This window comes from Hakea prostrata, chromosome 4 (genome assembly GCF_041222555.1).
Source record: "Hakea prostrata isolate BN-2017 chromosome 4, UWA_Hpros_2, whole genome shotgun sequence".
In the NCBI taxonomy this organism is placed as follows: Eukaryota; Viridiplantae; Streptophyta; class Magnoliopsida; order Proteales; family Proteaceae; genus Hakea; species Hakea prostrata.
The window spans coordinates 52,031,849-52,165,349 of record NC_142603.1 but is presented as its reverse complement, the minus strand read 5'-3'; the positions used below and the strand labels follow the sequence as shown (position 1 = coordinate 52,165,349).

At 37.5% G+C, this 133,501-nt stretch overlaps 5 protein-coding genes and 2 pseudogenes across 8 annotated transcripts; 6 read left to right on the top strand and 1 right to left on the bottom strand.

Annotated features, from left to right (window-relative positions):
* Positions 1-9,315: 9,315 nt before the first annotated feature.
* Positions 9,316-12,288, top strand: TBL6 (TRICHOME BIREFRINGENCE-LIKE 6). The gene is made up of 5 exons (XM_089153514.1): positions 9,316-10,047; positions 10,201-10,393; positions 10,487-10,677; positions 10,757-10,915; positions 10,998-12,288. The coding sequence occupies exons 1-5, from the start codon at positions 9,401-9,403 to the stop codon at positions 11,329-11,331; spliced, it is 1,524 nt and encodes a 507-aa protein (XP_089009640.1). The 5' UTR covers positions 9,316-9,400; the 3' UTR covers positions 11,332-12,288.
* Positions 12,289-22,233: 9,945 nt separating this feature from the next.
* On the bottom strand, positions 22,234-73,756 carry SWN (SET domain-containing protein). 4 transcript variants are annotated; one of them, XM_089153512.1, is made up of 18 exons: positions 73,650-73,756; positions 68,416-68,517; positions 67,657-67,934; positions 50,913-51,074; positions 48,027-48,111; positions 47,710-47,856; positions 47,540-47,587; positions 47,378-47,449; positions 38,723-38,912; positions 38,254-38,635; positions 27,179-27,332; positions 25,635-25,855; positions 24,835-24,966; positions 24,176-24,266; positions 24,038-24,085; positions 23,829-23,957; positions 22,893-22,970; positions 22,234-22,824 (listed from the first exon to the last, which is right to left on the bottom strand). In XM_089153512.1, exons 1-18 carry the CDS (start codon positions 73,686-73,688, stop codon positions 22,633-22,635), a joined length of 2,550 nt encoding a protein of 849 aa, XP_089009638.1. In that variant the 5' UTR covers positions 73,689-73,756; the 3' UTR covers positions 22,234-22,632. The 4 variants fall into 4 exon arrangements, 3 of the variants coding, with proteins under 3 accessions (XP_089009638.1, XP_089009637.1, XP_089009639.1); XR_016173085.1 differs by having other exon boundaries at positions 22,804-22,824; positions 23,825-23,957; XM_089153511.1 differs by having other exon boundaries at positions 38,254-38,912.
* A 17,866-nt stretch (positions 73,757-91,622) lies between these two features.
* Positions 91,623-93,246, top strand: LOC149019510 (toll/interleukin-1 receptor-like protein). Its single transcript, XM_089153510.1, has 2 exons — positions 91,623-92,263; positions 92,541-93,246. The coding sequence occupies exons 1-2, from the start codon at positions 91,743-91,745 to the stop codon at positions 92,623-92,625; spliced, it is 606 nt and encodes a 201-aa protein (XP_089009636.1). The 5' UTR covers positions 91,623-91,742; the 3' UTR covers positions 92,626-93,246.
* Positions 93,247-112,606: 19,360 nt separating this feature from the next.
* On the top strand, positions 112,607-113,119 carry LOC149019509 (disease resistance protein RPV1 pseudogene; annotated as a pseudogene).
* Positions 113,120-113,802: 683 nt separating this feature from the next.
* LOC149019508 (putative disease resistance protein At1g61300) lies at positions 113,803-118,002 on the top strand. The gene is made up of 4 exons (XM_089154100.1): positions 113,803-114,397; positions 114,664-117,219; positions 117,724-117,803; positions 117,935-118,002. The coding sequence occupies exons 1-4, from the start codon at positions 113,877-113,879 to the stop codon at positions 118,000-118,002; spliced, it is 3,225 nt and encodes a 1,074-aa protein (XP_089010226.1). The 5' UTR covers positions 113,803-113,876.
* A 2,321-nt stretch (positions 118,003-120,323) lies between these two features.
* LOC149019507 (disease resistance protein RPV1 pseudogene) lies at positions 120,324-120,836 on the top strand (annotated as a pseudogene).
* Positions 120,837-122,206: 1,370 nt separating this feature from the next.
* On the top strand, positions 122,207-127,204 carry LOC149019506 (putative disease resistance protein At4g27220). Its single transcript, XM_089151044.1, has 3 exons — positions 122,207-122,762; positions 123,032-123,212; positions 124,666-127,204. The coding sequence occupies exons 1-3, from the start codon at positions 122,239-122,241 to the stop codon at positions 127,066-127,068; spliced, it is 3,108 nt and encodes a 1,035-aa protein (XP_089007170.1). The 5' UTR covers positions 122,207-122,238; the 3' UTR covers positions 127,069-127,204.
* Positions 127,205-133,501: the final 6,297 nt, after the last annotated feature.

The window sequence follows — 133,501 nt, the reverse complement described above, 5'->3', positions numbered from 1 at the left end:
TTTTAAATATTAATTCACTTAGATTTGCGGAAATTACTATTCTCTCCTCCATGAAAGTCCGTCAATTAATTGATGGAAGCGGCATCAAAAATTTTCAAAAACCCAAAATTAATCTTAAACTTTTATTATTATTTAGAAGTAATTACCAATTCCCCTTGTACTCTTTATGAAATTATCATTGTCTCCCCCCTTCTAATTTTGCAATGTTTACGGTCCACTTAAATTACATTTATTTTGGAAATTTATATAGAATACCATTGAATTTCAATGAGTTAGATCCCAATGAGATAACGTAAAGAAAAGAGTAAATAAATAATACCAAACCTTAGGGTGATTTAATGGCCTTTGAAAAATACAAAAACTGTCTTGTTATCCGTTAACTAATGGGATTGGAGGCATAAGACTTTGAGATTTAGGTAGACTCAAAAATTGAGTTAGTAATTTTAAAAAAATATATAAAATATAATATGATTGTAATTAAGCAATAGTATAAGGGGACAAAAGTAATCATATTAAAAGACATAATTGACATTACACATCTGATATGGAGAAATTATGATCAAACCGGGTTCATACCTGGTTCGACCCTCGACCCCGGTCGAGACAGAGGGAACCGACTCGCTCCCAAGCGAACCGGATCCAGAAGATGGATTGCTAAGGAAGAAAACTTATTCAGCTACAAGCACGCCCTAATCTGACTTATGGATTAAGTTAATTACCCTAATGATGGCAAACTCGAATTGACGGCTGCGGATAATCATTATCGAAGGGATAATCATCACGTAACCTAAAGGTTATCTCAAGAGTCCTCTACTAGTCCAAACTAGTAGAAGTCTATTACTCAACGGATCTAACTGTTAAGATCCAGCGACTATCCAAATAAGGCTCAAGTGCATCCAACGAAGGAGATTCGAAGGTACACTTTATATAAACCTCACTACCATACGAGGTGATGTGGATCTGAAAAACACACAATCTGAGACCCAGACTCAGATTCAGATACATATTGATAGACGTAAAACTATCAGCGGCCTACTATCTAGATCACCTTTCCCAGTTCTTTCCTTAGCTATGTACTTCTAACAGAGCCATTTGTGATTAAGTTCATCAACTGACTTAGCCTTCGGAGGTGGACTCCCGACCCCGCGGTCAGGCCACATCTGACACTTTCGTTTTGCAAGTCATCACGAGGAGATCTAAGGGCTGAGCAAATTTTGGACGCATCAACATCTAACCTTAATAGTTTCTTTTCACTCTTAGAAGTGAGGAGATAATTGTAATTTTATAAAGAATAAGATTTAATTGATAATTAAGTTAGAGTACAAGAGGAAAAAAATAATTATCTCTTTTTTATATATATAAATACCTCTCCTGCTGTTCACACACACAAAATAAACCCCTACAATGCTCCTTAGTTTCTTCAATTTTTTCTTTCTTTTTTTTCTTTCATCTCAAATGTGAAATATTCAGTGTTAGACTCCCCTAAATATTGAAAATAGTCTTTAAATGTAAAATAACAGGTATACACACCCTTCTCAGTTAGAAAGTAACCACTCAATTCTTAAAATTCCCCCCCCCCCCCCCTCTCCTTTTTATGTGAAAAGTTGGAATTTTCTCCACAATTAGGTATTTTCTCTCTTTCTCAATTTATTTATTCTCTCACTCTCTTTCTCTCTCTCAAATTTTTTTATTATTCTTTTTATTTGATCTTATAATCTTACTTTCTTTATTTTTTATTTGATTTTATATTATAAATTAAATATCTATGATTTGTAGGTAATTAACTACCATTTATTTGAATCTCTTATCCTCTGAAAAACAAATTATGAGTTTGCCAAAATTTTATTGTTGAAATCATGTGCTATCTTCTTTTTCTTCTTTTTTTCATAATATTTATTTTGTAAGATATTTTTTATGAGAGAAAACATTAAAATAAAAAGATTTATTTTATTATATTCTTTTTTGTTAATGATTCGTATAATTTAATTTACCTACATTTTGTCTTAAAATTAAAAAATGTCATTATGAAAGTACTAAGGGGATAAAGTACAGGGAGCTCCATAGAGACCCACACAATATGTGTTTCGTAAAACAAACATGCGAGCTCCACCAACGGGGAGATGATTTGGACTCTCATTCTTCGGCCCCTCCAATGTTGAATCCTAGTTCCGCCCATAAACTAGGGTTTGACTTCAAATGGCCAATCATAGATTTAAGAAAATGAATAAAAATGAAAAAGACTTATCCAGGACATGATAGGGGTGTTGTGATCGTCCCATATACAAAGAACAAAATTGAAATTACACATTTTACCTTAATAATTTCTTTAACACTCTTAAAAGTGAAGACGCAATAGTAATTTCATAAAGTATAAGGTTTGATTAGCAATTAAGTTGTAGTAAAACGTACAAGAGGAAAATAATAATTATCTCTTTTTAAAAGTTGAGTTAGTAATTTTAAAAAGTACAAATGATAATAAGTGGTAATCAAGCAATAGTACAAGGGAGCATCGATATCCTATCAAACGACAAAATTGAAATTATACATCTAACATTAACAGTTTCTTAACATTCTTAGAAATGATAAAGCAATATTAATTTCATAAAGAATAAAGTCTAATTGGTAATTAACTTGTTGTACAAAAAGAAAATAGTAATTATCATTTTTTTGTGGATATGGTCCTCTATTTCTCTTCAAACAGAAAAAAAGACATTACATTACAACATTATTTATTGAAAGTCACTAAGGCAGAGACAAAAATACTTTGGGGCCAATGTATTAAATACTGCCGTCAATTTTTTTTTATTATTATTATTATTTTTTTTTGTTGCCAACCCTGGTTGCAAGGCTTTGCCCTGACTAATTCGGTGTTTGACCCGGGTCGCACACCTAGCTGTGGTGGGTGAGTCTCCCAGGAGGAATTTTTTGCATCCACAAGGTTTCGATATCGGAACCTTGCTTAAGCGGACCAAGTTGCTTACCACTTGGACCAACCCCTGTTGGTTATTTTTTTTAATCTCACTCTCACATGTGAAATATTAATATTTGGCTTCTCCCTAATAATGAGAATAGTTTTTAATTGTAAAATAACAAGTATAAATATCGTTCTCAATTAGAAACTAACCACTCAATTCTAAGGGCCTGTTTGGTTACATGAATCCAAAGATTTCACATATTTTGATTCATGAATACGAGATTTATACCCGTTTGGTAGTGAAAATTTATGGATTCATGAAATATAGAAATTCATCTTTTGACACTAAAAACGTGAATCCATAAATTTATGGGTATGTTCACCCTTACCATAAAAGCACTAAACATTTGTGCATTCACAAAAATCACGTTGACCAAATAGTGTTTCATAATGAAATTTCAACAAATTCAAGTTAACTAAACAGTTAATTTTATGAATTATAACTCCATTGATTTGAAATCTCTAGACTTATGTAACAAAACAGACCCTAAAATTCCCCTCTATTTGTTATCTTATCTTTTCTACATATTCTCCACAGTTAGGTATTTTTTCTTTTTCTCAATTTATTTGTTTTCTCTCAATATTTTTGGTTATTCTTTTGTTTGGTCCTATAGTTTTTTTTTTATTGATTTTTTTTGTTATTCTTTTTATTTAATTATATATAAAAATTTAATATCTATAATTTGTAAGGTAATTAGTTACTATTGGTTTGAATCTCGTTAAAAAAAAAAAAAAAAAAAAGAGTTTGCATCTAAAATTTTATGTTGAAATCATGTGCTAGCTTTTTTTTTTTTTCTTTTTCTTTTTTCCCTTTCCTTTTGTAATATTGATTTTGTAAGAGATCTTTCTTATGAGAGAAAACATTCATTAAAATTAAAAAGACTTATTCCGGTTAGAGTTTTTTTTGTTAGTGATTCTTATATTTTAATTTATCTATATTTTGTCCAAAAAAAATGTCATTATGAATAATTTACGTATACTATTAATATCTGTGGGCCCACATATGAATATGATAAAATAATTTAGAAGCGAGGGCCACATATGGACCCACACAATGCGTGCGGTGAAAAAATAACACTTCTCCACCAACAGGGAGATGATTCGGACTCTCATTATTTAGCCTTCCAATGTTGAATCCTAATTTCGCTCTTAAACTAGGGTTTGGCTTGAAATGGCTGATCACATATTTAAGAGAATGAATAGAAACGAAAAAGACTTATGCGAAATAGGATAGGTGTGTTATGATCATCTCATATACTATTATGGGTAGCTTTTGAATTAAAGTAACTAAATGCTACTTTAATGGTAACAATTAATGGATTGACTAACATAAGAATACAACTCCAAATTTGGTGTGCCCAAACATTTTTTGAAACATAAAGAGGTATGGTGTCACTTTTAATTGAAAAAATCAAAATTGTAAGTAGTTAGATGACGTGTATACATGTTGGAAAAGTAACATAAAAGCACACAAATAAGGCAAGAATTATGTTTTTCAACCAAATAGAGATGATGTTTTACTATGACGAAGAAGAACAACAACAAAGCACAACCTATTTTCTACACTCCACACCCCTTTTGAGAGACTACGAATATAAACGTAACAAATGATAATCATGTCTCTATATCTCAAAAATGTCCAAAATAATAAGATATGACATCCAAACAGTTTGAAGCTATAATTATTATTATTTCTTAATTATTTTAAAGAATACGAAATTCTGAACAAGATTTGTTGCTTACTTAGTGATGGCCAACTCGTCCTAATGTCGAAAGAGGCCATCTTGACATGTTTAAGTCCTTAAACAAACCCTAGAACATTTAACATTGTGATAATTGATCTTTACTAATCATATTAGTTGTTAAGGGGCAGACACCTACCCTGAAACCTGCTTCTCACCTTGAAAAAGATTAAAAAAAAAAAAAAAACCTGAGAAACCTAAATCCGTAGAGCATGATCTAAGGTTTAAGTTCTAACCATAATTCTTATCTACAACTCTGCATATCCCTTTTCATTTAATTCCGATATGGTGGTTTTGATCTTCTCTCATTATCAACTGTTTAATGGATGCAGTTGAAGCTATTGGTGTTGATCACTGAATATCTTATCGATTGGCACTCTTCAATCATCCACCAAGCCACGGACTAGAGGACAATCCACCACCATTCAATTCGTTTGCCATGTCCATGGACATTAATTTGCATAAAGAGAGACCAGTGTTTGTAATAATTATATGTCAAACTTCAAAGCTTAACTCAATGAACTATCCACCCATACTTAATATAATTTTTTTTTGATAGCTAAATAAATTACACTCTATTATATATATATCTGAATTTAATGTCGTTTCATCACTTTTATCTATTCTACTCATCATCAAACTAGTCATAAAGACTGAAAATCCATTGGTCCAAGAGAAGAAAAAAACTCAAGATCTATTTTTTCTTACTATCTTTATATTAGAAGCTGCGGCTATTATATCATAACTCATCCACTTATTACTTTTCTTGAAACCATTTAGTAAGGTAGAGAAATTTTTTTAGAGCGCCCCTTGAGTTGTCCCCTAATACTAATATCACCCTTTGAGTTATCTAATTTATCAATCAAATTCTCTGTTACAAACACTGTTAGTTTTTATTTATCTATTTTCTATGTTACTCACATGTTTAAAGGGAATAAGATAATACAGGAGAGGAAAACAAAAAATATTTTCATGCGAAGAATTGAAATCATGAAGACGCAAGAGTGGAATAAGAGGAATATATGGTTGCAGATGATAAAAGAAGATGAAGACGGCTTGAGTGTAGGATTTTCCATTCAAGGGTATTGTTGTATTTTTAAAAAGTTTAACTTGCTTACATCAATACTTGACTTTGATTTCCTAATAGCCAAGGGTGACACTTATTGGAACACGCCAGTCATATTCTTCCAAGAAGATTCTATGGGTGATTGTCAGTATAAAGTGTTTTTAGGGGATAAGTTAGAATTCATTTTCATATGACGCTCTTCCCTCTTTTCCAAAATGTGCAATAATGAGTGTTCTTCGGTGTTGGGTCTTTCTGGGTCCAGTTTCACGTGGCATTTGATCAATGTTGATTTTTGTTAGATTTGGTTCGTGTAGAAACAAGACTGTCTTAATCTATTTGTGTTGGTTCCTCTATAGAAGTCAAGTCTAAGAAATATTAACATAGATTTTCTGTTTCCCTTTTAATAGAGGAACAACTTGATATTGATATGGGTGAAACGATGTCGATACTTGAAGTCATGACTCATAAATGTATGATTAATAATTTTTTCATATAGCCGAAACTTTAGAAAGAAAATCATGGTGAACCATGCAATTAGTTCATGAATCTAATAAAGATGTTTACACATGGGTCTGTATATGTGGTAGATGGTCTGGAAAGGGACCTTCCAGGTTAGCCCTAGGAACCTTTTCCACAAGCCCCCAAATTAATCATAATGAAGGTTCATATGGGTACATAATCTTCTATCCTTGCGAGTAGATAATTCCAACGCCACGGAACGTGTAATGTATCGAACCCACATGTAAGAAAGCAACTCTTTCCTCTTTGTCATACAAGATTTTCATGTTTGAAAGCAATTGTAAAAAACAAAGAGACAAAAAGGCTTTTATGGTTGGTGGTGGTGGGTCTAGCCCAGTTTTGGTGAGTTCAAGTCATCTACCCTGATAGTAGAGTTATATGTTTTTTTCACACTTTTTCATTACATATTAAGACTTAGTGAAGGCTGCTTACTTCTGATTTTTTATCATAATTCAGAGGTGAATCCTCCTCCAAATTTATGAATAGGAAGTGTAAGAGGAGCACAAACCTTAATCTATTAGAATAGAGGTTTGGTTTAGTATTGGTCAGGCTAAATCGTTTCTATTTTTTGTTTTTTTTTTTGGTAAGGAAAAAGATCATTGAGAACAAGAATTCACACTAATAGTGACATTTGACTTACATAATTGCAAAAGCTAAGGATTAGACAAGGATCACTTAGTCAAGAGCTCAACCAGCAAAGCCAACTTAGACACGGAATCATTTCTATTTTAAATAATAGATTCTTATAACACATAATAAAGTAAACTCATATTTATGAATAGTTGTTTGAATTTTTTTGTTTTTGGGGTAAACAATAGTTTGAATTCGGCTCTTAAATAGTCATTAGGCCATTAATTTTTAGAGGGAAAAATATCAATAGTTGTGCACATCTCGCTGCTGTGCAGAGCAGTCCATTTTTATACCAGATGATTGGCTGAAATTAAAAGCTTAATTTTAAAATTTAAAAATCCTCAATAGTCTTGTATTTACTTTATTTTCTCAGCCAATTATTTGGTACAAAAATGCACTGTGCACAACAGAGAGATGTGCACAGCCGATGATGTTTTCCCTTTTTAGAGAGACCTTTAAAATGCTACCAATAAGATGTTTAAAATTTCATAGACTTGTAAAGAGCCAATTTAATGCTAAAGGCTTCTTTACAAGTGAAGACCAAAGTCTTATCAAAAAAATTAAAAAATAGAAGTTCGAAGGCGCGATTCTTTTATATACTATTTCAATTTCTTGACCTCAAGCTGCAACAATTTTCTTGGTCTAAACTTAATTGGGATGAATTGAAATACCCCAAAAACCAAAGCCCCTATTTTGTAGCATTTATGCAAGATCAATTGAGTGAAAATGGGGCTTACCTTATCAGTTTTTTTCGCATTTGCTAACCTAAGTCTTACTCAATCTAAATTTTGAGCCCTACTTCGGAGATCTTGGAGTCTGATTTCATTCATTTTTTCCCCTTTCTTTGTCTGAAATTTGCTCTTCATCAATTGCATTGATCAAGTCTCTCTATTATATCACCTTTGGAACAGAGAAATGGTAATCTAAACTCCTTTACCTCCTTCTTCCTTCTATCATTTTTCTCTTGATAGAATCTGCTAAACCCAATTCAACAATCTACTTAAAAGACACAGCAGGTGTTAACTGTTAAGTATTCATTTTAAACCACAATGACTCGTGGGCTGTGGGAATTTTTTTTTTCAAAGCCAACCCCAGCCCAGCCCAATCCAGCCCACCCAAACCAGAAGCCTCCATGTGAGCCCACCATTTCGGATATCTTTGAAGTTTGAATTATCAATTACAGAAATTTTCTTCTCCTTTTGGAATTGACGTTCATCCGAGCTAACTTATATGCACCTCAACAATAGAAACCCAAAAAAGGTTTGAACTCTTGGTGGCATACGATGAACACATTTATTTCCCATAAATTTCATGAAAAGAATCCACTGTCCTCCATTGATAACCACAAAAGAGCTTTACAATTTATTCTCCAACTATGAAAAATACAAGCTCTACGCTTCTACCTTTATCTTAACTTCTTTTAGAAGCAAAGTAAAAGAAGTATAGGTATCACACAAAAGTGAGAGGAGGTCTTTTTAAGGTCATAGTATTTATTGATACTGAAATCTAGAGTCAATGTTACCTTACTTTATTTTTTCAATTAAGAATCAACATTTTTATGAACAGAATTGGATCAGATGCCAACATTTGGCTACGAATTGACCATGTTTCTATATCCATCATATGATATTGAATCTGTACCTCATCCATTATTGTAAGTAACGCAAAGATTCCCCCCCCCTCTTTAGTAGGAAAATAACATAAAAATTACAAATTACAAAAAAAAAAAAAAATGAAATACAAATCATCCATGGAGATATGGGATCATGCCCTTGAGCTCTACTAGTATGATAGAGTAGCATGTTTAAATACTATAGTATAATTTTAAAGATAAAAATTTTTTGATAGAACCATTTAAAAATATTTACAACACATTTAGATTTTTTTTTTTGGGTTAAACACATTTAGATTTTATATAACAACTTTAAGATATAATTTTCTTTTTGTATTTTTTTTGGTCAAAAAAGCATATTTTTTTTACAGAGATATAAAAGTGATTCTAGAATTGTTTTTTGTCAGATGATTCTAATTTTTTCATTACCTTCACGATCATTAATTACTCTAACAAAAAAATCATTAATTTCTAAATTTCAATTTTCTTTCTTGGAGTATAAAATTTCAAATTCCAATTTAAACCCTATAATCCGGCTGTACAATGGTGCGAAAAACTCAAGGCGAAGAAATTGCAGTTAAGGATTTGCATAATTCGCGTGGGGCATTTGGTAATTAAAGCTCCTCCTTTCAGTACCACTAAGTCACTAACCCCTCACTCGAGCTCTGAACTGCTCTCTCTATCCACTCTTCACTAACTGCAGCTTTTTTCCTACCAAAAAAAAAAAAAAAAAAATAATAAAATAAAAACTGCAGCTTTTCAGTGTCTTTCCCAATCTAACAAAGATACCCATAGCCGTGAGCTCCTATACTTCAACTATCCTTGTTTTGATTGCTTTCTCATCGAAGATTGAAGAAATGCAAAGGCAGAGGAGTTTCTCCGTCAAGCCCTCAACACTTTTGATTCTCTCCTTTATCATTTCTTCTTCCTTTCTTCTTCTCGTCTTCTTCTCTATCTGGTTTCTCAGAAGCAACCCTTCAATCGCTCAAGAAACCCATATCCAGCTCAGTACGCCTTCCCTCATTCCGGTTCTCTCATCCGTCGATGTAAATGGGTCTATGGTGTTCACTGGAAACCTAACAGAGATTGAGGTGGAAAACCCATTTCTTTTGGATGACCATTTGGATGAATCAGATGATTCTTCTGGGAATGCTGTGGATTCAGTTGCTGAGGAGGTTGAGGATGAAGAGAATGAGTTTACAGTCACAAACGGGAAGAACTGTACTGAAGCTGAAAAGGGTTGCTTGCAAATAGAGCAAGAGAAATACAGTAAATCTGAGACCCCATCAAGGAGAGATGAAGTGTTGGTGGATCAGAGTATTGTGGCGAAGAAACTCAAGTGTGATTTTACAGTTGGGAAGTGGGTTTTTGATGAGAACTATCCGCTGTATACAAACAGTTCATGTCCCTTTATAGATGAAGGTTTTAATTGTCAGGCTAATGGAAGAAGGGATCTTGATTATATGAAGTGGAGATGGCAACCACATGACTGCGACATTCCAAGGTACCAACTCTGCATTCCCTTTTTGTATTTTAGTTCTAAAAATGTTGGCTTAACTGAAGCTTATCAGCTAATGGGTTCCAAGATGTCTACAATGTCTTATATTGTTTGTTTGATTTGAGAATGGATCTGGGGTATCTGTTGGTTTGTACTCAGGTTCGATGCGGTGAAAATGCTGGAACTAATAAAAGGGAAGAGACTGGTTTTCGTTGGTGATTCAATTAACAGGAACCAGTGGGAATCCATGCTATGCTTATTAAAAGTAGCCGTCACTGATCCAAAAAAGATTTATGAGACCCATGGACGACGAATCACAAAGGGAAAGGGATATTACAGCTTCAGATTTGTGGTAATCAATTCTGCAAGAAGTAATTTGTCTTTCTTTTACTGAGTTCTCTCTTTTTGGTTCTTTGAACTCAAGTAATCAGACTGGATTCTGTAGGAATATAGTTGTACAGTTGAATACTATGTTACCCACTTCTTGGTCCATGAAAGCAAAGCTAGAGTGGGGCGTAAGCGTGTTCAAACTCTCCGAATTGACACCATTGATAAAGGTTCTTCAAGATGGAGAGGAGCTGATATTCTTGTTTTTAACACTGCACATTGGTGGAACCATTACAAAACAAAAGCTGGGTAAGCATGATTCAGTTGTGATAAGCTTTCTTTATTGCAAGATAGACAGATTCATGTTCTGATTTGCACACTATGCTAGGGTGAATTACTATCAAGAAAGGGACCAAGTTCATCCCTATCTTGAGGCTTCGACAGCTTTCAGAAGAGCTCTGACGACATGGGCATCATGGGTTGACAGACATATCAATCCAAGGAAGACCCTAGTTTTCTTCCAAAGTTCAGTGCCTTCTCATTTCAGGTTAGCATATAAGAAGTGTTGAATAAAGAATCCAATCTCTCTTCTTTTCTCGTTGCTCAGTGATGTTTTGTTTATTTATTAGGGGTGGCATGTGGAACTCTGGGGGACATTGTGGAGAGGCCATTCGACCAATTAATGATACCTCACATGTAAAATACCCTCAAAGAAATGTAATTGTGGAGGAGGTCATACAGCAAATGAAGACTCCTGTAACTTTCTTGAATGTAACTGGTTTGTCAGAGTATAGGATTGATGGTCACCCATCTGTGTATGGAAGAAAACCAGTGAGTAGCAATCCTTCAAGAGTTCAAGATTGTAGTCATTGGTGCCTTCCTGGTGTTCCTGATATCTGGAATGAATTGTTGTATTTCAACTTGCAATCAAGACTGAAAGGTAGAGCTCCGTTGAGTAAATAAGGCATTTGATGATGATTTCAGTCCTTTTCTTGGGAGGTATCAGTTCTCTGGATAAATGCAACGCACAAGCACTGGTTTTGGCTTTTGATGATGATTTAAAACCTTTCCACCTCATGCCCACAGCTTGAATAGTTTTGGAGTTCAAGAACAAAATGTTTTCCCATTCTGGGAACAAATTGAAGGAAGGTAAGCATCTGGCTCCACTGTAAGCATAAATTTGTGGAAGTGCCGGTCCAGATTGGCAGGAGAATCCAATGAGATGGCTAGTCTGGGATGGTTCCAACAACTGTATGTTTCTGGTTAAGATAGCTTATTATCTATTTTAGACATACAATGTGTTGAGAACTTGAGATCATGAAACAGATTGCTCATATTTGAGCTACAGGCATGAATCTGAAGTTGGTCGACCATGTTCTTCGATTATCTCCATATGCTATTGCAGTATGGTTTAGTAATTCTTATCTCATTCCCCTCCAACTACTGGCAGCCTTAACTATTTGAAGTGTCTGGGAGTTGGGAATGAGAGAGGCAAGGAACAAGCTACAACTATAGTCTAGCTTCTCTATGTTCCTATGATGTCATTTATGCACATCAAGAAACCATATGTGCTTTGGAAGGAAAGGTTGGTACCCAATTGTTGTAGCTCAGCAGCTTATAAGGGCATTTCAAGATGCTTGTATGCAAATTCTTGTAAAGCCTTACCCCTGACCAAAGCTGCAAGGGTGGCTAACATTCATTGATTTTCCCCCACTAGGGGCTTCAAATCTAAACTTAAATTAGGAACTTCCCCTAGACAATCAGGCTGTTAGTATAGGATTTATTCAGCGGGACCAGTTTGGAGCTTAAGTTTCTGCTGTTTTGCAATGGCGAATGCCTTTTATAAGATTTGAACTTAATCAATCGAGGCGCTGGAGAATTTAGACCATATAAGGAGGCAGTCACTATTTTGGACCCCACTTAAGGGGACGCCATAATAAAAATTCTAAAATTTTTCATTTTTCTTTATCCAAATAAGATTTATATAAGCTTTCCATAACAATGCTTGAGGAGGCCAAATAAGAGTTTGTACAATGAAAGGAGGTAGAGGCAGCCTTTGGCTAAATAGTCCACCATGGTATTGTTTGACTAGGGTACATAATTAAAGTGAATAGAATCAAATTTTTTTTTTGGTCAGCAACTACCAATCTTATATTAACATTAAAACTATTAGAATCAAAACTATTAGCTAAGAGGACTACATCTATGGATAGGCTGCAAGAGGCCCAGTCCAAAGTGCTAGGCTTGTCATTTAAAGCAAGGATTGCAGGTTGACAATCTAAAACAATAAGCACCTTGTTCAACTGTAAACTAAGAGCTAACCGGGTTGCATCCCTTATAGCTTCGACCTCCATCATTGAAGCCAATAGACCCTCATTGGTAAATGCTTTAGCTGCCACGAAATTGCTCCCCCCGCCGCGATCTCGGACGATGCAGCTCAATCGTGATCCCAGGGAAGTGTTTTTCTCAGAAAGGTTCTCATTAGTTGAAAGAAGTCCATGAGCAGCTTTCCACAAGAAGTTCTTCATCATCAAGAGCTTATGAATCTTCCAAAGCTTGTTCCATTGAGTGACTTGAGAATTGAGATGTGGAAGCTTGATTGGAACCTTGTACAGAAGGCAACAATTGAAAGTAAGCTAATTTTAGGGTAAAAGAGCCATGTTTATTATGTTCCCAAATCCAACCATCCTGAGAATTAGGTGAGAGTAAAGGGAGGGAAGTTGTAGATTTCACCTCAAGAGAAGAGAATAAAGCATGAAGTAAAGACAACTTCCACCATCATACATTTCAATCAATGAGATCTTGAGCAGCATGTAGACTGAACTGAGTTTGTGGGGTAGATATAAAAGGAGATGGGGCATTTGCTAGCCAAGGATCATTACATATGAGTGTGTGAGCCCCATTTCCTATTTTGATCGATAATCCTAGTTTATGGACTTCCTAGCCAAAATGGATGCCCCATTGGTGTGGAGAGCCAAGAGGAAAGAAGAGTGAGCAAAATATTTTGCTTTCATAGTTTGGCCCATAATGAGGTGGGATGAGTTAAGAGTCTCTAGCCTTGTTTGGCTAAGAAAGCCCTATTAAAAAGGTGAACATCCCTAAACTCCAATCCAACATATATTGATATGAATGCCGTATTAAAAAGGTGAACATCCCTAAACTCCAATCCAACATACATTGATACATTGATCTCCTAACTCATCCAATGTATACAAGACTATTTATGTCCTTCCCACCAACAATTTTTAATGAGTTATGGGAGTTTATTGCAAATTTCTTTTTGTAGGAAGAAATGTGACATTGTGTATGAAGGAAGACTAATGGCCATTGCTTTAATGAGGATCTTCCTCCCAACTTGGGTCAACAATTTACCCATCCACCTAGCTAACATATGGGTCAATTTTTTTTTTTATCAAATGCACAAACATATCAGATTTTGACTTATGAAAAGAAGAAGGCAAACTGAAATATGTGCCATGTGATGTGACTTCATTTACTTCCAGGGGAGGAGAGAGGTGCCTTCTAGTGAGGTTAGGGGTTCCCCTACTGAAAAGGAGAAAAAGACTTAGCTTGATTAACATGTTGTCTGATACTAGAGAGCAGTCTTGGAGAAAGAACAGTAAAATTCGCATTAGAATGTGTTGTAGGCATGAATTTCATGCAATCATTAACAACAAATAAGTGATTTAACTTAGGGCCACCTTTAGAAACACGGATGCCTGGAAGCTTAGAAATCCCATTTGGGAAGTGAGTCTTTTGGACAGTTTATCGATGAGAAGTAGTATTCTCTGTTAGTTGTCCATTTACTTTGATCTAATATTCTATTAGAGTGATGCATTGCATTGGATTGACTTTTCATCAAAACTTAGAAACCTAAACAGTTTCCTCAATAAAGAATACTCCATTTTGTCATAAGCTTTACATAGGTCCAATTATAGAGTCACATATCCTATCCTGAATTTAGATATTTTTATAAAATACAGATATCCAAGTGCAAGATGCGCATTATCCAATATGACTCTACCGGGACAAAAGCACTTTGGGTGGGGCTGATAATATTATGGAAGAAAGTTTTCAGCCTATTTGCAAGACATTTTGCTATAAGCTTATTGAGTACTGTACACAGGCTAATAGGTCTCAAGTGAATAACCTATTGAGGGTATTTCCTCCTTAGGATCAAGGTTATTATGCTTCTATTAAGACTCTTAAGGAGATAGCCTTTTTCAAAAAAAATGTTGAGTTCCTAGAACTAGGTTATTTCCTAGAATGTCCCAATTTTTGTGGTAGATCCTAAGGGGTAGATCATCAATACTAGAAGCCTGTTCCCTTTCATCTAGAATAGGGCACGTTTGATTTCATCACTAGAAAAAGGTTTGCATAATTGATCATTTTCTGCTGATGAGGTATATAGACCAGAACTAGCCAAAAAAGTAGTAGGAGATACGGATTGGGAGCAAGTATATAAAATTAAGAAATAAGACTGAATTTCCTCCCTGTTCTCCAAGTCCTCCATAAGCCATTGTCCATTGCTGGCCTTGAGTTTGTGGATGGCATTGTTCTGTTTTCTTTGTGCTGAAGTGAGTGAAAGAAAGTTGTGTTTCTATCTCTGGCCTGCAACCATGTGAACCCTACACCTCTGGTGCTACTAGAGTTTTTCTCCAAGTCCTCCATAAGCCATTGTCCATTGCTGGCCTTGAGTTTGTGGATGGCATTGTTCTGTTTTCTTTGTGCTGAAGTGAGTGAAAGAAAGTTGTGTTTCTATCTCTGGCCTGCAACCATGTGAACCCTACACCTTTGGTGCTACTAGAGTTTTTCCTCTCTCATCAACCTTTGCAATTTGTCCAAAAGTGCTCTTTCTTGGGTTTCCACATCAGCTGAGGGGAGCTTCTTTTATTTCTCCTCCAAGGCATGTTGGGTGTCTGTAATCTGTCTAGCTGCAGAAGAAAAGGTCTCTTTACTCCATTTGTGTAAAATTTTTCATTTAAATGAATTATTACAACCACTATCATCTACATTGCATAACTCAAAAGCCAGGAATTGATAAACGGCCATACTGTAGAAAACTCAATCAACAACGCCAACCTGAACATAGAATCTACAACAACATTGCAGATACTGGAACATGAGAGAAAATACAAGAAGTAAAAAAGTGCTTCAAAATCTGAGATGTCCTACACAATGGACTGAATCTCAAAGTTGGTAACTTACTCCAAATTTAATTGGTTGACAACATCCAAGTAATTGTGTTCAACACTGAGATATTGTATATCTACTCTACAAGCTTGAAGAAGACCATACTAAATAGCATAAACTTTAACCACCAAAATTGAGTCATTGAAGATGCCGCTAGGAAATGCTCAAATCAAGAGGCTTTGATAATCCAAAATAACACCATCAGCATTCCTTTTTGAGAGTCAGCACACCAAGCACCATCACAAATAAGCATAAAAGAACCTAGGGTGCCATGCAATACCATTTGAAGATGTTGAGGCATCTGATTGGGCCAAAGGTATATGAGCATTTACTTGTAAGGAGAGAAACTGCAACAAATTCTTCAAAAACTTTTGTAGCTATGCAGATCATATCTTTAGGAGAACAACTTTTATTTTAAAAAACAAAGTCATCTCTAGCCCTCCAAATGTACCACATAAGACAGTTAATCAAAGATAATCTATTATGAATTAAGTTTTTATCCTCCTTAAAACTAGGATTCCAACTTTCAATTATATACTATAGATAATAGGAACTTAATTGAGGATGGTTGAAATAGAGGGGAGATCCAAACCATATGGCCTTCGAAAATGGACATTCAAAGAGGCAATGCTCCACATAGTCAAACAAGAAACCTCATCTTCTGCAAGCTTGGTTGATCACAATTTTCCTTCTAAACAACAATAGGGAAGCTTCCAAATAAAACGCTCAATTTTTGGCAAAGTTTCTTTCCAGATCCTCTTCCAATAACGGTCCTCCATCACATGCTTTGAATTATGGGGAGCTTGATAAGGGAAGATACCTCTCAGGAGAGCATATCATTGCCCATTATTTAAAACATGATACATCTATTTTACCCAAAAGATTCCAGATTTAGTCATATAGAGATAACTAGCTTTTCACGCATATTTTGAGGGGGGGGGGGGGGGGGGGGGGAGGGGATCCAGTTGTCCTATAAGTATCCTTCCCAAGTCTAACAATCCATAATAAACCAAGCAAAAATATCTCTCTCCTTTCGATTAAAGATTTTCAACCCTATAAGGGATTATGTCTAATTTTGAGCTGAAAAAAATCTGAACAAAGAAAATAGATGCTCTTCATAATATACGCCTAACGAGAGTCTAGATTACTCCATAACCTCCAAGCATTTTAAGCATTAAGTGCTCGATTTTGAAGCAAGGGATCTATAGTCCCCTATCATCTTTTCTATTTAGATCTATGTAATTTCCCTCTAGTTGATCAAATGCATTTTGTGGTTCACATATCCATTATTCTTGAAAAAAATTTAATGATTCATTCGAGATATATTTAGCAATTTTGAAGTGAGAAGCTGCAAAACTTATCATTGATAAGGTGGAAGCCTTAAGTAGAATTTCTTTTCTTGCTTGGGAAAGGGACATTTCTTGCCTTTCCTACCTTGTACCTTAATTGATGTCCAATCCTTTGAACATTTGAAAAAAAAATTCTTTGGAACTCCAAATTTGGCAAGGAGACAACGATACTTTGATGGACCATTTCCATCAGAGTTCTTAAAATATGGGAGAACCATTTTTTAAATTTTGTGTGCACATTGGGATTAATGTCATGCAAGAAATTTTTTTTGTTAAGTATATTTCTTGTTTTGAAGCCTTGCAATAAAGGTTAGGCATTTCTTCCAAGCAACATTATCATAAATATGAACTTTTCCAAGCAAAAGATATATATTTACAAAATACATATTAGAAATTTGTTCCCCACCATTTTGATATTGATTCCCTAAATCTCTCTACTTCCCATGGGATTAATGATAAAAGATAAAAATTGACCACATAAAATAAATAAAAAATGGAGATAAAAGATCTCTCAGCCTAATACCAATATACCATGACTGGGAGAGATAGATTAAGATTTTGATCCATTGATTAGTAGAAGATTGCGGTGATGCAATTCATTACCAAAGCAACCCATTAGAAGACAAACCCAATTAAATAAGTCCATCCATAATAGGCAAGTTGACTTTATTATGTGCTTTACACATTTGATTGCCAAAAGTTTGAAATGACCAATTCTTTTTTTAATATAATGAAAGACTTGATGGGTAAAGAATGTTGTTGGAAACATACTCGCCATAGGAATGATAAGAGTGAGGTTTTTTTTTCTTAGTAGGAATGTTCTTTTCCCACAATGTAACATGCTTAATAAGTACCCTTGGAATTAAAGAAATGAAAAACAATGTTGTGTATCTAGGAACAAATATCTTTCGTATGAAGGATCTCCAATCCCTACTAACTAAGCTAACTCATAGGATAAGGGATGTAAATCAAAATTTTTGACCTTTGCTAGAAGAAGTGTATTAATACAATCTATTTTAAATGCTTTAGCCATTTACCACATGTAGTATGTTCTCTTTTCTAAAGAAACTTGCAGAAAAATGGATTGTCTCTGCCAACGCTTCTAGTTTGAACACCTTAATACATGTAAAATTCTAACTCTTGTAGATTGGGATAGATGTTGTTTGTCTAAGGAATATGGAGGTCTAGGTTTCAAAAGAATGGAAGATGTCAATAAAGCCCTTCTCCTGAAACAAGGATGGAGGCTGCTACAGGAACCCAATTCCCTTTGGATACAATGTCTTAAAGCTAAACACTTCCCCCAATCCTTTGTCTTTGATCCAAAAGTTATTTGAAAGTTAGGTTTTGTAGTTTGGAACAATTTACGGGAAATCCTTTATACTCTTTTAGGTATGGTCTTCATGAAGGTGGGAGATGGTAACTGTACTTCTTTCTAGTTTGATCCTTAGGTCCCCTTAACACAAGATTTGGTGATTTAAATCCTCACTTTCAGCCAAGGAACACAATCCTTCATGATGTTGAATGAAGAGCTGATCGGAGAGAAGAATTTAACTTATCATTTCCATAGAGGATTTCTGATTCCCTTAACTCTATCCGGTTTTCTGAGACCCATGAGTCTTGGATTTCTTTTCTTTGCCCTAGGATTTCTTTTACCACTAATCTTGCTTATAGGGAGCTAATCAATAGGAAAGTTGCGCTATGGTCATACTCAAATGCTGCTTGGTGGAATTTTTTTTTTGGAAATTGAACATGCATCCTAAATTTAAATTGGTTTTTTGCCATGTGTTAAATACATGATTACCATGGCAACCCTTTCTCGATGGACATCAATTCATTATTGTTGTGTGTTTTGTGGAACTTGCAAGGAATTGACATGACATCTGTTTGTTGGTTGTCACTGAAATGAATGAATCAGGACATTAGGTTGGAAACCTCCACACTAATGACTTAGTGATTTTATGCCACATTTATTTTTTGACTTTGGTTTGTTACAATGGATTTTTTTTTCCTAATATGTTGATAACTCTCTATGCTATTTGATTACTATGAAATGAGGTTGTATTCTCCAAGAAAGAATTAGACCATTTTCTAATTGGTCAAGAGACATGCAACTTACTCCATTTGGAATAAGCTGCATGGTGGAAAATAATCCACCCCTCTTTGCTAATTTGGAATGTGTATGCAATACTCTACAATTTTTTTGGCAAAGTAATGAGGTAACACTAATGTGTGTAGAATTGGTTCAACCAAGGAAACAACCAAATGGATGGGCTTGGGGTAGCTTTCAAAGGACACTTTTTCAAATCATCACATATGGAAAATTTGATGGTTGTGATACAATTAAAGGGGTACTCCAAGGCATGATAGATGGCCTACAGAAGGCCAATGAGACCCACATTAATGTTACTCAGATTTGGTGCAATCAAGAGCAATTCCGTAACCTTGTCCCTGTATCAAAGCATTCTACATGGCCAATAGAATTAGTCCCTGCGCTTATCAATTTCTTTGGATGTATGAGGGATGTGAAACTAGAGCATGTTTAAGGCAAAATTATTAGTAAAATTGTTTGAAGATCTAGCATCATAGGCATGAGACCTGGAAGGAGGTGTCACTACACTATCTATGCACTTGCTTTTAATTGACATCTTTTTATCAACTTACCTGCCATGGATGAATGTTGATTTAGATTTATTAATGATTCTGTCAAGCACCCTCTACAACCTTTGGCCAATAATTTTTGTGACGATTTTGACCAGCCATACATAAACTGATTGGCCGATACTGAATCCACTTCCTTTATTTTAGGAATAATAAGCGTCTCGTTCCATTCACGCAACCACTTTGGTACTTTGCTGATAGTCAAAGTGGGGGGCTTGCGCTTGAATTGAAGTAGCGCCTTTTGAATATGAGTAGGGCTCCTAGGTGGCGTGTTCGTAGAGCCACCCGTCATGAATGAACCATCAACAGAGGATATGATCAGGATGATCTGGCGTGATATGGAAAGGGTAAAAGAGCGCCACCAGTCCAGATTACAGCGCATGGAAGCAGCAGTGGCGTCAAACTGACCCACTATGGAGACTGCAGGGGCCAGGTTACAGCCCAGGGACAAACTAAAGTCTTATTTTAGGAAGAAGATTACCGAAAACCAAAAGAGTTAGTCACCAAATCAAGGATATTTCCCCAACAAAATTCCAATATTTTTTGTAGAATTTAAGGGAGCAAAGGAGAATACAATCTTCTTGATCCCATCCAAATTTGGACTTATGCTCAAACCTTTGAATTCTAAAGAGAAAAAAGAAAAGGAAAAACGGGGGACTTGATAGAGAAAAAAGAAGTAAATGAGAGAATAGTTAAAGTCTGCGATAACCTGCTATTTACCCAACCAATAAGGGGTTGCATATTAATAATCCATTCGATTCTTAGGAAATATCTTCTATTGCCTTCGTTGATAATAGCTAAAAATGTCGTTCGTATTTTTTTATTTCGAATGCCCAAGTGGTACGAAGACTTAAAGCGTGGAATAGGGAAATTCATGTTAAATGCACTCATAATGGTGTGCAATTATCAGAAGAGAGAATTTTCGAAAAATTGGTTAACATAAGGTATTCAGGTAAAGATTATCTTTCCTTTCCATTTGAAACCTTGGCATAGATCTAAGTAACGATCATACCGTAGAGATCCAATGAAAAAGAAAGGAAAAAGGACTAATTTTAGTTTTTTTTTTACAGTCTGGGGACTGGAAATGGAATTTCCTTTTGGTTCCCCCCCAAAACAACCTCTTCCTGCTGGTCACTGCGACCCCCCTTTCTCCTCGGTCCACAGAGACAAAATGTAGGACTGATGCCAATAGTTCATCACAAAAGAAAGGACTCACCGAGCCGGGATCACTATCTAATACTAAAATAAAACTATATAGAAAAGAACTGTTTTTTCTGTATACTTTATACTTTCCCCGGTTCTGTTGCTACCACGGGCCTTACGCAATCGATCGCATCATATAGATATCCCTTCAACACAACATAGGTCATCGAAAGGATCTATACTCCTTTGCTCCCTTAAATTCCCAAAAATATTTAATCAAATCGATATCTATTAGAGCTTCATTGATAGCTGTGTGACCTTCCTTCAAAATCTTTTCAAAGTGATGCTGAAAAATGTCATGAATATCTCCCTCTACTAGAATCCTTTTGTGTTTTTGATTTTTTTGATTTTTTTGAGGGTGGAGGTATATTCTTTATTAGAATCTTTAATTCTAAGAATTTTATCGAATCACTCAACTTAACATAAATACATGGAAAAATCTAGTGTTAAGATCCTAACATATCGAGCTCAAGCAATTCGAGCAGGTTCAATACAAGCTTAGAACTGTGGTATCACCGTATCAGTCATCTTATTGTTGAATCAAATTAACAAAAAGATCATTACGTTTAAACCAGCCACATCAAATACACTATCTCTGTCAAAGACTCGAAATGTATTTTCTAGGAATGCCAATGCTGCAGTGCATGCCATTGCCTAGAGGCCTAAGATGGACATAAGATATACTAGAAGAACTATACTCTCTATAATGATATTTGTATAGATAACAAACATTGAATTTCTGAAGTCATCCCCAGCAAATTCCCCTTCCGCTCAAAAAAAAAAAAAAAAAAGAATCTTAGCTAACTTCAAATATTGCTACAATGACTTGGTTTCTTTAAGTTCATAATAGATTGATTTCATTGGCTAATTAGAGTTGCATAACTCTGACATCTACAGTTAGAAAGGGTTCGGGAAGTACTGTTGAACTTCCCCATAGTCAACCCAGTTCCTCACTCGGCAGTGTGCGCGGGTTTTTTTCCCCTATCTGTCTTTCTTTCTTTTTCATTCTTTTTTAACTGTAGCTTGTATATATAGGGAATGGAATAACTCATATATAGGAGAGAATTCCAATTCCAAGGAGATGTGAACTCTTGACCCCTTACTTATGAGGTGTTGGTGTTTGCCACTTAAACTTGTCATGTCTACAGGATTATACTATGCCTGGTAATTCTACGAAGTGGAAAGGTCAACCACAAAAGAAAGAGAGGGAAAGATAAAAACATAATTACAATGAATCTAGTAGTAAACAGGAGCAAGTGTCCCCAAGTAGCAGATGAATTTGAAAACCCAACCAGAATACAGACATTTCTTGCATGTCCACAGTCCCTCTCTTGGGGCTTGTAAGGGATGACACTGTCTTGTCAGGTTTAATTCATTGATTCAGTCACTTCCCTTGACCACATATCTTTTGTATATTTTCATTCCAAGCCCCCCCCCCCCCCCACCTTTTTCTTTTGGGACTAGGAACTGCATATCATTTAATTGCCTTGTAACTAACTGACACAGAGAGTTGGGACTTCTGTGTATCTGTGAAAACCCTGAACTTCTAAAGAAGTGTAGTATTGGGCACTATGAATTCCCTTTCGATAATGACAGAAAGAATCTAATTTTGATATATTTAACTACAAATCTCTTATTGGATCCTATACATGATACTAGATGAAATATAAACATGGAGAGATCTTTCTTTACCCTCCTTTTTTGATTGATAAATGAAAAGACAAGATTTTGTAAGGCTGACAAACTAAGTGAATTTGATTCAGATCGAATATGATAATGCTTACCATTAAGGATGTGATCATCACTGATCTGATGGAAGTATGATCAGAAAAATTTGACCCACTGACAATCCTAGCAGCCATCAATGAGATTGGTGTTTCTTTGCCCTTCCATGTGATACTAATGAATCCTCTCTTTTGGAACCCTCTGGCTTCCGTGCCCAAGCTGGGGCATGATCAGGTCCGTAACGGTAATCATAGAAGAGCTCCTCACTGGCTTCAATATGCTCCTTGGCAAAAATTCCTACTCGATGATCCCCAGCTACCAGCATTACCTGTACAAGCCAATAGTGACTCAAAGAAGATAACTAACTTTTGCACCACATCCATAGACCAGACATACCTTTGCATAACAGTTAGGGTTTGATGAGTGGTTTGCAAATTTCAGCTTGTCGCCCTTACGATAAGCATCAAGAACAGACTGCAAAGAACCACTCACAGATCTCATATACAGAACTCTTCTAGAAATTGAAACTCAGAGGAAAGTGGAGAAATGTATTATACTTCATTAAACTAACAGAACTGAAACTATGATGACTACCACTACAATAAGAAGAACGGAAACGAACACAATGAGAGAGCCTATTAAGAATGAAGAATGATATAGAAATCAAAAAAGAAAAAAGATTTAGAACCACTTGTTGACAGCTCAGTTCAATACTAAGAACATTTATAATTTAACTAAAAAAAATCTTCTGCAAGAGAACAGCCTTTAGCTAGTCGGCTGAAAAGTGGAAGCTAAACTTAAGTAACAACAATGAACCTGATCCTTGGGGTATCCAAAACAGGGCGATGGAGAAGCAACTGTAGTCTATATGATACTACAACGGAATGCATGTTCATTTGCTATCAAGCTTGTCTTATCAGGGATGAAAAGAGTTGATGGAAAGTTCTATGAAGGTGATGCAATTTATGCCCAGAGGCTTTGTAAATGATAACAGGAAAGGATTATATCCCCATTTATTTTAATTCTGAGCATTTTGTGTCTAAATATGTAAAGTAAATCCTCAAAACAAGGTGGCATGGGGCCTTTGGCAGGGGAGCTGTAAGTATGTGGATCTGACACATCAGCTTTCCATGAGGCAGAAAACAGGTCAGTACAGCCTTATTCCAGAGTTGCATTACAAACATGTGATAGAAAACCATTATCCCAAAATATAATATAAAATATAAGGCTAAAGAAATTGTAGTTTATCGAAAAAGGAGAGGTTCTTTTCTTTTCCTTTTTTTTTTTTTTGGGGGGGGGGGGGTTAGGGAGGTTTAACCCAATATCACCTGCCTGATCATTCAAGTCAAAAAGAAACGATGAATTTGCACGGTCATAAATCTTCCCACGCTTATCTGCCTCACGGTGGGAGATCAGCTCCCCAGTATATTCTCCGAGATAATCATTTTTGTTAACAGGGTTCTGGAATCATAGAAAATATTATTCTGAGAATAATTAACAAGAAAACATGGAGAAAAAGAAGAAGAATCTTGTCTTCACACCTTTATGAATGCTCCCCATCCAGCAACATCAGACCTCCCCAAAAGGATCTGAAATTTTGAGATGGTAGTTGAAAATTCCATTATTGCAATCAAATAGGTTTCTATAGCTTAAACAGTAATAAGGGAAAAACTACTCACTCTTTGCTGTTGCTTTAGAAGGAGCCTCATGTTTCCACATTGATATCCATCTCCTCGTCCGGCTGGCTCACCTAAGGAGCCATCCCCACAGCTGCAAAAGGTGTTGAAAACTGTAAATGAAACTCACATGGAAGAGCTCCCTTAGATTCAAATCATGCTATTTCATTTGGACATTTATACAAAAGTTGTAACTGCAAATTCCTTGCCTGTTTAAATGTGGTAAGGTAATCAAAATCTTAGGGTGAGAAATTTTACTAGAGAAAATTAAGCCAAAAGGGTTTCAAATGGACCAAGTATTTGTGGGTTCAGTCTAAAAACAGGCACTTCACACAAGCAGGCTTAAACCTTGGGAAATTTACCCTCCCTTGACCCCTCAGTGGTGGAAGCGTTGTATACCAGGCAAGCGTTATTTCCTATGGTTTCACAGGAAAACTGAACTATACAGCAAATTGTCAGAGTGATAATTCAAATGATTATCTATATATCTATAAGAAAACTGACCAACGTGTATAAATCATTTGATTGTTAATCTTTGAGAAAGGCAGAATCAAACAATCAAGTTTTCTTTATGGTGGGGGCGGGGGGTGTTGGGGCATGGGGGACACCAGATCCATAGAATGACATAAATATAAAATATAATTGAAATACAAAGTCATTACCTAACCCAGCAATTCCTACATACATCAGGGTCACATTCCCGGCCAGCTGCAAAGCATGGGCACTGACGACTTCGGCACTGACTTTTGGCACAGTGGCATCCCCGGAACCGATTTTTGCAGCTCTTTGAACACCTGAAAATTCAGAACATGGTGACCTGACTAGATACACGTTATAGGTCACTCTTCAGGGCTTATAACTTTCATTGTTTATAGATTACTAGACTAGGCATATGTAAGATGGGGCCAAAGGAGTTCTTTATTTTTATTATTATTATTATATTTTTTTTGGGGGGAAGGGGGGGGGGGGGGGGGGGAGGGATGATGTAGTCTTCATATGATGTACAGATAGAAGCTTTAGAAACAAAGGTTTTAAAATCCGGACCAGGACAACGCATGTGGAGACCTCTTGTAAATGTATGAGTAGAAAAAAGGAAATTAAGTTCATAGGGCAGATTTCAAACTAGAAAAGATATTCCCGTGGTCTGAAGCTGCTTAATGTAGATTTAGAAAAGGATAGATGAAGTGAGATTGGATATTGTTAGACTCGTTACTGCATTACCAATAAACATAAAAGACAATAAATTGTGAATATGTAACTTCTCACCCACATCAACTTCGACCAATATTAACATGAAAATATCACAACCTCTCTGAGTTTAGTTCTCTTGATACTACTTCTCTAAGGACAACATTGCATAAAAACCATTTACGCTATGTCAAAATGAAAAATCCTGTTATAGAAATATATACCTTCTCAAGCTACCATTTCATGGTGAGATGTAAAGAAAAGCTTAACATACCCACAGTACTTCTCACAGCAAGTTCCATTTTGCAGACATGAGCACTGCTTTCCACACAAAAGCTGGCAGGCACATGGTGTATACTGCTTACAGGACTGATGTTTCCCATCTGCAATTCTTTTGCGACTTGATGGATGACCTACAGATTTCCAAGTATATTTTAGCTTCCTTGCCCTTCCCCTTCGACGGAATATTCTCGATCTTGTTGGCAACTCTTGATCCTAATAAAAATGTGATTTAGAAAAGCACCCAAACAAAGCAGCCCTATGTTGGTTGCTGGGATAAAAGTCTCAATAAATATCATGGAGAAAGACAAATATTACAAACTGCCCACATATCCCACACATAGTGATTGCTTAGCAACACCCTTAATTATTGGAAAAATGTGGCAGTAACATATCAACAGTCCTACTTTTTTTTTATTATCTGTCAGTAACATATCAACAGTCTTCTTTTTTTTTTCTTTCTGGTTTTTGGTTTTTTGGGAGAATGCAATTTATGTTGATTTATTAAAAGGAAGCAATTGGAGGGGGCAAGGAACCTAGATAACAGATAGTGTCAAGCAACCAAGAAAAGGACTACCATAAATAGTAGGAAGCAGCACTTGAAGACCTGAGGCTGGAGAATTACTACTTACACTGGCAAATGGTTGGCAAATTACTGTTCAAGCCTTATCTTGTAAGCTTTATGAAACCTTTCACCTTTTCTAGGCCCTATTTCAACAAGGCTTGCTTCTCTTATCAGGAAATACAGAAAAAGAGAAGGGGCAGGGGTGTGGGGGAGGAACATTATTAATAATATGCGCCAAATCTGTGGGCTGTATTTCAGTGTCAGATTGATATTTGAGATTCCACATCCTGTGTTGACAAATGCACACCGACCTAATGTCAAATCAGGCTTCACATCAGTGAGCCTCACAAATTAAGCTCTATCCATTAGGGAAGATTGGGTAGAAAAAATATCTATTCTATAAAATTTTAACATAGACGGAATAATCTCCCTAGTCGATGTACAAATGCCAAATGACATCGATGAATATTAGGACAAGTTTAATTTTTCCCTTGCACAGAGAAAGACATGGTCAAGTAAGGTAACTTAGCTTACTAGTTACTACATAAAACATTAAAGAGAGGGGGTGAGGGATCATGATCCTTGGTAAGTGGGCATGCATTTTGCCAATAGGTAGTATTGTTTTCCTATTAAATGGTTATGCCACGCATATATGCATCCACACAATTTCCATTTTTCGCTTCATATTGACTTTAGCTTCTTAAGAACTCTTGTTTCAGGAGCTGTTATACTAATGCAGATAAAGTTTATCGAAAGAAACAAGGATGTACACCACAGGTGCATAAATAGCTCACGCGCTATATGATAAAGTGCATAGTTAGAGAGTTATTAACTGAGTTGCATAACTCCGCCAAGTATTTGTTTGGACATCAATTATTGGCTTGTGATTCCAAGTCCCTAGCATTAGATAATAGGCAAACTCTTTTTTCCACGTAGTGGAACAAGCAAAAAGACAGAAAAGATTTGATGCAAACCGTATATTCTGTATCAGCTTTCCCATTGTCTTCTAGGCATGCATTTGGCTGATCATTAGATCCATGTGCTATTGCAGCGCCATCATGGGACATGTACATGTATACCTCCATACAGGTCTTTAAGCCAGGTAGTAGGTTTCTAGCTATAAGGCAACTGCAAGGGAAAAAAAACATACCGTGAGCATATAAACATGTACCAGATATTTAGAAGATATGTTTAGAAAAGCAACCCAGTTTAATTATACTCCATGAAGCAAACACATTTAATCAACAGAAATGTATCTATGCTTCCCAGTTGAACTACTAATCACAAATGAATTACATTCGAGAATTAAAAGATATGGCTTGAATATGAAACTACAGAACTAATCTAGACTTATATTTACACACATTCAGCAAAATTTAGTTGCGGATTGAACAATTTACAGCTTAAACTTGTAACCTTTTTTTATGGCCTTATGAGTTCTGCAAACATTCATCTTTTAGAACCCTTTATGCTGTTAATATATAAAATGCTGCAAAATATTGTGAAAAATGTAGCTTTGCTACATCAGGTTATATGCTTAGACAAAAAAGTATTGGAAGACAAAAACGGAAGCTGGATTATAGGAAGGTAATCCTCCTATTTTTTTTGTATGAGATTGTAGTTGTCAATGAGGTGGAGGGTTGCATAAGTGCTAAGTCGATCAAAGCGCCCATTGTTATTTTATTAGGGTAATTGTTAGATCTACTAGATAAGAAGCAAATTACTAGAAAAGTAGCTTTTGAATTTGTTTTACATCCACTATTTCCATCTTGAAAGATTTACTTCATTCCCCAGACACGGTCATTACTCATGACAACTAAGAATAAAGTTAAAAGCAAACTTCCAAAACTCGCCCCAATAATCTGTTTTTGTGTGCAGCTTTCTCATCATGTTCTTCTAATCATCTCTCACTCTCGATTTGAATTTCATGATTTTTGTTTAAAAAAAAAATCATATTAACACACAAATAATCAATGTATATTCATCAGAGTAATAAGAGATAATGACCACTAACCACTGCAGGCCCTTGGATTTTGATGCTCAAGGTTCCTAATCCTGGATTGGAATAGTCTAATTTTTTCTGGATCTGATTGGTATCAACCAAGACCGATACACGCATACAAACAATTGTAAAGAGTAAAAGAAGACTCCTTTTCTTTTTCTAAAAAGAACAAGGAAAATTTGCCATATTTGGTCTGTTCTGGTCAATACTTACCCCAATATACCAATCTGAGACACGATACAAGACTAAAAATAAATGGGAGATATTCTGGACCATGAAGAAACAGGGGTTTGTGAACCCTAAAATGGCACCTTTGGTGGTGTTGGGAAAATTGGCCTGCTTTCTTTTTGGTATGCTCTCTAAATCCGTTCTTTTGCTTTACATTTCAAATCGAGTTAGTTTTTCTGATAGCCATTTCAACAGCTTTTACTCATGGGATGATGGCCCATTTCTGAACAAATAAGAAAGGTTTCTACCACTGACCTCGGCCTGGTCCCAGCAGAGCACCCAGAGCCAGTCCACCTTTCACAGTTTCACGTACAAACATGCAGTAAGTCCCAAAAATGTTCCTAAACCAGTAAAACGGAAGAAAATTTTGATATAGGTAGGAAGGGTAGGGAGCAATCAAACTTATGGTAGGACACAAAAAACCCTGAAAAAGAAGATCAACCCAGTGACTGAAGAATAGATGGATGAATTGACCTGATTCCAGTGGCTGATTAGCTGCTACCGGCTAATGACCAACCCTCCTGCTCCTCCGTCTCCCCCTCATCCAACTCTGGCCAGTAACACCCCCCGAGCCCCACCTCCTCTCCTAAACCCATTCCTTGGTCTGCCCTCTTCACCACATCTGACCCCACCAAAACCTCAAAGTTTCAGTCATTCCTACATTCCCCACACCCCTGCTTGCTCCTCCCTGCTCACCCACAGCCCAGCCTTAGCTGTTCAACCAGGCATCCTTCTCTGGCAACACGCTGTAGCTGGACAACTCCTAGCACCCTAGCCTCCTACAACGTGGTCAGAGCACCCTCTCTAAGCAATTGCTAGTCGTTGGCAACAAAAGGCTTCATGAAGGAGAATGAGATTTTCATTTTCAAATTCTCCTCCATCTCCAATAACAAAAGGTCCTTCAACGCTCCCTTAGCTTGTAGGAACCACTCCCATCTTTCCTCCAACAATGGGAAAAAGTTACGTCCTCCACAAGGTTAACCTCAGCAGCCTTCTGTTGTGGATCAACCTCCCTGGTTATCCATTAGAACTTTAGAACTCCAAATGCCTGAGCAGGATTGGCCCAGTTCTTGGCAACCCTTCGCTCAGGCACAAGAACCACAGAGATGGATCATCAGTCCTTTGCCTGTATTTGCATTGAAAATTCTGAAACAAAGCCCTTGCCAACTCTTGTTTCAATTGTTGATGACAATGGAGTCATCCTCAAGTAGCTGATCACCGACGACTGGAACCCCCTTATTACAACAGATGCCCGGTCTTCGGCCACTGTTCTTGCTACTGCATATTTTTCCTAACCATCCAGCCTCTGCCTGATGCCTACACCACCTCCAATGAAGGCCCTACGGATGCCGCCGTCAACCTCTGGGTTAACTCGATACCTTACCCCCATGCCTCAACTATTCACTTGAATGATAGCCGTGACCCAAGTAGTGGCTGGAAAAGAACTACAAGACGTCACCACCACTGGCAAGGTCAACCACCATTGGGATCCCCTCCTTCCAGAGGTGCCCCATGGTTAATCGAGAAAACGACGATTGCCACCTCCTCTGCTGTTGTTAGACTTTCTTGTCATTTGGCGATGGAAGCTCCTATGGAATCCACTACTATGGGATTTCCTTGGGCAAAGCTCTTTCCCTCTGTCTCTAGGTTGAGCATTGACATTGAAGTTGCTTGCTCCTTGCAGAGCCAGGAAAGTAGCGATGCAGCTTCCCAGATCCCAACACCTCTACCTTTCTCTATGAAGCCTCTTTCCTAGTTCATGCTTCTTCTATCCCTAAACCCTTCCCTAGCTCCTGCCCATTGTTTCTCTTTTCATCTAACCTTGCAACACCACCTATAAAACCTCCTTCCCCTTTTCATCTAAACACTAAGACAACCCTTGCCATCCCTTTTACCCCTCTCATCATCGATTACGACTATCCTTTGCTCCACATCTCTAGGGTCCACCAATAACCACCCGTCAACCCTTTCAACCTAAGCTCCTTTACCTCAGCCTGCACCCTCATACCTTGGGCATCACCCACTACTAACACCCTTTAACTATAGTAACCCATTGAACCGAAGTGGCTTGACCTATGGACAAAGTTAACCCTCCCCTCCTAGTCTTTTATCCAATCCTCTCCATGAACTAAGCCAACCCACCACCTCATCCCTAAACCAAATCAACCCAACTATGTAATCTTCCCACCCCTTTCACCAACTCGCCTGCCTCATGCTGCCCCCTTCCCGTCCCTTGATCATCCCTTCCCCCTCCCCCACTTGCTCCCCCCTGTTCAGGTTCCGCCGTAGATGCTAGTATGCTTGAAACCACATCCCCCTTAGTCATGAATTGTGGTTGGCTCATGTCCTTGGAAGTCAACCCTGTTGACCCCCACTCACATCCCCTTACATGGCTATACCTATGCTTGTTAGAAGCATGACTCTTGATTTTGATATTGAACACCCCACCCACCTCCAGTCATGTTTGAAGCCTTAATATGAAATGTTAAGGGTTTGAACCCCCTAAACAAACAAGCAGATGTAGATCCATCATTAGATTTATCAAGGTTTCCTTATCTGCCCTCCTTGAGACCATGTCTCTATGAGACAATGCCAATTGGATCGTAGCTTGGTCTTTTCCTCCCAACTACGAGTCTACGACTACTCTACCAATGGCTGCATTTGGATCTCCAAAACCGCTCCAAAATCCAAATCTCCTCTTCATACAAAATTTTGCATCTTCGTTTATCCCTCCCTTCTTCTTCCACTTCTTCATTTCAATTATATATGGCCTCAACCGCACCATTGATTGGCTTTCTTTATGGGTGGACTTAATCTCCATAAAACTTAGGTTGATGGCCATGCTTGGGGTCCGGGGGGTGACCTCAATGCCGTCTGCTTCAGCCATGAGAAAATTGGAGGCTGCTTGCTTGATCCCATTGCTACAATGCCTTTAATTCTTGCATTAAGGATATAGGCACAATCAACCTGCAGTGGTTAGACTACTTCCTTATCTAGAAGCATAGGATCAATAATGATCTTCTTAGCTACCCAGCTTGACCAATTTCTCCTAACTAACTCTTGGTTCTCTCTATCACTCATCCCATGCCTCTTTCCTTCTAGCCTTTTTGATCACTCCCCTTGCCACCTTCACATTCAAGCCACTCTTATTTTGGCTAAAAAACATTTAAATACTTGAACAGGTGGTTCTCCACTCCTTCCTCACCATATTCCAAGATGCGTGGGATAAATCAGTCCGTTGTCCAACCCTTCCCCCGGTCGCTTTTGCCAAGAAGTTTCACAACACCAAGTTAGCCCTCAAGTTTGGAATTCGTACATGTTGTACCTTTGGCAACATCTACTCTCAAGTTTCCTCGTCGATAAATCTCACCATAGTTCAATCTCTTCTCCAAACCAACCCCCTCAACCATTACTTGGCCTTGGAATGAAATTCCATTGTACTAACTTCTACTCTCTCTCCTCCTAGGAGAAGATTTCTTTCACAAAAAAATCTTACGTCCAAACCAACCTTTCAACACTTCCATTGCTCCCTCAAAGCTTGCCATAAGTCGAACCACTTTTGTTACCCCTTCGCAATAATGTTCTTGGATCACTGATGCCCTTAGCATCAAATGAGAAGTGGTCTCTTCTCCTCTCTCCTTGCTGCTGCTTCCTCCCTTACAAAACCCCACTCCCCCCAACCTATTAAAAAATTTATCCACCCATTCCTCCTAGACTCTCTCAAAGCCAACCCTTCCCCCCTCTAAGATTCTTGAAGCCATCAATTCCTACAAACCGAATAGTGCTCACGGTTTTGATGGTTTAAGCATTGGCTTCATCAAGGCCATCTAGGACCTCATCTAAGAGAACCTTCTTTGGGTTAACCACAACTTCTTCAACCCTTTTCAACTCTCCTCAATCAGACAAATCTTTCTCTACCTCATCCCCAAAGCCTAGGGCCTCCTCCCTCTTTGACTTTAGGCCCATCTCCCTCCAAAACTTCCTCTACAATTTCATTGTGAAAATCCTCGCCAACTGCCTCAAGTGGGTCATCCCTCACCTAGTTATCTAGAATCAATTGGCATTCTTCTTGGGTGGGAGCATCTCTAACAACATTCTCCGATGTGCAGGGATTGTTCAATGCCTTGTTCATTCTTGCGCCTATTTTGCTCTTCTGAAGGTGGGCATCCACAAAGCTTTCAATTCCCTTCGATGGGATTAGCGATGTGCTTCCCCAAATGGGTTTCCCTTCCACTTTCGTTCACTGGATTTGTATTTCTTCCCCATATTTCTTGATAATTACTAATGGTTCCCTTATTGGCTTATTTTCCTCCCATGTTGACATCTGCCAAGGTTGTCACCTCTTCTTACCTCTTCTCCCTCTCTTTGGAAGTCCTCTTCACGATCATCCAATCCATTAACCAATTCTTCATGTCTCCTATCCCAAAATGTAGATCCCTCAACCTAACCCACCTTACTTTTGCTGATGATCTCATGATCATCTCTAAAGCTTCTAATTCTTCCATATCCTCCATTCTCTCCTCCCTCTCCTTCAAATCTCTTTCTGGTTTGCGTATTAACTTAGAGAATTCCAACATCTTCACGGCTGGTGTCTTGGACTTTGTTAAAGCCTCCCTCTAGCTCAGGGGCTTCTCACTTGGCTCCCTTCTTGTTGTCAACCTGAGGCCTCCTCCTCATCCCTGGGAGGCTAACCACCATTATATCCTTATTCCCTATACTAATCAACATTCGCAAGAAGCTCCAACTTTGGAAGGGCAAGTTTCTATCTCCCATTGGTAGGGTTGTCTTAATCAAATCGGTCCTCTATTCCTCCTCCCATTACTAGTATGGCATCTTCCCTATTCCAAAGGCCATCATCAGAGCCATGGAGGACCTTTTCTATGCCATCATTTGGAAAGGCTAGGAATCTTACCATTTCCTCTACCAGCTGGTCAATGATCTACCAACCTAAAACTGAAGTGGGCATTAGTATTCATTGCATTCATGATCGCAATACCACTACCCAGTGAAACTTATCTAGGAAATTTCTACCAAACAAGATTCCACACAGGTAAACTTGGTCTACTACCACCTCCTAAAATCTAACTTCATTTAGACCATTCTCTACCCATCCAATCCTTCCTGGGTCTAGAGGAATTGACGACAGCTTAGGCTCCTTGTCCTTTTAGCAATGTCCATCATTGTCTCGAATGGCTGCTCTAACTCCTTTTGGTTCAATCCTTCGCATCCACTAGGAATACTTTACAATGACTTTGGCCCTTGCATTGTTTGAATCCCACATCCCCAACTCGGCCACCCTCTCCACCTTCATTGCCAATGGCTTTTGATCCCCTCCCCCTTAACTCTCAGATAGATGTGCACCTCCTTTTGTGCCCCCCACTCCCACCCCCATAATAGAACCATTTGGCCCTCCCCCTCTAGCATCTTCTCTTCACTTGTATCCTAGGCTACATTGTTCCTTGGACCCCTTAGTTTGGTTGAAAGGTCACAGCCCCACCACTCTTTCACCCTCTAGAGATCCCTCAACCTTTACCTTCCCACTTGGGCATTCCTCATCCACCGTCACATCCATGTTAGCCCAAATGCACCCTCTATTGGAATGATACGGTAGATGTAATCACCTCTTTCTGTCCAGTCCCTTCCCCAGCTCCCTCAAGAGAAAAATCCTTGTTGTCTATTAATCCTCCCTCTTGGAGATCTTATGGGTTTTGCTCAAGTCTGGGTCTAGATCTTAAGATCTTTCACCATATCTCCTTTTTGAGATACAGTTGGTAAGATGGCTTTTGGTGCTGCCATTCATCACCCAAAAAATAGGAATAGATTTCCAACTCTTGATCCTTGGACTCAATTTGAAAAGTCATCTATTATGAAGTCTCTTCTAAGTTCCAGTTGCTCCCCTATCCCCTTGTCTTGGCACACCAAAGAACAAACTTCTTGTTGTTACCTAGGGTCATGCTTCTCCTTTTCAACCTTCTAGTTAGGCTGTTTTTCCCTCCCCCTTTGTACATTCTTTCTTTTTTGTTAGAAAACCAAGCTTTAATGAACCAAATCAAATCTGAAACGAAGGAGAAGAACAAAGAAAAAGAAGAGGAAGAAGACGAGAGAAGAACCACACAAAGACCTGTGGTTTTAGCAAAGCAAAACTAGAATCGCAGGCTTTCTTTATTTACAGAATTCAAGTGCTAAGCATACAACTTGAGAGACAAGAAACTTGTCCTCTAAAAAGGAAATAAAGAGTACAACTCATGGATAGAGTTTTCTAGTATTCTAACTCCTAAAATCTGTGCAAAATACAAAGTATAGAAAAAGGAAAGTTCTGAGATGATTAACTAGGAGAAAATAGAAACTATGCTTTCTAAAAACTCCCAAAACTTGTGTAGCAAGATTTCTACACTAGAGATAGAAAGTAGAGTAGCATATCTAAAAAGGAAGCAAGCACCAAGGCAGCAGCAGCCTTGGTGCTCGTGCGTGCACTTCAACATTTGTCTTTAAGAGGTTTTGGTAATGATAGTTTATTCATCCGAAAAAAATTAAGGTATACTTCTCGTTGGACTTTGACTATATAGCCTTCCATTCATCTTTTGGAAGGGGATAATAGGAGCTCTGATTTCTAGTTTCTACTCCAACAATGTGAAAACTTCTAATCAGATTTCACATTTTGTAAAATAATCAATGAAATTGGGACAATTTTGGAAGTTTACTTACTTTATTCTTGTATGGCCTAAGAATCAACCAACTTCAGAAACTAAGTAAATCTTTCCAAGATGGAAAGCAGTGAATGTAAAACAAGTTCAAAACACACTTATCTTGTAACTTCAGTTCTTATTTAGTGGCTCTAAGAAATTAACCATTTTTTTTATTTACTCTTCTCTCTAACATTATATTGTCTAACATCAATATTAAGCCACATCAAACCATCAACAATTAAGCCAGATTAACCAAGTCAACAAAAATAAATATTAAGTCACATAAAATCATCAGAAATCAATATTAAGCCACATCAAGTCATCAAGAAAATCAACATAGGACTAGAAGACAGCAGAAATAAAAATGATGTACCAGGCCCCTGGCCAAAACTGTAGGTGGGGCCCCTTAGATGGCTCCAAGAAGCCCCCATGAGCTAGCCGAACCCACTAGCAGAGGTACTTAGGAAATTTTTAGTCCTCTTTTATTTCTGGAATTATTTCCAGATTTATTCCTAGAGTTTAATTTAGGTTTTACTTTTTAATTTGAGTTGGTTAAGTTGTGGATAAGATAAGACTCTTATACAAGAACAGTTCTTATCTTTTAGGAGTTTTATTTTGATTACAGTTTGTTTTGAGTTAGTTATTGAGTCCTTGGTTATTTTAAACACTACCACATGTGCCATTAGAGTTTTAATTAAAATAGGATTCAGGCATGTGCTTATTAGAGTTTGAGATAACCTGAAGTTTTATTTTCAGCATTGGTCTTTTTTAGATTCCAAATCAATAGTCCACGACTCCACATTATGTGGTGGGGATCCCAGTCTTTTAAGGAATCCCACTTAGTGTAGTCTTTTAGAAGACTATAAATAACCTATTGTTTCTTTGCATTGCTTCAAGTCTGATTATTGTATAAAATTGTTTGAATTAAGGATCATGGTTCCCTAATTGAGGGGTCCATGGTTGAGACTTGAGAATTGAAAGTGTTCAAAGATCAGCATCTCCAGCATTATTTCCAGCAGTTTCAAGGCATTCAAAGTCATCATCTTCAAGTACAGCAAGTACAGCAGCCCTCCACCCCCATCCCCTGCCTCCTCTCTCTCCCACAGCCCTCCACCCTTCCTCTTCCTTACGTGACCCTAGGAACCCCTGCCCCCCAAATTGCATTCTCCCTCTCTCCCCCTTCAATTCCAACAAGCCCCAGCCCTTCCCTCACCCTCCCCTACCCCCGCAAGATACTCCCTACCCTTTGCCCTGCTGTTTCAGACCCTAGCCACCCTTCCCACCACCCCCCGAGATTCTCTTAGGCCTTTCCCCCAACAATCCCATGCAAGGCCCCCGAATTCCCCCCTCTCAGTCCTCTGTTTCTGGCGGGGGGAAATAAAAGGGAAGAGAAGAAAGAAAGAATAAAAGAAGCAGAAAATTTATTATCAAACAAATTTATTATCCTAACTTTGCATGCCAGTATGTGCAGCAAATTCAAGTATCACAGAACATGACACAGGATCTTTAATTTCTATCTACAGATTAACAGCATTAAAACAAGTCCAGTCACTTTGAATTAAGAGAATGAAACTTTATGCAAGGTGGCACAATCCATAAAAACTGTACAACTTATTGTCCAGTACATTTGAGAAAGCTGCTTTCACTGCATGTGAATATTTTACGCTTACTATAGAGGTAAACCCAATATGCACACACATCGGCAAAACATGCAATGATAAACAAAATCCTCTTCGGATTCTCAATTAAAGCACCAAGGGTTCTACAAGTTGACTGTGCTACAACCAATTTCAGACAAAATGCAGCACAACAACAACTCACCCATATTCCATGTTCCCACCTAAATGGAGAGCCAACAAGCAGCACACTGTGCAACTGAATTTAATGAGGAAGTTTAAATACTGATGTCTGAAATTACTACCGAAAATGCAGACAGATGTCGCACCATTCAGTTAAGGTCAACCATAAGATTTGACAATGTGTAAATAATGTAGCCCTAGAGTGAAGGGGATCAACTAGGGGCCAATTAAACAAGATCTTATATGAACCAGCCTTTTAAGTAGGGTAAAAGTGGGTGCCAGGAAAAGTATATAAGCTGAAAGTAACAACTATTTCAGGTAGTTAAATCTGGAGATATGGAGAATTTGTAATACAAATAGAATTGAAAATTAACAAGGGTAATTTCAGGAAATCGACTGGTCAGATTAACTAGATTCAAATGGTTTTGTTAGGAGGCTTTGGGGATGATGTACAAAGGAGCTGCAGGTCTGATGCTGAATCCTACTGGCAGAATGTTCTCAGAAAACACCTTGCTTGTGTTCTTCTACAAGAAAGAAAGTGCAAAAATCAAATGTATCTTACTGTAGTTGTGCGGTTGTGCCTTTAAAGCAGCAGCTTCAAATGGGCAATAACGTCAAACACAGGCTGATACCACAGCCACGACAGGAGCTTGGACTTGATATACCAAACAGCAACAGGTCTCATGGACTTAGCACCAAGAAACAACAGCAACTCGGACTTGAATACCGTGAAGCTAATCAGTCTAGAGTCTCTAGACTTTAAACAACAGAAAAAGGTCTCTCACACAAAAGGCAGCAGCCAAGCTTCCAATCAACAATTTCAAAAATCAAATTCGTTTTTAATGATAGGTCCTCTTAGAAGCTTATAGAAAAAGCTCAATAATAGGCTCCTACCATAGAAAGTAAACTCCTCATTGCGTCCTACTTATTGTCATGTGCTAGTCACATGCTAAGTTAGATTAAACAGTTGGATCAACAGGTTCAATCTTAAAACATAAATCTTAAACAATTGATAAAGTTAAATCCTTGCTCAACCTATACCCCATATTCTAGCACCATAAAAGAGACCATTGACCCATGGAACGAAAGGCCCGTTGCCAATATAATCCAACCCTAGGCTATTCCCTAAGAAAAGAAGTCCAATTGGGTTATGAATTTGCATCAGCACAATTTAGAAAGTTCCCTATTCAGTGGATGGTTGGAATAAGCTGCATCCTTTTGTGGCTCAAAAGGCTAGTAGTAAGGATACCCAATTGAAAACAAATAGAAAGCTTTCCCTTTGCATGCGTCTATGTGAAGAAAGCAATAAAATTATTGTGATAAGAATCGTGTACCTGTTTTTCCCAAATATTTCAACTCCTTTTAGGTACAGTTCTTTCTCAATAAGTTTCCACTCGCATCCACTTGGAACTCCTTCACTTTGCCCTTTTCTGGAATTCAATGACAGCTTAATAGGCCCTGTGGTAGTATTTTCTTGATGTTCTATGCCCTTATCATTCTCATCACATGTAACAATACATGGATAAGTACGCTGAAGGGATTCATTCAAAATACCTTCATTGGTCTGCTGGTGTTCATTGTTGAGGGATACTCCAGAATCTGGACGCATAATGTTGGCACTGGATGCAAGATCATCTGGCGGCCCTGCAGAAACTTCATCGAAATCTAATACTTTCTTCTGTTTTTTGGTAGCAGAACCCTGACATTCATCATAACCTGGGACAGCAGAACCCTCAAAATTGTTGGAACCTGGTCTCAAGTTTTCGAGTGTCATAATTCCATGCTTTAAGAGTCTGTACTTACACATATTTTCATGGGAGGGTATATCTATAACAGATGTATTGATGTTCAATGCTTCAATAGAAAATTCCGGACTATCAACAGCCCTTTTCCTATAATTGTATTTTCCATCAGCTGCGAAGCCTCTGCTGTCAATACAAGGAGTTACATTACCATCAGACCCTTGTACTACATCTGTGCCACCGTTCATCACCTGCAAGACAAGTTGAGATGTTGGAAGAATTGTTAGTTTTCTTGAACCTCCCAACCCCCAAAAAAAAGGACTTGCAAAAGTTCAAAATAAAGGTAGGAAGACAAAAAGATAGGTTTTTTTTTTCCTTTTTCCTTTTTTTTTTTGGGGGGGGGGGGGGGAGAGAATTATCTTCTCAGTTTAAGGGGAAAAAAATACGGGAAGAAAATGCTGAGTAGAAGAAGTGCAACATAATCCACACATTCTATTAAATATTGCATTCTAGTAATAAATATGTATGCACAACTATAGAGCTACAAGTCAATGTCTAGAAGTTGAAGAATTATATCAATAGCTGCATACAGAAAGAAATGAGAGGATAATGTAAGCCTGGTCTGAATTTGGGTTTAACAATGAAATAGGTTTCTCCTGTCCTTTACATTGTGGGTTTATTGCATCATAAACCAAATTTCACGAAACCAACCAAATGTTTTAGTTTCATAATAATCTGTTTGGTTATGTGATTCCACAGATTTCCTCTTTAGGGTGAACAGAAGCTTTTTTTGGGTGAATTGATTCAACATATTTCAAATTTGTTGAATCATGAATCCTATTTTTAATAACCACTTGGTTATTTTTGTTAAACTATTCACATCAGTACCAAGAACCACATGTAGTGAGGAGTTATACCTAAAATTTGGAATTATCTGGATTTCATGGTTAAGTTAAATCCATGGATTCTTCCAAACTGACCCTTGGTATCAGCATGGAACAAAATGCCAAAATTTTTCCGAATTTCAGAGATTCATACACTACCGAGACGAAAGTCATGAAACGAGGGTATTTGACTGAATCTCAACAAAATCTTTGCTGGAATCTCACCCAAATTTCAGTATCTTGCCGAAAATTTGGAAGCCTTGGTGAAATTTCACTGAAATCTCCAAGTTTTGGTGCAATTTTGAAAATTTCAAGGGGCTGCATAAAATAATTGTAAGTTTTAATTTTTATATTAATTGAGATTTGACTACTACTCAGTATTTGTTCTTGCATTTCAATGTTTTTTTTGTCTATCCATGTTTAGATTTGTGAAATACATGATCCAATTTCGTCAGCATAAAGTCAGGCATGCACGAATCAAGAAGACCAGTTTGTGTTGCGTTGTAGTAGAAAATAACATCGCTGTTGTATTTATTAGCTTCAAATTTGGCTGTACACTGATAATCAAAAACAAAAAGCACTTAAAACCCACTGAAACAGGCTCTAGAATTATGGTACAAAGCTACACCATGTTTTGCTGAGATCTCAGCATCTTAAGCTGTCCCAATCTTGATGAGACGATATTTAATACTATTACTCAAACTACAAGAAAAAGGAAACAAACAAAAATCAACAGAATAGAAAGCACACGTAAAAGACAAGTAGGTCAAACTGTCAAAGACAATTGTTGGTCACAACATACGTGCACACCCACGGTTATGTCTTAAGCTTGTTAACAGTCCTCCTCAAGCTAAAGCGTATAAATCTCCCATTTCCAGCATGCAACCACTTTGGAGGCAAGGCCAAAGAAAGGCTCGGTGATGAGATCACCAAGCTGCTCTCCTGGTGGAACATAAGGAGTTACAATCCCATTTTTTAGGACAACATCTTTGAGAAAAGTGACAATCACCTCATGAAACACGGGGTTGCTGGCAATGTAGATAGCAGCTTGGTTGTAACAAAACATCTTCATTGATTGAGTTATTGGAAAACTCACCTCAAGAAGAAAAGACTATACCCACATTAACTCAGTAGTGGTGTGAGCCATAGCTCTGTGTTCAGCTTCAGCACTTGGCTAGGCAACAGTAATATGTTTCTTACTTTGCCAAGTAACAAGATTTCTTCCAACAAATGTACAATATCCTATAGTAGATCCATGTCACCATCCACTCTTGCCTAGTCAGCATTGAAATACCCTACTACATCAACATGTTTATAAGGACGATAGACCTGTCCCTTTCTATACATCAACACGTTTATAAGGACGTAGACCTGTCCCTTGCTAGAGGCCTAGAAACTCCTTTGAAATACCAAGGAGCAACAAACTGTTTCCCAATGTACTTTCTCAGGGGAGTGTGTTAACTAACTTATTCGTCCAACCGCAAATCAGATGTCAGGTTGTGCAATAGTAAAATAAATAAGTTTGCAACTAAACTCCTGTATTGGTGAGCATCATTAAAGTTTTTACTCTCAAATGCATTGAACTTTTGGTGAGAATCCATTAGAGTGTCAATATGCTTAGCAACAAGAAGACCTGTTCTAGTTAAGAGAACAAGCGCATACTTCCTCTGAGACAAGTTAATTCCTTTTCTTCTGCGAAGCACTCATTGCCAAAGATATACATATACCTAAGAGGACCCAAGTCCTTCATCAGGAAGTGTTCATAAAGGATCTTTTACTGAAACAATCCCACTAGAATCATTACCAAAAATAATGATATCATTAATAAACACAAGTATGAGCATATTGGAACCTTGACAATAGACAAACACAGAGTAGCCAGATTAACCCTAAGAAAACCCAAATCGAATGACAACTGAGCTCAACTTATCAAGCGACACACTTGGTGATCGTTTTATCCCATAAATGGCTTTATGAAATTTCAACACCTTGCTAGATGCTTCCCCCTGAACAACAAACCCCAAAGGTTACTCCATATATATTGCTCTTGAAGATCAACAAATTTAGATTCAATTGAAAGAGTGGCCAATCTAGGTTAACAGCCAAAGACATAAGAACTCTATCAAAACTCAACTGAGCAATATGGAGGTCTCAATGTAGTCCATACTAAACGTCTGAGTAATAACCCTTAGCAACCAATCGTGACTTAAGGTTCAACAGACCCATGCGGAAGATATTTAATTAAAGGTGTTTTATTATTTTTTGTCCTTTTCACACCAACAAAATGAAATGTGACATAACTGAGATTAATGAATCACAAGATATTTCTATATTATATCCTTCAGATCATTGAATATCTCAGACTTGGAGATGTTCTAAACTATCTAATAGCTAACAACTAGAGATCCAGGTTGATGTTGGAATGCTTCCTAACAAACCAAAAGGGCCAAGGCTAGATCATCAATATGTTGGACAAGTATTGGGTTCAGAATGGTTGATTCTTAGAAACATTTAGATGGAAAGCATAGCACAGAGTGAACTAAATGCAGGCAAGTATGTATGGCTCCCCCACCCCCCAAAAAAAAAGGGTACCACTAGTCAAAATAATCATATAAAAATGTGTCCTAAATGTGATAACAAGGACATAAACCAAATGGTTATGTAACAATATGATAGGAATGTGGGGTTGAGAAACTTGAAAATTGACCCCAATGTGGTGCTTGACATTAATTTAACATTGGTTGTTAGAAATGAAATCCCTCTTTAGATTTGTAGAGTATGACAACTTTAGGAGATTGACGTTGTACATCTATCCTAATTATTCTCCTATTGGTAGAAGTACTCTTTTAAGTGAAAATTCAAAAGGTCTTTAAGAGGTAGAAAATTTTTAATAGAGAGGCAATAAGGAACTCTTCCGGAAGAGTGTCAATCATGGTAGAAGATCTCGCTCTCGAGAGAGATCTCGCCACCTTGAAAAAGAGAGATCTCGACCATCTCGGTGAGATCTCGGTCGAGATATACAATTTTTTGGCGTCAACTCGGTGGCCCATCTCGGTGGGTTTTAGGGTCCCAATTGGGTTGAAACTTGGTATTTAGCTTATTTAAGGCCTTTTGAACACGTTGGTGGCCTTGGATTTGTCAGAAACAACCCTATGTATGATTTCTAAGTCTACCCATAGTGTGAAACCGAAATGTAGTAGGATTAGGGAATGCAATGTTATACAACATGTAATATAGAACCTTTAAAGCATATAAATGAAAAGCAAGTATATCAAATGCATCAACTAACTTTAATGTTATCAAAATTCAATCCATATGAGTATCACAATCTCAATTTTCAAGAATAAAATAATTATACAACCATTAGAAGTTCTATGTAAGTCATTAAATCATAAATTCATAAGACAAGTAGAGAATGATTGATCTTCCTTGTTGTAGATGTGCTAAGAGTAGTTGCAAGTGAAAATTCAGCCAAAATCCACAAAAAAAAGGCAAAAATTGAGAGTTCCAGCGAGATCCAGGGCGAGAAATGGCGAGATATGGCGGATCTCGAGCGAGATATCCCAACTCGCAGATCTCGACCTCCATCTCGTCTCGCCAAGGTGGAAAAATGAGATATCTCGCCAGATCTCGCCGAGATCTCGCGAGATCTCCCACCATGGTGTCAATCATGACTAATTTATGGACTTCAATAGCAAATGATGGGTATATGAAACTCAGTGCTCAACCTGATACATAAATCGCTTAATAAAAGAATAGAAAAAGCTTTTATTGTATTGCTTAAGTCATTTAGGAATTCCTAAAGCCAAGAATTAAGAATGACAAGTTTTTCATTACCCAGAATAGAAAAACCGCTTAGAATAGCAAAAGAGATTATATTTGTCGAGAAGTGCAAAACAGTATGGATATGGCCTTTCAATTATGAAATGCTCAAGTAGTAATGGTTGAATCAATTGAGTATTCAATTTTTTTACAGTCTCATCTACAGAACTAAGTTTTAAATGTATACATAGAGAAAGCCGTGTGCAATGAAAAAAGCAAGCACAGGTTTGGGGAGGGATTTTTTTATTATTTCAACAAGGAAATTTTCTACTCCATTCGAATAGTTCCGGGTTCGAATCCCAAGCAACCCATTATTATTTGGAAATTTTTATTAAAAAACAAATCCAATTCTTATTCTATTTTTTTCTATTTTCAACTCAACTTTATTTATTTACACCAGAGTTCATTCTATTCTGATCAATACAGCTATAGAGCTAATCGCTCTATATACAATGATGTTGGTTGACACGGGCATATAAGTCATGTTATTTTGCATAAGAAGTTGATAGAAATTCTACATTGGCACCTCCACATTCAAGTGTAAAGATTTATGAGGCTGTTCTTAAATTTTAATTGAGTGGGGCATTGAAGAGAGATTATTTTCAATAACAGTAGTTAATGTGAGTTCTAATGAACTAAGAATCAGCTATTTGAGGTCCACTTTGAATGCAAAGAACACATTTCTTTGTAAGGGGATAATTTTTTTTCATGTGTGATGTTGAGCTCATATCTTGAACCTTATAGTTCGAGATGGCATCAAATAAATAGATGCATCTGTTCAGAAGTTTGAGATAGCATTAATATGTTAAAAGCTCACAAGCAAGGAAGACAAAATTTTAAGAATGTTGTAAGCACTTCTTACAAAAAGGGGTTTGCATGAAGATGTAACTACATGATGGAATTCGACATTCCAAATTTTTGGTGATGCTTTATTTTATTAGGCAACATTGATACTTTGGAATATTCAAATCAAGGCTATAGCTTAGATGAATAGGAAAGGATTGAAAAATTTTTACATTGTTGAAGCCCCTTAATGAGGTCAAAAAGATTTTATTAGGTTCAAAATATCCTACTTAAACTCTATATTTGCATAATGTGGTGCTTGCTCATTTGGCTCTTAAATGACAGATCATATGATAGATCAATGTCAGATGAGTTTATAATAAATAAGATACATGTCATGAGACAAAAGTTCAACAAATATTTGGAAAAATGCTCATTGATTAAATCGATTCTCATTGAATTGGAACCACGTTACAAATACTTTACTATTTTAAGTGGGCATTTAATAAGTTACATCGTGGAAAGTCTTCCTAAATAGACGATGAAATTGAGGGTGTGAAAGGAGCTTTGGGAAAGACTCTATGGAGATTATGCGAGTATGACAAAAGATCAACAGTCTTCCTCTACTTGTATAGCTAATGATTCATCTCTTTTTGCATAGGTATGTTTTACATGTCTTTAATTTTTTTTTATTTGTTTGACTGATAATTTATTAATTTTTGTGTTATGTAATGAGTTCTATCTCTATTTTATAATATTATCTTCATTTTAGTGTCATGGAAAGAGTAAAGCAAATGGGAAGTCCGATGTCAAGCAATACCTTAAAGAGCCACATAACCCTTGGGCTATGAATTATCATTTTCTTGTATAATGGAAGTCAACAAAGCCAATCCTTTGATTCGAGTCAGATGGCCCATGATGTATTGGCAATTTCTTTGTCAACCACTGCACTTGAGTCAACATTTCGTGCCCGGGGTAGGGTACTTGATAGATATCATACTAAATTGCTCCCTAGCAATGTTGAGGCTTTAGTATGCCTCTGAGATTTGATGCACAATATGAATTTTGGAGGTAATATCTTTTTCCCCTTATAATCACTATGTGTATTTCATATATATATATAAAATATAATTGTTTGAAATTAAGGTAAGGAATGGCAAATATGAAAATAAGGGCTTTTGTTCATAAAATTTGTGAAAAATGTTGATTGATTCGGAGGCAGGGATGAATTATAGTAATTTGTTCCAAACCAAGACATAAAAAAAGAAAAGGATAATTTCTTGGATTCTCAAAAATTCTGTCGCTCCATCCCCGCAGGGGCAGAGAACCTGTCGTCGTCTCGATTGTGCTACCGGAGGCTCTAGGGAAGTCGGAATAGGAGAGCACTCATCTATCTTGGGGTGGACTTACTACTTAGATGCTTTCAGCAATTATCCGCTCCGCACTTGGCTACCCAGTGTTTACAGTGGGCACGATAACCGGTACACCAGAGGTGCATCCTTCCTGATCTTCTCGTATTAGGGAAAGGTCCTCTCAATGCTCTAACGCCCACACCGGATATGGACCAAACTGTCTCACGACGTTCTGAACCTAGCTAATTAATTATTCTAATTTGCTTGTGTGTAGCTGAACAGCATTCAAATCAAGATACTAAAGAATTATCTAAATCATAGAGCATTAGGAAATGTGTTTATAATGTTTAAGTTCCTAATGAAGTGTTCGCAACTACTAACACCACTGTTATCAACTAAATATGCAATATAATACAACTTTTAGCCTTGGAACTTCCTTCATTTGATCATCCCTTTCTTTGTTTCTTAATCTTTTGATGCATAACATAATATTATCACATCTTGAGAGATTCAAAGTTCCAATATTATTTATGTTGGTATTCTTCACCACATATTTGATTTGGGGTTACACCACATGTTAATACTTTTTTTATTGTAATGTTGCGATTATGTGTTAACTTGATTAGATGTCAAGATTTTGAAGCAACTGGTGGAAGGCTCGATCTTAGTGATGTTAGAGTACCATTGAGAATTGCACTCTTGAGAAGGAATATTGTAAACTAAACCTAAATATATTGTCAATTCTGGTATGAGAGAAATACACAGCACAACAACCCTTGTCCCAACTAACTGCTATCGGCTACATGGATTCTTGCCTTCCAATCAGCTCTATTTGGGCTGTACTAAACAATCTTAGCCCATCCATTCAAATTTTGGCTTTAAAGTTAAATGGGATGCATAGGATCGGAATATTCTACTCCATGTGACAACACATCATTTCCTCTTTACATCACAGCCACACATAAAAGATCAACCCCATGACATAATCCAATTTATCCTTTTATCATCACTTTGATGCTTTTGGCTAACCATAGAATCTAGTTTATAACTCTTCGTTGTAGCTCCGATTTGAGAATTGTTTGCAGCCATGTATCCATGTCAAACAAGCACTGCCAATGTAATTCAACCACGTCATCAAATCCAGCATGCCACATTACTGTAATGACAAAAAAAACCCTGTAGGCTAATCACCAATGTGTTAGACAGAAATCCCCTGGATTACTTCTACTCACTTTAGGAGCTATATGAACATTTTCTTCAATACTGAAAGGCGGCCAACTCGCCCAACTCATCCAGAACTTGACTACCATTTTAACCTCTCTAGCTGCGTTTGGATGCCACCATACACCACCTCATTATCTTGTGCTCAACCAAAATGCGTTGTGTTAATGTTAAAAACATGCATGAACTATGTTGACAACAATGACATCCAATACACAGGCACTACAATCTGCACAGTGTGAGCAACAAACTATGGAGTATCCTAATTCTAACTCAAACACTGACTTAATTATAAAATAACTACTAATCCCATGTATCAGTGTTACCCCCACTTTATGGGCTTATACAACAATAAAAACCCAAAACAAAGAGCCTTAATCTCTATAGAATGCACTCATGGGCCAAAATTAAGTATTTCAAAGTTCAATTGACCTTTTTGGACATTCTTAACTGCATCAAGACATGAGCATCAATGAAGCATGGTGGGAAGCGTAAACTAGAACCTACTTGGTTACGAAACTGTTTGAGACATGGGCATAATGTAGCATAGTGAAAAAAATAAACTTCAAAACAACATGGTATGAGATTATATACGACAGACCACAATACTGAAAACACCATTCAGTGGCTTAAGTTCTAAAACCAGAGCTGTACCTTGAGAAAGCACTGATCGCTGCAGGGTCTGCCATTTTCTTCAATTTCAAACCAACTTGGCTGCTTTTCACCCTGTAAAGCATACACTTACATCAGAACAGCAAAGAAAAGATAGCTTCAGATTCCAAGTAAAATAATAAGAAAATTAAAGCAAACGCTTACAGGGATGACTAGACTTTGAGAACATCCATGCAAGCGGCAATCATATACCTGGAGTTCCATATAAGAAGACATTAACCAATATTAGCATAATTAATTCTCCGGGTAAGAATTTGCATGGTAAATAATTTTTTTTAACAAAAATACAAGAATATAAGTCTTGGATGACGTACCAAGCAACGCCGACAGAAGAGATTGTCGAAAGAATCTAAAGCTGCAGTAAGACTTTTCCCCAGAAATATGCTCCTATCAGATACTCTTTCTGCTAAAGCTTCCATGTTTCTGGGTGCATGTAGGTCAATTAGTGCATTGTATCTCTCCTGCAGATGTTCAGGAAAAGAACAAACACTGGAACTAGTAAATATAACAACAAAACTAAAATAAATAAGAAATGGCAGTATTTCTAATGGTTCATTGAATGAAATAACTATCTAGATTTGTAAGCTCCAGACGACGAAGCATGTTGCTTGTTTAGATTTGAAAAGGATACCTGGATTTCTGATTCAGGGGCTCCTATAAACTTGCTCACAATATTAAGCACTTCCTGATTTAGTCCATACTCCTGGACGACATTCCTGCAGAAGCAAAAAAAAAAAAAAAAATGATACATAGCATCATTAGATTACCTGCAAAGCCACAAAGTTCTAATAAAATCCCAGCAATCCATGCATAGTTACACTAATCAATTTATGAGCTGCCAAAGACCGGACAGTTGTTTCATCTTTCTTAAAAAAGAACCACGACCAAATATCATAACTGCTTTGTCAAATCACTTAAGTGAATTTAAGGGAGTTCAGCTGACTTGAATTAGATTCTTCTGCAGGTTCTTTCAGTCAGGACTCAGGACTCGGAAGAGCACTTCACTTCAAGCAAAACTTATTTTCCTTCCAGACACAATGTGATGCCTCACATTTCATGGCTTATTCTAATATTATTTATTTGATTGAGTGACAGAATTCCAGAGTGATCTTGGACCCTAGTGATTGGACAAGATGAAACAATTCAATTGGTGGTTTTAAGTAATTTAGTCAAGGTTTTAAACCTATTTGTAGATTTTGGTTGGCCATATCCTTAATTGGCACAAGTTTTAAATTAATAGCACACTTGGTGACAGAATGGATATTTACAAATAAAAATGATTATTTTATTCTTTTGAGGTTATAATGTGGGACTCAATTTTTTCTACCATTTCTCCCTCTTTAATTGCAATCCTTTGTTTATTTAACTTTCAAGTCAAAACACTTCCTGGTCCATATATTAGAAAGACAGCTTTGATGCCTTCCCCGATTCTGCACCTTCAATAATGGAGGAATAGAGGATGGAAACATACTATTTTCCAGTAATTTTTTTTCTTTTTCTTTCTTTTCTCTTTTCAGGCAGGTGGGTTGAGAAAAGTAGCAGAAACTGCAAGATCATGGATCTCCAGGGTAAAACATTGTAAATATCTTCAGCATTGTTCCCAGTGAAGGACGTATTCTCTCTCTCCAACAAAATGCAACAACTATAAACACTATATCTTTTGAGCTTCTTTCAAATAAAGCTACAAACCAACTGACCTGGCATATATCAGGGTTTGAGAGCATACAAATATTCAAAAACCTAATAATGTAAGCAAAGTGCACGGATCTAATATAGAAGAAACAATAGAAAACTATGAACTGTGAAATTGTTTTCCCCACCCATATGTGACGCGGATCCATCACCTAAGCGTGCTTCTTTTCCTTGGTATAAGCCTAGGGTTGGATCACAAAGGTTGGGCCTTTTTCCAATTGAGTTCTCTATGTAATAGGCCTCCTTTATAGATCTAAAAATAATGATAGTTAGGCAAAGTACGAATTTAGCTTAATTGCTTAGTTAATATTTATGTTTTAAGAATGAACAAGTTGAACCAATGGTTCAATTTAAGTTAGCATGTAACTAGCAACTGCCTAATTACTAGAATGCAATTACTGACTTTATTTTGAGTTTACTTGTCTTTCCTAGTTAGTTTAAGTTACTAATAAGTTATGGATTGGGTTAAGCCTTTTCTTTTAGGCTAGGAGCCTATCATACATGAGGAGTTCTTTGAAGAAAAAATTCTGCCCATCCAAATCTAAGCATTAAAACCTGCTTAACTTTTGACCAAATCTTCTCCCAATCCTAAAAGAGACTCAATCCAAGATTCATACCCACCCACACAACTAAATGTGTAGAATCACCTTATTAACCTTCAGTCCTATTTCTAGAAATCCTCCATAAACTCCAGATTTAACAACCCAGACTAGTAGCAAGTAGCAACTCCCAACATGTATCATGTCCTACAACCATGGAAAAACATATCGGCGACATTCGCCAAGTTCGCCAGTGGGCGAAATAAAAAGGTAATCAAAACCGAGATTTCAAAACTTCGCCGGAAAATCGACGTGAAACTACGATTTTCTGGCTAAACTTCAAAACCCCTTTTATCTTCTTATGCTTTATTGCTCTGTGCTCTGAGGTGGGTAGGAGAAAGGATTAGAAGATGCTGGGAATTGCAATAAGTTCGAATTACTAGGGTTAGGGGAAGAAGGGTTTGTCGAGGGTTTGAAGAACTGTTGCATGTCGAAATTTGCAGGTTGTTGATTTGGATTCCCGGTGGAAGCCATAGGAAAGGGAAATTAGAATCAAACTTGATTGACTGAAACAGAGATCTCTATGAAATCCAATTCTTGAATGAAAGAGGAAAGGAAGAGCTACGCAAAAGAAGAAGAGAAGAAGGAGGCTTACGGCTACCAAGAGATCCATGAATCCGGCGAAATGTCGCCGGATCATTGAAGGAGAAGAAGAAGAAAGAAAGAAAGAAAGAGAGAAAGAGAAAGAAACAGAACCAAAGGCTGCTTTCAGTTGGTTTTGAACGGCAATAAGATAAGTCGACGTTCAATCTCTAAGACGGGCTTCTGCTGAGAACGGAATAGTGTTTGTGTCCAAAGTTGAACAAAGCCCTAGCTTCCAGAGTTCGTTACTTTTCCCAGGCTGGAGAAGGGCTTATACTGCTCACAAGGAAGTAGTAGCAGCGGCGGTGCTAACTGCAGTTGGAAGAGATAATGAGGTGAAAGCCACGTAAATCTCGGCGAGATTTCGCCGGTTCGCCTGGTTCGCCAGGTGGGGAACCAGTGAATCCCAGCGAGATTTCGTTCCTTGCCTACAACAACTTGACAAATCCCCCACCATAAACCCTAACCCTAACACTCAAGCAGGCCCCACACTCAGTTTTGACCTACTTGAATGGGCTGATCCATACAGGATCCTGGTTAACTGTCCCCTAGTTGATCCTTACAATTGTAGTATTTTGTAGTTTAGGTAAAGAAGCAGTGTAAAAAAAATTTGGAAATGAAGTTATGTAACCAATTTTACTCACCACAATATCTGATCTTCACCCTCACAAAATTCATGTTTCTCTTCCTCCGGTTCGGCAATCTCTTCCTCACTATCACTACAGATTAGTGCTTCACTGCCATATTGATCATAGTAAATCTGTCTCCTCCCAACAACTGACTGATCTTCAGCCATTCTCTGATTCCTGTGCTGCATGAAGCAAAATTGAGAAAACAAGAAGGAAAAAAAAAGATCTTGAAATTAAAAAATAAAGACAAAACAACCTAATAGTATATCCTCTGCTTAAAGTGAGCAAAGATTAATGTGTCCACATAAACAAATTGAAAACTAAAAAAGGTAAACTGCATCCATTCCCATATATCAGTGAAGGAACCTTGTTGACCAAAAAAGTAAAAAAGTGAAGGAACTTAGATGAATGACTTATATACCTAAGGTTATGAACTCTATTTTTTGCATCTCAAATTCCCACAACCCTGGCAGTCCCTGTGAATTAATAAAGGTTATTAACCTTCACTCATATAAGTTCCCTCATAGTTTTAAAAAGACACTATGCTCTTTTTCTTATATATACACCCAAAGGTGTTCAATTGTGTCAGTACGTTAAAAATTTGTTGAAAAACATTGACATGTACATATCATCGAACAGTTTTTATCATAAAATTTCAAAAATATTTAAATGCCTCATTATGTACATGCTGCAAAGTTTCCATTTATGTCAATTCCCTTTATAACTCTTAGAAAGATCCATATACGATGTAACTAGTAATCACTCTGATGCACAGCACAACTTCTCTGACTACTTTCAGTAATAGAATGTAAATAAATAAAAGGAAAATAGAAAACCTTTCAGTCAGAAGTTGAAAATATATGATGCAATCAGTGGGCCCTTCTAAGTCCCTGGTGCTGGTATTATCACTAAGCTTTTAGTATCAGTGTTGTATATCATATCAAAAGGGTGATTTTAAGAGGCTATATATCATATTGGAGAGACACAAGAAATCAAAAAGATATGTATCGAAATAGTAAAGAAACATATGCTAATGCTTGGCACTTAGCCAGGATGGTAGGGGACTCAATGAGCAGAAACCAGTTTGCAACTATAGAAGGCAGATTGATTGTGGACAACATCCTTGTTTGCCACGACAATATGATGTAACCAGGGAGGACCTGCTCTTTTTTCCTGTGGCCCTCCAGGATGGCCAAATCTAACTAGGGTCCAATTGGTCATGTTGCCCTCTCTTTTGGGGTACTAATGGGTCTTATTGAATGCAGAGTACCGTTAGGTGCCCATTTCTGCTTTTACTTTTGAATTTGAGTTAGTCTTTGATTAGTTATGGAAGAGTCTTGGTCAGCTTAGGAGTCCCAGGTAGAGATGGATCTCCTTAGTTGCACTCCACTTTCTACAAGGAGTCTAGATGTACTTCTTGTTTTGAGTTTGAGTCCTTGGTTAGCAAGTAACGACAGAGTCCTTGTCCAGTTAGGAGTGCTGGTTGGAATCCTACTTTCAGGTTGGAATCCTTCTTAAGTCTTAACATAGTAAGTTTTTGCAAGTCCTTATTTGTTTGAGAGTTTTTAACTAAAATTCCTCTCCTAGTTGTTTGAGTCAAGTCTTAGTGTGAGAAGGAATTCAAGTCCAAATAGAATTCCTTGTTCAGTCCTAGTCCAAGAAGTCTTCTTTTATTGAGTACTAGTATGATTTCCTTCAATTGTAAGGCTATAAATAGAGCCACCCCCCGTGTAAACAAATCAGATTTGAATAATTGAAGAATTGAATTGAAGGAAGACTTGAGTGGAATTGTGGGTTCCCAAGAAGGGAGGCCCACGGCTGTTATTGTTTTGAAGTTTCTGCAATTCCAGCCTTCACGCTTCCTCTACAAGCTTGTGGCAGCCATTGAAGACCTATTTTTGTGAATGACCACAACAGCCTGTCCTTCAGTAAGTTTGTTCATCCCCAACCTCCACCCAACGTTCTCCCCTCCCCTAACCTTAGTCTTCCGCTAAACCCTGATCCCCGCATCTCTTTTATTTTTCTAGGAATCTTCGGACTTCTCTAAAGACATAAAATTCAAAGTCACATCTACAGCAATCTAAACATCCCTTATCTGCCAAACACTAGCGACCTTCCCTCCTAATTTCAGTCCAATCCACCCACCCACACCCTAATCTAAACCCTAGTTTCTTCGCAGCCCTATTTTCCACATTCAAAACCTAACGCAAAACCTTCAGACATCCACATCTCTTCAACCCTTCACCTGAATCCAATTCCTTTTTGGATTCCACACTCCTAACCCTGACCCTACACTCAACCCTAACTCTATCCCCAAACCCTAGAAATTACAAAACCCTAATTTTAGGAACCCTAACATTGGGAATAATTCTGTAAAATCAGAATTATTCCTTGCAAACCCTGACCTTTTTCCAGCCTGGCCAAACCTTAATTTCATATCCCTTAACCCTAGAAGACCCTCCACTCATCTTCAACAATAAGCCCTATCCCTAGGACTGAAACTGATGAAGACATCAGTGAGCAGTTTCAAGTTTACCGGCGACGCCGACGTAGAGATCATCCCACGACAGCATCTATGTGGATGGATGATGAGTTCGGAGGTTATTAGATTGCTAGGATCCTATGGTTCGATGAGAAACACTGCTCATAGGCAGTTTGTCATGTTATTTTTCTTAGTCTTAGTGGGTTGGGTAGTAGTTTACTATTTAAATATTTTGATTTCATGTTTGAGTATTTATGGGTTGGGCCTAGAAAAAGCTTATGATAGAGTCCCTAGAGCGTTAATTTGGCAAGTACTAGAGAAAAGAAATGTTGCAAGTAAATATATAGATATAGTTAAGGACTAGTATGATGGTTCGGTGACTAGTGTTAGAACAGTGGGGGGACAAAGTAATGAATTCCCGATAATTGTTGGGCTACATCAAGGGTCAACTTTAAGCCCATATCTATTTGCACTGGTAATGGATGAATTAACCAAAGACTTCAAGATGAGGTCCCCTGGTGTATGCTTTTTGTGGATGATATTGTGTTGATTGATGAGACCCAAGTGAAGATTAATACCAAATTAGAATCATGGAGATTAGCTTTGGAATCAAAAGGCTTTAAACTTAGTAGATCGAAGACAGAATATTTAGTTTGTAACTTTAGTCATGATCTGGCAGATGATGAGGTGGTGATACTTGACAATAAAGAAATTCCTCAGAGTGATTGTTTTAGGTACCTAGGTTCAATCATAAGTAAAAGAGGTGATTTAGAAGATGAGGTTTCCCAAAGAATTAAAATAGGGTGGATGAAGTGGAGAGGTGCGTCCGGGGTCTTATGTGATCGGCGTATTCCATTAAAGCTTAAAGGAAAATTTTATAGGACCGTTGTTCGACCAGCTATGATGTACGGTGCAGAGTGTTGGGCTGTTAAAAAGAATCATATAGATAAACTTAGTGTAGCAGAAATGAGGATGCTAAGATGGATGAGTGGCAAAACTAGGATGGATAAGATAAGAAACGATCATATTAGAGTTGGTCTGGGAGTTGCTCCCATAAGTGATAAGCTTAGAGAAAGTCGTTTGAGGTGGCATGGCCACGTTCAACGGAGACCTATAAATGCTCCTGTACGGAGAAGTGATATAGTCCATATTGAAAGAACTAGAAGAGCTAGGGGTAGACCTAAGATAACCTTAGGAGAAGTGGTGAGAAAGGATATGTATAGCTTAGGCCTTGTATCTAGCATGGCCTCGAACAGAACTGATTGGAGGGCAAGAATCCATGTAGCCGACCCCATTTAGTTGGGACAAGGCTTATTGTTGTTGTTGTTATTGTTTGAGTTTGAGTTTGGGTTATATATACAACTTAAGTTGGGGTTATTTTGGGAATTAAACATTCAGGGTTGTGAGGAATCAATTTTTTTATTTAAACCTTGTATCAAATTCGTTTTTGGGAATTGATGAATGAAAGAAAAGAATTAGAAAAAGCTCACGCTGCTCTCTCTCTCTCTCTCTCTCTGGCGGTGCTGGTTTTCTCTCCTCTCTCCAGGTAAGTTTTCTCTCCTCCTTTCACCCTTGGTTCTCACTGGAAAACTTCTCCTTGCTCTCCTCTACAAAGATCTACTCTCTTTTTTCTCAAAAAAGACCTAGTTTCTTTCCTGGAAATCTTCTTCTTCTTCCCCAAACCCACGGTTCTGTTTTTCTGGCAGAATAAAAAAGAACCTTCTTTTTTTTTCTTCCTTCTTTGTTAGTCTAGTTGTCTTTTGTTAGTCTCCTTTCCCTTCTCTTTGTTTCTTTTCTTTCTCTCCCTCTCTCTTATCATCTACTCTCTTTCCTAGGATAAGCCATTACTTCAAAATATTATTTTCTCCTTCCTAGGATTCCCACTACTTCAAAATATTTTTTCTTTCTATTATTTATGTTCCTAGATGCTTTCTAACCCCTGTTTTGCAACCAGGATCAGCAGGTAACATTATCTCTCCTAAAATATTTCTCATTTCTTTGTTTAAAACAAAAACTTCCTAAGACTACCTTTACATTGTTAATTGTTGAATTCCTTGTTAGAAATCTGATATTGATTAGGATAGCTCTATTTTTCTTTAAGTTTCTTAATAGTCTTGCATTCAATTTAGTGTTCTGGTGCCAAGATCCCCATCCCCTTGTTTCCCTATTGATTCTTGTTTAGTTGTGCTTACCAGTAAGACTTATCGTGTTTATTTCTCTACTTTAGCTGTCTTACATGCATGATAAATCAGATTGTAAGTGCTGCAAAATTCATTTCTTTACTATCTGTCAAGAATAGGTGTTTAATTCTAAGAGTCTAGTAGCCCACTTTGTAGGTCCCCTAGTTTCTAGGGTTTCTCCTACATCAATTCTGGTATCGGAGGCTCAGAGCCTAGTTTAGAGTGTCAGTACTGCTGGACTTTTAGGTTTTGAGTTGTTAGAATTGCTGGTTTTAGTTTAGGTGTCTTTAGGTCAAACTGTGTATGGTAGTAACCCGAAGTGGAAAAGAATATTCCAATATGACTGGTTCATCAAGTGCCCAATTGACCCTTGACCAATTGACTCAGCTGCTCCAACAAAATGGAGAGATCTTAAAGGCCATTCAAACAACTCAAGAAGAGTTAAATAACCAAAGGGTAGCACAGGCAGCCCAAGCCACCACCATTCAGGCCATAGAATGTAATGTTCGGACCCTTGCAACACGACTTACAGCCATAGAAGGACAGCAAGAGCAGCATGGACATAATACTCAAGCCAATGGACCTAGGAATGAAAACTACCAAGTGAACCTCCAAAACTTTGACCACCGCCTCAAGGATCTTGATAGAACTGGGGATAATTTCCAAGGTAATGGAAGACATAGAGGTAGAGGTCGTGGAGCACGTGGATATCTTGGTCCTATGCATCATGCAACCTATGAGCATGAAAATGCTCTTGACACCCATGATAGAGGGTTCGATATTAGGAGGATAGTCAAGGTAGAGGCCCCATCTTATGATGGCCAAATAGATGCGAAAGTCTTACTAGATTGGATTAGACAAATGGACAGGTACTTCGATTTTTATAATATGTCGGAAGAGGTTCGCTTTAGGTTTGCTAAGATTAAGCTTACCGGGGCTGCCTAAGATTTTTGGACAGAATTAGAGTACCAAGAGAACAATCTAGGACTTGAGCCAGTGACCACTTGGGTTGAGATGCAAGAAAGGCTTAAAAGGGAGTTCTTACCTATCAACTATAGGCTGAATTTGTTGAATGAAATGAACACCCTAAAGCAAGGGAATTAACTATGACTGAGTATATGGCCAAATTCAATGATCTTAAGATTAGAAGCCGTACTCGTGAGGATGTTGAGCAAACACTTTCTAGGTTTATTACTAGACTTAACTCAGATATCTGGTCACGACTTGCACCCCACTTAGTGCGAGATGTCCCTCAAGCCTTTAGGATTGCTCTAGAACTTGAGACGTCCATGAAAATTTTTCCTCAAAAGAAGAGCTTTCAGCCCGGAGAATCTAATTTCCGAAGGTCTACCCCTAACACTACCAATTTCCAAAGACCCCCTGTTAATCCACAGCACCCAATTGATAACAAGGGTAAAGGCATTTTGGGAATTCCCCCCATGAAAGCTGGCCAGCTCTAGTGTTTCAAATGCCAAGGATTTGGACATGTTGCTAGGGAATGCCCCAATAGAAACCTTTATGTTAGAGGGCAAGACCATGTGGATTTAGATCAGGATGATGATCAGAAGCCTGAGTATGAAGACCATAGACCAGATGAGGACATATCTGATGAGGATCTCGATATGGTATATGGGTCTAAGCTTGGAGTTGTGCGTTGTATGGTATCACAACCCAAAGATACTGATGATTGGCGACGGACTAATATTTTTATTACCTACACTTGCCATTAAAGAATTGCCGAGTCGCCACAGATAGTGGTAGCTGCATGAATTTAGTTGTTCAAAGTGTTGTTTCCAGAATGGGGCTCAAACTAGAGGCTCACCCCAAACCGTACAAGGTTGCTTGGGTTGATCAGTCTACTATCCCTGTAACCCTTAGGTGTTTAGTTCCCTTACATTTTGCTGGTTATGAGGATAGAGTATAGTGTGATGTCCTAGAGATGGATGTTGCTCACATCATTCTAAGGAGACCATGGTTATATGATAGGGATGTCACTACCTACGGGAAATCTAACATCCGTATCTTTGAATATAAAGGGAAAAAGATTCGATTGACCCCTAGTGCCCCAAAAGAGTTTAAGGTTGTGGAGCATAAAGGCAGTACTATTCAAACAAACTTGCTCTAAAACACTTGGCATACTAAATCAGCAAGAATTTGAAGTTGAGTGTAAAGAATCAGGAGTTGTTTATGCTCTAGTTGCCTCGTAAAGTAATCCAGATACACATCACACATCAGACAAATTTGTTAATGTTCCAAGAAAAGTGCAACCCTTATTAGAGGAGTTTCGGCAGTTGTTTCCCGAGGACCTACCAGATGAATTACCACCTATGCGTGATGTCTAGCATGTAATTGATTTAGTCCCGGGGTCCTCATTGCCAAACTTGCCCCATTATCGTATGAATCCCAAAGAACACGCTGAGTTGAAGCGGCACGTAGATGAATTGCTTCAAAAGGGATTCATTAGAGAGAGTCTTAGCCCTTGTGCAGTACCTGCCCTACTCACCCCAAAGAAGGATGGTACTTGGCGTATGTGCGTAGATAGCCGAGCCATTAATAAAATCACCATTAAGTATAGGTTTCCCATACCTAAGCTTGATGACATGCTAGATATGATGGTTGGTTCATTAATCTTTTCCAAGATTGATCTTAAGAGCTGGTACCACCAGATTAGGGTTAGACCTGGGAATGAATGGAAGACGGCCTTTAAAACAAAGGATGGCCTCTTTGAATGGTTAGTTATGCCCTTTGGCTTAACTAACGCACCTAGCACGTTAATGAGAATAATGAATCAAGTGCTATAACCATTCAATGGCAAATTTTTAGTGGTTTACTTTGATGACATCCTCATCTATAGTAAAACCCCGTCTTCCCACTTAGATCACTTGCATCAAGTTTTCCAAGTGCTTCAACGAGAAAAGTTGTATGCCAATCTCAAGAAGTGCACATTCATGAGTGATCAAGTCATTTTCTTAGGATTTATTGTGTCAGCCCAGGGAGTATCTGCTGATCCTGAGAAAGTGAGAGCCATTGTTGAGTGGCCAGAACCGACCAACATCCATGAGGTGCGAAGCTTCCATGGCTTAGCCACCTTTTATAGGAGGTTTATCTACCGGTTTAGTACCATTATGTCTCCTATCACGGATTGCATGAAAAAGGAGTTTCAATGGACTAAAAGTGCTGAGAAGGCTTTTAAAGAGATTAAGAAGTTGATGACTAAGGCTCCAGTCCTGCGCCTTCCAGACTTCTCTAAAGTCTTTGAGGTTAATTGTGATGCATCTGGCATTGGGATAGGTGGTGTCCTTAGTCAAGAAGGACATCCTGTTGCATACTTTAGTGAGAAGCTTAACGAAGCCAAGCAACGCTATTCCACTTGTGACAAAGAGTTCTATACAGTTGTCCAAGCCTTGTGCTATTGGCCCCATTATCTTTTACCGCAAGAATTTGTGTTATATTCTGATCATTAGGCCTTAAAATACTTGAGTGCCCAAAAGAAGCTAAATCAGAGGCATGCCAAGTGGGTTGAATTTCTACAAGAGTACACCTTTGTACTCAAACATCGACCTGGTGTTGAAAATACTGGTGCTGATGCATTAAGCCGAGTTAATATATACCTCCGCCACACAAATGCTACAAGTCGGGCCAATGTGTTACTTCAAACAATGAGTGTTAAGGTTATAGGATTTGAGCGAATTAAGGGTCAATACCCCACTTGCCCTGATTTTAGTGAGGTATTCACTTCCCTCAGTGGAGATCCTCCTATTAGCCGCTTAGATTACCTTCTGAGAGATGGTTTCCTTTTTAAAGGAACCAAACTATGCATTCCCAGGATCTCACTTCGAGATTTCCTGATCTGGGAATTGCATGCTAGGGGAGTTGCTGGTCACTTTGGTCGAGATAAGACGATTAGCCTAGTAGAGGACCGATTTTACTGGCCAGGCCTCAAAAGAGATGTTGCTAGGGTAGTGAGTCAATATAAGACATGTCAGACTGCTAAACAACAAAAACAGAACACAGGGTTGTATACTCCCTTGCCTGTACCACATGCTCCGTGGCAAGACCTTAGTATGGATTTTGTGCTTGGCCTTCCTAGGACTTTGAGAGGTCATGATTCCGTATTTGTAGTAGTAGACTGTTTCTCAAAGATGGCTCATTTCATTCCCTGTTCTAAGACAAGCGATGCATCAATTGTGGCTAAACTCTTCTTCCATGAGGTTGTCAAGTACCATGGGTTACCTAATACCATAATATCCGATAGAGATGTTAAGTTCACTAGTCACTTTTGGCTAGGCCTGTAAACGGACCGGATTCGGCTCGGATACACCAGTATCCGAATCCGAATCCGATTAGCAAATCCGCTATCCGAATCCGAATCCGGCAAAAAGTTAGAGAAGGCATCCGAATCCAAATCCAAAACTTTATCGGATATCCGATAATAATCCGATCCGATAAAATATCCGATTATTGATTGATAATTGTCACTTTTTTACATTTTTTATTATAAATTTCTAATTTCCGATTACCAAATACTGCTATCCGAATCCGATTACCGGTATCCAAATCCGATTATCATCTATTTTTAAAGAAAAAATGTTAAATACTTTACTCTATCCGGATAAAAATTTATCCGGATATTATCCGATCCGATAAGCAATTATCCGAATCCGAATCCGAATCCGGTTGCTTAGCGGACGGATATGGATATTTTCCGGTAAGAAAATTTTCGAATACGGATACCTTTAAATGAATACGAATGCGAATGCGGAGGCGGATTTCGGTTATCCATTTACAGGTCTACTTTTGGCGGACTCTATGGAGGATGATGGGAACCAAACTCCGTTTCTCTTCTGCATTTCACCCCCAAACCGATGGTCAGACCGAGGTTGTTAATAGAAGTCTAGGGAACTAGTTGCATTGCCTAATAGGAGAGTACCTTACCAGTTGGGATCGGGTCCTTACCCAAGCCGAGTTTGCCTATAATAGGTCTAAGAACCGAACCACTGGTCTATCACCTTTTGAGGTTTGTCTAGGATACCAGCCCAAGGCTCCTATAGACCTTATTCCAGTTGTGTCTAGCTCTAGGACTTCCCCATCAGCTGAGTCTTTTGTGCAGCACATATCTGATTTACATGCAAGTATAAGACAACGAATGGCACTCAGTAATGATCAATATAAGTCCAAAGCTGATGTGCATCGACGACTGCCAGAGTTTCAAGAAGGAGATATGGTGATGGTTAGGATCAGACCGCAGCGTTTCACTAAAGGTAAAGCGAGCAAGCTACATGCTCGTAGTCATTTGAGATTCTGAAGAAAATAGGAGCTAATGCCTATGTTCTTAATCTACCAACTAACATGGGAATCAACAATATTTTCAATGTGGAGGACCTTGTCCCCTTCCATGGAATTCCTACTATTGCATCTTTCTATCCAGATGACCTTGACACCCTTCCTTTTGTTTTTGATGACCCTGCTGGTATGACCCCTTCACTCCCTACTACTTCAATACCACCTATGCCTAAATTTCACAACTGAGTTGAGACAGTTGAAGAGATTCTTGATGAGAGAGTTACAATTACAAAAGAGGGAGGTTACAGAGAATTCCTAGTTAAATGGCGGGGGCATCCTGAGATCGACAGCATTTGGATCACGATGGCAGAGCTACAACGACTTGACCTAGACATGCTAGAGTACTACCAGAGCCTTTATTCACCAAAGGTGAATTCTTCAAAGTCGAGGAGAGTTGATGAAGACATCAGTGAGCAGTTTCGAGTTTACCGGCGACGCCGACGTAGAGATCATCCCGCGACAACATCTATGTGGATGTATGATGAGTTCGGAGGTTATTAGATTGCTAGGATCCTATGGTTCGATGAGAAACACTGCTCATAGGCAGTTTGTCATGTTATTTTTCTTAGTCTTAGTGGGTTGGGTAGTAGTTTACTATTTAAATATTTTGATTTCATGTTTGAGTCTTTATTTGGGCCAATTTTAAATTATTTTGAGTTTGAGTTATATATACAACTTAAGTTGGGGTTATTTTGGGAATTAAACATGTAGGGTTGTGAGGAATCAATTTTTTTATTTAAACCTTGTATCAAATTCGTTTTTGGGAATTGATGAATGAAAGAAAAGAATTAGAAAAAGCTCACGCTGCTCTCTCTCTCTCTCCTGGCGGTGCTGGTTTTCTCTCCTCTCTCCAGGTAAGTTTTCTCTCCTCCTTTTACCCTTGTTTCCCACAAGAAAACTTCTCCTTGCTCTCCTCTACAAAGATCTACTCTATTTTTTCTCAAAAAAGACCTAGTTGCTTTCCTGGAAATCTTCTTCTTCTTCCCCAAACCCACGGTTCTGTTTTTCTGGCAGAATAAAAAAAAAACCTTCTTTTTTTTTTCTTCCTTCTTTGTTAGTCTAGTTGTCTTTTGTTAGTCTCATTTCCCTTCTTTTTGTTTCTTTTCTTTCTCTCCCTCTCTCTTATCACCTACTCTCTTTCCTAGGATAAGCCATTACTTCAAAATATTATTTTCTCCTTTCCTAGGATTCCCACTACTTCAAAATATTTTTTCTTTCTATTATTTATGTTCCTAGATGCTTTCTAACCCCTATTTTGCAGCCTGGATCAGCATGTAACATTATCTCTCCTAAAATATTTCTCATTTCTTTGTTTAAAACAAAAACTTCCTAAGACTACCTTTACATTGTTAATTGTTGAATTCCTTGTTAAAAATCTGATATTGATTAGGATAGCTCTATTTTTCTTTAAGTTTCTTAATAGTCTTGCATTCAATTTAGTGTTCTGGTGCCAAGATCCCCATCCCCTTGGTTCCCTATTGATTCTTGTTTAGTTGTGCTTACCAATAAGACTTATCATGTTTATTTCTCTACTTTAGCTGTCTTACATGCATGATAAATCAGATTGCAAGTGCTGCAAAATTCATTTCTTTACTATCTGTCAAGAATAGGCGTTTAATTCTAAGAGGCTAGTAGCCCACTTTGTAGGTCCCCTAGTTTCTAGGGTTTCTCCTACATCAGAAACTCAATTTAAAAATACTCAAAACAGATTTTGTCTTTAGTCTAGAACCATTACCAGCCCTTTGGCAAAGTTAATTTCCTATGTTCTCAAACCTAAATACAGCCCCAGAACCCCCCCCCCTTAAACCCTAGCTCCAAGGTTTGGAAGTCAAATACCTTAACCACAGATCATAGTTGGTCCTACAGCCGCTGTCCATTAAGAATTGATTGAGATTTGACATAGAACAGCAAGGTTATCGTAATTTACTGCTGCCTCTCTAAAAGAGGGATCCTGAAGACTGGCTCCTGACCTGGGGTTATATCACACTGTGAGGGGGTTTGGACAAAAGGCAGCATCCCTATTGTTGGTGCTGTAGATAGATCTGCATAAAACCTCTGACTCTTTGAGCAGGAAGTTTTAGTTGGAAGTCATAGGGAGAATGGGGTTCCCAATCACTCCTATGTTCTCCATTCTTGTTAATGTTAGTCCAGCAGGCTATCTTCTTTAGAGGATGGGGTATAAGACAAGGGAATCCCCTATCACCCTACTTGTTCACTTTGGCTATGGAGGCTTTTCCTGGCATTATGACGAAGTTGGAGACTGATGGTCAAATCAAATTACTTCCTAGATGCAAGGCAGTGCAGTTATCTCACTCGATGTTTGCTGATTATTTGTTGGTCTTTGTGAGGGCAAATTCGTGGCTAGTATGGCCGTATGGGGGCTCTAACTGAGTTTTCTGTCCTCTCAATTCTGGACCTCTATAGGGCCAAGTCTTCTATTATATTGGATGGGCCTTACCCAAAATAGCATACAGCAACTTTTGGAATTAACAGGTTTTCCTAAAACCAAGCTACCTATTAGGTATCTTGGTGAACCTCTATTTTCAAATAAACTTTCCAATGGAGACTGCACAGCTATCATTGACACAGTGTAGAGGAGATTAGACAGATGGAAAGCAACCCTGCTCTCTTATATAGAAGGATGCAATTGCTATCATCAGTCTTGCAGGGATGATACATCCATTGGTCTGGAATTTTTGGCCTGCCAAGGAATGTGGTTACAAAGCTGGAGTCCATATTTTCGAACTTCCTGTAGACTGGCCCATCACTAGAAACGAAGGTGCCTTTTTTGGATTTGATGCAATATGCAAACCAAAGCAGGAGGGAGGACTAGGGATTCGCCATATCAACGAAATAAATATGGCATGGATTCTTAGGCTTATTTATAGACTACTAAAAGACTCTTAACACTACGTGGGATCCCTTAACAAACCAGGATCCCACCAAATCTGGACTCTTGAATTGGAGTCTAAAAAAGACACATGCTCAAAAAATAAAACTGTATCTCAAACTCTAGTAAGCACATGTCTGAATTCTATTTTAATAAAAACTCTGATGGCACATGTGCTAAAGTTTAAGATAACCAAGGACTCAATAACTAACTCAAAACAAACTCTAATCAAAAGAAAAGAGCCTTTGTCGTACTAGAGTCTTATCTTATCCACAACTTATCCAACTCAAATTAAGAAGTAAAACCTAAATAGAACTCTAGGATGCTAGAATTAATTTCAATAATAGAAGAGGGCTGAAAATGTCATAAATACCCCTACTAGGGGGTTTGGCCAGCTCATGGGGGCTTCTAGGAGCCATCTTGGGGGGCTCACCTAGGGTTTTGGAAAGGGCTCAAACTCATGGTCACATCAGAGGATGGTCTAGGCATCTATAGAATTTGAGACTTTGATATAGCTTGACTACCTAAGCTCATCTGAAAAATCTCCACCAAAGAGAACTCCATTAGGTCATTCTGGTCCACCCTCACCTCCTTAAAAATGACTCTTCCTAGACCACCACCCGCACCCCCACCCCCACCACACCCAAAAAGAAAAGTCTTCTTGAACTTGGCAAAAACTCGTCTCTCTTAACCCTCTGCCCTCCCACCATGTCCTACAAAATCATAGATGGATCCAGTCATCCAACTGATGTAACCAGAATCAGCGCCGCAATAAGGCCAAAATAATGCCTAGGGTGATAGCCCAACACCCTACAGCCCTCTAGTAAACTAGAGTATTTTGGTAATTTTACATTGTTCTAGTTGAGTCAAATTACGGTTTGTAGGAACCAATATGTTAGGAGGATACCAGATCTACTTTTGTTTAGGACAAGTTGAAGAGTCCCAATTAAGTTAGGAATCCCAATTAGAAAGGGATTCTCTTAGTTACAATCCAATTCTTACAAGAAGTCCATAACTACTCTTATTTGCAACTTGGATCATCCTACGATGAGTTATGACGGAATCCCTGTTTGAATGTGAGTCTCAAGTCTAGTTAGAGTCCAAGTTTGAGTCACCTTCAATGTTGAGTCCTAATGAGATTACACACATATAAGGCTATAAATAAAGCCTATCTAGCTTGTAAAAGATAGATTTGATGAAGAATACAATTTGAGATTGAAGGTGCAAGGAGTGAAGTCATGGGTTTTTCCTAGGAGGGAAGACTTGCGGCTGTTTGCGCTTACAAATTCTGCATATCTGTATGTTCTTGAAACCCCCATCTTCTTCAACAAGTACAAGAAGCCCCACCCCAGCCCTACCCTCTCCCCATTTCTACTCTTACTCATAGCACTCTTCCCTTCCCCTTTTCCTGCAGCAGCACCCTCCCTCATCCCCCAAACCCAAGATCATCTATAACCCAGCCCAACAATCGAGACCACCTTCCCCTTCCGCTTCCCCTTCCCCCAATCCAGCGACAGCCTATCCTCACCTTCCCACCCCTATTCCTTTAGTCCCCTTCCATTATCACTCCTAACCCTTTCATTCCAGCCCCTCATTTAACTTTCTTCTTGCAGCAGCTAGGTATTTTCAGACTTCTAAAAACCAGAATTTCACAAGCCCTACTTTCATTCTTAATTCTCACACCCTACATCCAAACCCTGATCCAATTTAGGAGCATCTTCCCCTTCCCCTATTCTACCTTCAATCTCAACCCTAACCCTAGCCACACTTTAGAAACCCTAAATTTGAGAAAACCCTAACTTATCAAACCCTAGAATCCTGAAATTGAATCTGAATTTTAGGAACAGCAGGATTCAGATTTGTATTCCTAAAATCCTAACCCTATCCTTGTTGCCCGAACCCTGCCCTCATTCCCTCAACCCTAAATCACCTCTAGACCCTAGAAACCCGGAAAAAAAACATAAACCCTAGCTTATCCCCTAGCCCTAGACTGAAAGATCAGTTCAGAAATCTAAACTACAGCACGGTTCAGACTTGAATTCCATTAAACCCGACCCTCTAAGCCATACCCATATCTTACTAGCCCTATTCCCAAGCCCTAGCAACCCTCAATCAGCCTCTACACCATATTCGCAGGGTATTACAAACCTAAATTTATTGCTGGTTCACTTGGATTGATCCTAAAGACAGGCCTTTGATTCAGAGGTTACATCTCCAACATCTGGTTTGGCTTGACCCTTGGCACCCTCTCGGCATCCTTTATCATGTGATATACACCTCAGGTATTCCTAAGCCCTGCCACCTCTCTTGCTTCATCAATTCCATATCCTAGTGCCTTCCCCCTTGCAACATGGGCTAGACCCTATCTGGCCTCTCCTTCCCCCAACAAAAAATAAAAACACACCACAAAAAAGACCATCTTCTCTTGCTCCCTTTCAAGAATTCATCTTTCTCCACCTACACTGCTCGGAACCTAATTCACACCCACTCCCTCTAGGCCAAGCTTGCTTGGTCCAAAGCCCACATCTCATGCCAAGCCTTCACTGTTTAGAGAACCTTCTACACTGCCTTTCCACCCGATCCTGCTCCTCCACAACAATATTCAGACCAACCCATCCTGCATTTTCTGCACCAAAGTTAAAACTATCTTCCACCTCCTCTTTCCTTGGCCTTTCTTTAGACCCATCTGGCTTCTCACTCTGACCACCATTTGGTTTAGATATAAAACATCCTCAGACCTTTGCTACTGAGAGCTTTTGGTTTGCCTCCACTCTCGGGGGATCTACAATCGCTAACACTACAGGGAAACTTCTGCTTAGTGCTTGTCTCTCCCACATCTAGATGGAGCATAACCTTCGCAGATGGACTCCCAAATCCACTAGGATCAGATTTGGACAGCCATCTGCAAGGATGTAACCTCAAAACACTCTCTCTCTCTTATCTCTCAAGCTTCTAGTAGATACCCCAAGGAAGAGGCACGTTGTTGTTACCTAGGGCCTAGATACTTCTCTTTTGTATTCTCATAGGCTTACTTAGCTTGGGTTGCCCCTCCCCCCCCCCCCCGGGTTTCTTTCCCTTCAGGGTGTTCACATCATTATTTATTTGGATTTATGGATAATTAGGTTGTTTTAGTTGCTTTTATGGATGGTAGAAGAAAAAAAGGACTTCTTCACTAAGTTTGGTTGTGCCAAGAAATTCAAGAGAAAAACCCATGCTGATGTTTGGTTCTCAACCACTAGGTGTAACGTGTAAGTTATTCCTTGATTTGTGAGAGGGAAAAGAGAAGCCAGATGTAAAGGTATAACCAGCTTTCTCTCAATTTTCTTATCATTGGGTTTTCCCACATAACAGGATGACATAAAACACGTATAACTTTTCCTAAAACTAATCATTGTTTCCCAGGTTTTCTTCCACTTTGCAACTGAACTATTGTATCTTTCATTTTTCTCTTGATTCTCTTCTCTTATACTGCGAGGTAAAGCAATCCAAACTAGGTTGGGTTTGATTTTGCCACTCCCCCATCCACCAAGTCTCATAAATATTTCTTGCAGCAATAAAAGTTAAAAATTGTGTAAGGAAGTGAGTATGAATTCAATGAAAGACCACCATAAAAAAAATTGGATCAAATCTTATTTTTCACTGATATTGCAATATTTGATGTTATTGACACTAACTGAGATATCAAGCTGTCATAGTCTCATAGATACATTTTCAAAGCAACAAGACTGATAAAAAAGGCTCATCAACATCCTATAAACAAAAGCATGCTATATACAAGAAAAGCAATATGGGAAACTATTCATGAGTTTGTGTGTAGAAGTTTGAATGAAAAGAGGTAAATATAAAAGCCAGTATATCTCATACTTGTCCAAAAATATCCAAGTTGTATACGGTGGAATCTTCTCGACATAGGGAACTTTGACAACCATCGAGAATGAAACTTCATGGCTGTTCACATAATCTTTTTCTCCAGATACATGAACAGACCCAAACTTACAGGGAGGGCTGACACTTCTAAATAAAAGCATGTTTTTTGACCTATTTTTTTCTTCTTTTGACATCATTGACTGCTGCAGCTGAAGCTGAAGCTGAAGATGACGAGTATGATGGTGTAAAGGCTTTACATTCCTTTCAAACTTTTCCTACAAAGAAATTAAATAATAGAAGTAAGCTAGAAATCAAATAATAGAAGTAAACTTTTCCTTTCAAACTTTTCCTACTGCAACAGCATAAGCATAAAAAATAAGGAAATTTTCCTTTAAAACATTCTTTGAATCAAAGCATAAACAAAGTACTTCTAGTTATGATCCCCCAAAAAAAAATTTAAAATGTTGATGCCAATGAACAAAATGGTGCTTAATTTTTGAAGGTTTTGGCTAACCTTCTTCCATTAATTATCATGGGGCAATTAGTACTTCATTGATGGGATGGACAGCCAAAAGAAATAGCCTTCAGGTACATTGATATTCAGCTTTGTTAAATATATTTGACATTGCTGATGGGTTCTAATTTGACTAAAATATCCAATACAACGAAAATCACAAAAACCATCAAAGTCATGAGTGTAAGATACATTATTGGTGCAGAAAGCTAAAGACTTACTGGATTAATTAAAAAACTTACTTTTATTGAGGCCACTCTGGCAGCCTGGATCTGCATTTTCAGTTGAGATATTCGAGCCGAAATGTTCCCAGAAACCTCATCATCTTGTTCTCCTTCAGGTTTCTGGAAAAAGGAAATACATAAGAAATACAGACTAACATATCAATATCTGCTCCAGCCTCAATCAAGTGTTTCAAAAGTCAAAGTAACTAAGTTGATGAACTAAATTTGCAATTGAAAAAGAGAAAAAAAAGCTGATAGGTGAGAACCAACCCAAAAACCCCACCCCAAGGCAAAAAAAAAAAAAATGGTCCAATGACTTGGTGATTACTTGGGGAGCGATCAAATGCACTTCTATAATCACCCAATTTTTACTCTAGAACTGTTATCCGTTCCTACAAACATTTTGTGTCAGTTTCAAAATTAACTATCAATTATATTGAGGTGCGAAGAAGCTGAGGTTTTCTGTTTCTGTCTTGTCAAAATGTCCTCTCCAATTAATAGCCCGTTTGAGACAAAAAACCACTATTAGGGAGAACCAATTAAGTTTTGTGCCAGGAAGATCTACAATGGGAGCTACTTACCTTATTAGGAGACTTATGAAAAGGTATAGAGAAAATAAGAAAGATCTTCATATGGTTTTTATTGATCTAGAAAAAGTTTATGATAGAGTCCCTAGAGCACCAAATTGACAAGAGCTAGAGAAAAAAATGTTGCACATAAATATGTGAAAATAGTTAAAGATGCGTATGATGGTTCAGTGACAAGGTAAAAATGGAGGGGTTACAAGGTGGTGAATCATGAATCAAATAATGAGATCTGGGTGGAGCTTCTTGTTGAGAGATATGCTCCTTCCTCTTAGGTGGATTTCTTTGAACAAGCTGATTTGGGGTAGAGCTTCTTTTGGATGGAGCTTCTTGTTGAGAAATATGCTCCTCCCTCTAAAGTGGAATCATCTGCTTGATTAGCGTATGCAAGAGAGTTGGTAGCTGCATAGCGGCAACCAGAGCATCAGGATCAAGCGACAGGTCCAAGAAACCTCTCAAACCTGTTGGTCCAGAGATTTGCCGCAGATTGTGTAAGATTTCCTATGGCTCTTCTCACACTGACTGATCCTTCCACTCTTAATCTTGCTCCTAGGCCACTTGCAATAGTAGTTGCTCCGCAAGCTCTATTGCTTTCAATCTTATGAAAGGACAAGCTAAAACTTGAATGTTATTCACTAGGGGTGGGGGCCCTAGTTCCATTTCTTTATCAAACAAGAACTAAGTTCCACAGACGACACAAAATGAAGAAGCTAAGATTTCTTCTTCTGTTTTTCCAGAATGTCCTCTGCACTTCCCTCTTGTTGCTTACATAGTTTTCTGTTTTATCCAGAAGTTTCTTGGCTTTTTAATGATTGTTTCATCTTGATGGTACACATGTTTTTTTTATAGTCAAGGCTTCTCTGTTGACTAGTATACCACGTATCTCATAAATTATGATATTTCTAAGGGCGTATAACCCTATTTATGTTACTGTAATAAAGGTATGGTACCAAAGTAAGCTTCTGATATCTTAGCATAAAGTTTAAAATAAAAAATGACATACTACTGTCTCAAGTTGTCTCATAGTCAACAGCAAATCTATCTGTCATGTTGTGACCCGAATTCTTGCGCACAACTTCGAAGATGTCCCTGCACCGACATATTTTGGTAGGCGACCCAAATAACCTGTTTTGGAGATTGTAATGGAAGCAGCGCTTGAGCTGAATCAACCCATTTACCTGATTAGAGTGTATATATATACGTACCTTATGTTCACCTACAAGGTCATTAAGAGATTTATGATTTTTTATTTAAGGTTTTGGGCGAGAATTCTTGTAACGTCGTTTTGGCAATTCGTTGTGAGATCTCCATTCTATTCTTCTTCTATATAGTGGAAAGTTCTTCTTCTTCGTCTATGGACATAGCACACCATGTATGAACCACGTTAAATCTCTGTGTGTTTTCACATTTGCTTCTGCTTCAATTAGAGGTTTCTTGGTGTTCGTTTTAACAAACTAGTATCAGAGCTCTTGTTGTTTCCAATCTATACATCCATGGCTTCTACATCAACAACATACTATATTGAAAAAGTTGAGGAACATCAGCTTCACTTTATGGCAAGTTTGGATGTTGGTGGTTCTTACTCAACAAGGACTTAAGAAGGCCATATTTGGGAAGACAAAAACACCTACAACTATGTCTGAAGACGATTGGAATGAAATGGATGATTAACTCCCATCGTGATTCACTTATGCCTATTAAACAAAGTTCTACAAGAAGTTCACTTAGAGAAGATAGCAACAGAACTGTGGTACGCCTTGGAAAGTTTGTACCTCATAAAATCCCTCACTAACAAGTTGAGGTTAAAGCAACAATTATATACTTTGCATATGAGTGAAGGTACTTCTCTCAAATCTTATATTGCTAATTTTAACTTTATCTTTACTGATTTGCAAAAGATAGATGTTAAAATTGAGGATGAAGATTTAAACCTATTACTGTTATGTTGACACCTCCGTCATATGTTGAACCTTAGAAAAGATAATCCATATTCACAGTGACGAAAGTCAGAAAAATTCTAGGGATTAGGTGGAGTTTGAAGTGGACAATCCATCTTCAAAGAAAACATAATCAACTTCAGTTCAACTATCCACTCTTACTGAAGAAGGTGCTCCAGGGAATCAAGAATAAGAGGAGTATAACATTGCCAAATATAGCCAAGGAGGAACATTAGGCCACCACAAAAATATAGGCATGCAGAAATTGTTGCTTATGCATTGTATATTGCAAACACAATTGCAAACCGTGAGCCTGCAATATATTCAGAAGCTACTTCTTTAGTTGATTCTTCGAAGTGGTCGTTGGCTATGAATGAGGAGATTGAGTCTCTTCAAAAAAATTAGATATAAGAGATTGTCAAGCCACCTAGAGGGAAGAAAATTTTTGGTTGCAAACGGGTCTACAAGAAGAAAGAATCCACCACAAATGCTGGAGATGCTAGATATGGCATGTTTGGTTGCAAAAGGCTCCAGTCAAGTACAAGGTGTTGATTTTAATGATGTATTTTCACATGTTAAGCATAATTCCGTTTGTGTTTTGCTTGCTTTAGTTGCTTTGCATAATTTGAAGTTTGAACAACTTGATGTGAAAACTGCATTACTGCATGGTGAACTAGAAAACAGATTTATATGCATTAACCTGAGGGTTTTGTTGTAGAGGGTAATGAAGACCATGTTTGCTTGTTGAAAAAGTCCTAATATGGTTTAAAGCAATATCCTAGACATTCGTATAAGAAGTTTGATTGTGTTATGGCTACTTTGGGTTACAATAGGTGCAACTGTGCAAATATGACTATTGTTTATACTTTAAAAGATTTTTCGATAGTTCATTCATATATTTGCTATTATATGTTAATGATATGTTGAATGCTACCAGAGATATAAATGAAATCACCAAGTTGAAGCAACAATTAAGAACTGAATTTAAGATGAAAGACTTGGGGGCAATAAGGAAGATTCTTAGTATGGAAACCAAAAAGGATAGAAAGGGGCAGGGAAGCTAGGGCTATCTCAACAAAAATACATAGAGAAGGTATTGGAATGTTTTAATAAGAAAGATACAAATTCTGTTAGCACTCCAATTGCGTCTCGCTTTAGACTTTGAGCTGCTTTATCACCTCAGATAGATGAAAAGGTAAATTCTATATCACGTGTTCCATATTCTAGTGTAGTTGGTTCCATCATGTATGTTATGGTGTGTACTCGACTTAATATTCCACAGGTAGTTAGTGTGGTGAGTAGATGTTTATCATATCATGTCAAACTCATTGGGAAGCATTCAAATGGATATTTAGGTATCTAAAGGGGACCTCTGGTGTGTGTTTGGAGTTTGGGAGGAATGGTGACAGATTAACAGGTTATGTTGATTTAGATTATGCATGTGATGTTGACGAAAGAAGGTCACTCACATGATATATGTTTACCATGGGAGGTTGTGTGATTAGTTGGAAGGATACTTTACAGGCTAGAGTTGCAATATCTACTACAAAAGTAGAGTATGGCAGCGATTGAAGCAATCAAAGAAACTATTTGGCTTAGACACTTGATTGGAGAACTCATTATGGTTCAGTAGGTGATTGTTGTCCATTGTGCTAGCCAAAGTGGTATTCCCTTAATTAGAGATCAAATGTACCATGAGAGGACAAAACACATTGATGTTCGGTATCACTATGTCAGAGAGATAGTTGTTGAAGGCAATATCTAGTTGATATGTTAACAAAGTCTTTATGTATTGCCAAATTCAAGCATTGCTTGGACTTGAGTGGTGTCAGTTGCCTTAGAGCTTAGCCTATGAAGACGTTATTGGAGATGAAAATTATTTAGCTTTGTAGGAGAATTCAAGTCATGGTGGAGACTTGTTATGTTGTGACCCGAATTCTTGTACCAGATTTCAAAGATAGACCAACACTAACATATTTTGGAAATCTGTGATGGAAGCAGAGGGCTTAGACCAAATTGTGGTGCATGCCGGGGTGCAGGACATAGCCCTTGCAGCACGGTATAACCCAACCGGATGGATTGACCCATTTACCTTATTGGAGTCTATATATGTACCTTACATTCGCGTATGAAGTTATTCAGAAATTTGGGATTTCAGCTTCAGTGTTTTGGGTGAGAGTTTTTGTAACGTCATCCTAACGTGAGATCATCATTCTATTCTTTTCCTACACAATGGAAAATTCTTTTTCTTCACCCGTGGCTGTAGCGCACCACGTTAAATCTTTGTGTGTTTTAATTTATGTCTCTGTTTCAATTCATGATTTCTTAGTGATCATTTTAACACCATCGTCTGCTAGTTCTACAGAATTACATCCAAAACATAATTCCACAAAAAAGAATTTTACAATCTTCAAATCAAAATGCCTGGTATCCCGAATCGCCAACGATACATGAGGTTACAAATTAATAATAATAAAAATAACAAAAATATCTGCGGCTCCTGAATTTCAGTCTTCTAGATTAAAAGCTTATCCTACAAGCTTCTGATTAGTAAATTAAGAAATCAGAAAACCAATCAGTTGTAAGTAATCAAACATCAGCTTAATCAGAGATGTTTCCGTGACAAGTTCCGTGAATTTTAGTTTCAATTGTTAGAAATTGAAGTAATACACACAAATCGAATATAAGGAATAGAAGGGACTGGAATTCTAAGAAGTTAAGAGAAACTAACTTCGATAGCCGATGAACATTCCGTTTCCTTGAACACCATGACTGCTCTGCTTCCGAGCTCGAACTTTACGTTACGCTTGAGAAACGAGAAAAGAGAACGAGAGGGTTTTAAATAGCCAATAAACCAAGCGTATAAGATCCGCCTAGGCGTGTGTGAACTCTGAGTGAAATTTCTTAATTGATACACGTGGCATCGGTATATGCATGTTTTGGCGCCCACAGTGGACAATGGCTAAATTTTACGCATTGAGAGGGTGGGTGACTCCTAACGAGTCCGGATCAGCTACTCGTCGGGAGAGCACGGACCAACGCTTTAACACCATAAATACAGGGGACCAAGGGTTGGATGATGGGTTCTTTTTTTATTTTTTACCTGTGGATCCCACAGGATTTGTGGTGGTAAAGTCGTCGGGGAGCACTCTATGCTGTGCTCCCTTGACGGGGTGATGATCTGCATTCACTCCTAAGGGTCTACCCTAAAAAAAAATAAAAAATAAAGAGCATATTGTAGTACTCAAAATTGAGACTTTAAAGTAATGACACCTCACTTTATATTTGAAAAATACAGAGATCTTAAAATTAGATTTTCCTTAGATATATTAGTCTAATTTGTCACTGAAAATCGTTAAGTCATTATTTATTATAAGAATATTTTTTGAATTGAGAGAAAATAAACAGTGATTTTAACGATTTTCAGTGACAAATTAGATTAATGTGTCCAATGAAAATCTAATTTTAGGGTCTCTAGTTTTTTTTAAGGTGCAATTTATTAAAAAAAAAAGTTTGGTGAAAAGCCCTGGACTCTTATACGAAAAATATGGATAATTACTATTGCTACCTGCAGCATAACTTAATTACTAAAAATACTCTATTTTTTATTATATTACTATTGTCCTGGGTTTCTAAGCATGTTAAAAAATTGTCATGGTTGAATTACAGAGGATGTGAATCCTCCTCCTTTGTGTCTAATTTTGAGAGTGAGTTTCATTTTTGAGAATAATAAAACAAGTTAAAGTTATTTAGCAAAAAACCTAGACACCAAAATTAGACAAGTTTTTTTCTTAAAAAATAAAAAAAAAAAACCCATTTTACAAAACAATTTTTGGTTTTTGTGTGTTCTGAGAATGATACAACAGGTAGTTCCGTGGCCCGTTATCAAATGGGATTCACTTGACCCATCGTTCATTCACAACATGTAACTCCTTCCAGCCTTCATTCAAAATAAAACGAAATAAAGAAAATGTCTTCCCATGAGAAAGCCTACTAAAGGGATCTAAAACCTCTATCATCGTCTCCACCTTCCCTCGTGTCTCTTTCTCTCTCTCATATCTGCAACACTGCAATCTCCTTCTCACGACCAACACAACTCAAGTTTGCCTCTTGGGTAGTGCTTCCTTACATTTAGATGGCTCAACGAATTTAGGAATTTCACTCCCATTTGCTGTTGAGTAGCCGCAGCAAAGTTTTGATTGAGGTATGAGATCCTAAGCTGAGATGGCACAGACATGCTAGACCCTGAGTTTTGGAGGGAGATGTTGAGATATGTGAAGTTGGCTAGATTAGTATCTGTTCTGATGGCAACGATCATGGCTGGTTTTGCTTGTTGGAGGATCCATTCAATTGTCTCACCATCTTACTTGCGGCCAACCTCTCGAGTGAATTGAAAGACATAGGCCGCCCTCATTCACATTCGATGTCCGCAGCCATCGACTTTGGTGTGTTAATCTTTTGTTGAGGTTCTCTTAGGGCACATTTGGCAATGCACCAAAGAATAGTTTTTGGCATTCTTTAGCCCTCAAAATGCTAAAAAACCCAAAAAGCATTTGGTAAAATGTGTCGTTTTTTCATTTTCATTAACGAATCGGTCCAACTCTCATGTCTAAGAAGGCTTTTTGCCAAGTAACTTTGACTTGTTTTTTGTTCTAAAAACCAAAAGCATGTCAAAATTGTGTCACAGAGGGACATTCAACCTAAACTTCATTCATATGCATAGGGGTGTCAAGGGTGTGGTTTGGAGCGGTTTTGAGCCGGGCCTTAATGGTTTCGGGCTAAAAACCCCCCAGCCCAAACCAACCCATTTAAAAGATAACGGTGCGGTTTCGGTTTGGTGCGGTTTGGGTTCGGGTTAACTAACGGTTTGGCCTAATGGTTTGGATTCGGCTTGGCTAACGGTTGGACTAAATTAAAAATCAATATTGAAATTTATTTTTATTTTTTCCTCAACTCCAAATCCTAATTTCTCACACACAAAACTACAAAAGATAGAGAATGAAGACTCTAAGTAGATCCAACGATAAGTGATAGCATTAGCATGAAACGATGAAAATGAAATTTGAAACCCGGATGCTTGATTTCACAAAAGTGAAAATGTGAAAGACTGAAAGTCTGAAACTGAAACAACGTTAACGATTAAGATTAAGACTTAAGGGTTAAGAGTTATATATTAAGACTTTTAAATTTTAAAATAATTAAACTAAATGAAATTTGAAAATTAAAAAGTTAATGATTAAGATTAAGACTTAAGAGTTAAGAGTTATCAATTAAGACTTTTAAATTTTAAAATAATAAAACAAAATGAAATTTGAAAATTAAAAAGTTAAAACTTAAAACTTAAACCGTTAAACGTGTTAACACTCAACTCTCAACTACTCAAACTCATGTCTCAACGTCTCAAACATTGAAATTCATGGATTATTAATTACATTTAAACAATACCAAAAAAAATTACTTACATTTAATATGTTAATTTTATTTATGTAAAAGACTAACGGGCTGACGAGCCGCACACACGGGTGGGGCCGAGCCAGCCCGAAACCGTTCGGGCTGAGGACCCTCAGCCCAATTACGGCCCATTAATGATCGGTTCAGGCTGGTTCGGGCTATAATAGGTCGGTTTGGTCCGGTTTTAACGGTTCGGGTTGAAAATTGACACCCCTACATATGCAACTTCTAATTCCTTATTGCCTTCATAAGATTTTTTTTTTCCATCGTCTCAAGTCTTCTTAACACAGATTTTACCAAACGGTCAAAATTGTGCTCAGACCGCCGTCCTTTGATAAAACACTAGAAAACAACTCTCGCGAAAAACATCATGTTCAAAAGAGACCGTTACAAGACACGCAATTAGGTGGAGGCTTTGTGATAGGTTGCTTAATTGCATTAATATTATACCAAATCCTTTATATTTTAATGAGACTATTTAGTTGTTTATTTAGATTTTTATTATATCGACAGATTAGAGAGTTTGGATATCAAGTAAAAAAAATGATTTAAAATTGCAGCACCACATTTTTTAATTCAAATGAAGACTAAACCAAATCAAAGAACCATGCCTAAATTAAGATGGAGGATTTCATTTTGTCCAAATCTAGAGGATTTTCATAAAATGTCTCAATTCAACAAACAAGGATTGTTCCCTCTTGCGATCGGACATCTAAAAAAAAGCTGAATTGGAAAGTTACTAAATTAGAAATCAATGCATTGACAAAAAAGATAATGGAAACAATCAAATAGGCAAGGATGAAGAATGGAAACCATTAAATAGACAATGAGGAAAAAAATGAATAACTGAATTGGGAAGAATTACATTGCTAAAGAGACTAATGGAAATGACAAAATTTGAAAAGATGTAAAATTAGCTAGGAAACCTCTATAAAAAATGAAGATATTTTGGAGATTAGACATTACACACCACAACAAGAATAAGCCACATTTATGAGGAAAAAAGAAAATGATGTTTTATTTTTTTCCCATGTCTAGTTATTCTATCTTTCGATCAAAATTAATAGAAGTTTGATTTTCAACAATTGTGAGACTCAAGGTAATTAATTTCCTTTAAAGTATCGGTATAGAGTATTGTATCAATCATGTTATTTTAATAGACGTATTGTCCTGTATTGAGTATTGTATCGCTCTAGCTAATGTATTTTAGTGTAATTCAATGGAAAGACGTATCGAGATGGTATCGTATGGTATCATGGGATACTTTAAACCTTGGCTAGAGCAATACAATACTCGATACAAGACAATACGTCTTTTAAAATAACCTAACCGATACAATACTCGATACCGATACTTTAAACCTTACTTGATATGGTATTTTTCTAAATGATGATAGTATTGTGTTTTAACTTCTTAATTTTAGAAGGACAAAATAGACATTAAACATTCAACTATAACAAGTAACAACCTCTTAATATTGTTAAAACTGAAGGAAAAATAGTAATTTCATAAAAAGCAGGGTCATTTTAATAATTAAACTATAGTATAGGAGGCAACGGTAATTATCTATTTTATTTTTTATTTTTTTCTTTTCCTTTTTTATTTTAATAAAAGAAGAAGACTATTTAGCACTTTAGATTTGAGGTTATTTTCCCCCTAATTACTATGGCAATAATATAATTTAATATAAAGTATAAATAAACAATTAGAGTATTTTTAGGATTTTTGAATAAATCAAAGTTGCTTTGTCATTGCTTAACTAACGCAGATTAATGGCAGGAGCATCAGTAATAACAAGCAGAGCCTAAGGTTGGATTAATAATTTCAAAAAAGAAATAAATTAATAATTAAGCTATAATATGGGGGGCAATAGTAATTGTCCCAAAAAAAAAAATCGACTCTCCTAGGTAATGTATGCCAATCTTTCATTTTAATTACCCCTAGTCCCTAAGGTTGCTGCACAAAATTCTTTTGCTGAGTACTATAGGTAATTTGCACTATCTTATTAATTTTTTTTTTTTTTTTTTTTTGTAGAAAAACATCTTCATTCAACAGCCGGCAAAACTGAGGCTGCAGGGATCAAATCTACAAGCCAAGGAATGGAAGAGCAAATTGCACTATCCACAAGCCAATTACACTGCCAATTGCACTATCTCCTCTTCTTTATAAATTTATTAAAAAAAACATTGCAAACCGACTGAAGAAGGTTATTGACAAGCTTGTGGGGGCCAATCAGTCTGTGTTTATTGCAAGATGCTAAATATTTGATAACATTTTATCATGTCAACAGCTTCTCCATGGTTGTCAGGATGAAATGCAACCCCTGAGATTTGCCACCAAGCTGGATATTATAAAGGCATACGATTCAGTTTAATGGGATTTCCTATTCAAATTACTAAGCAAGCTTGATTTTCCCTCCCTTGTTCATTTACTGGATCTATCAATGCACCGTAAATCCAGGTTCTGTGGCTTTCATTAATGGTGTGTACCCCAAAATTTTCTGCCAATAGAGGCTGGATCAAGGCTGCCCAAAGTCCCGTCTTCTATGCGGTATCGTTCTCTAGGTATTTACTAACAACATTACCCACTGGGCTGTGATGGGAAATTCTGAATATCATCCATACTGCAAAAGGCCACAAATTACAGCAGCTGTGTTTGCTAATGATCTTGTTGTGTTGGTCTAACCAATAGGAAGAATGCAGAATTTCTAGATACTAATCTGGAAAGAGTTGCTAACCAATCTAGATTATAGATCAACCGTGCGAAGTCTATCATCCTATACAGTAATTGCAATGCTGACACCATAGCTATCTTTGACTCTATTATGCATATACCTATTGGTGCATTTCACTTCAAATATTTTGGGGTTCCAATCACTGTGAAATCCTCTACAAGGGCTACCTTCAATCACCTCATCCAAAAGATAAATGATAACATCAATTCTTGGAGAAATCGGGTTCTCTCCTATAGAGGCAGACTAGTCCTTATTCTCTCAGTGATTATGGGATTTTTCTCTTGTTGGGTCACTGTATTCTATATCCCAATTAATTTTATTCAAAACTTCAAAAGTATCATGGATCGGTTCTTATGGAAGGGCTCTTTCGATTCAAGAAGCCAGATGATCACTTGGGAGTATGTCTGTAATCCAATTTTTTAAGGCAAACTTGACCTCAAAAGATTATGAGGTTGGATTTTGGCCTATTTCATGAAATACGCCTGGACGCTATCTACTATTTGTACTTGCTGTTGTCCCCTATTTATCTATACAATATTACAACTGGCTTGTACATGTTCCATAGAAGAATCACTTTGCATCAACACAAAGCACCCTTTTCCTTTGATCAGCTGGTGATTGCTAGTTTTATGAACATCTAGTTAAATTGATCCTGGTAGTTTTTACTACTGTGAATTTTCAGTTAACATTTTCTGTCTTCTAGTTCTTGTTCATTGTTGATTTTAATGGATAAAAACAATCTATGCCAATTCCAGGAACAAAATCAAGAGAGAACTGGATCTGTTCCTTCAAAGATGGCTTTGATGTTATCAGAAACAGCAGGCTAGGTATGCATAGTGGGCTTCACAAAGGAGGTTGTTTCCATACTATTTGCTTCGCTCTAGTAAAATGTTGGTTTGTGAAGCAGTGGATTTTTCCACTTCTGCTATGGACTTCTTCAAGATATAGTGTACAATCTTGTCTTCTTCTAATATCTACAACAAGAATAATAATATTGAATATCATTAAGTAACAAGAATTGCCTCTAAGCAAAAATTGTTGAGGTAAGGCTGCGTTGGATAATTGCTCCATCCCCTAGACTCTGCTTGTGTGGAGGCCTCTGGCACCAGGTTTGCCCTTTATTAATTAACAAGAATCATGTCATGATATCAAATATACATTGTTGTTCATTATTTATGGAACTTATAGAATGACTGTCATTGTTGTCTGATATCCTACCAGATTATGATATGGTTGTTCGGGATAGACGACACCGTTAGCTTGCTTCTACAGTTCTACTGCTTTAAGATGGATGCTTGGATGTGATTATTTTATTTGAATTGTAGGAAAGCAAGCCAGCATGCCTTCCTGATTTCTATTCTCTTTTGTTGACTTTGATAAGCAGTTGCAGCTAGAAGTCATTTCCCTTTGTTTTGCATGCAGTTTGCCTTTTGGATACTTTAAACTTAGTTTTGTCTTGGAAAAATTCCTCTAGGATTGGCTCCCCCCCCCCCCCCCCCCCCTCTTTCTTTTTCTCTTCAGTTTACAATATCGTATTGAGGCCATGTAAGCACTAGGTGTGTTCTTCTGATGATTGATGTGGTTCTAGATTTGGGCTTCTTTAGCCTTGGGTACTTCTGTCTGCCCTTTCTTCTATAGTCTTATCTTACAAATTTTTATTTTTCTATTGAATTTTCCTCTGCTATTGTGGGTTGAACATTATTATTGAATCTATTCTTGATAATGACTGTTATCAACTGCAGTTCTAAGACAGAAATATACAGAGAAGAGGAGAGCAGATGGAGCAGAAGCTGAGGGGGAGAGCTGAGATTGATAGTGGATCTCCCCTCACACATAGCGTATGTTAAATTGATTCCTCTTCAGTTATGGAAGATCCCAAAACTGATTACATAGAAAATTAGAAACATATCTGAACTGCAACAGTTAGCTTGACACTCAAGTTACAGAGTTTAAAAACGTAAGCCACACTTTCAACTAATCAGAAACATATCTGAACTGCTAAATCCCTTTTACTGCTCTTTTTAGTTGTTCCCCCCCCTGCTAATAGCCTTCAATTTTTGAAACTCAATTTAGGTGTAGCCGTCTGTTTGTGTGGGACTTCTTTACCACACACAAGATGTTATGTAGGTGATGGATTGGTTCAGCTTACAAGTAGATGCGGTTGCTGGTATGGAACAACTTCGTATTCCAGATAAGACTTGCTTTTGTCTTTTGTTCCTCTTTGTGGATAAAAACGTTGTGACTGTATTTTCATATGCTTCTATCATGTTTCTCTCATCAGCCTTTTAAGTCCATGTTTGCGTTCAGCAGAGCATTTCTGGCATGAACTGATTCACCTCTCTCCAATGAGATGGCAACTAAGAGTGCACACGTCTTGCTGTCGCATTTGCTTGAGAGTTTTTCTTGCTATTTCTGCATATTCTGAACCTCCAAAACCCAGATGGACCTCTTCCTTGATCCTTAATATATGATCACCGATTGCAAGTTCTTTGCTGGTTCCAAATCTATTGGTACAAAGGGGCGTGATGGGCCATAGTTTTTAAACCAAAACCCCTAGCATTAATAAAGACAACCTGATATATCATCATCATTAGCTCTAATTGGAATCTAATGGGGAGTCACCCCTATGCCAAGAAAGGCAAACACCAAATCCAATTGAGCAATCCAAAGATGAATTAGATTCAGCAGTGCCATGGGCTGAGGTCTAGCATTAATAAAGACAACCTGATATCTCATCATCCAAACTCCAAAGAAAGTAACAAGTCACAATCAAGTTAGTAAAAAAAGAACCCAAAGGTGAATTCTGCCATCAGAGCACTTTTGCTATCTGGATACAGAATTGCAATGGGGAAGGCACATGGAACAGCTTCATTCGAAGTCCCAAAGGACCGTCCTGTCACACATGCGGGTCTGCCGACATTCAAAAAACATATGAGCAATAGACTCCTTAGATTGCATACAAAAACAGCACCTTGAATCAATGTTGAGACCATCTCTTCAAAATGGCTCTAACATATAGCCCATTATGTAGCAATTTCCCCCAAAAAACAAAAAGATCTTAAACCGAGGCAAACAATTAAACTTCCAAAACCAACTCCAACATCTTGTGGCCTGTGGCGTAGCAGGAGAGTTAGGTGACAAAAACTTGACCACATGTTTGGTTGAGAAATTACCATCCCTAGATAACTTGAACTGCCATTCATCAGGTGCACTAGTACCAGGGAACTGCAGAAATGGCACAAGCCAAATGGACTGGCACCACATAAGTCAGCTTATCAATACACCAAGTATTGTGTTCAATGAAAGATGAGACCGTAGGGTCATTACCCAACTGAGGGTAAAGGAAAGGACATAAGCTATGCAGAGGGACTCCAACCAGGGGACCAAAACGAGGAAGAGCTCCCATTGCCCACTTTCCTAATCATTTGTTCCTTGATGTCTGGGGCAACTGAAATTAAACTATTCCAAACTCTTGACCCACGTTTCTTTTGAACATGGGGATGAAAGAAAGAGGAGGAACGGAGCCCACAGGGAGTCAGGTTCATTCAAGAACCTCCATACTTGGTGTATTGATGAGGGCCTTATTCAGAACAGCAGCCTTTCGGAAACCCAGCTTCCCCCCCCAGAGAACACAAAAGGGGAATTGTTGTAAACTGAGAGAATATTGCACTCCAAAATATAATTTCATTCATTCACCCTAATAGGGCATTTATAGATTTACAATCCATAGTTTAGGACTGACTTAGAGAGGAAATAGGAGTACAAAGCAGTTCAGGAAACAAACAAACAGAGAACACAAAAGTCCCAAAAGGATGGTGAGAAAGGAGTCTTAATTTGATCAGGACCCCCCCCCCCCCCCCTAGTTACCAAGTCCGATTCCTTCAACTGGAATTTATATCCACTTTCAGTTTATGTACCTGCTTGTACACTTATACCTGCTGAAGATTATCGCAGGATAATTTGTAGGTTCCATTCATGCCGTTACTGCAATATCAACCATATCCTTGGCCATCATCAATTTTTGTTAGTTATGTCCTCTTCTTTTTATCTTTGAGTTTTGTGAGTACAAATGAGATTCCTAATAATTTGTTATGCAAAATCTCAGTCTTTTTTTATTTTTTATTTTTTATGGTTTAGTTTATATTTTATTTATCTAAGTTACTGTCCAGTCTATGCTGATGTGCTTGCTTTTATGTTTCAGTAACTTCCTCTAAAGGCTGTTGGTTCTGCCCATTTTGTAGATATGCGTTCTGTTTGCAGGCTGATCCAGGACAAGATAAACCTGATTGCAATTTTAGCAAGTTAAGCTGTAACCAATGTGGATGTAAATTAATCAAATTCATGTATATTTTGGATGCTCTCTTTACCTTGGTTCTACTTCTACCCTTGGTTTGATTTCTGCTGCAGATCATAGAGATTGTGTTTTGGAGAAAGATATGGACGAATTTTATCTTTCTGTGGAGTAAAGTGCATGAAGGTATGTGTTTATTTCTTACAATTCTTTCATTCTCTAGGTTGTTAGTGACTGTTTTTCATAGAGTAATGACCTGCAAAATAGGGTTCATGAGGCAACCACAAGTAGTTAGCATAGCTCTTTAGTGGATCCAAGAACAGGTCTAGATATGATTGTGCAAGGAGTTTATAATTGTGGGTATGCCTCATCCTTGAATATCAGGATCAATTTTTACTCTTCATGGTTCATTCTTACTTATTTTAATGGAATTACTTTCTACTTCATAATCAATTACGAATTCTGTAGTTAGTAGTTACAGTTTTAATAATTATGTGTCCTTAATTCTTTGATTTCTATTGCTGTTCTCTCTTGGATTGTAAGTCTTATCTCTTTTCACTGTAGTTGGTAGTTACAGTTTCCCCCATTTTAAGTGAGTCAAATGTAAAAAGACTCTATTTTTAAATAACTAAGAGTGTTCTTCATCTTCTTCTGCTTTGCCTGGTCTAATTAATTTCCAAATGTTTCTTATTTGACCTTTCTATATCTTCCTGTTGTTGGTCGGTTGGAAACTGGGAATATCAACTGCAAGGTAGGTCTCAACAATTAACCTATCACATTTGTTGGAACGAGCACCAAATAAAATACAAACAGAAAACAGATCAAGATGATGTACAGATCCTAACATACTTCATATATGAATACGATATTTTACTTCTAGTAGAGCTGAAGATGTAAGTAACAGTGGAGATTCCCCAAGAAAACTCAAAATAGTATTACAAACTCACACCCAACAACGAATAGTAAAAATTTTAAAAAGGAAATCTCAGTAGTGCTTCACAAGGATATAGTTAGGTTTATAAATACTTGATCAATCAATTGTACAAGTCCCAACTACCGTCACACACCATAGAGAAACTCGATTCTCCTTGCCACTTAAATGGTCACTTTAATTACTTTTCCACCAAAAGCAATTATTGATTCTCATTTTTTTTTTTTTGGTAATTAATTCTCATTTGATTTTACTCTTTTTGAAATTCCCATAAATCCCACTTATGGTCGAACCAGCCCTTCTTCTGCAACTCTGTTTGCTGTCGATGGCAGCCCCACCCACTTCAGTTCCATCTTCATCATTCACATTGGACCCCTTCCAATGGAATGCATTCTTGAGTTTCAGAGGAGAAGCCACTCAGGACAACTTCACACCTAACCTTATAAAAATAGGATTAGGATTTCAGAAGGTCAGACTCAACCCAATATTATATGTATGATTGTCCAGGGATCATCAAGGAAATTTCTTATTGGATGTCTCCAAGAGTCCCATCATAGAAATGTCTTATTTACTTACTTATGAAAAAAATTTTAAGGACATTTTAAAATATATAAAAAAATTTACAGATATTTTAAAAGTATTTTAATATTGGTTTTTTTTTTAATACTAAAAATAAAATATTGTCTGCAAAGATAGAACTCACAATAGAAAAAAATTCGAGGAAAACTTAAGTTTTGACTAGGTGAAAATGACAAATCTAGGTAGGAAACTGAAAATTTTCAAGGAAATTTATGACTTTTTTGTGCAAGTTTAGCAAGTTTTAGGAAGTATTTCAGGTGGGACTCTGTATTTAAGCTGATTAGAGTATAAAGAACACATTGATTGTATTTTACTAAAAAAATTAATGTAGATATGTCATTTAACGTACATAACATCAATGTAGAGTTGTTCGAGAAGTATAATATAAACTTATCTATTTCAATACATAACATTCAATATATAATTTCTAACTTCAAAACATTAAAACAAAGTAATTAACAATAAAAAGAAAGTACAACCCAATGCCAAGAGGAGTGTCTTGGTGGATCCATCTTATGAGGCGAGTAGTACTATGCATGTAACATCATCTCTTCCAACCAATGAATATAGACATCCCATGACATTTTATGTTTATGATTGTCAAGATAATCAACAACTGTAACTTTATAAATCTGATCATCAACATGCCTAAGATAACCAATATGAGGGAATATGCAATTTGTATAGGAAAGTCCTGATGGAAGGGGTATTTAAAAAAACAGTGAAAAAAAAAAAAATTGAAAATATGGGAAACTCAAGAAACTTGCAGGAAAAAATCTTAGGTTTCCACGAAAATTTTCATGTTTTTCACGAAATTTAGAATTTGTTTTTCTCATGAATCAGCTAGTCTAATTAGGTTGAACCATGTTTCGACAAGTCTCCAAGTTTCGATTGAAATTTGAGATATTTTTTTCAATCCCCTAACAATATTTAAAAAAAAAATTAAGTTGGTTACGAAACCAAATATCTCTGACACAATGGCAAATTTTTTTAATTAATTTCTTATTGTGCGTGGCTGAGTTTTCTCCTCCTCCAACAGTTGATTTCTTCGTCCTTATCTATAATTGATTTCTTCATCCTTATCTTTAAAGAATCTTTGATGACTTAAGTAGTGACGAACGGATCATTATTGAGATTTCTTCTTTCAGTCTTTCAACAGGCGGCAAAGACACTGTGCATCTGGTCACTTATTATTGGAGTCTCAATTCCGTCTCTTCCATTCTGTTGAAAGAACACGGAAAAACCGCCGGCCCACCGAGGGAGCGCACACGGGAAGCCGGGCCCGGAAGGCCAAGAACACGGGAAGCGACACCCGCGAGCGGGAGACCCGCCCGAGGGAGCACGGGGAGAGGACGGCCCCAACGGCGGCAAAGAGGGGGCAACTCGGCGAGCGGAAGCCCGGCCAGGCAAGGGGCGGCATCCGTTCGGCGAAGCGAACAGGATATCTTAGATTTTTCTTGCCCTTTTGCTAATTAAAAGTATGTTTACCAAAAAAAAAAGAAGAACACGGAATAATTATTTTATCACATACACGCTAAGCACGCTTAGACATTTAAAAGGAGAAGAAAAAAAAAAAAAATCTGAGAAACAGCTTTTCCATGTACCGATCTACATTGTGGCATTTAGGAACGCATTTAAATGGAAAATAGAAAACCCAAATCACATCCATTTTGGAAGTATTTGTGATTAGTCAAACTACCGTATTTGGATGACTTCAAAACATAATCTATTCTATTTTGTGAATATACCATGAAATTAATAATAAAAATTTTAGTAGGTAAAAATCTTGAGAATTCTTGAAAATTAATCTGGTAATTAATAATAAAAAATCGATGACAATTTAATTACTTGGATTAACAATAGGAGTGAACAGGATCAGGTTTAGGGGGACTAGGGGTGCAAGTTTGGCCCTGGCGGCCTGACCTGCCCTAAATCCAAATAGGGATTGGGTTAAAAATTTAAGGCAAGTTAGGGCTAAAATATTCTGGCTCTTAACTAGGACCAATGGTGGGTTTGGGATTACTCTCTGGCCCGCCCAGCCCATCCCTGATCCCCCCTGAACCCGAATAGGGCTTGGGTTAAAATTTTTTGCCCTAAAGGCAGGTTAGGGCCAAAATATTCTGGTCTTTAATTAGGACTAAGGGCGGGGTTGGGATTACTCTCTAGCCCGCCCAGTCCATCCCGGCCCCGTCCCTGATTTTGGTCATGATCTTGGCTCATATTTTGACCTTGATCTTGATTCTGATTTTAGCTCTGATTTTAGCTCTGATTTTGATCCTGATTCTGGTTTAGTTCAGCGGGAAATTACAGTAGGGCCGGGGGCATGACCACCACCACCTCCATTTTAAAAATTTTTTTTTTATATTAATTCTCTTAATTTTTTAAGTTTTTATATTAATACTCTTAATTTTTTCAGTTTTTTCTTTTTAATTTTTTTTTCCTAAGCGAAACGATTGGGTTGAAATGGTCAAAATGTTCTTTTATTTTTTTTTCTCTAAAAAAAAAAAAGTGTTTTCATAAATCCTTGCTTAAGAAAGGAGCAGTAAGCGATCAACAATCAAGATGGAGTCAATTGATAGCAACCCAATTGAGGTTTATTTCCAAAACCCATTTCGATTTGGTGAGGAGAAGATCTGCTATTGAGTTTCTGTTTAGGAAGGTGGGTGGGGCCTTATGTTCGTGCTTTGTGGCTCTCTGTGAGTGGCTTCATGAGAGAAGGGAAGGAATACTTGAAAGGATGAAAATGGGTTGGACATGAAGTTTGAGTGAGGAGGGTGAAGAGATAGGGGACTCAAGACATTTTACATAACAAGGGTAAAATGGTCATTTCAGGGTAAGACTATTAAAGATATTTTACGTATGAAGAAGTGCAAAATAGTCATTTCTGATTTAAAAGTTAACAAAAATTTGATTTAGGACTAACAAAGGGTAACTAATAATTTTTTATTATTATTTTTTTAATTTTTTCTTTTATTGAACTTCTCAGATCCTTCTTTCGTAATTGTCTAAGCGTGCCTAGCATATATATATGACAAATCATTATTCTCTCTTCTTTCTACATAATGGAAGAGACAAAATTGGAGAGAATCTGTAATTGTCTAAGCGTGCCTAGCATATATATGACAAATCATTATTCTCTCTTCTTTCTACATAATGGAAGAGACAAAATTGGAGAGAATCTAATTAATTCCAAGAAGTACCTAGATGCATTGTCTTTGCAACGGAAACATCAGGAGGGATGCATATGGTCAAGGAAGAAATCTCAATAATTCATCCGTTGTTAGTATTTACGTTAGCAAAGATTCTTTAGAGATAAGGATGAAATAAGGATGAAGAAGACTTTTGAGGACTACCAACGACGATACATCAGCCACACATTTAGTCACCTGTGAAGAAATTAATTATTCAAGAAGGAGAAGACCTTTAAGGACTACCAACAATGACACATCAGCTACGCGCATTCAGTTTCTTACCCGTGAAGAAATCAATTATTGGAGAAGAACAGACCAAAATTCAATTTTTACTATACGAGGCTACCATTGTGTCATTTTAAGAGATATTTGGGTTTCTCTGCTAATTTAAAATGCTTTTGAAATATCTGTGATTTTTTTTTTTATACATTTTAGAGTGTCTTTAAAAATTTTCCATAAATAAGTAAATAAGACATTTCCATGATGAGTCTTTTGGGAGACATCCGATAAGAAATTTCCATGATGAGCCCTGTACAATCATACATATAGTATTGGGTTGAGTCTGGCCTTCTGAAACCCTAATCCTAATTTTATATATTTAGGCTTTTTTATATATATATATTTTTATATTTTTATATTTTTATATTTTTATAATTTTTTTCTGAATGACTATTAATCTCCTATGATTTTACAATGTCCCTTTGTAAAACAAAGTTCTAAATTTTATTTATTCTTCTTTATCTATTCGTCATTTTGTATTATAAGACAAAATAATACAAGAAAGGATATTCTCTTCATTTTCTCTAATCAACTAAGTGTTCTAACAGGAGAGGGGGCTAGTTTGACCAGTTGTGGTGGGTGTCTATAGTTTTTGTTAATTTTCTTCCCATATCTCTAAAATTTTCCCAAAATAATTGACATAATTAGCTTGTAAGCAGGGTACTACATATCGTCGAATTTTGGTGATATTGGAAGGGGGCGGGACGAAACCCATCCTGAAACGAGACATGCGAGATTTCAACGATATCTTGCCATTTCTAGCTATATATCGAAAATATCGATATTTTATTTATTTATTTTTTGCAATTTTTATGTTATTTCTTGCAATTTTTAGGCAATTTCTCTTGCGATTCTATAGCAAAATCTTTAGAATCAATAGACAATCTTACCAATTCTATCCCAATGATTCAAGATTCAAAAGGTAATGTGCTAAATGTAATTAGGAGGAGAATTTACATAAAATAATTTCTGGAAATAATTCAAATTAAGAAGACATTTTACATAAAATCTTCAAGATTAATGAGCAATCTTACCAATTATATTATAGTGATTTAGTCCTCAAAAGTCAACATGCCAAATGTGGTTAGGAAAGAGTATATACATCATACATGAAATAATTTATGGAAACTATTTAAATTATGAATAAATTTTGTAATAGAATCTTCAGAGTGAATAGATAATCATTCCAATTATGTCCAAATGATTTAGGCATCACAATGTAACATGTTAAATGTGGCTAGGTAGGAGAATTTGAATGAAAAAATTTATAAAGAAATAATTCAAATTGACCACATATTTGTATCAAATTAGGATATGCATACAATTTGGGCTCAACGTAACCAAAATTTACATTGAATGAAGCAATCATGTTTTTAATAAAATAAATAAAAAGAAAAGAGAAAAGAGAAAAGCAATCAATTCATGCATTGAAAGGGGGGAGGGGGGGGGAAAGCAAAAGGGGGGGGGGGGGGAAAAAAGAAAAAAAAAAAAAAAAAAAAAAAAAAAAAAAAAAAAGAGTAAAATTAGATGTGGGGGAAGAAACGGGGGCCCCCAAAAAAATTGGGGGGGGGTTGCCAAGTAGTCAAATGTAAGTTTTTAGAGATCTCTTTCCACAAGTCCGCCGGGCAGGGAACCAGTCATGAGTCAACTTCCACCAATAATTCCAAGTAGGTGAAAACTGTATAGTATTGAGTGTAATGTGTCGTTCAATTGATGATAAAGACTTAGAGGTCATTTTATGGTCCATTAATTCCTTTTTCACGAAAAACAATTATTGACTCTCATTTTATTTTATTGCCTTTGATGCGCCCCTTCACAGGAGACCTGCTCCAAGAAAAAGAAAAAAAGAGTATACAAATCAAATTACATATATACCCTCCGTTTTTACGTGCTATTGCGTTTGCACCCTTGAAGTTGAAATCCCATCATTGATGACTCGATGTGTATGCCCCCTTGGCACAGTACTAGGCTTTCTCTCATCTGTTTGAAATCAAGTTCAAGTTCAAGTTCAAGTTCAAGTTCAATCTGCAGACCGAGTTGTTTCTGCAACTCAGTTGTTTGCTATCGATGGCCGCCCCACCCACTGCAGTTCCATCTTCATCATTCCCATTGAATCCTTTCCGATGGAGTGTATTCTTGAGTTTCCGAGGAGAAGACACTCGGAACAGCTTTACACCTAAGCTCTTTGCAGCCCTGGAGAGGAAAGCGATCACAACATTCATGGATGTTGAGAAACTCAATAGGGAGAGCGGATCTCTGAAGCCTTGGAAAAAGCAATTAAAGAATCAAGGTTCGCCATCATCATATTCTCGAGGAACTACGCGAATTCGAGATGGTGCCTAGAAGAGCTCAGCTTGATTATGGAATGCCGGAAAAACATCAAATTCAACAAGTTTTTCCAGTTTTCCTCGATGGGGTGGATCCGGTGGACGTTCAGCAGCAGAGGGGAAGCTTTGGGGAGCCTTTTGGAGGCCACAAAGAGCGCTTCGGCGGAGAAATTGTGGAGCGGTGGAGGTCAGCCCTGACAGCGACTGCTCAATTCTCCGGATCCGGATGGAGATTAGTAGATTTTGGGTAATAATTACTTCCCCTTGCTGAGCTTGCTTGTTTATGAGTTTTTCCTCTCCCCCTTTCTCTCTTTTAAAATGAAAATCAATTCAAGTAAATTTAGCTAAGTTTAAAGTATCGGTATTGAGTATCGTATCGGTCAGATAATTTTAAGAGACGTATCGTCCTGTATCGAATATTGTATCGCTCTAACTAATGTATTTTAGCATAATTCAATAGAGATACATCGTATAATTTGAGTCAAATCTTAAGATACTTTAAACCTTGAATTTAAACCTCACAAGTGACTGGAAGCCTGATAGGACATTTACTTAATCATGATTATTAGTGAGTGGGTTTAGTGAGCTTCTCGATAAGGTCGAACATGGTATGGACCCGAGACAAAATGTAGTGGGGGGGGGGGTTGTGCTTGTCCGAAAGGGAAAATGGACCACGCGGTGATCCAAAAGGTAAGAGGCCCGCGTGGATCGAGTGGAGAAAATTTAGATGCTCGTTGGGGATGGTGAGATTAATTGGAAGACACGAGAAACGTGGTCAAGAATAATAATAATAAATAATAAATAACTAAATATATCTTGAATTTTGTGACAAAGTAGGCATGCGGCTTTGATTGCTTTGATCCAAGACAAAGGGTAGGGGTACGTTGGATGGTGTGGGATTGTGTGCCTTTACTTGTCTTGGACTCTCGACCGTAACTGTGACTTCACTTGAATTAGGGATCTGGGTTTTAATTTTGTGACCCTTCCATCTTATCTCCATCCAAACCACCAAAGTTCAGTAACTTCACTAGCTTTAGATTCATGGACACAAACACCATTGCTCCAACTTCTTCGGTCATCCTTGGATGGGATTACGATGTAACTCTAAGCTACGCAGAAGAAGAGGAAGAAGCAACTGACATGAACAATTTCATAGGTAAACTCTATGCTTCCCTAGAGGAGGCGAATTTCAAAACATTCAAGGGTGATCCTAAGAACCCAAAAAGAGGAGAGCAGATTATGATCTCCGACGCGCTCAAGAAAGGAATCGAAGTATCAAGATGTGCAGTTATCATATTCTCTAGTAACTTTGCTTCTTCAATACGATGCCTTGAAGAGGTTTCCTTGATGATGGAATGTCGGAACAAGTTTGGCCAAACGGTATTTCCTGTATTCCTCATGGGTGTCGAAGGATCGGATGTAAGGCGTCAAAAGGGCAGCTTTGAGGAGCCATTTTGCAAGCACAAACAATGCTTCGACCAAAAGGCGGTGGAAAGGTGGAGTTCAGCTCTGAAAATAGCTGGTGAACTCAGTGGATTAAACTTAAAAGATATTCCTGATAGGTGATTCTTTTTCCTTTCTTTTATTAACAAGACGATATTCTCCTTTCCTTCTTCTTCTTCTTCTTTCTTTTCCCCTCTTCTAATAGATATGAAGACTTGAAATTCAAATTGATATTTAGATCATCATGCATACTCTAATTTTGGATCTAGGTTAATTCTCATGACTATTTTGAACGTACATAAACCTAGGTCTGATGCTTTTAGCTTTGATTTATTCTTTCTATTTTTGTTTCTTTCCATTCCATTCCATTTATGTACTTTGTGTTTCCTATTACAGGGATGAGGATAAGTTGATTGCTAAGATAGTGAAAGATGTCTCTCTGTGTGTTGTGTGGGATTCCTCCTCCAAATGCCATGAATGAGAACCAGACATCAACTCAACAAAATCTGCAAAATTTGCTTTGTATAATAGGTGATCCACAGATTGACATTATTGGATTATATGGTATGGGTGGAGTCGGCAAGACTACCCTCGCCAAAGAAGTAAACAATCACTCCCAGAAAATTTTGGTTAGAGGAATAGCTTTTCACATTGTGATAATGATGACAATGTCTACCACTTTGGACTTCCAAAGTATCCGACCCATGTCGCTAAGCGTCTTAAATTACCAGGGACTACTCAAGCCCTAAGCAAGAAAAGATTTCAACAGATTTTGAATGACATGCGGTGCAAATTAAATCTTCAGAATATTGGAATCCCTTGCCCAACTCGGAAAAACAAAGGGAGCAAGATTGCTGTGATCAGTCGAAGTCAAGACACTTGCACAGATATGGATGCAAGAAAAACAATTAAAGCACAAACATTATCCCTAGTTGAATCATTGGATCGCCTTGTTGATAAAGCTGGCGAACATGTTACTGCTGATAACATAAAGCACTTGGCTGAAAAAATTGTTGGAAAGTGCAAGGGTCTTCCTCTCGCAATTGTCCCTGTCGCACGTGCAATAGCAAATCGTCATACAGTCGGGTAATGGGAAAATGTTGTAAATATGTTTAAAACTTATTTTATAAAAATATCTGTTTTAATTGTGTCTTTTATCCATGGTTTTATAAAGGTAAACAAGACCATATATAACAAACAAAGACAAGCACACCGCAGAGAACAAAGGCAAACGAACCAAGGAGCGGCAAACCAAACCGCGACAGCAATAGACAGGGGCAGCAGGGAAGGGGGGCAAGCCCAAAGTGGACACAGCCACAAAGCCCAGAACAAGAATACCAAAACAACACAACACCCCAAAGGGGGACAACACACGCCCAAGGGCGGACAAACACCCACAAGGGGGACAAGCACACGCCCAAGGCGGATTCAAAACCCACAAACGCGACGAGCAGCGAAAGTGTGGAGAAGGTCAAACCCCCACCAGCGAGCCGAAGGCACGGGCAAGCCGACGCGAAGAACTTGGACCCAGGACGGAGTGCGCGGGGCACCGAGGAAACGCCGAACCAAAGGAGCTGTAGAAAAAAAAAAAAAAAAACAAAAAAAAAAACGCAACCACGGACTAAGGGGAAACCCAGACGGATTAATGGAGAAAGCGCAACGGAGGCGGGAAAGAGGGAGGCGGAGGCGGGAAAGAGGGAGGCAGAGACGGGAAAGAGAACGGAAAAGAGCAGATGAAAACAGAGAAACGGGAGAGAGAAACAGAGAGGGCGGGAGAGTGAACAGAGACACTGGGAGAGAGAAAACGGGAGAGAGAAACAGAGAGGGCGGAGGAGGGAGAAAACGGGAGAGAGAACGAAGGGAAAGAGAGAAACAAAAGGGAAAGAGAGAGAACGGGAGGAGGTAAACAAAACCGAAGAACGAGACGGGAGAGAGCGGGAGGAGAGGAAGAAAACGGGGGAGGAGACGGGAGGAGCCGGAGACGGGAAGAAGAACGGGGAGGCGGGAGACCCGGGCAGCCCCCGCCCAGCGGTCGACCTGGAGGAGTTGCAGAGCTAAGGGGTTGCTTCACCTTGCAGCGATGCAGTGGAACATCCATGGTTTTATTTAGTCCCACATCGGGTTGAGAGGATCTGATTATATGGTTTATATATAGTAAGGGCCCATGTATTGTTAATTTGTGCGACATGAACCGAGCCTGAATCCTGTTGTGACCCTGCCATGATTATATATATATATATATATAGTATTAATATATCTATATGACTTGGGACTTGGGTTGTGCGTAGGGGTGTCAACGGTTCGGGTTGGGCAGGTTTCGAGGCCGGGCCTAACGATTTCGGGCTGAAAAACACTCAACCCAAACACGGCCCATTAAGAAAATAACGATTTCGGGCCGGTTTCAAGCCAGTGCGGTTTGGGTTCGGGCTGACTAACGGTTTAGAATTGGGTTCACTAACGGTTTGGGTTTGGTTTTATTAGCGGTATGTTTTGAGTACCTTATTGATATGTGAAATTTATCAAGAGTATGTGAACACATATAAGCATTAAGTTATCTCCAAGTCTTTTGTGTTGGGTGTTTAAAATAAAAAACTGTTTTTTCTACAAAGAAATAAAACTTAAAGAACTAATACACAAAAGAAAGCTGGCATCTTGATGAATTTTAGTGGGTTGTCTTTGCTTATTTTCCTCCCTCTTCTTGACACTTGTAAAAATAAATCAAAAGAAAGCATTAAAAGATTTTCAAATGATAATACACTTGCTAAATATTTACTAAGCCCATCTTCCAAATGGTGAAAGCTTTGACAAGCTTGATGTTTGTATATTCAAAAGCAAAATAATTAAGGAAAACAATGGATACTTGGGGGTTTTCTTGTCTTTTACATATAAATTTAATTTATTTTATTTCTTTATAACGGATTTAAGGGGTTGGTTTGGATTCGGGCCAAACGGTTCGGGCTAATGGGCCACACACGGGCTAGCCCGGCCCACCCTGAACCATTGCGGGCTGAGGTTGTTCAGCCCAAACACAGCCCATTAAGTTTCGGTTCGGGCCGGTTTGGGCTATAGTGGGCCGGTTCGGATTAGGTTTTGACACCCTTAGCTGTGGGTCGTGGGCTTTGATCCGGAAGGCCCATTTTGTCATGGGCCCCATTCTAGAAAGCCCGTGGGTCGTGGGCTTTGATCCAGAAGGCCCATTTTGTCATGGGCCTTATTCTGGAAAGCCCGCTATTGGGTGATTATGTGGAGATGCCATTAGAAAGGCACTCTCCTGTAGGGAGGTTAGCTGGATATGTACCTTCTTGAAGGGAGTTGAGCTGAAAAGTACCCTCACAAAGAGAGGTGACCTTACCCTTTCACCCACAGACTTTGGAGCTTTATATAAACCCATTTTCAAGTTCATTCTAAGTACATAATTTCCTCTTCCTCTTTCTTTCTCTCTCTCCATGTTGTTGTTCTGTTAAGCAGTGAACATAACCTAATACACCTTAAGTAACCTTTTTAGGGTGCAACTTTAAAGGTTAGGCTGACTGATCTTGGGGTGAAGACACTGTAGAACCTGTATTGCACAAATCGGGGTGTCTAAATGTCACACCCCACCCACCGGTCTCGGTTATCCCGCCCGACAACCCGTGGGAGTGATCCTTCACAGGATCCACGGTTTTAGTCTATCAACAATATTAAATACAAATAAAGATAATCAAGAGCAATAAATGTTCAATAAATGAATTAAAGAATTACAGGAGTCCAAATACTCCAATAACAATAATAATGAAAGAATAATGAATAAAACGAATACAAGTTCAACGGAAGCAATCAAAAGAATTATAACAATTTCTTTCCAGTTTCCTTTTCTAAGGCTAAATAATGTTTTTCATAAATTTCAAGATAGGGTGTCCTCCAATTTTTCTCCATTCGTTGAGCGAACTTTCTAACCACTTTTCGTCTCTGACCATCAATAGGTGCAATAAGCGCACTCCATGCACCCGCAGGAGCTCCCGCACAGGCTATCTCCATTTCCCACTGACGGTGCCACATCCTCTTCATACGGGATGGTTCCTTCATAGGAAACCAGTCCATCTTCTTGTACAGTTCCTTCTTCTGTGCAGGATAATAAACATATACAAAATAAAGGAGTGAGTTCTAAAGAACTCAGGAAGAAACAATCACAAATCCCATCAATTATCCAACAAAGCATATATGCATAAATGATATGAATGAGTGCAAGGTATGAATGATACTATGATTTCTAACTATGCAAGTCTCTATCAGCTGACATGCTTTAAGATATACACCAGCTCTCCTCTGGGGAAGTCTAGTCACACTGATCCGACAAGGACTGGTTACCTCTGTAGGGATCCTGGGCAAAAAGGGAAAGTCCACACCTGGCTCTCAAACCATGGCTGGGGTTAAGTCAACACTCTCTCACCACGACCATTGATAATGAGTACTGGCGCATGTCGGGGTTTCTAATCCAATGCAAGGTCATACTGGTAACATGTCTACATGAAGTCCAAATACATCCCCTATGGCACCAACCAACTCGGTTCAGTATCCTTCGCAACCTAGGAATGAGAATCCTCACGGACTGGTTACCGCTGTTGGACTCCACTCCTTAACCCTATGGTCATCCACATATTATTGGGGCGGAAGCTCTCATGACTCCTCACGACACCCGATCCGTTCCTTGGGCGTCCATGAGCCCAACCCTAACATATGCAACCCTACATTTATATGACTAACAGTGGACCAACGTCACATCACTGTCATCACGGGTCACTCGGTTTAAATCCCCCTACCGAAAGGGTGGTAGCATGTGGGGTACCTAGCCATGCAATTCTAGACTCTACCTAATAATGTCATCAAACAGTCATGACAATGCTGGAGACATCAGCAGGCATGTGTCCCATTCCACAGCCTTCTGATATCCCAAGCTAAGATATCCCAAAGGAATACCTCATCCATCAGAACCATATACTAACCGTCATCAGTACATAACATTCATAATCAACAAAGTATATATGTAAACAAAACAAACAGCAGTGATATAACAAGATTAATATATAAGACATGACTACATTAGCATATATAAAGAAATACTAATTCTAACAAACACTGGACTAGCATGTTCAAGTCTATTCAAAAGATAGGATTGAATGTCCTTACCTGCATATAAGTAAACTGTTCGTAAAAAGAGATCCGTTAACTATTACAAGACTTTCTTTTTAAACAGAGTATACCTAAACACAGGGTTACAATAATATATAAGTTAATTGAATCAAGGTGGATCAAAACCAAAAGTCAATTGGTCACTGTTTATCAGCCGGTCGCTTAGGTTGAGTGACCGCCACTAGTGACTGCCCCAAAAACAGAGAGTTTCAATCCGAAACTCAGGCTTCTGATCATCCGTTTTCAATATGGATTTCGAGTGATCATGGCCTAAGTCTCGAATCTAACACTCCTATAGCCAAAGGGTGAAGGAATCCTAACAATTACCATCATTGGGTTACCCAGAACTCTCCCCTTGATTGGATTATCCTTTTCACGAAAGCAGGGTTTCGCTTTCGGATGAGTCACCTCAAGTAGATTGGAAAGAGAGTTACGATTGATCAAAAGGGTAACCACCATGATGAAGGGATGGTTTAACACGAAATTGAAAGACAAAGGAGATAAAGAATGAAGGGTGAATTCATTACCTCACTTCAAAACACCAAAAAAGGGAAAGATTGATCTCCAGATCACTGCCAGCACTTCAGATCCACTTTCGGCACTTCTCTGCAGCCGTCTAACCTCCAAAATCAGTAACCACGAATAAAATATTCGTTACTTGGACGAGGGTTACCTTTTATAGAAGTCAGGGGGCAAAATAGGGCAAAACCCCGAAAATAGACCGAGCGGTCGCTTGGTTTGATCGACCGCCACTAGCAACCGCCCCCATGTAATTTACCATACAAGGGTGCTTTTGCTAGGGGGTTGATATCCAAGTACAACCTAGCCCTAAAGAAGAGATGGGGGAGATCTTACCTTCATTCCGGATATCTCCGAGCAACACTTGACTTCCAGAAGACCAACTACCAAGCAAGGCAGGCTCTTCAGACAGAGGATCCAGATCCATGGGGTCAGGGTATGGATCATGGACTTCTATCCGGACACTCCACAACTTTACCCGACTAGACCTTCGGGTTTTCGGACCTGCAATACGGATCTTGGGTTAGAAATACGGGGGTTGTTACACTAAATACCCTAAAGAAAGTACATCTGGTACGTTTCAGCTCATTTGACAGTATTGTGAGAACAAGCGTTCAAGTATATTTGCAGATTCCTCAACAGCGTTTCAACAAATTTAAGGTATTTAGTATTTTCTACTATGGCTACTGACAACACTGAAGTAGTCAACACAACCGTTGGAAAAGAGACCAACATGAAGGACTCTGCAAACGTAAGTGCACATGAGAAAGTCACTGAGAATAGCACTCCTCTTCCATCTCTGCAAGCTTCACAACCACCAACCGGAAAGTCAGATTTTGACAAAATCGAGCTGTTCAAAGGTGAGAACTTTAAACGTTGGAAGCAAATGTTGTATTTTGCACTTATGGAAGCAGTTACTTCTCTGGATGCTATCTTTTGGAAGGAAGCTATAAAGTGTGAACTAGATTCCATTATAGCTAACCACACTTGGGAATTGGTAAATCTTCCTCAAGGTTCAAAGGTGTTAGAAACCAAGTGGATATTTTGAAAGAAATTGAAACCTGATGGTTCCTTAGATAAGTTTAAAGCTAAATTTGTAGTCAAAGGTTTTAGGCAAAAGAAAGACATATATTACTTTGACACCTTTGCACCTGTAGCAAGAATAACCACTGTGAGAGTTCTTATGGCGATTGCATCTATCTACAATTTGGTGATACACCAAATGGATGTAAAAACAACATTGCTAAATGGGGAATTGGAGGAAGAGATCTACATAAGACAACCAGAAGGTTATGTATCTCTTGGTCAACCTAATAAGGTTTGTAAATAGTCAAGTCATTGTATGGGTTGAAGCAAGCACCCAAGCAGTGGCATGAGAAATTTGATACTGCTCTTATTTCGAAGGGTTTTAGTGTCAATGATTCTGAAAGGTGCTTATATAGTAAGTTTCATCAAGGGAAGGGTGTTTTTATTCTACTTTATGTAGATGACATGTTGATCATGGGAACAAGCCTAGAAATAGTTAATCAAACTAAGAAACTGCTATTGTCTTTATTTGACACCAAAGATTTGGGCACTACTGATGTAATTCTGGGAATTAGAATCATCAGAAAAGAAAGAGAAATTATACTCTCTCAAGCTCATTATGTGGAAAATATGCTTAAGGAGTTTGGTTTTTATGATTCTGGTTCGTTCAAAACTCCTTTAACTATGGAAAGTAATTTTCAGAAAAATATTGGAGAACCAGTAAACTAGAAGAGATACTCATAGATTATTGGATCTGTGACTTATCTGATGAATTGTACTAAGCCAGATATTGCTCTAACAGTTGGAAAATTGAGCCAACATACTCATAATCCTAGTAAAGAGCACTGGCTTGGAATTGAACGATTACTTCGGTATCTTAAGGGTACTATGCATTATGGACTTCACTATAGTGGAAATCCCTCTGTTTTGGATGGACACTGTGAAGCTAATTGGATCTCAGATTCAAGAGAAACACTAGCTACAAGTGGATATGTGTTTATGCTAGGTGGAGGAGCAATCTCATGGAAGTCAGTTAAGCAATCATGTGGAACATCTTCTACAATGGAAGCATAATTCGTAGCTTTGAAAATGCTGGAAGTAAAGCTGAATGGCTTAAAAACATGATTGCAAATATACCTCTATGGCCCAAACCAATGCCACCTATATCGCTGCACTGTGATAGTAAAGCAGCTATAAGAAGAGCTGTTGTCCCCTATTTATCTATTACAGCTGGCTTGTACATGTTCCATAGGAGAATCACTCTGCATCAACACAAAGCACCCTTTTCCTTTGATCAGCTAGTGATTGCTAGTTTTATGAACATCTAGTTAAATTGACCCTGGTAATTTTTACTACTGTGAATTTTCAGTTAACATTTTCTGTCTTCTACTTCTTGTTCATTGTTGATTTTTAATGGATAAAAAACAATCTATGCCAATTCCAGGAACAAAATCAAAAGAGAACTGGATCTGTTCCTACAAACAGGCTAGGTATGCATAGTGGGCTTCACAAAGGAGGTTTTTCCATACTATCTGCTTCGCTCTAGTAAAATGTTGGTTCGTGAAGCAGTGGATTTTTCCTATTCTGATATGGACTTCTTCAGGATATAGTGTACAATCTTGTCATCTTTTAATATCTACAACAAGAATAATAATATTGAGTATCATTAAGTAACAAGAATTGGTTCCTTTTCAGTTATGGAAGATCCCAAAACTAATTACATAGAAAATTAGAAATATATCTGAACTGCAACAATTAGCTTGACACTCAAGTTACAGAGGTTAAAAAGGTAAAACCACACTTTCAACTAATCAGAAATGTATCTGAACTGCTAAATCCCTTTTACTGCTCTTTTTAGTTGTCCCCCCCCCCCCCCCTTTCTGCTAATAGCCTTCAATTTTTGAAACTCAATTTAGGTGTAGCCATCTGTTTGTGTGGAACTTCTTTACCACACACAAGATGACACACAAGATGTGAGGTAGATGATGGATTGGATCGGCTTACAAGTAGATGTGGTTGCTGGTATGGAACAACTTCGTATTCCAGATAAGACTTGCTTTTGTCTTTTGTTTCTCTTTGTGGATAAAAACGTTGTGACTGTATTTTCATATGCTTCTATCATGCCTGTTTCTCTCATCAGCCTTTTAAGTCCATGTTTGCGTTCAGCAGAGCATTTCTGGCATGAACTGATTCACCTCTCTCCAATGAGATGACGGCAACTAAGAGTGCACACGTCTTGCCGTCGCATTTGCTTGAGAGTTTTTCTTCCTATTTCTGCATATTCTGAACCTCCAAAACCCAGATGGACCTCTTCCTTGATCCTTAATATATGATCACCAATTGCAAGTTCTTGGCTGGTTCCAAATCTATTGGTACAAAGGGGCGTGATGGGCCATATTTTTTAAACCAAAACCCCTAGCATTAATAAAGACAACCTGATATATCATCATCATTAGCTCCAATTGGAATCTAATGGGGGAGTCACCCCTATGCCAAGAAAGGCAAACACCAAATCCAATTGAGCAATACAAAGCTGAATTAGATTCAGCAGTGCCGTTGGCTGAGACCTAGCATTAATAAAGACAACCTGATATCTCATCATCCAAACTCCAAAGAAAGTAACAAGTCACAATCAAGTTAGTAAAAAAAGAACCCAAAGGTGAATTCTGCCATCAGAGCACTTTTGCTATCTGGATACAGAATTGCAATGGGGAAGGCACATGGAACAGCTTCATTCGAAGTCCCAAAGGACCATCCTGTCACACATGCGGTTCTGCTGACATTCAAAAAACATATGAGCAATAGACTCCTTAGATTGCATACAAAAACAGCACCTTGAATCAATGTTGAATTGAGACCATCTCTTCAAAATGGCTCTAACATATAGCCCATTATGTAACAATTTCCCCCAAAAAACAAAAAGATCTTAAACCGAGGGAAATAATTAAACTTCCAAAACCAACTCCAACATCTTGTGGCCTGTGGCGTAGCAGGAGAGTTAGGTGATAAAAACTTGACCACATGTTTGGTTGAGAAATTACCATCCCTAGATAACTTGAACTCCCATTCATCAGGCGCACTAGTACCAGGAACTGCAGAAATGGCACAAGCCAAATGGACTGGCACCACAGAAGTCAGCTTATCAATACACCACGTATTGTGTTCAATGAAGGATGAGACCGTAGGGTCATTACCCAACTGAGGGTAAATGGAAGGACATAAGCTATGCAGAGGGACTCCAACCAGGGGACCAAAACGAGGAAGAGCTCTCATTGCCCACTTTCCTAATCATTCGTTCCTTCATGTCTGGGACAACTGAAATTAAACTATTCCAAACTCTTGACCCACGTTTCTTTTGAACATGGGGATGAAAGAAAGAGGAGGAACGGATGAGCCCACAGGGAGCCAGGTTCATTCAAGAGCCTCTATACTTACATCCCAATTGATCAGTGGTTAGTGGTCTTACCTGAATTTCCATTCCAGAATTTCGAGGCACACGAGTCTAACTTAGACCAAATCTGTTTAGGTGTGCGAAAACACATCATATTGTAAGTGGGCAACAAGGCTAACACGCATTTGACTAATACTTGTCTTCCTGCAAAGCTTAAACAGTGAGCATGCCAACTGTGCAATTTGTTTGGAAACTTTCTCTAAAAGAACTAAAAATCCTTGATCCTTGAACGAGAAGGAAACAACTAGGTTCCAAGGTATTTACTAGTAGAACTCATCTCTGACACACCAACTTTAAGGCACAGCAGGGATCTTAGCTGAGGGGCAACATTGGAAGTAAAACAAACACCTCTCTTCTGGAAGGTGATTTCTTGTTGTTGAGTTTGATGCCTTGGGGGTGGTTCACTCCTGTTTCAAGGAACACAAATGTTGTTGATGATTACGGCTCTGGTTAGACTTTTACGGTGGAGTTTTTAGAAGTTTGGCATTATACAAATTCTTGGCTTCAGAACATGTGCATTTCAATTGCCTTTGTTTGTGATAGTTCTGTTGCTCTGGGAATTTATTTATTTTTTATTAAAAAAAGAGCTAGTTTAATATTAGATCAAGATCTATTTATCTCAGGGCCAGGACAAAGCCCCACCTTATATTTGAATTATATGTAAAAAACTATCCTCTTGAGATCTAGTCAAGGTGCACGTAAGCTGGTATATGTGAACCTTAGTTCCAAAAAACAAAAGATCTATTTACCTAATATAAAAGTCAAGTAATCTATCATATAACTAAATAATATATGCAGATGATTACTTCATTCTGTTCCCCCCACCCCCCACCCCCCACCCCCCACCTAAAAAAAAAGAAAAAAAGAAGAAGAAGATGATGATTACTTCATTTAATAATAAAATTAGGAGGTTGGTTAGATTATTTCTTCCCTCATGTGGAGCCTCATGTACATCTTCAGGTAAGAATATATTTCAGGTCTAAAACATATGCAACAAAATAGTAAGTTATCATCTTTCTAGATATATTATAGATCAAGAATCTATTTGCTTCTTTAAGAATGCAATCCTGTTGTTTCATGATTCTATGGGAGTGTAAATCCAAATTAATGATCAAAAGGAACCACATGTTGCTTTAAATGTTACTGGTGTCACAAACTCACAATATTCCACACCGCCGTCTCTTTTTGGTTGGTCAATATATATATGAATAGCAGCCTGCGTCAACTTACAAATGCTTAATGATCCAATTCTATCTATATTTTTAATTAACAAAGGGTGCTCTTCATCTTCTGCTTTGCCCGTTCTAGTTAATTCCCAAAGGTTTCTTATTATTAGTTAATTGTTAAAACATTCAATTTCTCTCATTTGACCTTTCTATATTTTCCTGCTGTTGGTCAGTTGGAAATTGGAATATCATATGCAAGCTCCGATTGAAGGCTTGGAAGCATCATAAGTATTTTGATTCTTAACATGAGCATCCAGTTAAGTGAAGACTTATATGAGGGTGTCAACTGGTGCTGTTCAAGATACAATGTCTCTTTGGTATTTAATCATGAGACTGTTTCAAATAAGTAAAGTAGAATGAAAGGTTAGAGCTTGTGGGGTGAATCAGATGTTAACGAGTAATGGAGTTCAGGTAAATAAAGGGTTGGCACAGGGGGTGATAGAAATTTTGAAGGACAAGTGCAGGTATCTGATTTGAAAAAAAAAAAGAAAAAAATAATGGGCAACCATTATATGACAGAAATTAAGACCATTACAAAATGGGAAATTCTCCATCTTGAGCATGGAGGAGGAAGAAAGATACTCAAAAAAAAAGGATCATATGACAAATAGGAGATGGAAGGCATGTGAAGGTGTGGGAGGAAGAAAGATACTCAAAAAAAAAGGATCATATGACAAATAGGAGATGGAAGGCATGTGAAGGTGTGGGAGGACCGATGGGCACCTACCTTGGGGGATTTAAAATCAAATCCAGAAAGCAACAAGACTGCACCATTGAACTAGTGGAAGATCTCATCAACCAAGATGAAAGAACTTGGAGAGAAGATGTGATAACAAGGTGGTTCCCAAGGCATGAGTCTGATGCTATCTTGAACATTAACTTATCTCTATTCCCAGGGTTGGATAAGTTGATTGGGCGGCCAGCAAAGGGATTGTTTCTAGGGGCGGAACCAGGATTCAATAGTGGGGGGAGGCGAATAATAAAAGTTCAGATTGGGGAAGCACCAATATTTTTTCGCTACACATATTGTGTGGGCCCTTATAAGACCCATTAGGGTCACACCTATGAATTATTTTATTATATTAAGAAATACGTTACATATATTTTGTGGGGCCTGCATATATTTGACAAAAATAAGTAAATTATTAATAATGATATATTTTTTCCAACAAGGTAAATTAAAGCATCAGTTAAAAAAAAATACACGTGACTTTAACCCTAAAACATTTGCAAACAAAAAAAATCTTAAGTAAGAAATGCAAACCAATGGTAGCTAGTTACTTTACAATTATAGACATTTTATTTACAATATAAAATCAAATAATAAAAAATTGCAAAAGAAATACAAAAACAAAGAATATAAAATCAAATAAAGAATAACATAAAAAAATAAGTAAAAGAGAAAAAAATAAATAAATTGAAAAAGAGAAAGAGAAATTGTGCAGAAATTTTTTTCCCAAATTTTCTTTAATCCGCACTTATAAAATAAATAAAAAGAAAGAAACCGAATAGAATAAATAAGAAGAAAAGAGGAGATATGAGAGAATAAATATGAATTGAGAAGTTAATTTTCATTAGAAATGACATTTTTAATATTTAATAATATATATTTTTTAAAATTTTTCCTTAACCCACGTTTATAGAAGGAGAATATATAAAAAGAAAAGATGTGAGAGAGAAGAGAGAGGAGAATTAATAGGAATTGAGGAGTTAGTTTCCATTAGAAATGACTTTTTCAAAAATTTCTCTTTACCCACGTTTATAGAAGGATAATAAATAGGAAGAAAAGATGTGAGAGAGAATAGAGGAGAGAATAAATAAGGATTGAGGACTTATTTTTTAAATAGAGATGACATTTATATTCATTATTTTACCTTTAAAATTTGTTTTCAAATGGGGCCAAATAGGGTTCAAATCGTCTGCAGCGGCCGCTACCGATAGGCGCCAGGTGTCCTAGAATAAATCACAACCGCTCAGGTGTAGAACGCCGTGATTTCTTCTCTTCTCTCTTCTCTAATTCTTCCTTGTCTCTGCAATCTGCACAGGTTCTCGTCTATTGTTTAGTGACATCAATTGCTGCAAAACTTTCTAATACTTGTGGCATTGAAACGAAGCTGGCTTCTTCACAGATCCGAACTCGAGACCAGTTTCAACCTTGCGTCTAACTTGCAGAAACTCTCTAGCTTGAAGCTCATTGCGATAACTCTTGTCCTCTCTGGAAGTTTTTATTTTCACTAAGATTTCAATCACAAACTTATTGATTCCACATTTAAGAGTTACGGAAGGATTACTTCAGAAAGGAGACTAGTTTAGATTTTCAATCACAAGCTTATTGCTTCCACATTTATGGATTACGGAAGGATTATTTCAGAAAGGAGACTTGTTCTCTTTCTATTTAATACAGCTAGTGGAGAAACAGAAACACGGAAGGGAGAGGCAAAACCCAATTCTGCAGAAACAGTGAAGAATTAGAGAGGAAGGAAAGAAGAATTTCTGACCAGAGTGATACAGAAGAGAAGAGAAGAGAAGAAATCTTCTACACTTTGAGCGGTTGTGATTTATTCTAGGACACGTGGCGCCCATCGGTAGTGGCCGCTACATTGGGCGCCGCAGACGAAGGAAATTAATATAAAAAATAAAAAGGCTAAGAAAATAGTAAAAGAATTTAAAAATCCAAGTGGGCCATGGCCCCTGGTTGTTTCTCAGTCAAAGCAGCCTACAAAATGCTCGAAGAAAGTGAAGAGGAAGAAAGAATGATCACTCCATCTTCCTCAAGGAGCCACATACGGGAAGAAATGGAAAAAACAAAGAGAATTGGAAGGACAATTGTTGAGGTGCAATACTTTGCTAAAGATTAAATCATTTGTTCAGGGGGCATGTAGTGAGAGCTTGGCCACAGCCGAGGGGTTGAACCCAAGAGGGATATAGGTAGATATAATCTGTGGAGAATGTGGAAACAAGAGGAAACGATTACCAGTGCTATTCCATTCTCGTTTACCAAGATTGGTATCGTTTGGTCAGTCACTTCCTTGGAGAAGTTCACAGTTCGAATGATATAAATGGTGTATTTTTTATTTTGGTAATTATACTTCCATTGAGAAAGGTTGGTGAAGTACGTACAACGGTACAAGACATCAGACTCACAGAGTTCACAAAGCCAAGGAGTGTAATTTGGCCAAGAGGTCCTACCCACTACTGAGGAGGCCTTCTGGGCCCGGTGGTTAGCTACGCTATTACCACTTATGGGAATAAACCCCCCGCGCGCGGGGGGTGGGGTGGTCTTGTTGCCTTTTAGAATTTCCATCAAATCCAAACAATCTGTCTCAACCCAAATAAACTCAATAGCCTCCGAGAGCATGTGCAAAAGGCCTTTTCTATACATTCCCCCCAAGATAATTGTCATATAGAGGTAGAATCCAATGTAACTGCTGCAGAAAAGTTTGGTCCTTGTTAGAGTTTGAAGCTCATGCTGGTAATGATGTTCATCAACCATGGATTAACACTTCTCATCTCTGGGAAGTCATTGATGCAGTGCCAGAGTGAAGCATGGGAGAGAGAAAAGAAAAAAGAAAGAAAGATTGGACCCCATACTGTTGGCTCTGGAGATGCAGATCCTAGCGATGATACTTGTGAAATCTGTGCTGACGGAGGACTCTTAATACGTTGTGCTGGTTGCCTGTCAGCATTCCATTAAGAGTGTATGAATTGATGCTGAAGGTTTATTCTCTCTCCCCCTTGCATACAGTTCTGTGCTTTTGTCTTGACTTCTAATCCTCCTTTCATTTCTATTGACACTTTAGGCAATTGGCTACCTAAGTAATTTTTGATATTTAAATTATGCTGGAATCCTATGACTGGTAACTGCATTAATTAGCATTATCTAATGTTAAGAAGACACCCTACTTGGGAGTACAAAGAGATTGGTGATGTTAATGCTGTTTTCCACCTTGTCTTTGTAGGCCAAGTTGATTTATTAGATATTAACACTTCAATTGATGTTAGGAATGATTTTCATTGAGTTTGTGAAAACAATCTTACATATTATATGCATATAAAATATGTTTCTGCATTTGTATGCTGAAAATGAGGGTTTGATTGCTTACTAAGGTACTAAAATTAAGGTTCTGTTATTTCTAGCAAAAATGATGGCTAAATGGTTACTCGTCAGTGTGCATGGTATAATGTTAAAGAAATAAATGGCTTTAGTTCATTACATCCGAGTCATTTGGGCCGGTAGCTTTAAAGCTAGGTTATTTATTTATCAGAAAGCATCATTGGGATGGTAACTTGATCCAAAAGGGGAATTGTTGTAAACTGAGAGTATATTGCACTCCAAAATATAACTTCATTTATTCATCCTAATAGGGCTATAGATTTAGATTTACGATCCATAGTTCAGGACTGACTAGAGAGGAAATAGGGGTACAAAGCAGTTCAGGAAACAAACAAAGAACACAAAAAGTCCCAAAAGGATGGTGAGAGAGGAGTCTTAATTTGATCAGGACCCTCCCCTAGTTACCAAGTCCGATTCCTTAAACTGGAATTTATATCCGCTTTCAGTTTTTGTACCTGCTTGTACATTTATACCTGCTGAAGATTATCTCTGGATAATTTTATGTAGGTTCCATTCATGCGGTTACTGCAATACCAATATCTTACGTTGGTTGATCCCATGTAACCATACTCTTGGCCATCATCAATTTTTGTAAGTTATGTCCTCTTCTTTTTATCTATGTGTTTTGTGTCTACAAATGAGATTCCTAATAATTTGTTATGCAAAATCTCACAGTTTTTATTTTTTTATTTTTATGGTTTAGTTTTATATTTTATTTATCAAAGTTACTGTCCTGTCATATGCTAATGTGCTTGCTTTTATGTTTCAGTAACTTCCAGAGGGCTGTTGGTTCTGCCATTTTGTAGATGTGCGTTCTGTTTGCGGGCTGATCCAGGACAAGATAAACCTGATTGCAATTTTAGCATGTTAAGCTGTAACCAATGTGGGTGCATGCAAATTAATCAAATTCATGTATATTTTGGATGCTCTCTTTACCTTGGTTTGATTTCTGCTGCAGATCATAGAGATTGTGCTTTGGAGAAAGATATGGACGAATTTTATCTTTCTGTGGAGTAAAGTGCATGAAGGTATGTGTTTATTTCTTACAATTCTTTCATTCTCTAGGTTGTTACTTGTTAGTGACTGTTTTTCATGAAGTGATGACCTGCAAAATAGGGTTCATGAGGCAACCACAAGTAGTTGGCATAGCTCTTTAGTGGATCCAAGAACAGGTCTAGATATGATTATGCAAGGAGTTTACAATTGTGGGCCGGTTATATGCCTCATCCTAGAATATCAGGATCAACTTTTACTCTTCATATATGCATGGTTCATTCTTACTTATGTTAATGGAATTACTTTCTACTTCATAATCAATTACGAATTCTGTAGTTGGTAGTTACAGTTTTTATAATTATGGGTCCTTATTTCTTTGATTTCTATTGCTGTTGTGTTTTTTCTTGGATTGTAAGTCTTATCTCTTTTCACTGTAGTTGGTAGTTACAGTTTCCCCCATTTTAAGCGAGTCAAACGTAAAAAAACTCTATTTTTAATTAACTGAGATTGTTCTTCATCTTCTTCTGCTTTGCCCGTTCTAATTAATTTCCAAATGTTTCTTATTTGACCTTTCTATATCTTCCTGTTGTTGGTCGGTTGGAAACTGGGAATATCAACTGCAAGGTAGGTCTCAACAGTTGACCTATCACATTTGTTGGAACGAGCACCAAATAAAATACAAACAGAAAACAGATCAAGATGATGTACAGATCTAACATTGTTCATATATGAATACCATATTTTACGTCTAGTAAAGCTACAGATGTAATAGTGGAGATTCCCCAAGAAAACCCAAAGTAGTATTACAAACTCACACCCAACAACCAGTAGTAAAAATTAAAAATTAAAAAAGGGAAATCTCAGTAGTGCTTTACAAGGCTATGGTAAGGTTTATAATTACTTTGACCAATCAATTGGACAAGTCCCAACTACCGTCACACACCGTAGAAAAACTCGATTCTCATTGCCACTTAAATACGTTCAAGTGAAGTGGATCTATCTTCAATACAGACACAGGAATTCATAAAATCTCCGATTGAAGGCTTGTAAGCATCATAAGTATTGAACAGCCAGTTAAATGAAAACTTCAATACCCAAGACCCCAAAACGTGTCCTAAAAATTTGAACAATGATATATTCCGTAAGTAAATTCTGTTGACTGTTGAGTCAGATAGTTTCATAATGCTTATGTTCAATGTTGTTTTAGTAAAATAGAATCTTAAATTTCATCTTATTTCTTCTTTTATGAACTCCTTTTTCTTCTTTTGTTTGTTATTAGATAAAATAAGACATAGAATAATATAATTAAGAGTATATAATTATTAATTATTATAATGAAAAACAGGAAGTGACCACCAATTTAGCACAGTTTTAAAATATCTATGCTTTTTTTTTTTTACCAATTATATATTTTAGAGTGTTCTTTAATTTTCCTTATTATTTTTAATTCTTAAATTTTTAATTTTTTTTTTTTTGAAGTCCTGCAATTGATGACTGTAATAAGACAAAGACTGACTTACTAAAGAAAAATAAATAAAACAAACAATTAATATTTTGTGACTTTGCATGGCTTTCTTCTTTTTCCATTCTATCATTTTGTATTGTAAGATATAGAACAATACAACAAAGTGTATTTTCTTCATTTTCTCTAATCAACTAAGTGTTCTAATAGGAGAGGGGGCTAATTTTACTAGTTGCGGGGTGTCTATACTTTTCGTTAATTATCTTGAGGTATCTCTAAAAATTTTCCAAAATAATTGACATGACTAGCTTGTAAGGTGGAATTCAATACAATATTGTTACGACAAAAGGAAACTACAATGTTATTTATTTATTTTTGAATATGTGACTTTCATATATTGGGAATGTGTATTAAATAATATATCATCATCAAACATAATCGAACCCATGACCTCTTCACTAAGAGGTGTTGGTTTTACCAATTAACCAAACAACTTTACGATGATACAATGTCACTGTCTTCCTAAATTGCATGTTGGCACTCTATCGAGTCGAGACTCATTAGATTGCCATCAAATCTCTAAGGGCCTGTTTGTTTACATGAATCTAGAGATTTCAAATCTCTAAATCCATGAATTTGATATTTATACCCGTTTGGTTGTGAAAATCTCTGAATTCATGAAATCTAAATATTCATCTTTTTACACTTGCTACGGGGTGAAATCCATAGATTTCATTGCTATTATAAAAGCACTAAACACTTGCGCATTGACAAAAATCACGTCAACCAAATAGTTTTTTTGGATGAATCCACAAATTTCATTCAACAACCAAACAATTAATTTATGAATTATGACTCTATAGATTTGAAATATCTAGATATTTGAAATCTCCAGACTCATGTAACCAAACAGGCGCTAAAGTGTCCTTCCCTGATTTTGTATTTCTACTAATGTTCATCCTCCAAGTATGCAACTACGCACAAAAAGTGTAACTCATCTCTACTTAACCATGGCAATTCCATGTTAACTCCCTCCCCAGACCAACAGGATCTACCTTGATCAAGCATATTTTAATAAAATATTTTAATAAACTTGGTCCAACAAACTATCCATTTGATAGATCTGAAATGCTTTATATTTACCACCAAAAGGTTTTTTAGTTAACTATAACTAATACATGTTAATGCAGAGGTCAGGATTCGACTCTTCCTAATGGTATATATAGTGATAAAGAGAAATAAATTGGTCCGAACCAGTTCAGTTATACTTAGCCCGAACAGGTTGGACTAAGCTGGACCGAACAAGTCAAGGTCGGTCAAACAAGCATAAAGGCGGGATATCAAGATGAATCCAATAAGACTTGTAGCCAAAGAAAAAGTATTTGATTGGAACTCAATAATTCGTATTTGAGTAGGACTCAATCAGTAAAATTCGTATTGCAGTCCAAACAATGTTTTAGTTCGAGACGAACTCATATATAGAAAACCTATAAAAAGGTAAGAGAGCACAAAAGAAAGGTACGCTGAACAGAACTATTACTATTCGTATTCTTATTGTTCATTGCTTTCTTGTCTTCCTTAATCGGATTCCTAACTAGATCATCGGAGGTGAAATTCGACCTCCACGGTCGAACTCATTCTTGCAGGTTCATCTGGTTGAAAGGACGAAAAGAATTGTGTAGCAACATATACTAATAGTCCTTCACTTTCAATTTTAACACCATTTCTAAGTTGTACTCCTAATAATAAAAGCCATTTCAAAATAATTTAAAATATTAAATAAACGCCTATTAATAAGTTTTCTTTTTTGAGGTGGGGGTTGGAGAAAGGAAATTAATATTTTAAAGTGTTTGGTGGTTTGCACACCCACTCCATTGTTATCTTTTTATTACTTCATGCATACCTTCTTGTTGATAATTTTTTTGTTTATTGTTAGTGGTAAAGTTAGGTAGGTTATCACTTTCTTTCTTCACATACGCTTAAATTTGTGTGAGATAAAGATGAATGACTATTACTTCATGCATATCTTCTTGTCGATAATTTTTGTTTATTATTAGTGGTAAAGTTAGGAGGTTGTCACTATCTTGACATATGCTTAAATTTGTGATTTGTGTTGACGTAAAGATGAACAATTATATTAAAAAAAAAAAAAAATGAACAATTATTACTTCATGCGTATCTTTTTGTGGATAATTTTTGTTTATTTTATTTTTATTTTTATTTTTATGAGATTCCCAGTCATGGCCTTTGATGCGCCCCTTCACACAAGACCTGCTTCGAGAAAAAGAAAAAAAGGAGTCTACAAATCAAATTACATATATTCCCTCCCTTTTTACGTGCTATTGCGTTTGCACCCTTGAAATTGAAATCCCATCATCATCGATGTGTATGCCCCCCTTGGCGCAGTACTGGGCTTTCTTTCATCTGTCTGAAATCAAGTTCAAAGTTCAACACAATCTGCAGACCGAGTTGTTTCTGCAACTCAGTTGTTTGCTATCGATGGCCGCCCCACCCTGTGCAGTTTCATCTTCATCATTCCCATTGGATCCCTTCCGATGGAATGTATTCTTGAGTTTCAGAGGAGAAGACACACGGAACAACTTTACTCCTAAGCTCTATGCCGCCCTGCAGAGGGAAGGGATTGAAACGTTCAAGGATGATGAGAAACTAAGAAGAGGAGAGCTGATCTCTGATGCCCTAGAAAAAGCAATCAAAGAATCAAGGTTCGCCATTATCATATTCTCGAGGAACTACGCGAATTCGAGATGGTGCCTAGATGAGCTCAGGTTGATTATGGAATGCCTGAAAAGTCATGAGGTTCTAAAGGTTTTTCCAGTTTTCCTTAGCGGGGTGGATCCGTTAGATATCAAGCACCAGAGAGGGAGCTTTGGAGAGCCTTTTGGAGGCTACGAAGAGCGCTTCGGCAGAGAAATTGTGGAGCGGTGGAGGTCAGCCCTGATGGCAGCTGCTCAATTCTCCGGATCCGGATGGAGATTAGCAGATTTTGGGTAATACTTACTTCCCCTCGCTGAGCTTGCTTGTTTCTATGTTTTTATATTTTTTTCCCCTCTCTTTCCCTCTCTCTCTCTTGGAAAGTGAAAATTAATTCAAGTAGATTTAGCTGACCTCGTAAGTCGTAACTAACCGGAAGCGTGATAGGATATTTGCTTAATCATTGGTTATTAATGTATTGAAAAAAAAAATCATGGTTATTAATGGGTTTAGTGAGCTTCTTGATAAGGTCGTACATGGTATGGACCCGGACAAAATGTAGTAAGCTAGGGCCGTGGGGTCGTCTGTGTTTGTCTGAAACGGAAAATAGTCCACGCGGTAGTCCAAAAGGTGAGAGGCCCGCGTGGATCGAGTGGAGAAAATTCAAATCTCCGTTGGGGTTAGTGAGATTAATTGGCACATGTTTTTGTCGTTGTTGTTATTAAAGTAGGAATTTATTTAATTAATCTCACAGCCCATTGCCGCAAGATAAGGAAGACAATCATCTTGATTATTTGAAAAAATGATAATAATAATAAAAATAAATAAGTAGATATATCTTGACTTTTGTGACAAAGTAGGCCTGCAGCTATGATCCGAGACAAAGGGTAGGGTACGTAGGTAGGACCGTGTGGGATTGTGTACCTTTACTTGTCTTGGACTCTCGACTGTATTGTAACTTCACCTGAATTAGGGATCTGGGTTTTAATTTTGTGACCCTTCCATCTCATTTTCATATGAACCGCCAAAGTTTAGTAACTTCGCTAGGTTCAGATTCATGGACAAAAACTCCGTTACTCCAACTTCTTCGGTCATCTTTGGATGGGATTACGATGTAACTCTGAACTACGCAGAAGAAGATGAAGAAACAATTGGCATGAACAATTTCATAGGTAAACTCTATGCTTCCCTAGAGGAGGCGAATTTCAAAACATTCAAGGGTGATCCTAAGAACCCAGAAAGAGGAGAGCAGATGATGATCTCCGACGGGCTCAAGAAAGGAATCAAAGGATCAAGATGCGCAGTTATCATATTCTCTAGGAACTTCGCTTCTTCAACACGATGCCTTGAAGAGGTTGCCTTCATGATGGAATGCCGGAACAAATTTGGCCAAACGGTATTTCCTGTATTCCTCATGGGTGTCGAAGGATCGGATGTAAGGCGTCAACAGGGCAGCCTTGAGGAGCCATTTCGCAAGCACGAACAGTGCTTTGACCAAAAGGTGGTGGTAAGGTGGAGTTCAGCTCTGAAAATAGCTGGTGAACTCAGTGGATTAAACTTAAAAGATATTCCTGACAGGTGATTATTTTTCCTTTCTTTTATTAACTAGTCGGTATTCTCTTTTTCCTTCTTCTTCTTTCTTTTCCCCTCTTCTAATAGATATGAAGACTTGAAATTCGAACTATGATATTTAGATCATCATGCATACTCTAATTTTGGATCCAAGTTAACTCTCATGACTATCTTAAACAGAAACCTAGGTTTGGATGCTTGTAACGTTGGCTTATTCTTTCTATTTCGGTTTCTTTCCGTTCCATTTATGTACTCTGTGTTTCCTATTACAGGGATGAGGAGAAGTTGATTGCTAAGATAGTGAAAGATGTCTCTGCTGTGTTGAGTGAGATTCCTCCTCCAAATGCTGCGACGGAGATGTACACTGAGCCAATAACTGAGACCCAGCCATCAACTCAACACAAGCTGCGAGAGTTGCTTGGTTACATAGGTGATCCACAGATTGACATTATTGGATTATATGGTATGGGTGGAGTAGGCAAGACTACCCTCGCCAAAGAAGTAAACAATCACTTCCAGAACAATTTGGATAGAAGAATAAAGATACCTTTCGACATTGTGATAATGGTGACGGTGTCTGCCACTCCTGACGTCCAAAGTATCCGAGCCAGTTTCGTTAAGCGTCTCGGATTACCAGAGACTACTCAGGTTGATGCACTATCAAAAGCCCTAAGCAAGAAAAGATTTCTATTGATTTTGGATGACGTGTGGTGCAAATTAAATCTTGAGGATATTGGAATCCCTCGCCCAACTCGAAAAAACAAAGGGAGCAAGATTGTTGTGATCAGTCGAAGTCAAGACACTTGCATAGATATGGATACAAGAAAAACAATTAAAGCACAACCATTATCCCAAGTTGAATCATGGGATCTCTTTGTTGATAAAGCTGGCGAACATGTTACTGCCGATAACATAAAGCACTTGGCTAAAAAAATTGTTGGAAGGTGCAAGGGTCTTCCTCTCGCCATTGTCACTGTTGCACGTGCAATGGCAAATCGTCACACAATCGGGTCATGGGAAAATGCCTTAAGAGAAATGGAATTATCGTCTTCGGAGCTCCGAGGTATGAAGGAAGAAGTTTTTGTTCCTTTGAAATTTAGTTTCGATAGGTTGGAAGATGATATGCTCAGGAGTCTATTTCTTTATTTTGCATGTTTCCCTGAAGACTATAACATAGGGGGTAATGACTTCGATGAAATGTTAAATTTTTGTGTTGGGGAAGGATTAGCAGATAAACTAGGGAGTTTGAAAGCTGCTAGGGGTAAAGGAGAGCATCTGATTGAGAGCCTGAAAATTGCTTGCATGTTAGAAGATGGAGAGATGGAGGGTGCGGTGAAAATGCATGATATGATGCGAGATCTTGCACTTTGGATCACTTCTTCATCATACTGTGATAGCAGTTACCCCAAGCATTTGACAAGGGCTAATAGATCAGTTGAAGAGGCACCACTGGCAAATGAGTGGCTTGATGTAACAAGAGTTTCACTAGTATGGTGTAGGATAAATAATTTGATTGAGTTGGGAGAGACATGCCAAAAACTTACCACTTTGCTATTAGGCCGTAGTGAAGTCTGCACTATTCCTCAAACAAATTTCTTCCAACACATGAATCATCTTTGCATACTTGATCTCTCCTACACAAACGTGAGATATCTCCCGAATTCTGTGTCATATTTGGAGAATCTTCGAGTGCTTAGGCTACAATGGTGTTTTGACTTAACAGAACTGCCTCCATTGGGAATGCTCCAACAGTTGCAAGTTTTAGATGTGAGGGGTTGTTATTACTTATCCCAGCAAATTCTCGGACCTAATGACATGGGATACGAAAGAAATTTAAGATACTTAAATGTTGTAGAGACCGGCGTTTCTATCCCACAGGGGATATTTTGTCGTCTGCGTAAGCTGGAGGAAGCGAGCTTCCAAGGAGCGAGGAATATACAATGGAGGTTTGTGGATGTTAAAGATCATGACAAAGGGAATGGGCATGCATGTTGTGAAAAGAGAAACAGGGAAAAGGAGTTAAAGGAGGCAGAGGAGATTAGGTCTAATCCTGATGTTAGGGAGTTGTTCCACCTGAAATATTTGAGATATCTTACCATTGAATTTGAAGATGTCACTATCTCTGATTGGTTCAAACCATTGGTTGATAAGTTGAGGGTCTTGTCATTGAACCGTTGCTCGGTGGAAGAGCAAGCTCTACAAGCTATCAACCAATCACAAAACCTACAGGAAATATTGCTTGATGGTTGCTCGAGTATGACATGTGTGTGTATGGGTGCTTCAGTTACCATTTTAAGACGCTGCAACAACTTGAAGACCGTGATGGAAGGTGCAAAGGTCTACGAGGGTGAAAGATATCTAGGGCCTGGGTTAATTCTAGATTCTTTGCCAAGATTGGAAAGGATAATTGTTAGCATCACACCATCGAGTTGCTTTGGTCGATTGAAGTGCATAAATATAAGTTGCTGCAACAGCTTGAAGATGGTCTTCACCAAGGAAATGCCGTGCCTATTAAACAACTTGGAGAGATTTCTAATTGAATCTTGCTATAAAATGGAAGTAATTATTGAAGCAGTAGCAGAGGAGGAAGAAAAAATTGGAGAGTTTGTTGGTGGAGTCATCTCACGCTTTCCGATGCTAGAGCTTTTAGAACTTTATAACCTACCAGCACTACATGACTTATGCAGCCACAACCAAACCTTGCATTGCCCCCGTTTAAGAGACATGACGGTAGAGGCATGTCCAATGTTAAAGAAGGATCCTCTCAATATACAAGTTGCGGATGTATTGGTGGAAATGATGGGGAACACGTGGAGAAACGAGAGAGTGTAAGGTCATGGAAATTGAAGAAATTCAATCTTCATGGTAAGATGTGCCATATCTTACCTACACGATTTTTATGTACCTTTTTAATTATCTTATTTTATTTTATATTTTATTTACCTCTTCATTATGACTGTATTTCCTTCTTATTAAACGCCAATAGATCATTCTTGTCATCCACCCCGAAGGAATTACTTGATATTATACCCAATAAAAGAAGAAGAAGAAGGAAATTACTTGGTACTAATTGGACCATAAGTTTACCAGATGCATCCTGTAGAAAGAAATGTGCTAAGTACCATCCTCAATAAAATTAAAGGAATTTTGCAATTCCAAGCGTATATCTATATATTTTAATTTAAGCTCATTCCACCCTTGATCCTATTTTACGGCGAATGATTCTTAATAATTTGTTATGAAAAATCTCACAGGCTTTTTTTTTTATATATATTTTATTTATCTAAGTTTCTATCCTGTCATATGCTGATGTGCTTGCTTTTATGTTTCAGTAACTTCCTGAAGGCTGTTGGTTCTACCCATTTTGTAGATATGCGTTCTGTTTGCAGGCTGATCCAGGACAAGATAAACGGTAAACCTGATTGCAATTTTAGCATGTTAAGCTGTAACCAATGTGGATGTAAATTAATCAAATTCATGTATATTTTGGATTCTCTCTTTACCTTGGTTCTACTTCTACCCTTGGTTTGATTTCTGCTGCAGATCATAGAGATTGTGTTTTGGAGAAAGATATGGACGAATTTTATCTTTCTGTGGAGTTAAGTGCATGAAGGTTTGTGTTTATTTCTTACAATTCTTTCATTCTCTCTTGGTTGTTAGTGACTGTTTTTCATAAAGTAAGGACCCCTGCAAAATAGGGTTCATGAGGCAACCACAGTAGTTGGCATAGCTCTTAGTTTTCTATGTCTGTGTTTTCTTCAATGGAGATTATCATGAGATACTCATCTCATTCTAAATGCTGGCTTGTTCTTTATTGCTGACGTGCTGTTGTGAGATTTTAATCTTGTATACATATTTGTGCATCCTTTGTGGCTTTTCAGAGAATTAAAAAGAAAAAATAGCGTTGGGAAACACTGATCTTTTTCACCCATTGCATATAAAGAGATATGCCTATATTATGTACCATGACGAGTTATTCTTTATATCCTTAAATTATACGTAGCTGCAGAGCTGTTAGACATACTTAGTTGGTGTTTCAAATTCTATAGGCGACGGTTTGAAGACGATGGTACCAGCTCAGATCAACGGTGGTCTCTTTGTGGAAATTTTGAAAATTTTGTGGAAACCTAGGAGATTTTGTGGAAACTTGGGACTTTTTCCTGTAAATTTTGTAGTTTTCCCAAATTTTTAATTTTTTTTGTTCATTTCATGTTTCCCCAAATACCCCCTCCATCAGGACTTCGCTATTCAAAGTGTGTATTCCTTCAGGTTGGTTATCTTAAGCATATTGATGATCAGACTTATAAAGTTACAGTTGTCGATTAACTTGACAACCATAGGCATAAAATATCATGGGATGTCTATGTTCGTTGGTTAGAGGAGAAGATGTTACAGGCATAGTACTACTCAACTCACATGATGAATCTACTATTGTCACTCTTCTTAACACTAAGTTGTATTCCTTTTATTGTCAACTATTTTGAAGTTAGAAATTATATATTAAATGTTATGTGCTTAAGTAGTTAAGTTTATAATATACTTTTTGGACAACTCTTCATTGATGTTATGTACATTGAATGACATATCTACATTGATTTTTTTTAGCAAAATATAACAAATGTATTCTTTACACTCTAATTAATTTAAATATAGGATCCCACCCCAAAATACTCTCTAAAACCTGTCGAAATATGTACGAAAAAGTTTTCGGTTTCCTCGAAATTTCTCAAGTTTTCACATAAGTTTCTCATTTTCACCCGATCGAAACTTGAGTTTTCCTTGAATTTTTTACCATGCTTTGACCAATCAATTGGACAAGTAAGTATTCATAAAGCTCCGATTGAAGGTTTGGAAGCATCATAAGAATATTGATTCTTAACACGAACACCCAGTTAAATGAAAATTTAATACTCTAAGTAGCGGAATGTGATCAAAGTATCATAGCAACATGGCCACATGGGTGGGTGCCCCCTGAAATTTATTCTTAAATCCAACCGTTGACTTATACAATATTTATAAACATGGCGGTGACATGAGGTTTTTTATTTTATTTTTATTATTTTTTTATTAAAGAAAAAAGATAATTGGGGAAAAAATACAGATACTTTAAAGATATATCAAATTAGTACAAAGACTTCAAAATTCTCCTAATTACATGTGCACAATGACACTCTATAAGCAAATTCTGTATATTATAGAATCTTAAGGTTCATCTTTTCTTTCTTTTTCCATGAATTCCTTCTTCTTCTTTCGTTCATTATTGTATATTATAAAACAAAGAACGACACAACTAACGGTATACTGATCATTAATTATTTCTATCTCATTAATGGTTATAACACTAAATAAAAAATAACAAAAAAAAAGAAAGAAATTAAAGTGATTGCCAATTAGGCATATAGAATATTTATATTTTTCTGCCAATTATTTTATAGTGTCCTTAAAATTTTTTTTATTATTTTTAAGAGCAAATTGCATCAGCACTCTAAAATGGAGGCATTAAAACACTGACACTTTACTTTATGTTTAAAAAATATAGACACCCTAAAATTGAGTTTTTATTACATATATTAGTCTAATTTGTTACTGAGAACCGTTATGTTACTAATTTTAAATGTTTCGTGACAAATTGGACTAATATATCCAATTAAAATTTAAGTTTGAGGTGTTTTGTGATTATCACATTAAAGTGGAATAAAGCTCCATTAAGGTGTCTGTTCAATTTACTGTATTTCTTTTTTATTATTTGTTATTTATTTTAAGAAGTCCCTTCAATTCGTGTAACAAAACAAAGACTAAATAAATAAACTGATCAGTTTATTTATTTATTTTTCACCAAAAACAATTATTGTCTTTAATTTGATTTTGATCTGTTTGAGATTCCCACATGTGGACGATACATAGCTTAGATTCTGCAACCTGTTTCCTATCAATGGCCGCCGCACCCACTGAATTTTCATCTTCATCATTCACATTGGAGCCCTTCCGATGGAATGTATTCTTGAGTTTCAGAGGAGAAGACACACGGAACAACTTTACACCTAAGCTCTATGCCGCCCTGGAGAGGAAAGGGATCGAAACATTCATGGATGTAGAGAAACTCAAAAGAGGAGAGCTGATCTCTGAAGCCCTGGAAAAAGCAATCAAAGAATCAAGGTTCGCCATTATCATATTCTCGAGGAACTACGCGAATTCGAGATGGTGCCTACAAGAGCTCAGCTTGATTATGGAATGCCTGGAAAATCATCAGCTTCAAAAGATTTTTCCAGTTTTCCTCAACGGAGTGGATCCGTTGGACGTCCAGCACCAGAGAGGGAGCTACGGGGAGCCTCTTGGAGGCAATAAAGAACCATTCAGCGCAAAGACTTTGGAAAGGTGGAGGTCAGCCCTGACAGCAGCTGCTCAACTCTCCGGATCCGGATGGAGATTAGCAGATTTTGGGTAATACTTACTTCCTCTCCCTGAGCTTGCTTGTTTCTTACTGTGTTTTTCTTCTTTTTTCTCTCTCTCTTTTAAAATGAAATGAAAATCTATTCAAGTAGATTTAGCAGACCTCGTAACTGATTGGAGCTTATCGTGCATCTGCTTGTGGTTATTAGTGGGTTTAATGAGCTTCTGGGAGGTAATTAAGAAGCAGATGATCCAACCAAGTGTATCGGTTTGGAATATTGACAACCTTGAATTGAGCATGAAGAAGCTCATAAGCCTGCTGGCCTTGATTGTGTTAACTTCGCTTCAGATTGATGATGGCAACGCACGTCACCTACCTGTGAATGGAATTACCATATAACGTTCAACTACGCAGAAGAGAAATAAATAACTGGGAAAAATTTCGTAGGTAACCTCTGTGCTTTCTTAGAATGTAACTGGTTTCTTTTCCTGGTTTTCGGCAGGGAATGGGGGGAGAAAGTAAGTGTTCGTAGTTCCTAGTAGTAAAGTATAGGAAGAAGATGGGTGAAAAAAAGAATCCTTTCACTCACCTAAGTATTAGGTATGGGAATAGTTATTGTGCACCATGCATCCGGGTGGGAGAAAATCCAAATCACTGATTTTTTTTTTTAAATTGTAATTGCAATTGTAACAGTGATTTTATATATATTCGGTATGAACCTTATCAACCGACCAACTTGCATTTGACAATTCAAATCACTGTTGGGTTAGTGAGATTTGACTAGACCCAAGAAACACGGGGTCAAAGATTCGATTAGATTTGAGGAATCTACTCTCAAGTCTCAACTAAATTAAATTATATTAAAATGCATCACGTGCTTTAATAGTTGTTGTTATTATTATTAAAGTTACGAATTTAATGATAAGCAGATATAAATCTTGATTACTGAGTGCATTTAAATTTTTTTCTCATTACTCACTTGCCTTAGATAGTTTCGTGCTAGTTTATATCAAGTGGGCTATGAAAAAAAAAAAACCTAAATCTCCGTTGGAGTTAGTAAGATTTGACTAATTAATTGGTAAACACGCGAAACGAAACGTGGTCAAAAGTTTCAATTAGATATGAGGAACATAGTCTCAATTAAATTGAATTATATTTAAGTGCATCACATGCTTTTGTCATTGTTGTTATTAAATTAGGAAAGTAAAAATTTATTTAATTCATCTCACAGCGCATTCCCACATGATAAGGAAGACAGTCATCATTTGAAAAAATGATAATAATAATAAATAACTAAATATATCTTGAATTTTGGACTCTCTCGACCGTATTGTAAGTTGTAACTTCACCTGAATTAGGGATCTGGTTTTAATTCTGTGACCCTTCCATCTAATCTCCATATGAACCACCAAAGTTCAAACTACCAAAGTTCAGTAACTTCGCTAGCTTCAGATTCATGGACACAACCACCGTTGCTCCAACTTCTTCAGTCATCCTTGGATGGGATTACGATGTAACTCTAAGCTATGCAGAAGATCTTGAGGAAGAAACAACTGGCATGAACAATTTTATAGGTAAACTCTATGCTTCCCTAGAGGAGGCTAATTTCAAAACATTCAAGGGTGATCCTAAGAACCCAGAAAGAGGAGAGCAGACGATGATCTTCGATGCGCTCAAGAAAGGAATCGAAGGATCAAGATGCGTAGTTATCATATTCTCTAAGAACTTCGCTTCTTCAACACGATGCCTTGAAGAGGTCACCTTGATGATGGAATGCCGGAACAAGTTTCGCCAAACGGTATTTCCTGTATTCCTCATGGGTGTCGATCCTTCGGATGTAAGGCGTCAAAAGGGTAGCTTTGAGGAGCCATTTCGCAAGCACGGACAGTGCTTCGACCTAGAGGTGGTGGATAGGTGGAGGTCAACTCTGAATATAGCAGGTGAACTCAGTGGATTAATCTTAAAAGATAATTCTGACAGGTGATTATTTTTCCTTTCTTTCATTAACAAGACGATATTCTCTTTTTCCTTCTTCTTCTTTCTTTTCCCCTCTTCTGATAGATATGAAGACTTCAAATTCAAATTATGATATTTAGATTATCATGCATACTCTAATTTTGGATCTAGGTTAACTCTCATGACTATTTTGAACGTACATAAACCTAGGCCTGATGCTTGTAACTTTGATTTATTCTTTCTATTTTGGTTTCTTTCCATTCCATTTATGTACTTTGTGTTTCATATTACAGGGATGAAGAGAAGTTGATTGCTCAGATAGTGAAAGATGTCTCTACTGTGTTGAGTGAGATTCCTCCTCCAAATGTTGTGAATGAGATGTACACTGATCCAATAATTGAGAACCAGCGATCAACTCAACGCAAGCTACAAGAGTTGCTTGATTACATAGATGATCAACATATTGACAACATTATTGGATTATGTTATTCCCAGATTGACACTGAGAGGGGGGGTGAATCAGTGTCTTCAAAAATTCACCACAATGTGGCTGGGTCTACCAGACAGTGTATCACCACTCTGCAATCAAGGCATTCCAATATGTGCAACAAAGAAAAATAAACAAAAACGCAATGCACCAGAGTTTACGTGGTTCAGCCAAATTGCCTACATCCACGGAATAATACCCAACATAGGGTTTCATATATTACTCAATACACTCTTAGATATTTTGACTGCTACAACAGTCCAGGAACACCAATCCCTGTTATAGTCTAAAATGCAATTCAGACAAGGGCACCAACCCCAACCCCCTAGACAAGCTCCAACTTGCTAGGTCACATTATTTTGATTGCTACAACAGTCCGAGGAACACCAATCCTCGCTATAGTCTAAAATGCAATTCAGACAAGGGCACCAACCCCAACCCCCTAGACAAGCTCCAACTTGCTAGGTCACAATGTAAACCAATAATTCAAGTTCCCCCAAATTACATTCATGAGATAGATTCTTCATCACTAAACATAACCTCGAAAATAATAGACAATCACTTGTGAATACGGGTTACCTCAACTTGTGTAAGATGCATGGTAACAATACTTGTTTCTCTTTTTCTCCAACTCCTTTTTTTTTCTCTTTTCAATCTTTTTCAGTTTTCTCTCTTTAAAAAAGCCATACAACCATGTTCCCTTCTTTTCTTCTGCTGCTTCTCTTTTCTTCTCTTTCACTTTCTTTCTTGTTCAGCAAAACAAAAGACTTCTTATTCCCATGCTTCAGATCTCCATAGCCAACCAACGTCTTCTGGTTCGACCTCCACGCTATTCCCAAGCTCCTCAAAACGTTTTTTCTCTTTTGCTGGAGTTTGCTCTCTTTTTATAGATTAATTTAACTCAGAGTTTGAATCAAACTCAGAGTTCCTATCTGACTTAAACAAGGAGTGTTTTAACGTACAAATCGGACTAACTTCTAGATCTCCAATGAACAATCCCACCGTTGGATTTGAAGATCAAGAAGTCGTGAAGCTCTCCTCCAAAAATCAGCTCATTCAGACACTGGATGACCATCCGATGAAGAGGTTGATCAAAACTGGACTCAGAGTTTGAATCAAACTCAGAGTTCCTATCTGACTTAAACAAGGAGTGTTTTGACGTACCAATCGGACTAACTTAGAGATCTCCAATGAACAATCCCACCGTTGGATTTGAAGATCAAGAAGTCGTGAAGCTCTCCTCCAAAAATCGGTTCAATCGGACACTGTATGACCATCCGATGAAAGGGTTGATCAACGCTGGACAGAGACCCTCAAAAACGGGATTCTTGAGTTTTCTTTATTTGAATTGGATTCTTTCTCTCAAATCTAATTTCCATATCAAAGCCCACTTAAGTTGCCAACAATGACAACACCTTCATTTTAGGCCAATGGAACAACAGATTATATGGTATGGGTGGAGTAGGCAAGACCACCCTCGCCAAAGAAGTAAACAATCACTTCCAAAACAATTTGGATAGAGGAATAAAGATACATTTTGACATTGTGATAATGGTGACAGTGTCTGCCACTCCCGAAGTCCGAAGTATCCGAGCTAGTGTCGCTAAGCGTATTGGATTACAAGAGACTACTCATGCTGATGCACTGTTGAAAGCCCTAAGCAAGAAAAGATTTCTACTAATTTTTGATGACTTGTGGTGCAAATTAAATCTTGAGGATATTGGAATCCCTCGCCCAACTCGGAAAAACAAAGGGAGCAAGATTGTTGTGATCAGTCGAAGTCAAGACACTTGCACAGATATGGATGCAAGAATAACAATTAAAGCACAACCATTATCCCAAGTTGAATCATGGGATCTTTTTGTTGATAAAGCTGGCAAACATGTTACCGATGATAACATAAAGCACTTGGCTGAAAAAATTGTTGGAAGGTGCAAGGGTCTTCCTCTCGCAATTATCACTATCGCATGTGCAATGGCAAATCGTCATACAGTCGCGTCATGGGAAAATGCCTTGAGAGAAATGGAACTGTCGTCTTCGAAGCTCCGACGTATGAAGGAAGAAGTTTTTGTTCCTTTGAAATTCAGTTTCGATAGGTTGGAAGATGATATGCTCAGGAGTCTATTTCTTTATTTTGCATGTTTCCCTGAAGACTATAACATAGGGGTTCATGACATAGATGAAACATTGAATTTTTGTATTGGGGAAGGATTAGCAGATAAACTAGGGAGTTTGAAAGCTGCTAGGGATAAAGGAGAGAATCTGATTGAGAGCCTGAAAATTGCTTGCATGTTAGAAGATGGAGAGGAGAAGGGTGCAGTGAAAATGCATGATTTGATGCGAGATCTTGCACTTTGGATCACTTCTTCATCATACTGTGATAGCAGTTACCCCAAGCATTTGACAAGGGCTAATAGATCAGTTGAAGAGGCACCACTGGCAAATGAGTGGCTTGATGTAACAAGAGTTTCACTAGTATCGTCTAACATAAAGAAGTTGATCGAGTTGGGAGAGACATGCCAAAAACTTACCACTTTGCTATTGTGTTGGAGTAGAGTAAGCAATATTCCTCAAATAAATTTCTTCCAACACATGAATCATCTTTGCATACTTGATCTCTCTGTCACAGGAGTGAGCTATCTCCCGAATTCTATGTCATGTTTGGAGAATCTTCGGGTGCTTAGGCTACGATATTGTCATAATTTAAGAGAACTGCCTCCATTGGGAAGGCTCCGACAGTTGCAAGTTTTAGATGTGTTTAATTGTTCTGCCATATCCCAGCAAATTCTCGGACCTAAAGACATGGGATGCGAAAGAAATTTAAGATACTTAAATGTTGAATGGAGCGAGGTTTCTATCCCAGAGGGGGTATTTTGTCGTCTGCATAAGTTGGAGGAAGCGAGATTCTTTGGAGCGATGAATATAAAATGGAGGTTAGTGGATGCTAAAGATCATGACAAAGGGAATGGGCATGCATGTCATGAAAATAGAAAGAGGAAACATCAGGAAAAGGAGGCGGAGGAGATAATTAGGCCTATTCATGATGTTAGGGAGTTGTTGTGCCTGAAATATTTGAGATATCTTACCATTGAATTTGAAGATATCATTATCTCTGATTGGTTTAAACAATTGGCTGATAAGTTGGATTTCTTATCATTGAAACGTTGCCCGGTGGAAAAGCAAGCTCTACAAGCAATCAACCAATCACAAAACCTACAGGAAATATGGCTTGATGGTTGCTCGGGTGTGACATGTGTGTGTATGGGTGCTAGAATTACCAGTTTAAAAGGCTGCAACGACTTGAAGACCGTGATGGATGGTGCAAAGGTCAACGAGGATGAAAAAGGTATAGGGCCTCGGTTAAGTCTAGATTCTTTGGGAAGATTGGAAAGGATAATTGTTAGAGTCACACCATTGAGTTGCTTTGGTCGATTGGGGGTCATAGAGATATGTAGCTGCAACAGCTTGAAGATGGTCTTCACCAAAGAAATGATGCTGCCCCTATTAAACAACTTGTGGAACCTTACAATTGAATCTTGCAATAAAATGGAAGTAATTATTGAAGCAGCAACAGCAGAGGAGGAAGAAAAAGTTGGAGAGTTTGTTGGTGGAGTCATCTCACCCTTCCCAGTACTACGATATTTAAGTTTGAAAAACCTACCAGCACTACATGACTTATGCAGCCACAACCAAACCTTACATTGCCCCCTTTTAGGAGCTGTGGAGGTCGATGCATGTCCAATGTTAAAGAAGGATCCTCTTAATATACAAACTGCGCATGGGTTGGTGGAAATGACGAGCAACTTGTGGAAAAAAGAGCGAGTGTCAGGTCATGGAAATTGAAGAAATTCAATCTTCATGAAGCCAAACCGTCTAGGATAAGACATGTCATATCTTATCTACATGTCCATCGTTTTTAATTATCTTTTTTTATTTTATATTTTATTTCCCTCTTCATTATGACTGTATTTCCTTCTTATTAAACGCCAATAGATCATTCTTGTCATCCACCCGAAGGAATTACTTGATATTATAAAAAAAAACAAAGAAAAGAAAAGAAAAAGAAAAGGGAATTACTTGGTACTAAATTGGCTACCATAAGTTTAGCAAATGCGTCGAGCAATTAGATGCTATCATCACATATGAAGGAGAAAGAAATGCCCTAAGTAGCATCCTCCCCATGAACTTTTGGTGATAATTCAGGGTGCATTTAAATGAATAGTCGAAAACTCAAATTGGATTTGCATACTTATCCACTGGAAAGTATTAATGAGAAAAATAACAAAGACACGTTACATATTTACTTGGATTGACAGTAGCAATGAAATAGATTGGGTTGGTTGGTTTTTTCCTTTAGGTAAATCCAAAAAAAAAAAAAAAAAAAAAAAAAAAAAAGAGGAAGAAGAAGAAGAAGATAAAGATATTTATTGGGTTGTTATTTTTTTTTGTCTTTCAAGAAAATTAAGAATTTTCTTTTAAAGAAAAGAATTTTTTATACGAGTCCTTTCCATTTTCATTGGAAACATGACACATTCCTTCCAAAATCAAAACTTTACGAAGCCTTTGTTTACACTTCACACCATTAGTAAAGGTACATGGTTAACTTCTTAAAGTCAAATAAATATGTTAATATGACTATATTACCACATAGTGATAAAATGATCATGCAAGAGTTTAGTTTTTTTTTTTTTTTTTTTTTTTTTTTTTTGTATTTTAGTTACAAATATGTTAATCCCTATTCAAAACCTTGTTTACAAGTAAATCACCAGTAATTTAATCTTTAAGGTATTTTAGTTACAAATATAATTATCTATCCTTGATAAGTTTTCTCGAGATGCCACATTGGAAGTAAATGAAAGATGTCAATATTTTTGGAAACTAAAAAAGACTTAGGTTGAACTCCAAGTAAAAATTACCCTAAAGAACAATATAAAAAGTGAACTCATAATCTAATATGATCAAAATGACTCAAGGTCAAAATCAAGGTTTATATTGACGTTAATATGACAATCAGGGTAAAAATCGTGGACAGGATCAAGGTCAAGGTTAAGGACAAAATTAGCGTTAAGGTTAGGGCCAAAATTAGAATTAGAATTAGGGCTAGAATCATGGCACAAATCAGAGCTAGGATCAAAGCCAAAATTAGGGTTAGGATCAAGGCAAAAAATTAGAGACAGGTCGGTACTAGCTTGACGAGCCAAAGAGTAATCCCAGGCCCGCCCTGACCGACCTCAGAGCCAAAATCTTGAGCCCACTATTAAGGCTAAGGGCGGGTCAGGGTTGCCAAGGCCAAACTTGCACCCCTACATGTAATGTGCACTTTTTTTGTGCTATTTTTAGGGGTAAAATTTGATCTCCGTGTCTAAATTCATTCTAATTTATATTGACATTTTGAATTACTTCTGTTAGAATGATTTTCAGAATGTAAACACTAAAAACCGGTTATGAATTCAAAAGATTTTTATAGTGACAGTGAAAATCCAAAACACTATATAAATAGTTTATTATAAAGGAAGTAAGTTACTTACCAACGAAGGCAACGATTAGTGATAAGCAAGTTGTGGGTTTTGAGTATCATAAATTGTTAGCAAAGAAAAAACACAAGAAGAGAAAAAGTAAAACAATAGGAATGTGTTGAATGACAACATGAGATTTATGAATATATATATGTAGGAAATAGGAATTCGAGATTTTCCATAATCCTTTTGGGTTTCTATTTTCTATTATTTTTATTTTTCTTAAAAAAATAAAAAAACCAATTAGTATGGCAATTAAAACGACAATTAATAAGAAAATCAATACAACTACTTTTAGAAGTCAGGTACAACATTAAGTGCATGTTTAATGTACAAGAAAATGATTTTTTTTTTTAAATATATATTCAGATACAGGTATTAATACAATAATTAATACACATATTTAAGTCTAGTGGAGGTCTTCTGCATCTAGCATGTACCTCCGCCCATTCATCCACACTTAAAGAATTCGCCAGTGTCAATTGAGACTCAAGAGTGAAACTACAAGCTGAATATATTAATCTTTTCTTCACAAGAGTGCATCAAGCAATCATATGGCCACATGGGATATGGAAGATGAAAATCTTACTACCCGTAACTACACTGTTTCTCATTAGCTCCGATGTGGGTTTGACTCCTCTTCTTGGACAGGCTCTTCGATGAGCTATAGATTAGCCATGTATAATATTTTAGTCGAAAATAGACTAGGGTAAATTAATAAATTTCATTGGATTAAAATATTATGCATAGCTAATCCTGAATAATGGCTTAGTTGACAAAAGACCAATACTTTCATGTAAGAATCAAAGTTCAAATTTCCTCGGGAAATGTAGTCGATATTCTTTAATTATATTAGAGCAGAGTTAAGTATGCTGGTGATCACTTCTCTTTACAATAAGATGGCCACAATAGACTTTGCAGTGGAGCCTATTATTTGTTTGGGGATAGCTTTGGGTTATAAACTTTTCTTTTAAGAGTATAGTCCACACTCCTCAACCCGGGAGGCCTTGTCCCTGAGTTTATTGACAGTTTGATCATACCTTGGCAGCTTGGCTTCATGATACATGTGTAAATGAAGCCTTGCATTGCTCTACTAAATAAATGTATTCTCTACCAGAAAGAAATAATGGTGATGAATAAGGCCTCTTGGATCATAGGCCGAGTTACAAGTTCTAACCTAATATCCTAAAACTGATAGTAAAACTGCAAGATTCTTATTAGATTATATTCTATATACACATAATATGGGTACTCACATGTATTTATTGAGAATGTATTTCTGATCATAGACACGGGGATGATATATCATATGAACATGATACTTGAGTGAAACAACTTTAAATTTGTCTAATTTATCGTGTGTATATTTACAATGATAAATAATTCATTACTTAAATTAAATTTGATGGACACAGACCCAAAAAGTCTTTAAAAATACAAACCATCATTGATATGACACACCAGCTACCAAATATTAATCCGCACCATGATACACAAAAATGGGTTTGAGTTGCAAGGGCAGACAATTAAGTAATGAATGTGATAAATTAAGATTTCCCACCCATGGATCGACACAGTTTGGTTGCCTGGGCGTTCCTTCGCGTAAGACCCGCTCCAGAATTGATCATTACATAGGCAAAATTACATCTATACGCTCTGGTTTTAAACACTTTTACGTTTATACCTTCGAATTTTCTCAAAACCGAATCATGCATGTATATGCCCCTTTCGAGCGCAGCACTTCAACCTTCAAAGCGAAGTTCTTGTTCTGCAACTCTGTTTACTATCGATGGCCGCTCTAACCGCTGTTGTTTCATCTTCATCATTCCCATTGGCTCCCTTTCGATGGAATGTATTCTTGAGTTTCAGAGGAGAAGACACTCGGAACAACTTTACACCTAAGCTCTATGCGGAGCTGCACAGCGAAGGGATCGAAACGTTCAAGGATGATGAGAAACTGAGAAGAGGTGATCAAATCTCTGATGCCCTGGAAAAAGTGATGTGAAAAAGTACAACGCAAGTGTACGCTGTCGTAACAAGTAATATAATGATAAAAGATCGATCCCTCGAAGACTATAGATTAAGTACCAAATTAATTATACCAATTTTATTTGAACAAATAATAAGGAAGATAATTATTCTAGACTATATTGCAAATTGAAAGTTAAATTGAGATTATTAATTGCTAAAGACCTAGGGGTCAGATTTCACCATAACTAAGCATTCCCACCCTTTTCTCCCTCTTTATAATTTGAGAAATATTTTCCTGATTAATAGTCGAGATTCCCTTTCCTATCTATTAATCTCACTCGAGTACTAATAGAAATTCCCTCAATTGCTAACCCACTATATTTCTATGTGGGTTACAACAATTGAGAAATCATTAAATTCTGTGGATTCCCATGTAACAACTACACAAACCATGTAAGTATATCTCTATCCTACATGTAATTCATGACTTTTACTTCAATGAACTAAACACATAAATCCCCTCTCAGTTCATTATGATTAACAAATCAGTTGATTAGTGGCCAATTAATCAAAAGCATGAAGAATAGAAGTAAAAACTCAATCAAAAAAACAATATTCAAAATTATATTGATGAAGTCAAGAGTGAGAATTCAAAGATAGGCTACATCTGATCCCTAGAAAAACTAAATTAGTTCATACTAGAAACTAAAAACATTACAGAGGAGTTCAAGAACATTTAAAGAAGATCAAGAAAAACTTATTCCCAAGCTTCAGATCTCCAAAGCCAACCAACGTCTCCTGGTTTGATCTCTCCGCTCCTCCAAAGCTCCCAAAAACGTCCTCTTCTTCTTCTTCCTGGAGTTTGCTCTCCTTTTATAGATTAATTAAACTCAGAGTTTGAATCAAACTCAGAGTTTTTATCTGACTTAACCAAGGAGTGTCTTGACGTATAAATCGGACTAACTTAGAGATCTCCAATGCATAATCCCACCGTTGGATTTGAAGACCAAGAAGTCGTGAAGCTCTCCTCAAAAAATCAGCTCGATCGGACACCATATGACCATCCGATGAAGATCTTGATCAAAACTGGACAGAGACCCTCAAAATCGGGATTCTTCTATCCTTCTTATTTGAATTGGATTCTTCTTCCTCTTTTCCCTTCTTTGATCAAATCCTAAATAGGAAATAAAACGTAGAAGCATGCAAGGACTCATTCTCTTTATGTTTTTGACTTGAGGTAGGACTCTTGCAATAATACCCAGATTTGATTGATAATTTCCTACATGTAAAAGTAATAAATCTTTATTAGAATTTGTTAAGAAATATATAAAATCACCAAAATTATAGAAATTAAAGGAAAGGGTGCAACATATTCATTTTCATATCATATTAGGGTAAATTGATATAAACAATTGTAAATACATGAAAATATAGTTAATTAATCATATAAAATAATATGCATGAAATCAACTTATCAAAAAGCAATCAAGGAGTCGAGATTCGCCATTATCATATTCTCCAAGAACTACGCAAATTCGAGATGGTGCCTTGAAGAGCTCAGCTTGATTATGGAACGCGGGAAAAGTCATCAGATTCAAAAGGTTTTTCCAGTTTTCCTCAGCGAGGTGGATCCGTTAGACGTCCTGCACCAGACGGGGAGCTTTGGAGAGCCTTTTGGTGACTACAAAGAACGATTCGATACAGAGACTGTGCAAAGGTGGAGGTCAGCCCTGATAGCAGCAGCTGCTCAACTCTCTGAATCCGGATGGAGATTAACAGATTTTGGGTAATAATTATTACTTCCTCGATCTTGCTGAGCTTTTTTTACTTCTAGGGTTATTAATTAGTGGAGCTAAGCAATTAAGAAGCAGATCCAACCCGGTGTATCGGTTTGGAATATCAATTATTCACAACCATTTGCATGAGAAGCTCATAAGTGCCCTGCCATGGATTAGGTGATTCGGTGTTTTCCGTCAAACTTGTGAAGTTGTGATGAAGACAATCCAAACCACTGTTGAAAGATTGGAGAGCTCCCAAAGAAGCTCTTCATGGGTCTCCATTATCAAGACTTCATTACTTGAACCGAAGAAGAGATTCTCCTAATTTCTTACTCAAGCCACTTATATTATCGGATTTGAAGTTTAAAAAATGATTTTTTTTTTTTTTTTTTTTTTTTTTGGAAATTGAAGATGACGATGGCATTGACATTGGAAATTTGGAACTAGAAACTAGAAAGTGTCCATTATGGGCAAAAGAGGGACGTCCTACAGGGTTAAAATGGTAATATCAACTCTATAAAAATCATATATAGTAATTAAAACTATTAGGTTAGACGTTAATTCCGAGGGATTTTGTCTAAATTAAATTATACTTTTTTAGGCAAATTGAAATATATTAAAGGGATTCCCATGTTCTTCATTACTATATTATATTATTTATTATTATTAAAGTAAGTAGTTTGCATTCCTACATAATTGGTAGTTTTAATAATACACAGATAAGTTAACAATTATGTGACAATTCGGGCTGGCCGGTGGGGCTTTGACCCGATACAGAGGGTACCTACTACGTAGGGTGTAGGGTCGTGGGTCTGCCTAGCTACTTGTCTCCACTCTCGATTAGGGGAGGTTTCAAAGGCCAAAAAAGTCCACGCGTTGACCGCCTTTGCCTTAACCAGCCTCCCTATACCGTCACGTACCTGAACTACAGATCTGGAATTTAATTATGTGATCTATGCATCTCATCTCCAATTAATATACCAACCAAAGTGAAACTCTGCTTCAAATTCT

What these genes read in the sequence shown, in the direction of transcription:
- LOC149019508 (XM_089154100.1), top strand. Translation starts at nt 113,877, where the DNA reads ATGGACAAAAACTCCGTTACTCCAACTTCTTCGGTCATCTTTGGATGG. An exon ending in TTAAAAGATATTCCTGACAG is followed by an intron (nt 114,398 to 114,663) that starts GTGATTATTTTT and finishes TTCCTATTACAG; the next exon opens with GGATGAGGAGAAGTTGATTG. An exon ending in ACGTGGAGAAACGAGAGAGT is followed by an intron (nt 117,220 to 117,723) that starts GTAAGGTCATGG and finishes TTTATGTTTCAG; the next exon opens with TAACTTCCTGAAGGCTGTTG.
- LOC149019510 (XM_089153510.1), top strand. Translation starts at nt 91,743, where the DNA reads ATGGACACAAACACCATTGCTCCAACTTCTTCGGTCATCCTTGGATGG. An exon ending in TTAAAAGATATTCCTGATAG is followed by an intron (nt 92,264 to 92,540) that starts GTGATTCTTTTT and finishes TTCCTATTACAG; the next exon opens with GGATGAGGATAAGTTGATTG.
- LOC149019506 (XM_089151044.1), top strand. Translation starts at nt 122,239, where the DNA reads ATGGACACAACCACCGTTGCTCCAACTTCTTCAGTCATCCTTGGATGG. An exon ending in TTAAAAGATAATTCTGACAG is followed by an intron (nt 122,763 to 123,031) that starts GTGATTATTTTT and finishes TTCATATTACAG; the next exon opens with GGATGAAGAGAAGTTGATTG. An exon ending in ATCAACATATTGACAACATT is followed by an intron (nt 123,213 to 124,665) that starts ATTGGATTATGT and finishes CAATGGAACAAC; the next exon opens with AGATTATATGGTATGGGTGG.
- SWN (XM_089153511.1), bottom strand. Translation starts at nt 73,688, where the DNA reads ATGGTGTTCAAGGAAACGGAATGTTCATCGGCTATCGAA. An exon ending in TTCTAAAGCAACAGCAAAGA is followed by an intron (nt 24,086 to 24,175) that starts GTGAGTAGTTTT and finishes TCAAAATTTCAG; the next exon opens with ATCCTTTTGGGGAGGTCTGA. An exon ending in ACCCTAACTGTTATGCAAAG is followed by an intron (nt 22,825 to 22,892) that starts GTATGTCTGGTC and finishes TGGCTTGTACAG; the next exon opens with GTAATGCTGGTAGCTGGGGA.
- TBL6 (XM_089153514.1), top strand. Translation starts at nt 9,401, where the DNA reads ATGCAAAGGCAGAGGAGTTTCTCCGTCAAGCCCTCAACACTTTTGATT. An exon ending in ATTACAGCTTCAGATTTGTG is followed by an intron (nt 10,394 to 10,486) that starts GTAATCAATTCT and finishes TGGATTCTGTAG; the next exon opens with GAATATAGTTGTACAGTTGA. An exon ending in TCAGTGCCTTCTCATTTCAG is followed by an intron (nt 10,916 to 10,997) that starts GTTAGCATATAA and finishes TTTATTTATTAG; the next exon opens with GGGTGGCATGTGGAACTCTG.